This window comes from Lactuca sativa, chromosome 4 (genome assembly GCF_002870075.4).
Source record: "Lactuca sativa cultivar Salinas chromosome 4, Lsat_Salinas_v11, whole genome shotgun sequence".
Lineage (NCBI taxonomy): Eukaryota > Viridiplantae > Streptophyta > Magnoliopsida > Asterales > Asteraceae > Lactuca > Lactuca sativa.
In genome coordinates, this window is record NC_056626.2 from 131,116,949 (window position 1) to 131,261,127 (window position 144,179).

The following is a 144,179-nucleotide window of genomic DNA, read 5'->3' on the forward strand; positions in this document are numbered from 1 at the left end:
ATAGATATGGATTAGACGGATTCTAGAAGCTAAAGGATAGCTCAAATCGTTCAAGAGTTATCTAAGGAATGGATTTGGATAGCCTTAAGAGAAGATTATCTAATTAGGGTTTAGGTTGTAACCCTTTAGGAGTCTACAAGTATAAATAGACCCTATGACTAAGGGAAATCGGCACCTAACCTAAAGTAGAGAAGCTCTGGCCGATTTCCTCCCCTCTCCTCTCTCCCAAATCATCCTCCTTTCTATTTGGTGTTTGTAAGCCATTAGAGGAGTGACAATTGTGACTCTAGAAGCTCCAAGACAACAAGATCAATAAGGAATTTCAAAGGTATGATTCTAGATCTGTTTTATCATTGTTCTCATTCCTAAATAGTCATTAGAAGTCTTGGATTCAAAGCATATTTTATTAGAAAGCCTAGATCCGAGCATTAGGGTTTTGCATGCGCACATAGGAAAGTTCTTATGGCTAAAACCCATCAGTGGTATTAGAGCCTAGCTTGGTTTTCATTAAATTGTTGCTTAATTGTCTGAAACTAAACTGCAAAATTCGAATTTTGTGTTTCTGAGTCATGGACTCGGCGAGTTCCAAAGTGGACTCGGCGAGTCCCTTTGTGCACTCGGCGAGTCCAAGCGTCAGGAATGGCCAGATTCGGGATTTCTTCATGATTATCTTATGGAAACTTACCTTAATCATATTAGATCAACCCTAATCTGATTTTTTTGATATATATGACTATAATCTTGATCTAATTAAAGATATTTATCAACTAATAAAATATTTAATTTCCTTATATGATAATTAATTAATTATTTTGATTATTTTGGTAATTATCTTGAAAGAAATCTTGAATAAATCAAATATAGATAATTAGGAAATTAATTGTTAATTGAAATTATTTGTTATTTGATCCTCCATGTTTTAAATGTTTAAAACTTGTCCTCAAGTTTTGAAATTTATATTTTGTGATTAAAAGTTTTAATTTAGACAATTTAAATTTCAAACCCTAGATTTTAAAAGGTTTAAAATACAACCCTATACTAATATAATATTACAAGAATAATATATATATATATATATATATATATATATATATATATATATATATATATATATATATATGTATAACTAAATGCTAGTCTTACCGTTAGTAGGCCTCATTCACGAAGCCGATCTATAAGGTGGGTATAAGGTTGCGGCCTATAAAATGGCGCTTAATGGGTGTACACTCACACCCACCGCTTGCTTGATCGGTGGAGGGTCGTTAGCCGAACGGGTAGGATAGGGCAATCTCATCCTCTCATTAAAAGTATAATAAGTAATACAAAGTAACTACACATATTTTTTTAAAATTTCCCAATCTTAGTTACTTTAGGAAAAGTGAATTGATGCAATCCCATGAAATTACACTTTGTACCCTTGCTAAGAAGTTAGTGGAGCGTGTGTGGTTTACCGGCACACTAATTGGTTCTAAGCAAAGGTGGCAAAGGGTGATTCATTGTTTATCATAGTTCGATGGAGCGTGTGTGGTTTACCGGCACATCGAATAGGTGATCGTTACAATGAAGGCACCATGTGAATTTGCATGATAATTCACACCCGTTTTGTGATCCTCGGTATCCCAGTCACAAACAAGAGGGGCATATCGAGATTTAAACATGCCATTGAATAGTTTCAATGAATCTCATCCGAACCTAGGAATTCTCAATACATTTAGGTCTAATAGTTAGGTTTTGTGGTGTAGATTTAGTGAATCGTCATTCACTTACCTTCAATTTATTTGCATGTTAGATTACGGCATCCCTTTTCTAGTATGTAAATGTTATTGTTGGATCCTAGCCCTAATTTTTCTTATTGGGTGATAATTAGGGATTCTTATTCCAATCTATCTTTGTCCTTTCTATTTGTAGATGTCGAACGCTAACAACGCTGCTGCTAGTTCTTTCACGTTGATGGGCCTTTGCCAAAAGGTCACCTTCGATGGAACGAACTTTAGCGAATGGATAAGATACATTCGCACGATTGCTCGCTATGAGGATAAGGAGTATGTCCTCAATGAGAAGCTCGAGAAGATCAACCCTGAAATTGCTACTCCGGCTGAAATCACCGCTTTTGAAACTCATGAGCGAGATGCAACGAAGGTACATTGCATCATGATTGCCATCATGAACTCCGAATTCCAAAAGTCCTACGAGGACATGTACCCGTACGAGATGCATCAAGACTTATTGGAGAGATACCACCAGAACGCGAGACAAGAGCGTTATGAGATTTTCACCAACATGATTTCCGCTAAGATGGGTCATGGAGAATCTCTTACCGTGCACCTGCAAAAGATGCAAAGGTATGTCGACCGCCTTCGCAAGTTAAATGTTGACTTTGGGGAAGACTTGGCGATCGACATGGTGCTTCACTCTTTGCCTCCGATGTACAATCAATTTAGGATGACCTACCACATGAACAAAGAGGAGGTCACCCTAAGCAAACTCCAAGGTCTCTTGAGGGTCGCTGAGAGCAACTTCAAAGACAAGTCTGTTGCACCAACTCCCAATCCACCTGCTGCTCCTGTCTTGGCTATTGGTCAAGGAAAGGGAAAGAAGAGGAAGGATTTGTCTAAGAACTATCACAAGGTTAAAGCCCGAGATGGTGCCTCTTCTAGTGGGACCAAAGTTGATCCCGCTAAGACCTGCCCAAACCCGAAGGAGGCAGAGTGCCACCACTGCCACAAGATAGGACATTGGAAGAGAAGCTGCCCAGAGTACCCGCAAGCCATCAAGGAAGGAAAGATCAAGCCATCTGTCGCAGGTATATACACAATTAAATCTAACGATTCTAATCATGCTATTTCTTGGGTTCTTGATACCGGTTGTGGTTATCACATTTGTTCTAATGTGCAGGGACTAAGAAGAAGTAGGGATGTGGAGCAAGGAAGAATCAATCTAATCATGGGGAATAGAAGATCGTCGCCTGTGACCAAGATTGGAGTGTATTCTTTAGTGCCTAGGAATAATTTATGTTTAGATTTGAACAATTGTTGCTATTCGCCAGAAATGGCTAGAAACATCATTTCATTTCATGGTTTATATAGACAAGGTTTTAGATTTTCTTTTAATAATGAGAATGGTTCTATTTTAGCTTATCTAAATGGTGTCTTTTACTTTGAAGCTATACCATGTAATGGAATTTATGAAACTGTTATGATTGTTGATAACTTAGGAAATGATGTTTTGAACATAGATTCTTCCACTAGTATGGATAAAGCATCCTTGTGGCATTGTCGTCTTGGACATGTCAACAAGAAACGCATAGCCCAACTCCAAAAGGATGGAGTGTTGGAGTCATTCGACCTTAGGGAAGATGACACATGCGAATCTTGTTTACTTGGAAAGATGAATAAATCACCCTTCACGAGTACGTGTGAAAGGGGTGAAGGTCTATTGGACTTAATACATACCGATGTATGTGGACCGTTTAGATCAACCATGAAGGATGGGAACCGCTTCTACGTGACTTTTACCGATGATTATAGTAGATATGGGTCTATCTATTTAATCAAGCAAAAGTCATAAACTTTTGAAAAGTTCAAAGAGTTCAAGAATGAAGTGGAGAATCAATCGGGCAGGAAAATCAAGATGCTTCGATCCGATCGGGGAGGAGAGTACCTAAGTCTTGAATTCCACGATTATCTCAAGGAGTGTGGAATAGTTTCGCAATTGACGCCTCCTAGGACACCGCAGTTGAATGGTGTGGCAGAAAGGCGTAATCGAACCTTATTGGATATGGTTCGCTCGATGATGAGTCGTGCTTCACTACCTATCTCTTTTTGGGAGTATGCCTTAGAGACTGCCGCCCATATCCTTAACCGAGTCCCTACTAAGAAGGTTGCCAAAACACCTCACGAGATGTGGACAGGGAAAGCTCCCTCGTTGGCACATATCAAGGTTTGGGGTTGCGAGACTTTCGTAAGACGAGATACTCACGACAAGCTCGAACCTCGAAGTGAGCGATGTATTTTCATCGGCTACCCGCAGACATCCTTTGGATATCTCTTCTATAGACCGAAGGACAATGTTGTCTTTGTTGCGAGGAGAGGAGTTTTCCGAGAGCGAGAACTCATAGGCCAAGGAGACAGTGGGAGGCAAATCGAGCTTGAAGAGATTCAAGAGTCGATAGATGAAGGAACCTCTACCACTGGCGCTCAACCCGAGGAGGAAACTCCGGTTGAACCGATTGACGAATCCTTACCTCTTAGACGTTCCGATAGAGTTAGAGTTCATCCCCAGTTTTATGGTTTCATATTACTACCGAAGGGGACACGTATATTAGTGATGGTACACTAATAAATCTTGATGAACCTAATAGCTATAAGGAAGCCATGGCAGGCCCGGAGTCTGCGAGATGGAAAGAGGCAATGGATAGCGAGATCCAATCCATGTATGATAACCAAGTTTGGAATTTGGTTGATTATGTACCCGAACGTAAGACCGTTGGGTGCAAATAGATCTTCAAGAAGAAGACCGACGTGGATAGAAACGTACACACATATAAAGCACTATTGGTTGCGAAGGGCTTTACTCAAACTCCCGGAGTTGACTATGATGAGACCTTCTCACCAGTTGCGAAGATTAAATCTATTAGAGTGATGCTAGCGATCGCCGCATTTCATGATTATGAGATTTGGCAAATGGATGTCAAGACCGCTTTCCTTAACGGAAAGTTGGCTGAGGATGTTTACATGGCTCAGCCAGAAGGGTTTGTGGATCCGAAGCATCCGAATAGAGTGTGTAAGCTTGAGAAGTCCATTTATGGACTTAAGCAAGCGTCTCGCAGATGGAATCTTTGCTTCGATGAGAAAGTCAAAGAGTTTGGATTTGTACGAAACGAAGATGAATCATGTGTATATGTCAAAGCCAGTGGGAGTATAGTAAGCTTCCTCGTTCTATATGTCGATGACATATTACTCATAGGAAATGACATCCCGACTCTACAGGAGGTTAAGTCCTGGCTTGGGAAGTGCTTCGCTATGAAGGACCTCGGAGATGCTTCTTCCATTTTGGGAATAAGGATAGTAAGAGAAAGAAGTAAGAGACTAATTGGACTTAGTCAAAATACTTACTTAGAGAAGGTACTAAAACGTTTTAGTATGGAAAACTCGAAGAAGGGAGAATTACCGATACAAAGTAATGCCAAATTGAGTAAGACTCAAAGTCCGAGTACCAAAGCTGAGATAGCAGAAATGAGCCGAGTACCATACGCTTCCGCAGTTGGCTCAATCATGTACGCTATGACTTGTACTCGCCCTGATGTAGCCTTCGCTTTGAGCATGGTTAGCAGATATCAAGGGAATCCTGGCAGAGCACATTGGATTGCGGTGAAGAATATCCTTAAGTACCTTCGGAGGACGAAGGAATGGTTCTTAGTCCTCGGAGGGAGTGATGACTTGAAGGTGCGAGGGTATAGTGACGCCAGCTTTCAGACCGACAGGGACAACTACCGTTCGCAGTTGGGCTGGGTCTTTACCCTGAATGGAGGAGCAGTGACATGGAAGAGTTCCAAGCAGGAAACCGTAGCTGATTCAACGTGCAAATCAGAGTACATTGCAGCGAGCGAAGCGTCGAAGGAGGCAATATGGCTGAAAAACTTCATCGGTGACCTTGGAGTTGTACCTGCCATAAAGGAGCCCATGGAGATTTTCTGTGATAACGAAGGAGCTGTAGCCTTGACCAAGGAACCGAGGGATCATGGTAGATCAAGACATATCGACAGAAAATATCACTTCATTAGACATCGTGTAGAAGAAGGACAACTCGTAGTGAATAGGATATCATCAGAAGATAACCCAACAGATCCGCTTACGAAGGGACTGAGTAGGGTTAAGCACTTGCAACATGCTAGGAGTATTGGGCTAAAGGATGATATTAGCATAGATTAGATAGTATTAGAAACGTGTAATAGATAAATGTAATTAACAATTGATGATTAGATAAAGGAGTTTTATTTATGAGTAATGTTACTATCTTATGTTAATTGTTTAACTATTGTTTCACTTTGCATGTTTTGACTTCCAGAATAATTTAGTTTATTAGGAATAATCGAATTATTCGAATTGTCCACAATCGTTCATGTGTTGGAAGTAGATATGAATGAAGATTGTCGTGAATTGGTGTGTAGATTGTCTAAATGGTGTTAGACATAGCAAAGGGTTGCTGCAACGTTCATGAGTGCTTATGAACTAGTTTTGAGCATTGGAACAAACCCGCGCTTGCTGGAATCACCTTATGGAATATGATATAAAAGGGTGATCGCAAGACGATAATATCATATAGTCTTAAAACCTAGATATATTGTTTGTTATTTGTTAATTGATTGTACATTGATAATGCGAAAACGCATCAGTAACTCGGTGTTATAAAACGCATTGTTGTGTATAGTTGGTTAATGAATAAGTAAATGCATATAAGTCGAAGTTTATCTGTAACTTTTATCTAAGAAGATAAAAGCGATATCTCGGCCGCTCGATGATTTGATTTGACTTATGTGCTGGGCCCGATCAGAACTGAATTGATGTGTTTGATTAAGTTCTATGTCGAATAAATCAGAGATCGAGAAACCTAAATGCTTGACTAACCATTCCATAGGATTGTCAGCATGATATCTAACAGAGGACTGTACGATCCCTTATCTAAAAGACAAGATTGATTAGATCAGAGTTGACAGCGTCTTTGAGAGCTACGATTACAAACCGAATTGTACTTGTGCATATAGTTACTAGACTTATCCAAGTGGGAGACTGTTGGAATAGTGTCTAAGGCTGCAACTATATTAGGCAAGTATTTGACCCGGTTGTGCATGGTCCTTTTGGGTTGCCTTCACCATAGCAACTTGATAGGATGATTTATTAAGAGAGAGTAAATATTATTAATATATTATGAGAATAATATAAAGAATAATATATTGTTATTTGATTAATATAAGTCATAGAATTAATTGGAATTAATTTGGTGACTTAAAGAGATTAATTAAATAAGAGGGTATAAACTGTCAATTGTTTGATAGTTAAACTTTAGACTGTAAATCCATATAGATATGGATTGGACGGATTCTAGAAGCTAAAGGATAGCTCAAATCGTCCAAGAGTTATCTAAGGAATGGATTTGGATAGTCTTAAGAGAAGATTATCCAATTAGGGTTTAGGTTGTAACTCTTAAGGAGTCTACAAGTATAAATAGACCCTATGACTAAGGGAAATCGGCACCTAACCTAAAGTAGAGAAGCTCTGGCCGATTTCCTCCCCTCTCCTCTCTCCCAAATCATCCTCCTTGCTATTTGGTGTTTGTAAGCCATTAGAGGAGTGAAAATTGTGACTCTAGAAGCTCCAAGACAACAAGATCAACAAGGAATTTCAAAGGTATGATTCTAGATCCGTTTTATCATTGTTCTTATTCCTAAATAGTCATTAGAAGTCTTGGATTCAAAGCATGTTTTATTAGAAAGCCTAGATCCGAGCATTAGGGTTTTGCATGCGCACATAGGAAAGTTCTTATGGCTAAAACCCATCAGGTTTTGGTTTGGGCCATCCTTTGGGCCTAGTTGTCTTGGGCCTTGTTGGGCCACCAGGTTTCCGACTGATAATTATTTTAAGAAGGCCTGCAATGGTTTTGGGCCCAATTTGGAAAATTGGGTCATGGATTGGGCCTTGGGTGGTTTTTGGTATTTAGGCCTTGTGGATTATTAGATTTGGGCCTAAATCTTGGTCCATACTAGGTGAGGGGTAAAGTAGTCATTTACCCTAGTAATGGTTTTATGGATATGGATTGGGACCCAAATGTTGATTGGGTGTTGTTTTGATCTTGATAGTTCGAGGATTGTTAGCCAGCAGCCAGGGATTTTTTGTATGATTCGACAGTGCGAGGTGAGTTTTCCTCAGTGTATTTTCGGGTTGAAGGCACCAAGGCCGTCCCATTGGTTTGGTAACCTGATATTCGCTGATATGCTGAGTATGGAATAGATATGCATGCTAGTTTTGATATGCTAGTTGATAGATCTATAGGGCTACCCGTGTTTCTATCTGCATGATTATCTGTATCTATTGTTATCTGTCGACATATTAGGTTGGGTTGAGGTTGTACTTCTTCGTGTTGTAGCCAACAAACCCTGTAGCATTCCATATATGGGCTGAGGGCTGGGTAAGGCATCCTAGACTCATACTGAGGGCTCAGGTGCATTCCATATATGAGCTGAGGGTCGGGTAGGGCATGCCAGACTCATACTGAGGGCTAAGGTGCATTCCAAATTCGAGTTGAGGACCCGGTGGTATGCCAGACTCGTACTGAAGACTTGAAGGTATTGGAGCATTCCAGATATGAGCTGAAGGCTGGGTAGGGCATGCTAGACTTATACTAAGGGATCAGTAGCATTCCATATACGAGCTGAGGACCGACTAGTATGCCAGACTCGTATTGAGGGATGAACATTGGTATTCTAGTCCAATAACTGATTGGGTTGGGAAGCAAGCCAGATAAGAAAAATAATTTCTAAAGTTGCATTCAAAATAACCAAAAGAGGATGCAATGTGTATTATCAGCCAAAACCAGTAAGTTGACCCCAAATTACCACACTGTTCTATGATATTGTGATATGTTAGAGCAGCATGCTAGTGATAGGCTCGGGATCTTCAGGAATGGCATGATAGGGTTGCCTGGTTATATGAGGCCTGATAGCCTAGGGTTCTTCGTTGTATGAAATTGACATCATTACTATAGTTGCTTGGTGTATGCATCATAGTTGTACATAACTAAGATTCTATAGCCTGAGAATGTTTGGTTTGGCCTTAATTCCTGTTCTTTTTTTGATGAAGGGCTTAAGGTAGGATCAGATATTCGACTGTCTATAGGATCCAATGTTATGTATGGCTAACATACATGAGTGTTGTAGGGTTGGTGGAAGTTTCATGAATGGGTGTAGTGTATAGCAGGTGAGCGTGAGTAATGTTTAGCCACTCTTGAGAGAGTGGGGGGGTGGAGAGAAGGCGCACCAGGATGCTGGGGGTTTGAGATCGAGAGTACGTATAAGAATCTGTCTGATTTTATTGTGTTTAGTGCTAGTCAGTTCCTTCCCTCGAATGCTATTTGCTTTGTGCTTTTTGGGACCCATGTCGATGAGAGTTAACCATAAAATGAATACGTTAAATTACATAATATAAAGGTTAAATAATATTAGAATGAAGGACTCGGACCTATTTTGCAACTCTTGTCTGAGTCCAACAGTTGTAGAGTTGTGTCCTTTAGTCGAAGGATTATTTAATCTTTTTTGCATGTAATTGTATTCATGTAGTGGTTAGCTGACATTGGTAGGGGCTCTTCAGTAGCTGATGGCAGAGGGGGTGTGGGTGAACCCTAGGAGAGCCTAGGGAGTATTTTAGCGTGGATGTTTTGCTGCTGAGCAGGTTGCATGAGTATTATGAATAGATCTTAGAGGACCCGAGATGATTCCTGAGGAAAATATGGATAGGTGTGGAAGGTAGTATCGGGCCCATACTATTGGAAGCACAAGATCCATACTCGAATAAAGGAGGGTTCCAGGGATTCTAAGCGTTGTTCAGGGATGATAGCGTGGTTGGATACCATGATTCATGGTAGTGTTTCCGTTCCTGCCGATCTTTTGGGTATGATTGCTCAGGCATGAGGATGGGACTGGTAATTGTTTTGAATCCCAGTGGCGACATCAATTTGGGTTAGTTGCTGCATATCTAGTGAGCTTATTGGTTTGAGGTCTCGAGGGTTTTACTCATGGTCGGTTATTCGAGTTGCAAAACTCAAGAAGGGGATGATCATTATGATTGGCATGGGGATTTTGTCCTTTCCACTTTTCGAGTTCGGGGAAGGATTGAGCAGGCTTGTAACTTTCAGAGGTCGAGATATGAGTCCACCTTGGGGCCGTTGGTTGTGAGGTTTAGCGGCTGCATGTCAGTGCAGAAGTGTGTAGGTGGATTAATGTGTTTCTAGATGCTTTGTGGTGTAATTACGGGCCTGTTTTCTTGGGTTATAGCATGATAGGTTTCGGATAGTCATTTGGGATTGCAGGCAAGGAGGACACATTTTGGATCATAAGCCAGTAGCTGCTTATGTTTGGTATGGGATCCGTAATGATAAGAGGTCATGATTGGCATTTTCAGAGGTCTTTGGCTAAAATTCAGGATTCACTATGATTGGTGATCTCTACCTGGGTAGTCATCATGTGTGTGTTTTTTGTTCTAGGATTAGGAATGGTGCTGCCTACTTAAGCCGGTTGAGTTATGTTTTGGTTTCAGCACCAGTGGGTGGTAGTTCGAACCCTAACTAGGGGAGAATTGGGAGTCTCGGGTTGAGAATTAGATGTAAAGGAATTTTTAGTTTGATGTTTGGATTGCTGCTTTCAAATTAGCTGGACAGATGTAGATCGGTAACTCATTTCCAGAAGTGGTTATGTTAAGTTCCATGTGGGTCTTGACCCTCTGGGTTAAGTGGCAATATGTCCTCGACCACTAGAAGTTGGGTTCATCATTCAGCGGAGGCTTTATGAAAGTTCAAATTGTGACAGTTGAATTTCAATGGTCGTTTCAAATTATCATCAAGTTCAATAATTTTTATGCTCTTTTGGTCCCTCATGGTGGTGTAGAATTTTAGCTCATAAGCAGGCTCAAGTTTTGGTAGCATTCAGGATCACCTTGGAAGTCATTTCAAGCTAGGTTCATATTGGTTGAATTTGTTCATTCTCAATCAAGTATATGATCTTGTCCTGACCGATCATGAGGATGTCTTCTGTTATTGATTGAGGTGGTGTTTCGATTTAACTCTAGTATTTCATCCCTTTTTGGATGAGGTTGTGGATTACCTAAGGATGTGCATAGTGGTAGATTCATTTATGTGAGCTGGGCAAGATAGCATTAGAGAACTTGGTTCGAAGTATGTGCATGGTTATTTTGAGTTATAGCCTTCGGATTGGATCACGAGTGTGACCGCTGTCCTATTCTCGGGTCGTGTGCGACCATGTCTTCGTAGGGTTTTGCTTTGGTAGTAGCTTGTTATGTAAAAGGGAATCGTGCGGGGTAAGATTTCGACATTGTTGGGCTCATAGGCAATCCAGACCTATATTGAGGACCTTGTAGGGGTATTCCAGTCATAGGTTGTGGGCCCTATGAACATGATTGTTCATTTCTTCTGCTTTTGGTACCTTTGGTGTTGAAATGATGATGGGAGCCGGGCGAGTCACAAATCAGTATGGGTTGTAGGGAGTATCAATCAGGTATCAGGAGTTCTCCGTGGGAGGTATGCATTATAATTATGTATGTTCACAAGCTGTTGTTATGAGTTGGATGTAACGTGGAAATTCTTGGTTTGATCATCTTTGCTCGTCGGAGCAGTGGTTGGTAATGGCATGGCGGACAGTCAAGGGTTACTAAGGTTTTGGTGCATTATATGGTTTTGGGTTTTGGGTTAAGTTCTCGATCTATATGTTTTGGTTATGCCTCCAGTCAGGGACTGGGGGTAGATTCATGGATGGACGCTCCTCAGTCTCAGGGAAGGATTTGGGAGAAAGTTTTGAGTTGCCATTTTTAGTTGGCTTTTGGCGGAAACTCTCATTGGGAATCACGAGTGTATTGATGTCAGGTTTGTATTTATGTGAGATGGGGGATTAAGGAAATCAGTAACTTGTAGCTCATTATGTTCATGAATTTGTTATCATTAGAGTGAGCCTTCTCTTAAAGGAATATCTATCCCATCTGGTCAAGAAAAAGGTTGTCAGCAATAGCAGATGGTCTGCGATTCTGATTTCTAGTAGGAATCTCAGATAATCAGCATTTGAGTAGATAGTTTGATGGATTTAGCATTGGTTCAGTATGGGCAGTCTGTCGGGGAGTCAGACCAATTGAAGTAATCGTAATTATCTTGCATATGATTGTTTTAGGTTGGGGAAGATTCGACCATCTTCAGGTTGGAGAAACCTGCTAGGATTAGTTTCGGCTACCTTAGGAAGGTTTTGGTATGCTTAGGAATTGTAAGGACTGATTTCGAGGACGGAATCTAATTTAAGTGGTGGAGAGTTGTAACACCCTGTCCCGAATCGTTCCCATTTGGGTGTGGGTGATGTAATTTAGATGATCCGGGTGTTTAGTTTGTGTTTTGGAGCCAAAGAGGGGTTTTGGTAATATGTCAGCTCGGGTTTTATGGGAATTATATGATTGATTGAGAAATTGTAAGGCAATTATGGGTTGATTAAAGCATAGAGTTTCTTGTTACATTATCATGGATATAAGGATCGTCCAAATCGGATTTAAAATGAGAAAGTTATGGCCTTCAGAGTATATTGGGGTAAAGAGAAACCTAGTACGCGTAGCGTACTTATGCGAAGGGAGTTACACCATGAGTAATGAAGAGTACGCTTAGCATACTGCGAGGTTGGGATCGGGGTGCGTGATCTTGTACACAAGGCGTATAAGGAGTACGCTAGGCATACGAGGGTTAGTGTGAAAGCCTAACTTTTTGTATTGTACCCTATAAAAGCTTTATGTTAGCGTCGTTTGTTCCTTTCTTAGCCAGCCTCTATACCCTAAAAACCCTAAATCGACCTTGTAGCCTCCATGGTGGTGTTTTTGAGCTCATTATGTGCATCTTAGTGGTTTTAAGCCATTTTCAAGAAAAAGGAGTTTGATGCAAGGTTGTGGATCAAGAAAGAGCTTATGGATCTTGATTATGTGCTTCACTTCCATCTTGTTTGAGGTAAAAAGATAAGAACTTGTTCATTAACGACTTTGATCTATTATATATGAGTTTTGGTCCCTTTTGGCCCCAAGAATGAGATCTAGTGGTTTGGTACCACTCTAGAAGCTATGAGTTGCTACTCTTGGTGTTTTTGAGGTTCTAGTTGCATAAAGTTGTCAGCTTTAGGGATTAGATTCATCCATGTAAGAGTTTATGCCCATTTGTTGATAGTAAAGTGTTATATTTTTATGTTGGGTCTTTATGGGGCACGCAAAGTGACCAAGTAAGTGACTTTATGGTTGTAGACATTTATTGGGACTCAGATCTGTGATTTGGACTTCTGGACTTATGCATTAAGAGGTTAATGGTGGATTTGGCATAATGGAGGAGTATGTTGGGCGTACAAATCTATATGTGTAGCATAAAAGCCAAATAGTGTGTACGCTTAGCGTACATCTGAGTAGTCCCTGTGTACTCAGTCACGTGGGTTTTTGCATGTTGGGTTTTAGTTTCGGTCATCCTTTAGGCTTAGTTCTCTTGTGCCCTATTGGGCCATTAGGTTTTGGACTAATAATTATTTTGAGAAGGCCTGCAATGTATTTGGGACCGATTTGGAAAATTGGGCCATGGATTGGGCCTTGGATGGTTTTTGGTATTTGGGCCTTATGGATTATTAGGTTTGGGCCTAAGTTTTGGTCCAAACTAGGTGAGGGGTAAAGTAGTCATTTTCCCTTGTAATGGATTTATGGATATGGATTGGGACCCAAATGTTGATTACGTGTTGTTTTGATCTCGATAGTTCGGGGATCTCTCAGATAGCAGCCAGGGATTTTTTGTATGATTCAACAGTGCGAGGTGAGTTTTCCTCACTGTATTTTCGGGTCGAAGGCACCAAGTCCGACCCATTGGTTTGGTAACCTGATATTCATTCTTATGATCTGTATGGAATAGATATGCATGCTAGTTTTGATATGCTAGTTGGTAGATCCGTAGGGCAAACTGTATTTCTGTCTGCATGATTATATGTATCTATTGTTATTTGTCGACATATTGGGTTGAGTTGACGTTGTACTGCTTCGTGCTATAGCCAACAAACCCTGTAGCATTCCAGATATGAGCAGAGGGCTAGGTAGGGCATGCCAGAATCATACTGAAGGCTCAGGTGCATTCCAGATATGAGCTGAGGTTTAGGTAGGGCATGCCAAACTAATACTGAGGGCTAAGGTGCATTCCAGATATGAGATGAGGACCCGGTGGTATGTCGTACTCGTACTGAGGACTTCAGGGTATTGGAGCATTCCTGATATGATCTAAGGACCAGGTAGGGTATGCCAGACTCATTCTGAGGGCTCAGTAGCATTCCAGATACGAGCTGAGGGCTGGCTGGTATGCTAGACTCGTATTGAGGGCTGAACATTGGTATTCCAGTCCAATGACTAATTGGGTTGGGGAGCAAGCCAGATATAAGCTATGGGCCCAAGGGCAAGACAAACTTATGTTGTGGGCTCAAGGGTAGGCCATATATGAGACGTGGGCCTGATAAGCAAGTCAGAATCATATTGTGGGCTCAGGGGTAATCCAGTATTTTAGCTATGGACCCATTACGTGATGTTATTTGTACATGTTATCTGTTTGAATGTTGGTACTTTGGAGGAAGTCACTAAGCTTCATGCTTATAGTTTTGTTTATGGTTTCAGGTTCTTCACATGATTCGTGGCAAGGCGAAGGCGTGAACGTACACATCCTTGGTTTTACAACAGATTGGATCATAGGAGACTCTGATTTTAAATCATGTTTTGGAAACAATGTTTTTGTAAACACTTTTATCAGTAAATGAGTTGCTTTAAAAAGTTTATATTTGTTGAAATTTTTGGAATGTTATAGTTTTCCCTGAACGTATTTATACTTCCAATTTGGATATCAGAAAGTCATAGTTTTTGGCTTAAAACTAAGCTATTCGGTGAAAATTATGAAAAAAAATTCATAGCTTTCGCATGCGAACTTGATAACAATCATCATACCATTTGAATTCTCTTAATCACTAGTGTAACCTACAAAAATCTCATAAAAAATTGCTTTCACATACAAACTTCTTAACAATCATCATATCATTTGGGTTATGACAATCATAAGGTAACCTACAAAAATAAAAATCAAAAATCACAGACCAGACCACCCACATGTTCATAGATGGTGGCCTAAGAAAGTTGTGGCTAATTTGGTCTCTTCTGTTTTTTTTTTACTATTTTATGGTAAAACGTTTTTAAAAGTGACTATTATGGTCATTATCTCTCTCTATTTAAAAGTAGGGATAATGACTTAAAAGAGGAATATGCTTTTCGATTTGTACATATTTTGACACTGAATTTTTTTTGTCTATATTTACCCCTTGAATTTAACTCCCCAAAATTTTCAAAATTTTTAAATGCTATGGTTATAAAAACATTCGAGTATTAATCCACATTTAATATAAACGGATCCCTTAAAAACATTTATAATTAAAACTTTGGGTGTTACCATTAAGCATCATACAAACCATATCAAACAAATTTGAATTACATCAATAACATTAATAAGGAACTTGACAACTCCACTCCATTTTTTATCTCAACTTCTAACTTCCATTTATTACCTTTTCTCCTTAAGTACAACCTGTGATGCATGACATTAAAAAAAGATACGTAAGGCAATAATGTATCGTGAGATATGCGGGTTTGTGACCCAAAACCTGTTTCACATTTTTATCAAAAACATTTAAAAGATTTTTTTATTAAAACCATTTCATACGGACATAACATATCATCTCATACATAGAATTGTTGGATTAGGTGTCTAAGCCCATAACTATAATTGGTATGTACTTGATTTGATTTGTAGCATAGTCCTTTTGAGTTGCCTTCACACATGCAACTTGTGAGGATGACTAGTGGAGAGAGATAGAGATAAAGAGAGAGAGAGAGAGAGATAGAGAGAGAGAGAGAGAGAGAGAGAGAGAGAAAGAGAGTAGGATTTATTATATGAATAATAAATTGGTACTTAGAATGATTTCATTAATATATTATAAGATTGATATATTATTTGGAAATCGTATTATTAATTGGTAATTAATCAGAAATTAATTTGATATTAATTTTGGGATTAAAAGGAAATGATTAATAATGGAGGGATTGGTTTTGCAAATCATTGATAGTTGTAAAGTTGGGATGATGGACTCCTATGGGAGGACTGGAAGAAATGTATAGGAGGCCCTATAGAATTCGTCCAAGGCTTCTATTATGTAGGTCCATGGACTGCTTAAGGCCTAAGCAAGGAAATTAGGGTTTCTACTTGAAAACCCTAGCAACCACAACTATTTAAAGACCCTTATGCATGGATTTTCGGCCACTCTAGTCTTTGGAAGAACGCTGGCCAATTTCTAGCATCTCTCCAAGCCATCCTTTGCATTGAGTGTTTCTGACTCCATTAGATGTGCAACACTTAGGGAACTAGGATTTCAGAAGTCAAGATCAAGCAATGATTGTTCTTGTTATTACAATATAACAAGTGAGGTAATCTTGTAACCCTAATATGTATGCGAATTTCGAAATTGTATATGCTAGATCTAGTATGATGTATTAGCTAATTGCTGCTGAATCAGCAATGATTTGGTGCACTGGTAAAGCAAAATTGATTGGAAGATCTACTTCCCAAATTTCCATGGACATAGGTAATAACAATGTTGATAGTCCAAAAATGATTTCTTCTCCTAAGGGAGAGAAATTAGCCAATATCGAAAAGTTTGATCGTAAGAGAAAGGCTGACTCTGAGATAGTTCCACGTGTCACTCCTAAAGAGTCCATTTGTTTCTACTGCCAATTGAAGGGGCATTGGAAGCGAAGCTACCCTGACTACCTGAGAGATCTAAGAGATGGTAAAGTCAAATTGTATGGCTCTGCTTCAGGTGCATTCACTATCTGACTCTATTAACTTCCTATTTATAGATTCTTATTACATGATGTAAAGTTACATTTTGATGTTTTGCAGAATCTAAAAGAAAGAAGGAAGCTTAAAAAGGAAAAGTTAGCTGAGTCTGATAATGAAGAAGTGGATTTCGGTCGCATGGTTCGATGATCATATTTTGAGCTGCTACTTAGGAGTTATGATAGATTGCGTTGTAAGGACAAGTTTTTCCGCACATTATTAATAAAATAGTTTTATTTACTTCATTGTTTCCTTGCAATGACATTTATGGAAAATTGGTGTTTATATATTTCTATTATTAGCAATGTTGAAAAATGCATTTGATTCTTGGATATATTGTTTGTGGTAGTGTTATAATTTACCAAGTGAGGAAGGATTCTCATCACCCAAGTTTCAATTGGACAGGAACTTGGAATCATATGATTTGAATTGTATGATGTATCATGTATGAGAATCTTGATCCTTGGGAAATTGGAATTGATTCCCTGTCCACATATGTATGTGAGTCAAGTGAAAGACTAAAGGATATAGTACGCATCAATGTGCACTGGTCAGATCCACCACAAGGACGATAAATCTATTCTACATGATTTACTAATGGTTAAGTAAACATGGTTATGCTTACAAGTTTAATTGTAATTTTGATACATTGAAAAGTTTCAATGTATAGCAGAACAAATAAGAAGAATTAAATTGGGTAGAAAGATAAAAATTTATCCTATCTGAAATGAAAGGAGAGTACTTTAGTATCGTGTTTTATGATCATCCTAATGATTATGGAACCATGTCACAATTGATCCTCTAAGGACACCTTAGTACATTTACATGACTAAGAAGAGGTATCGGGAATTGTTAAAATGGTTAAATCAAAAGGATAAATCGTACTTCATTCCAAAATTAAGTTTTAGAGTCAAAATCTATTTACTCCAAGTTGTACGTTGAGTAACATGTTCTAAGTAGGTTTATTACACCTCTTGAAATGTGGAGTAGAAATGTTTCTTACTCTTGCACATTTAAAATTGGTAGTTTTGATGTTTTGGCTAGAACAAATTACATCTAAGACCAATTATATGAAGTGTTTCTTGATAAGAACCTGCACTAACTCTTGAATATTTGTTTGTCAAGTAATGTTCCTTGACAGAGAATCTTATATGTCAAGAGGTCTGTGGGAGTCTTAAGGTGTCTTGAATAGTTTCAAGAACTAAACAAGAATAAACCTTTTAGTAATCACTAGTACACGACTTGAGGTTAACAACCTATCGTGTTGACATATTCTCATTTTTGTGTCTATTCCAGTTAAGCTGACTATGCATGTGAGTTCTATGAGTTCTCATTTGATTGCATAAAAGTAAGCACCTTGATCGGTGAAAGTACATTGATATGTATGGGTGAGTTGCTTAACAACCTGGAACCAATGGTAGGCCCTTGTTGGGTCAATTAAGAAAAGAAAGCTATAAACCAAGGGGGAGATTGTTGGGTCAAAATATGGTTTATACTTTGCTTTTTTGGGCAATTGTATTTTTCTGTAATATTTTTGGAGTTTACGGTCATGTTTACGATTAAGTTTACGGCCGTAAACACCTTACGACCGTAAACCCATTTACGACCCATGTCCACCAAGACCATATTCTCCAAGTATAAATATAGGTGTTAGGGTGAGGAGTATAGATTGATGAACCCTAGAGATTGTATGGCCAAGAGAGAGAGGAAGAGAGAGCATATTGTGTGAGAGAATCTATTGTAAGGAATTTCATTCATATCATCAATACAATCAAGATTCTTAATATTCTACTTCTCCTTCTATTCTTATTGTGATCTGGCATCATCCGTTTGATTGAGATTCCGCACCATCAAACGGATCTGATTGATACACAGGCAAATTAGGGACTTACAATTGGTATCAGAGCCAAATTGTATCAGTTAATTTTGTCAGATTTAGGGCATTATTTGATCTTATTTTCGAAATATTTTTGTTTTTTTGGATAGATCTCGCAAAAATAAGGGGGGTTTGTTCTTCGTGTTTTTCATAAAAAAAGGTTTTTGATCGAGTTTTGGAGCAAAAAAGTCGAAAATTCGGTGTTTTTTGCGAGGAGTTTGCGGCCGGCGACTAGGGTTCCGAAGGTTCACGGTCCGAGCTTGCGGCTCGGAGTTTACTGCGTCGGACTCGGCCTCGGTGGTTTACGGCCTCGCACCAGCTTACTCGGCCTCGCAAACGCAACCTCGCAAGAATAACCTGCGCTTCGCATGTATAAAAAAAAATTAGGACGCGACTTTGGAGGCGCCGGGGATCGAACCCGGGTCTCCTGCCAACTAAACCTCGCGCCTTATCCAACTCGGCTACGTGATCCTTTGTTACCTTCCTTCCGAATTTAATTCATAAAGACTCCTTTTCGCACCAAATTTCGAATTTTGACACTTTTAACCCCCAAAATCAATTTCTTTTATTTTTAAAAACCTCATTTTCAATAATAAATATATATATATATATATATATATATATATATATATATATATATATATATATATATATATAAATAATAAAAAAATAAAATAAATTAAAATATAAAAAAAATATTTTTAACTTTTATTTTTGATTTTTTTATTTAATATTTTGATTTTGACTTTCAGGTTTGACCTTTGATTTTAAGCTTTGACTTTTTCGTTTAACTTTTAAATTTTCAAATTTATTTTTTCGGTTTGACTTTTGAGTTTGACTTTTTAAATTTGACTTTTAAGGTTGACTTTTGAAGTTTTTAGTCAAAGGGCATTTTTAAATTTGACTTCTAGTTGTGCTTTTATAGTTTTTGAAGTTTACGAGGGATTTAAAGACATGAAAGAGAGTCGTCAAGAGATGTTAAGAGAAAACTTCAGCATGTTCGATTATATCCCTGGAGAAACCGTCGAAACTCAGTTGCAGCGATTTACCACACTTACTACTGAGATGAATATAGCTGGGATCTTCTTGACTAAATCTGAGATAAACAAAAAGCTATTGAATTCACTTTCGAAATCGTGGGATATGAACGTGGCTATCATCAAGAAGACAAAAGATCTCAATCATCTTAGTCTTGCTGATGTAATTGTAGAACTTGACGCTTTGAAGTGTAGAAAAACAATGAGTTCTGAAAACATTCCAGTCACTGAGGTTACATGTACTCCATCTTGTGAAGCTACGATTAAATTTCTTCGGGAACAAATTGATTTATTTAAAAGAGAAGTTGAGGACCTGAGATATGAAGGATATCAACTCAGGAAAGGACTGAAACCCCTGAAGGCTGAATTAGAAGCAAAAACCAAGGACTTTAGGAAACTTCAGGAAGAGTATAGCAGCAAGTGTGAAAATCATGATTATATTAAGAGACAACTTGCTGCTGTAACTGAAGAACTTGACGCTTTAAAAATTAAGTGTGGAAAAACTGATGTCAGTTTCAAAAATTATACCGCGTCAAGTCAGACAGTCGAGTCCTTATATGAAACCCAATTAAAATTCAAAGAAAATCAAAACAAGGGTCTAGGGTATGATAGTGTACCTCCTCCTTATAATCATAACTACACATCCATCCCTATGACACAGGACGAAACTGACAGGGAGCCACATATTCGATATGGCAAACGAGCTGGATTTGTGTCAGGAGGAGTTATTAATATTGAAGATACTAATGTTGCTACTTCATGTGCAGGTAAAGTAGCAGAAGATGAGAACAAGGAGAAAACCATTGAACAAACCAACATCTCCTTGAACTCTGAATCCGTTGCTTCGAACTCAACTGCTTCTGATCAACCTGCCGTTGAGAAATACAAGCCACCAATTCCAACGCAACAGAGTTCTTGTGGCAAGTGTGCATGTGGGAATAACAAGAGACAAGGCAAAGATACGCCGCCAGAGGCAGGAATAAATAACTTCACAGTGAAGAAAAAGACTTGTTTTCACTGTGGAACACCTGGACACATTGCCAGAAATTGTCCTAATCGTGCATACGTTCCCTACTGTGCACAAGGATGTAAAACGCGCCAAGTGGGAGATACTTCAAAAGAAACCCTTCCAGATCACGTTCAGACAATGGTAACTGGAACGCACAGAAGGCCAAGAATCAAACCCACAAGGCCAAGCATCCAACTCCCAAGGCCAAGCATCCAACTCTCAAGAACAAGAAGGGAATGCTGGCCCAAAAGTCTAGTTCAAGAGATGCTCTTGTGAAGCCAAGACCGGTTAGGTCAAAGTCATCTAGGAAGATGGCTTTAAGTTCCAAAGCAAGTGCCGAGGCACCCATCAGATCGAACAAGAAATGGGTTAAACCCGAATATAGATGGGTACCAAAGGTGAAAACTCCCAAATGTCCTAATGCTTCTAACGTTTCTACATCTTCTGTTTGTGATAAGCAGGATATGTCATGGGAGAGAGTATTGTGCAAGGATGACAAAGGTCGACCCAGTTTCAAAATGGACTGGGTTCCAAAGACCAATTAATCCCGCTCTGTGTCGGAGCAGCTATGGAGGCATATCATCATACTTCGGTTTGTTGGTAGTGGCTGTTCCAAGCACATGATAGGAGGCATCTCTCAACTATACAACACTCGAAATTTTATTTGAGAGTATGTGTCCTTTTGCGGGAAAGGAAGAAAGGAAAAGATCACAAATGGGGTTAGTGCTTAATGATATGAAGAATTTTCGGATCTGTTCTGAGATTATGCTTGCTGTTCTCAGACCTTCTGAATGCAGATTCAATCGGTGAATTACGATTTGCGTTTTCTTCTCTATACTCCTGAATTTTTCTTAAATTGATTCGCTTTAAAGACTAATTTTGTTTTAGGATAGTTTAAATTTGCGCATTTATTTTTGTTTCTCTCCTATGCACAAATTTAGGGGGAGAAATAAAAACCAAACAAAAATTAGAAAATTTAAAAAAAAATCCAAAAGCATTACAAAATCAATATATATATATATATATATATATATATATATATATATATATATATATATATATAATGTTAATGGAATGTGCTTGCAGGAGATGTTTTGGGAAATGAAATTAGCAAGTGATAACGGGCAATCTGAATCGGCGTAACGTACCTAAGTTGAATCGTCTACGCTCTGTGTTCGATGCGCTGGTAGGCACGAAAGATTTTAAATGGACTTGACTAGGGAAAGTTAAACCTAATGAATTTAAGGACCTGCCAAACTTTGACCTAGTTAGATCCGTTTAACTTGGTTTCACGACGCTCGGATAGGTTGAGCAGGTAGATATACATGGAAATCTACCGGTCACATTAAATAACCCGTATCTAGAACTGTGGATTCACTTTTCCTCGATGTGCGGATTCTATCCTTAATTCCGGTTGGATGGGGCGACTGGTAAATTCCGATATATTAGGTCTTTAGAATATCGTTTTCTTTCTTTCTGTCTGTTAGTCATATGTTGTCTCCTTTGCGTGACTTCCAATCCGACCTGGTACACAACATAAGCAACTCTATTTCTCTGCAGGCTATATATATGAAATTCCTATCATTTGTTAGCCATATGCTGTCTCCTTTGCGTAACTTATAACCTGACCTGGTACACAGCATATGCAACCTTCTACTTCTCAATTCCTCTGAAACAATAAGTAATAGAATTCTGAATCTATCCTCTCTCTGAATTGTTGTCTGCTCACTCGGTGTAAGGAGTACTTTGGAAGTTCTTGATGGTTGGGGCATATCAGGAAGCGGGAAACATGTTCTAGTACACTTAAAATTGAACACATACAGATTGTCTGTAGATCTCGCTGCTCGATTTAGGTGGACAACAATATCCCTGGTTGTAGTCAGTTAAATGGTCTTAAGAAAAATTTATTTAAGGATTAGAGACAATCATGATGATAAAGTTACAATTAAGATATATGCATGTATCATGTTATTGGTAAATTGTCCAAAATTGTCACAAATGTTTCGTGTTTAAGTGGACAACAATACCGACGATCGATCAGACGAAGATGTGAAGATAAGGGTACCGACAAGTAGAATAAGACTGTCCAACAACTTTGATCCCAAATCAGTCTTAAAGTTAGCTATTATTTTTGTTTTTGTTAAGTTTATTCATAGTGTTCTTCTAATTTAAATATTAGGGGAGAATTAAAAAAAATAGTGTTATTTCTGTTTTATTTCTTTGTCAGAAAATATGAAAAAATCCAAAAATAATTTTGTTTTTGTTTTGTGTGCTAAGTTTTCTTTTAGTTTTGTTTTGTATTGAAAAGTGATTTCAGGTATAGATAAGACTCATGGAGTTTGTGTTGAAGATTTCTGAGCCAAAGCCTCATCCGTGAGCATCGAAGAATTCACATTCGAAGGAGCAAGAAATGAAGATTATTCTTTCAACATTCAATCCTTCAACCCCAGAAGCAAGGTGAAACAGAAATTGAAGATTATGTGACATATTGCATTGAAGCCTCCTCAATCAGTCTGCCGCTATCGTTGTACCTGCTGAAGTGATCCAGAAGATTATTTCTCTCTAAAGTTCTCTCTGAAGATTCTCAAGCTGAAAGCACCAATTTTCAAGAATCAGTACGTGAAGCCTCCTCACCTAATGTGCGTTCAAAGTCAAATCTTGAAGAAAAGTTCAAGTGCTCAAGATAAAGTCATTCATTGAAGATTCATCAAGTTCATCTTGAAGTTGTGAAGAATTTGAAGATAAATGCTAAAGCCAATCTCCCAATGAAGATCAAGAAGAAGAGCCAGCTACTTTTTAGGAGGAGCTTGTTGGGTCAATTAAGAAAAGAAAGCTAGAAACCAAGGGGGAGATTGTTGGGTCAAAATATGGTTTATACTTTGCTTTTCTGGGCAATTGTATTTTTCTGTAATATTTTTGGAGTTTACGGTCATGTTTACGGTTGAGTTTACGGCCGTAAACACCTTACGGCCATAACCCCATTTACGACCCATGTCCACCAAGCCCATATTCTCCAAGTATAAATATAGGTGTTAGGGTGAGGAGTATAGATTGATGAACCCTAGAGATTGTATGGCCAAGAGAGAGAGAGGAAGAGAGAGCATATTGTGTGAGAGAATCTATTGTAAGGAATTTCATTCATATCATCAATACAGTCAAGATTCTTAATATTCTTCTTCTCCTTCTCTTCTTATTGTGATCTGGCATCATCCGTTTGATTGGGATTCCGCACCATCAAACGGATCTGATTGATACACAGGCAAATTAGGGACTTATAGCCATTGTGCTACCTGATGGAAAGAAATTGAGATTAAGCAAGTTCAGTCCATATGAGTTTGGATTTGTCATAAACCTTGTCTTATAATGGTGGTTGGAAATGACAAATCCACATGGATAGGAACATGTACACCATAAAATCTAACTGGTAAGAGGTTTCTCTCTACTTCATGAAAATGATTGTGAGAAAACGCTTCCACTAGTGGATTTTAAAAGGATTAGAGTTAGAAGGTGTGATGATTGCATTCTCAAATTCGAGTATGATTACGACACCCCTTTTCATCGTTCGAATTGTGAGAAATCGCAAATAGTTTGAACATTCCAGACTTATTGCTATAAGTTCGGAAAAGGTTTAGACATACACATGAGCTATCTAATGCATGATGTATGAGCTTGAGAAGTCTAGATAAAGACTTATCCAAGCACCATGTATCAGAAATCTGAACTTTGGTACGAAAGTCAATAAGTATTGATTTCTAGAAGTCTAGTTGATTTTTGGATACATGTCAAAGCTAGCAGGAGCATAATTTTTATGTTGGTAAGAACATAATTGTTATGCTAGTAGGAGTGTGATTATTATATAAAGTGTTGCAAGTTAGCAACGCTAATTATAGGAAACAAAGTTCTAAATTTGTAAAGTTGCAAAATTTGGAAATTGTTTCGCTATAGTAAGATTTAAGGTAGAGGATAATTATACTTCATTTCAAATCTAAAAGTTTAGATTGAAATTTTAATAGAACTTAGTCATGAACATATATGAGTGTCATGTCGAAATGTTTCAACATAGGAAATTCTATATATGAAAATATTATAGCGAGAGACTGGTCTAGTATCATGTCTTTATGTAAGACATTGTGAATCGTATCCCATATGCTTCGGGTATTGGATCGATTACATATGCTATAATATTCGTCTGTTCCAATTTTTCCAAATGCATGGCACATTAAGAGGGAAAAAGGATTAGAACCGGACATGACTAAAATTATTAAACAACTGTCAAGGACAATCTAAGGTTTACCAAATATTGGTTGCTTGGGACAGTTGGAAGTATAGTAATGGATGGACCATATTGATATAATTCTAATTAGATAGGATTCTATTAAGAATGGATTGTCATATGAAAATTATGGAAATATTTCCTTAATAGGAGTTGGATATTAATAATCTATGTGTAAGTTAGAAACTTTTATACAAGAAGGATGTTCAAGGAATGTACCTTGAATGTGAGACTTCATTTCCGGGGAATTTTCTTGTAACAGTATCAAATGGAATGTCTTGTAATATCATTGGCAAAGTCTCAGTTACTTTGGTGCCTAGACATTACAAAAGGATTATTGCATGTAAGTTTATACTACTAACACATTCTATTAGTGGCAATAATTTTGTGTTATTACACTTATAAGGATTAGGAAATTGTGAAATGAGCATCATTGGAAATGTGTTCAATTGATCTATTTCATAAAGAAAGGACCATAGATAAACATAGTGTGCATGCTTGGAGCATGGGTTGACTATTGTTTTAATGCAAGTATTGAGTTGATTAGTTGAAACAGTAAAAAATGAATAAGGTCTAATTAATATGGTGATTAAATAATAAGTGTTTTATTTGTATTCAAAAGTTGTAAGACCATATCAGATTAGGTTATTCTAGTGTTTCACGTTGCATGTTTTACTTCCCGAATAATAAGATTATTCAAGCATCCACAGTCTGTCATAATTTGGAAGTAAGTAATGAGGTAAGACTGTCATGCATCCTACTGTAGATTGTCTAAGTGCTTAGACATAGCAAATGTTTGTTGCAGTGTTCATGAGTACTTCTGAAATAGGAATTTGAGTATTGGATTAAATCCACGCTCATTTGAATCACTTCATGGATTTTATCACAAGTGACTGTGAGACGATAATATCTTATATTCTTGAAACAGAGACATATAATTGTTTTTTACAAGTCAGTTGTGCATTGATAATACGTAAACACATTAGTAACTTGATGTTATAAAATGTATTGTTGTGTGTGATATAATTAGTAAATAATACAAGGATATGAGTCAAAGTTTATACATTCCTTTTACCCTAAATGGGGTAAAAGCGATATCTGTGGCCCTTGATGTGTGTGAAACAAACTAGTTTTAATCCTACTAAATTAAACACAAAGACGAACACACGAAAGGCAGTGTACCTATCGATTAGCAGTTTAGTTCAGGTAAGTAGGGTATCAAACACAGGGAACGGTAAACAATTAAAAGAAATGCTAATATTATCTAAATAAAACAAGTAATAGAAAGGGGGTTTCTGTAGTTTTGCAAGACTAGAAACTTAAACAATTAACTAAAACATAAACTAAGAAACTAAAAGCTAAGTAAATAAAAATCAACTAAATTCAATAATAAAGAGGACTTCTGTTTTGGTTCGACTCATTTGTTCCCATGGATGATTTCAATGTATCAGATTAATTCTTCATTGGCTACCGACTAAGATGATTAGTTTCACGTTCGATATTACTAATCCTTAGGAAACAAATTAACTCAAGCAGTGGCCAGTTGTCTAAATTAACGGATTTCCTAGTTATTGATTCGGGTTAAACAAGACTTGTAATGGTTAATTAAATTGGCCCTTCAATTAACCTCTTGTTGATGTTCATCAAACAAGCTCACACATTAACTTACCTATCTTCTAGTTAATTCTAGTTTCACATTCGTTATTCCTAGACATACAACTATGTGGTCACAATAAATCATATGAAATTAATAACTAAGAGATGTTTATACAACTTAATTACTAATTTATTAACAGAAGAATAGTTATTGCTAACATATAAGATTCTTTAACAATCTTAATAAAACATAATCACCAATTAAAATTAATCCTAATCAAACAATCAATCCATGTTCACAAATTCATCTACCTAAACAGAAGTTATGAGTTTTAGCTCATGATTACAGCAGAAACAAGCTCAAAAATGAAATCAATTGGTAAAAACATAGTTCAAACAAGAGATTAGGTAAAGAGTAAACTTGATTTTTCCTTGATTCTCCTTAAAATTGAATGTAGGGTTGATTCCCTTGCTTCCCACGCTCCAGCAGCACCTTTAGTCGACAATTGGCCTCCAATGGTTTCTCTATATGCTATGGTATCGATCTGAAAGTCCCTTTATATAGATTTTCACAAAACAGAGGCTACTCGGCGAGTCCAGTGACCTACTCGGCGAGTCCGTCACTTAAAACCCGTGTACGGCAAGTCAGCGCGTCCAGAATCGCGAAAGTTCGATACAACTCGCCGAGTAATCGACCCTACTCGCCACGTACGTTTCGAATCAGCATTTTCTCAAAACATGAAAGTCGTCCGAAATTGTGTCTACTTTTCAGAACATTTTGAATCTCGTCAATCGGAGTTAGGGTTCATGAGATATGGCCAAAACAATGACGAGGGATCATGCTGTCCAGCAACATTCTTCTTTCTTCAAAATCCAAGATCCAAGCTTCCAATCGCTAGTTCCGCTTCATTTTCCACCTGAGCATGTCATTGTTGCTGAAAAATGAAATTCTAAACTAATTAAGCACCTTTGGTTCATTATATGAGACAAAAACAACGTAAAGTATTAAGATAATGCATGAATTTTATAACTAAATATGCCCATATCAGCCCTCTAGATGATTTAGTGATGACACACTAAGCACTTGGCCAAGCCTGGACTAAGTTGATGTGTTCAATTGTAGTATGTTGTTAGTCGTCATAAATCGGAAATCGGGAAACAAACCTTAGAAAATGAGAATGATCATAATACGTATCTCATGTCCATTCGATATCTTGTAGAACAGAGGAATATTTGATCCCTTATCCAAAGGACACGTTACTGATAAGATCAGAGTTCGAAAACAGCTTTTGAAGCTACGATTGCTAGTCATATTCTGAAGTCATACTTGCAATAACAGTTATTAGACTTATCCAAGTGGGAGACTGTTGGATTAGGTGTCTAAGCCCATAACTATAATTGATATGTACTTGATTTGATTTGTAGCATGGTCCTTTTGGGTTGCCTTCACGCATGCAACTTGTTAGGATGACTATTGGAAAGAGAGAGAGAGAGTAGCATTTATTATATGAATAATAAATTGGTACATAGAATGATTTCATTAATATATTATAAGATTAATATATTATTTGGAAATCATATTATTAATTGGTAATTAATCAGAAATTAATTTGATATTAATTTTGGGATTAAAAGGAACCGATTAATAATGGAGGGACTGGTTTTGCAAATCATTGATAGTTGCAAAGTTGGGTTGATTGACTCCTACGGGGGAACTGGACGAAATCTATAGGAGGCCCTATAGAATTTGTCCAAGGCTTCTATTATGGAGGTCCATGGACAACTTAATGCCTAAGCAAGAAAATTAGGGTTTCTACTTGAAAATTGTAACAATTGGTAAAAATAGGAACGATCGTACGATGCTATGTTTTGATTATTAAACATTATGAGTATTCTATCAAGAATGGTTGAAATAATTTAACCTCTTTTAGTTAAATAAGTTCTTGTGAAATATAAAACAAGTAACTAATGATAATTTCGTTATGATGTATGACTACGAACCATCACCGGTTTGTGAAACTTAGCATATAACATCATTTGAACGCAACAAACTTAAATTTTGTATCAACATGTATCTAGTTGATAATTAAGTTAGCTTCTATGTAAAACATGTGCTTAATAGTTGTGGAGGATCTAAATTTGACAAATATACGAACCAAAGTGACAAAACGTGTTTAACGATATGGTTAACCGGTTAATGTCACGAAATTATACATTGGTCAATAAATTTTATATTTAAATAAATTAAAATATAAAATGAATTATTATAAGGTATAATTAGAATTTATTTAAGTGTTTTTGAATAAAAAGAATAAAACATAAACATTAAAGTTCAAATACACAAAAACTACATTGTTATTTTATACTAAGTATACATGTATGTATTTGTATATATGTATTATTATCTAGTGAATGACTAGTTATGGGTCATGAATTAAAGTGATTTCATGTAAGTTTTATGATGTATAAATCAATTAAGATAAGAGAATTGGTGGAGATATGTGCCAACTTAACTAATAAGTGCTTAATCACTTAAGACATTTTACTAAGAATGCTTCTTAATCCCTCTTCTAATTTTCGAGATTAAGACCTTCCCTCTCCTTAACAAGAACTCCTAACTAACTAAATAACTAGTAGTTAATTAGTTAACTAACTCTATCTCTAAGCAACCAACCAAGCAAGTGGCTAGACAAGATCACATCACTTAAACTCACATCCCATCACAAGCTAGTCTAGGTTTTGTACCCTTATCCTCTTCCACTATTTCCTCCTTCATAATCACGAAATTTCATCTTCATTTTACCCTCATTTGACCAGCCAATACTCCAGGGAATTACTCTCAACCTTCATCTCATTTTCAAGCACAAAAACTTCCTTCCAAAGCCATCAAAACCATGAACTAAAGGGCTGCTGTCCCTTTTGTGTTTCAGCCACCATTTCACCCATATACACCTTCCTTTTGCTTGATATTTTTACCAAAAAATACCCCTGGAAGTTACTTGTTATGATACTCAAAATTATTGATTCAAAACAGTGAGTAAACAACCCTTTTTCTAGCTCTTTTGCTGTGAAATTTCGTGACAGCAACATAGCCAAAAGAGTGGCTGTTTTGGAGCATCAAAACAACAACCAAAAGTTCATCTTCAACCTTCCATTGTTCAAGTATTCACATAAGGTGAGTTCATACCCCTACATTTTCATGTTTTATTCAAGTTTTAAGGGGGGGAATACAAGTTAGAACACTAAACATAACTTAAATTTAAATGACAGCTTTCTACAGAAAAGTTGAGTCCTGTTCACGGACTGTTTTTACCATCTTAAACTTAATATCTTTCAAAACTGTACAATATGCAAATAGTTATACCTTTCTAATGACTACTCGCACGTGTTCATACGATTTTTCTACAATTTATGGCGATTTTTATAAAACTGCCTGTCATTTCAGAAGTGATTTCGGACCAGTCTGTGAAGATGCTCATTTTCACACTAGTTTGAGACCACTAAAAATCATAATAGAAATTAGGAACAAATTAGAATCATTTTATAAACTCTCAGAGGTGACGGATTCAGTTTTTGACTTACGAGGATTTTTCTATGAGTTTTCTAAAAACAGGGACAGTAAAGGGTAAAACTGTCAAAAGTGGTTTATAGATTTATTAACACCTTCTAACATTTTTGAGCAATGTTTATACATTAAGGAAGTTAAAACACAATCATTTAAATATGTTTAATTACCATTTTTACAAAAGTGATAAGTATAAAAAAGTCTTTAGTATCAAACTTAAGGATTATTTCATGCAAAGTTTCTAATAAAAACGTAAGAATATGAACAACAATTACGAAACATACCAAATCATCTTTTAAAATTTATACATATATATAACCATATACATATATATGTTTTGTTTACAAACTTGTCTTCTACATCGAAAATATACATATATATGTTTTGTTTACAAACTTGTCTTCTAGATCAAAAATTACACTTTTCATAACAAGTGAACATTTTACTAGGGATTACTATGCAAACGAGACACATTTTTAGAAAACTATAATAGGTATAGTTTTACGAGAGCATTACAAACTTTTACATACTAGAAACACTATTTCAAGAAGTTTACTTTCATATACAAGAACAAACGAACATTTTTTTCACGTAAATCTGTTTTATACTAAGTTTTGTGAGACATCAAATTCACGTACGTTCGAGTATGCATTTCAAGTCCTATATTATATACCAGAATCCCTTGGAGGGGGAGCATGGTGTTTGTGTATATATCTATACGGGCTTGACAACCCGCGCCCTGACTGTTAGCTACAGTCCACCATTTGGGGTGACAAACGTCAGAACATTCCAACGCCTGAAGAACGTTGTGTATAGACATTTCTAGTCAATAGCATGGTTATAAAACTCACATGGAGTATTGAAAACACATTGATTTACGGGGTTTTTCAGACGTATTGGAAATTTTATACTTACATACATTTTTAGAAACAAACATTGGTCTTGAGAGAAGGCTACATTTATACTAGTAGAAAATATAGGATTTTGTAGAAGCAAACAAACAAGAACAAAACATTTCATTTCATACAAACATTGTCATTTAATACTTATGAAACTCACCAGCTTAAATGCTGATCTACTCTTTCAAAACTACTTGTATGTCCCAGGGATTCAGTAATTACAGGTAACAAACAGCTTTTGAAGAAGGGACGTTGCGGCGCCAGTTTAAATTCATATTTTGGCATCATATTGTAATTGGTTTTGAACATGTACCTTTTAACAATGTAAACTTTCAATTATATATATGATGGTTGTATTGCTTTCTTTACTATGTATTCATTTGTTATGTTACCACATGAAGTCATCCGCCCCCAAACGTTTCCGCCGTTTCGGTTTGGGGGTGTGACAGATTGGTATCAGAGCATTGTTTATAGTGAGCTAAGTATATCAAACCATATAAGATATACAAACTATAAATACATAGGGACTAAAACTCTCTGACTTAACAATTTCAAAACAGGAACATTAGGGTTCCTTTGCTGATAAGTCTATGTTTGCTAAGTGTATACGTTAAGGTGGTATATACTAAAAGTTTTATAGACTTAGAATTTGTGATTTTCACTTTACTTCCTTTTCCTTGTTTGGATGTGGATATAAGGTAAGATCACTTATTCGGCTGACTATTTAATCTTGACTGTATATGTCCTGTATACACAAGGCAACCATAGAAGGACCAGGAATGGACCGAGATTTCACGATAAATGTAAGTGCATACAAACATACTAGTAAGGAGTCATATTGGCAACAAAACAAAAAGTATTAAGATAAGTTAAACACTGCGAGTAAGCCTCGGGGTATGTAATCATGTCTGGGATGAATATAGCCTGATCAACTATATTTATCCAAAAGGTGACCAACGTATGCCGATGAATGGTCATAGTGGATGACGAGTCTAAAACTTACCAACAAACCATACAAAGAAAACTTTAACATACAAATTTAAAATACTATAGGAGTATTTTGCGTTACAATAGAACCACACACTTAGATTCTTCATATGCTTCTTACCCCTATTCTCGTATAGGCATATCAGCTAAACTTCATCTCCACATAGACCCCTACTATCCTGCCACCGAAGCCAATAGATGGATCAAGAAGGATCCAGAAGAAGATTTCGAAGAGTACCAATAGATGAAATACGAGGAAGAAGATTTCCGAGAAGGGACCAGATGGAGAAAGAAGTTCGGGAGATACCATCAATAAACCTTACCCTATCAAGAGGAGTGTGAGAACCTCCACCTCTCATTTCAGGAAGCAACCCGCAATTAACTTCCTAGCCACACATATAGACTGGGGAGGACAACCGATGATCCACAACCGACATAAACTCACTGCACCGTACTTAGGGCCATAGCACCCATAGACCGACAAGCAGATCAAGAGAACAATACAGATCACCTACACTCCTTAGAAAAGGAGATAGTCGTTATAGGACAAAGAACCCTTACAGCTACAACCTGGAAAGTCATCACAGAACTGAGAACAGAGGAGGCCACTCGCGGAAAAGAATCATGCCGACACATGAAGGTAATCAGCATACTGGTGCAACACTAGTTCTATAAATAGACCCTACAACATTTCAAATTGCGGTAACAGCCGCCGTGACAGCAGTCATGGCACAACTCGGCGCTAACAACAAAAACAAAAGCGGGAACGGCGCCGAAAGTTCCAATTGTAATAACAACCAGGGACACCCCGAGTATGTTCCTGCAACGACGCCCCAAATCAAGGACCTACCAAAAAGACAACAAACAGTGACATTCCATACCACCACCATCCTTACTACCTCAGTGCCGACAAGACCATATGTTGGAAACCTACCAAAATGCACCAAGTGTAGCTTTCATCACAAAGGAAAGTGCAGGGAAATGCACTGCAAGGACTGTAATGAAAAGGGCATACCACAGATTTCTGTAGGGTGCCGGCTCAACAGACCGCCCAGAACAGAAAAGCTGGGATGAGTCGGACTTGCTACAGATGTGGAGAAGTAGGGCATTTCATAAAGGAGTTCCCGGAGACTAAAAACAAAGAGGTCAGGAGCATCAGAAGTGTTTTAGCAACAGAGCGTGGGAATGCAATAATAGACCCCGCTGAGATTCCGGTACGTTCATTTCCGATAGCACATATGCATGGATACTATATAATAGCAACGCGGAGAGGAGTATTGTGAGTCGTAGATTTAATCAATTTCTCAACCAAAAACCTCAAAAACTTAATCGAAATATTTGCAGTAGAATTGGAATAATCAAAAGCACTAGAGAAGTGTACATAGGGTGCACTCTAACACTAAATCAACCAATTCGTTCAAATCATCCTAACACCGATCACAATAAAAATTTACAACATTTTCATTTTAACAACGTATTAGTTAGTTTCCTCACCATACCGATATCATATATTAAGAAAAGGCCATTTGCCTAAACCCATCGAGTAATAGAACCCTCGTTGTCTATGGCGACAAACGGGACACAATCCCCTGACTCACCTTTTACAACAAGACTCAGAAGTACCTACACATGAGGTACCACGCCGTCCTAGCCCATGCTGTGGATAAGAAACAAGAAGAGAAAAACATCATGGATGTTGAAAAAGCCCATAACCTTCTCGATATATTCCCAGAAAATCTCCTGGGAATACCATCCGTACGGCAACCCGAGTTCAAAAATCAACCTAAGTGCAGTAGTTGTGGAAAATGGTTGTTGTAAATGCCATCTCACCCAAGTTAATCACCCCACTCAAGTAGAGACTATGGACCCATACTAGTGAAGCTATGATTACTAAGTGTATATATTGGAGCCCTATATAATTAAGATTCTACGGACTTAGGGTTGGTAATTCCGCTTTAAATCCTTTTCCTTGTTTGGATGTGGGCTTAGAATAGAATCACCGATTCGACTGTCTTTTCAATCTTAATTATATACGACTTATAAACACAAAGAGATGATAAATGAATCAGTTATGAGTCATACCATGAACTCCATGACAAGTTACCCAGGACATTGGATGGACATGCTACCACTTGAGCGATCGTAGACAAATCAACCAAACCCACACACTTTCTACCGACCAAGGATACAAAGAAAAATAGAAAAGCTGACAGGAGCATATCACAAGAAAATTGCGAGACTGCATAGTATACCACTATCTATCATTTTGGATAAGGGACAGGCGATTCGCCTCGTGTTTTCAATAGTCGTTAAAGAAGTCCTTTTTATCACCCTCAAACTGAAAAACAAAGAGGAAGAACCATTCATCGAATCCTTATACAACATCAACTATTACATTAACATCAAAGTCGCATCATTCGAAGCTCTCTGCAAAAGCAAGTGTAGATCACCTCTTTTATGGAATGAGGTAGGTGACATGCAACTAGCTAAGGGACAAGTTCCTAACAACACTCTCACCAGCCCCCAGATGATACGAGAAACTACATAGAAGATTGTTCAAACCTGCGAATGATTGAAGGCATCCCAGGATCGGAAGAAGAGCTTGTCTGATGAGACTCTTGTTATTCCACTGGATGAAATATAAATCAACGGGAGTCTAAAGTTCATCGAAGAACCGGTGGAAATCATGGATCAGGAGGTCAAAAGGACGAAACAAAGCCGCATACCCATAGAGAAGGCCCGTTGGAACGCCAAGCGAGGACCTGAATTCACCAGGGAACGCGAGAATCAAATGAAAAAAAGAAACACCCCCAATTTTTTAGTGATATCCCGTCTGCAAGTTGAATTTCGGGACAAAATTCTTTTAACGGGGGGAGAATGTAACAATTGGTAAAAATAGGAACGATCGTACGATGCTATGTTTTGATTATTAAACAATATGAGTATTTTATCAAGAATGGTTGAAAGAATTTAACCTCTTTTAGTTAAATAAGTTCTTGTGAAATATAAAACAAGTAACTAATGATAATTTCGTTATGATGTATGACTACGAACCATCACCGGTTTGTGAAAATTAGCATATAACATCATTTGAACGCAACAAACTTAATTTTTGTATCAACATGTATCTAGTTGATAATTAAGTTAGGTTCTATGTAAAACATGTGCTTAATAGTTGTGGAGGATCTAAATTTGACAAATATACGAACCAAAGTGACAAAACGTGTTTAACGATATGGTTAACCGGTTAAATGTCACGAAATTATACATTGGTCAATAAATTTTATATTTAAATAAATTAAAATATAAAATGAATTATTATAAGGTATAATTAGAATTTATTTAAGTGTTTTTGAATAAAAAGAATAAAACATAAACATTAAAGTTCAAATACACAAAAACTACATTGTTATTTTATACTAAGTATACATGTATGTATTTGTATATATGTATTATTATCTAGTGAATGACTAGTTATGGGTCATGAATTAAAGTGATTTCATGTAAGTTTTATGATGTCTAAATCAATTAAGATAAGAGAATTGGTGGAGATATGTGCCAACTTAACTAATAAGTGCTTAATCACTTAAGACATTTTACTAAGAATGCTTCTTAATCCCTCTTCTAATTTTCGAGATTAAGGCCTTCCCTCTCCTTAACAAGAACTCCTAACTAACTAAATAACTAGTAGTTAGGTAGTTAACTAACTCTATCTCTAAGCAACCAACCAAGCAAGTGGCTAGACAAGATCACATCACTTAAACTCACATCCCATCACAAGCTAGTCTAGGTTTTGTCCCCTTATCCTCTTCCACTCTTTCCTCCTTCATAATCACAAAATTTCATCTTCATTTTACCCTCATTTGACCAGCCAATACTCCAGGGAATTACTCTCAACCTTCATCTCATTTTCAAGCACAAAAACTTCCTTCCAAAGCCATCAAAACCATGAACTAAAGGGCTGCTGTCCCTTTTGTGTTTCAGCCACCATTTCACCCATATACACCTTCCTTTTGCTTGATATTTTTACCAAAAAATACCCCTGGAAGTTACTTGTTATGATACTCAAAATTATTGATTCAAAACAGTGAGTAAACTACCCTTTTTCTAGCTCTTTTGCTGTGAAATTTCGTGACAGCAACATAGCCAAAAGAGTGGCTGTTTTGGAGCATCAAAACAACAACCAAAAGTTCATCTTCAACCTTCCATTGTTCAAGTATTCACATAAGGTGAGTTCATACCCCTACATTTTCATGTTTTATTCAAGTTTTAAGGGGGGGAATACAAGTTAGAACACTAAACATAACTTAAATTTAAATGACAGCTTTCTACAGAAAAGTTGAGTCCTGTTCACGGACTATTTTGACCATATTAAACTTAATATCTTTCAAAACTATACAATATGCAAATAGTTCAAGTTTATACCTTTCTAATGACTACTCGCACGTGTTCATACGATTTTTCTACAATTTATGGCGATTTTTATAAAACTGCCTGTCATTTCAGAAGTGATTTCGGACCAGTCTGTGAAGATGTTCATTTTCACACTAGTTTGAGACCACTAAAAATCATAATAAAAATTAGGAACAAACTAGAATCATTTTATAAACTCTCAGAGGTGACAAATTCAGGTTTTGACTTACGAGGATTTTTCTATGAGATTTCTAAAAACAGGAACAGTAAAGGGTAAAACTGTCAAAAGTGGTTTATAGATTTATTAACACCTTCTAACATTTTTGAGCAATGTTTATACATTAAGGAAGTTAAAACACAATCATTTAAATATGTTTAATTACCATTTTTACAAAAGTGATAAGTATAAAAAAGTCTTTAGTATCAAACTTAAGGATTATTTCATGCAAAGTTTCTAATAAAAACGTAAGAATATGAATAACAATTACGAAACATACCAAATCATCTTTTAAAATTTATACATATATATAACCATATACATATATATGTTTTGTTTACAAACTTTTCTTCTACATCGAAAATATACATATATATGTTTTGTTTACAAACTTGTCTTCTACATCAAAAATTACACTTTTCATAACAAGTGAACATTTTACTAGGGATTACTATGCAAACGAGACACATTTTTAGAAAACTATAATAGGTATAGTTTTACGAGAGCATTACAAACTTTTACATACTAGAAACACTATTTCAAGAAGTTTACTTTCATATACAAGAACAAACGAACATTTTTTTCACGTAAATCTGTTTTATACTAAGTTTTGTGAGACATCAACTTCACGTACGTTCGAGTACGCATTTCAAGTCCTATATTATATACCAGAATCCCTTGGAGGGGGAGCATGGTGTTTGTGTATAGATCTATACGGGCTTGACAACGCGCGCCCTGACTGTTAGCTACAGTCCACCATTTGGGGTGACAAACGTCAGAACATTCCAACGCCTGAAGAACGTTGTGTATAGGCATTTCTAGTCAATAGCATGGTTATAAAACTCACATGGAGTATTGAAAACACATTGATTTATGGGGGTTTTCAGACGTATTGGAAATTTTATACTTACATACATTTTTAGAAACAAACATTGGTCTTGAGAGAAGGCTACATTTATACTAGTAGAAAATATAGGATTTTGTAGAAGCAAACAAACAAGAACAAAACATTTCATTTCATACAAACATTGTCATTTAATACTTATGAAACTCACCAGCTTAAATGCTGATCTACTCTTTCAAAACTACTTGTATGTCCCAGGGATTCAGTAATTACAGGTAACAAACAACTTTTGAAGAAGGGACGCTGCGGCGCCAGTTTAAATTCATATTTTGGCATCGTATTGTAATTGGTTTTGAACATGTACCTTTTAACAATGTAAACTTTCAATTATATATATGATGGTTGTATTGATTTCTTTACTATGTATTCATTTGTTACGTTACCACATGAAGTCATCCGCCCCCGAAAGTTTCCGCCGTTCCGGTTTGGGGGTGTGACAAAAATCCTAGCAGCCACAACTATTTAAAGACCCTCATGCATGGATTTTCGGCCACTCTTGTCTTTGGAAGAACCATGGCCGATTTCTACCATCTCTCCAAGACATCCTTTGAATTGAGTGTTTGTGACACCATTAGATGTTAAACACTTGGGGCACTAGGCTTTCAGAAGTCAAGATCATGCAAGGATTGTTCTTGTTATCACAATATAACAAGTGAGGTAATCTTCTAACCCAAATATGTATGTGAATTTCAAAATTTAATATACTAGATCTAGGGTTATTGATTTGGTGTTCATATTTGTATGTTGAATATAGAAAAACTTAGATCCAAAGCAATTAGGGTTGCATGATCACATAGGAATGTAGATATGCTCAAACCCCATCAAGAATAACATATCATATCATTATATTTCTTGTTCCATTTCGAAGTCCAATGTGGAAAGAACAAATCAATTCACCATGGTATCATAGTTGGCTAAGGTGAACATAACCAAATTAATCCACTAAGGTATCATAGTTGGCTAATGTGAACAGAACCAAATCAGTCCACCAAGGTATTATAGTTGGCCAAGGTGAACATAACTAAATTAGTCTACCAAGGTATCATAATAGGATATCTACTTCACGACAGGGAAGGTACTACCCCAATAGATTCCTCTAGTGCCACTTATGAGGTATCATGGCCAGGGCAATTTTCATTATCTCATTAATTTCTTTCATATTTACATTCTTTTTAGCTTTCACTTTCCACATTATCAATACTCATATCATCATTTATAATAACATAAGTTACTAGAAATATATACTTTCAAAAGTTAAATTTCACATATCAGACATTCATTTTTCCAAAACATTATTTGCTTTCAAAAATGTTCTTGACTTTAAGGCATTCTTTCAAAACATCATTTCTAAAATTATTTAACACTTTCATTTCAAAACGTTTCATATATCAAAGAATTAGTATTTCATTATCATAAAATCATTTTTTCCATGTACCTTAAAGTAGGAAAATGTCAACACGTAGTCACATCAATCACACATAGATTATCTGGTCCTCTTCTAGTTCATTTCTTTATAGCAACATTCTTCAAACACTACTTATAAATTAATTGTTTTCACATGTAATAATACCGAAAATACCTTAAACTCTTAAGGGTGCATACAACTTAATTTGATCTATGTCATAACTCTATTGAAGCGACATACTATTAAACAATAAAATTTCTAAAACCTAATGAAAATCGAAATTTACAGAAGGAATAACATACCTTTGATTTGTTATTGTAAGAAAACCCTTTGATCCAACTAGATCAATCCAATAGCCTCTTGAAAACTAGATTCAATTGTGTGCAAGCCTCTAATGGTTCACACCCACAACACAAGAACCCTAGAAGATTTAGTAGAAAGGGGAGAGATGACAAAATTTTCGGATTTGGTATGCGTGATAGCATGGCTGAAAATCCTCAGGTATAAGGCCCTATTTGTAGATGATTAGGAAACACCTAGAAACCTTAATTTAAACATAAAAGAATATTATTTCAAATAAGGTAATTATCTAGTTCCTTAATTATATACATGAAGGTTTCCAAAAGACTCCAAGAGGAGCCTCCAAACTGTACAATAGCGAAAGGTTCCGAAACCTGTCCTCTGTTCAACTTTTGAAAAATTAAAACTGTAGTCTTTCAACTGTTAATTAATTCTACTTAACATAGAATTAATTCAAAATTAATTCTAAATTAATTATGTAACATCCCAAAAATTAGAGTAAAATATTCATTTTTCAAAAACAACCCCAAGACAATAATTGTTTACAAAACCATTATTTCAAAATTGATAATAAAAAATTAGAGTATTTGAAAATCCAAATAACATAAAATCTAAAGGATGTACATGATCATGCCTTTACCTTGCCACGGTCATCTGAAGTACCTGAAACAATAAATTGAAACTGTAAACCAAAGCTTAGTGAGTTCCCCCATAGTACCCTATGACATCCCAAATTCATGGTCATTTTAAAAATTTTATTTATGCTTATTTGAAAATCAGAGAATTCATTTTAAAGAATAATATTGCGGATTTTTTTCCCAGAAAACATGATAAATATATTATCAAAACATTTATGAAGAAAAGTATTTTGTTTATATTAAAACTTTGGGATGTCATCATCAATACATCAACACAAGCATAAACAGACCTTACATTCATTTACACAAGTGATTTGCATCTTCTTTAATCTCTTAGTGTAATGTAGCTTTGTATCGACACCTGTGATACAAATAAACTGAGTGGTTCACCTTGGCAAACCTGGTGAGTACATAGGGTTTTCAACCCACAATAATATAGTTAATTTGTTTCTTCACATAATTCAAGTCAAACAATTAACCCGATTACCCATCCCCATTTTCTTCATTTAATCTTCCCTAAAGATTTATCCTAAGGGTCATCTCCAACATTAGATTTACCTCTCATCTCCTTACATCGCATTTCCTTATATGTTTGTTCCTAAGGGCTTTTCCTAAGGATCATCGCCTACATCTTATAGACAGTACTGATTTGGGGATTACTCCCCCAATACGTGTCCAGTAAGGGTTAGGGTATCATCACATGAATAAGTAGTTACAACAATGTCTGTACTCATAATTTAAGGTAAGGGTTAGAGTATCTGTAAGTCCCAAATTTTGCTTGATGTATCAAGCGGACCCAATTGATGGTGTGGAATCCCAATCAATTGGATGATGCAAGATCCAAATGAAGAAGAAGGAGAAGAAGAAAAAGATGAACTTGATGAATCATTAATGTTTATATGATTAGAATGATATTCCAACACAAGATTCACACACACATATACAAGTTCTCTCAATTTCTCTCTCTCGAATATGATCCACTCAACAAAGGCTTCCCTCCTCCACTCTCCCAACCGAAAATGCCCCTCCCTTAAGAATGATATGGCCAACCTCTACTTCTCACCTTTACATCTATATTTATACTAATGGAGTAAAACCCAAGGCACAAACCGAAAACCCATGAGTTTTCGGTTCAAGCTACATTTACACCAAATAATATTTTCGGCCCAAGACTAAAAATAATGCTTAGAAAAGTAAAGTATAAACCATTTTTTTGACCCAAGAATCTCCCCCTTGGTTAATAGCTTTCTTTTCTTTGACCCAAAAAACTCCGCCTAAGAATGTAGCTGGCTTTTCTTGCCAATCTTCATTTGGAGCTTGAATTCAGCTTTAATCTTCAATTTCTTCACAACTTAAAGATGAACAACTGAATCTTCTAGATGAACGACTTCATCTTGAACGGATGGGCATTTATTCAGAATCTGTCTTTGAACGAATGTTAGGTGAGGAGGCTTCATGTAGAGATTCTTGAAAGATGGCGCTTTCCGCTTGACAATCTTCAGAGAAAATATCAAAGAGACCGATTTTTCTGGATCACATCAGCAGGTTCATAGATAGCTACAAATTGATTGAGGAGGCTTCAATGCAATCTGTCACATAATCTTCAAGTCAACTTCGCCTTGCTTCTGGGGTTGAAAGATTGAATGTTTAAAGAATAATCTTCATTTCTTATTCCTTTGAATGAGAATTCTTCAGTGATCACGGATGAAGTTTTGGCTCAGAAATTTTCGATACAGTCTCCATAAGTCTCATCTACATCTGAATTCACTTTTCAAAACAAAGAAAATTGGAGATAAAAACAAAACTAAAAGAAAACTTAGCACACAATATTTTTGTATTTTTTGTATTTTCTTAAAAAATAAAACAGAAACAAAAAATATTTTTGGATTTTTTTTATATTTTTCTGAAAAAGTAATAAAACAGAAATAACAATATTTTTGGATTTTTAATTTTCTGATTTTTGTTTGATTTTTCAAAATTTTAATTCCCCCCTAAATATGTGCATAGAGGAAAACTATGAACAAATTTACCAAAAACAAAACTAATAACAAAATTTAAAACTTTTGGGATCAAAGTTGTCAAACAATTCAATATCGTTTATCAGCACACACCTGCATGCGTACATCTGGTCAATCACCGGTATTATGGTCCACTTAAACACAAAGGATATTGACAAAATGGACAAATTATAAGTGGCAAGTCATTGTGATCTTCTTTCTAAATAGACCATTTGGCTGACGACGACCACGAGTATTGTTATCCACTTAAATTAAGCAGCGAGATCTACATACAACCTATTAAATGGTTCAAATTTTAGATGCAGTTGAACGTGTTCCCCGCTTCTTAACATACCCCAGTAATCAAGAACTTCCAAAGAACTCCTTACTTTAGGTGAGTATTCAACCATTAAGAAAGAAGTCAGATATAGAAGTGCATATGTTGTATCCCAGGTTGGATGTTTTCCAATCACACAGAGGGAACAACATATGATTAACACAGATAGAGGATTATAGAGATAGTAGGGCGCATATGCTGTGTCCCAGGTCGGATCTTCCGATCACGCAGAGGGAACAACATATGGCTAACAGATAGAAATAATTGCATAGATAAGAAGATGCATAGAGACATAGTTGCATATGTTGCAATCCAGTTCTGATATATTCCAATCATGCAAAGGACGCAACATATGACTAATAGATAGATAGAAAGAAAATAATTTCCTACATACGTACTTTATCAGAACCCCCCATTCGCCCTATCAGTACTAGAATTAAGGACATATGTCTATACATCGAGGAAATGTTGAGCCACAATTCTAGATAATTAACTTTTAGTGTGTAATGGAGGTTCTCATGTTTATATCACTGCTCAATCTACCCAAGCATCGTATTTTCAGTCCAAATGAAACTATCTAAGTTCATATTGTAAAATCATTTCGTTGTCAATCCATGTCTAGTCCATTTGAATCCTTCGTGCCTACCAACACATTGAACACAAAGTCTAAACAATTCGGCTTTAGTGCATTATACGATTTTGAAAATGCCCTTTAGCACTAGACTTCATATAAATTCCTAATAATACCTACTAACGAAAGACTATAAGAAAAAAAAATTGTCTTCAAAATGAATCAGTTTAAGATAAAATCAGGAGTATCAAGAAGAAAACTCAAACCGTAAGTTTCTGATTGAATTTGCATCCAGAAGATCTGAGAATAGCACTCCTAATCTCATAATAGATCCGAAAATTCTTCATATCGTAAAGCACAAACCCATGTGTGATCCTTTCCTTTCTACCCTTCCCGTAAAGGACACATACTCTCAAACAAAGTTCTGAATGTTGTACAGTTGAGAGATGTCCCCTATCATGTGCCGGGAACAACCACTACCAACAAACCGAAGTCTAATGATATGCCTCCATAACTGCTCTAACACAGAGCGGGATCAGTTGGTCTTTGGAACCCAATCCATTTTGAAACTGGGTTGACCTTTGGCATCTACGCAAGGTACTCTCTCCCATAACATATCCTGCTTATCACAAACAGAAGATGAAGAAATGTTAGAATCATTAGATTATTTGGGAGATTTAACCTTTGGTACTCATCTGTAGTTGGGTTTAACCCATTTCTTGTTCGAGCGGATGGGTGCCTCGGCACTTGATTTTAAACTTGAAGCCGATCTTTGAGATAAATTTGATCTAACTGTTTTTGGTTTCACTGGAGCATCTTTTGGATCAGAATTCATGGCCGACATTCCCTTCTTGACTTTCGGATTTTGATTCTTGGCCTTCTACGCGTTCCAGTCACCATTGTTGGAATGTGTCATCGAAGGGTTTCTTTTTGGAAAATCTCCCTCTTTGTGCGTTCTACCAGCCTTGTGCATAGTAGGGAACGTATGCGCGATTTGGACAATTTCTGGCATTGTGTCCAGGTGTTCCATAGTGGAAACATGTCTTTTTCTTCACGTAGGAATTGTTTCTTCCTGCCCCTGGTGGCATGCTCTTGCCTTATTTATGATAGTTCCCACATGCACACATACAACAAGCCAGCTGTTTCACTTATTCTAGTGGCCTGTATTTACCAACAACATGTTGGTTAGAAGCAACATTTTCTTTGTTTAAGGAGTCATTTGTTTGACATTTAGTAGACTTGACAGAACTAGAATCAATTATGTTCTCTTTCTTCTCATCCGATACTACTTTACCTGCAGATGTAGTAGAATCATTAGAAACGTTCACCTCAACATTTTCTGGCACAACCACAACAGGTTTCCCATACTGAAGATGTGGCTCCCTGTCTATTTCTTCCTGTGTCATATGGATGGATGTGTAGTTATGATTGAAAGGAAGAGGAACACTATCATACCCTAGACCCTTTTGCTGGTTATCGTTAAATTTCAAAGTAGTTTCAATCATGGACACAACTACCTCACTTGACACATCAAATTTCTTAAAGTTGAATTCAACATCTTTATATTTTGCTTTTAATGCATCAAGTTCGGCAGTCAAGTTAGTAAGCTCTTCATTAACATATTTATAGTTTTCACATTTATTGCTATATTTCTCTTGATGTTTTCTAAAGTCCTTGGTTTTGGTCTCTAATTGAGCTTTCAGAGGTTTTTGATTTTTCCTAAGGGTATAGCATTTGTATTTAATATTGTCATTTTCCATTTTAGCAAATCATTATGTTCATGAAGAAATTTAATTGTAGTTTCACAAGATTGAGAATATGAAACTTTAGTGACCGGGATGTTTTTATCAAAAATGCCCTTTGACTTTAAAACAAGAAAGTCAACCTTAAAATTCCAATTTAAAAAGTCAAACCGAAAAGCTAAAAGTGAAAATTTGAAGGTTAAACGAGAAAGTCAAAGGTCAAACTTGTAAGTCAAAGATTTTTTTTAAGGTCAAAAGTCAATTTAGAAAGTCAAAAATTAAAAGTCAAAAACTTTGGGTTGAAAATGGAATTTTAAAATTAAAAAAATTGAATTTTGGGCTAAAATGGTCAATATTGCGAAACTAGGATCGAAGATACGATATTTGAATTAATTCGGGAGGAGAAATAACGTGTGGCTTGCTAGATGAGTAGGAAGGGGCGTGGGTTGATTGTACAAGGAACCCGGGTTCGATCCTTGCTAGCCCCAAAAAAAATTTATAAGCTCACGGCACCCTCTAACCGAGAACTCACATGACTGCTTAGACCGAACACGCTGCTGGTTCAAAAAAGGGTGGACCGCAAACGAGGACCGGAAACCTGTGAGGACCGTACACGTGTGAGACCTCGAACCCGAAAACGCACCGAGGCCGAAAACCGATTTCGGCTATAAACGGCTTCGGACCGCACAAACCGCAGACCGCAAATCGTTTCCTGACGCAAACTCTTTGGAAACCCTAGCCGCTGACCAAACACGCCACCACCCCCTCGCTGGATACGACCGAAAACAATGTTTTTTCAACCTTTATGCTCCAAAACTCGATCATAAACTCATTTTTATGAAAAACACAAAGAACAAACCCCCAATATTTTTCAAAAAACTATCCAAAACGAAAAATCCTTCAAGAAAAAAAAAAACTATGCAAAAACGCTCCAGATGTTCCAAAAATATTGATACAATCCAATCTCTGATACCAACAGTAAGTCCAAAATTTTGCTTGATGTATCAATCAGATCCAATTGATGGTGCGGAATCCCAATCAATTGGATGATGCAAGATCAAAATGAAGAAGAAAGAGAAGAAGATGAACTTGATGAATCTTCAATGTTTATATGATTAGAATGATGTTCCAACAAAAGATTCACACACACATATACAAGTTCTCTCACTTTCTCTCTCTAGAATATGATCCACTCAACAAAGGCTTCCCTCATCCACTCTCCCAACCGAAAACGCCCCTCCCTTACTAATGATATGGCCAACCTCTACTCCTCACCTTTACATCTATATTTATACTAATGGACTAAAACCCAAGGCCTAAACCGAAAACCCATGAGTTTTCGGTTCAAGCTACAATTACACCAAATAATATTTTCGGCCCAAGACTAAAAATAAAAAATGCTTAGAAAAGCAAAGTATAAACCATATCTTTGACCCAACAGTATCATCGCATGAATGCATCATTACAACATCGCCTGAACTCGTAACTCATCACCTACAGGTTATGAGCCTGCTCGTGTTTCCACATGATTGTCTAGAATAGTCTGTGGTCGCCATCTATACGCTGGTAGATGACTACATAGCAACATCGCAGTTCAAGGTTATGGCATCTCCTCTCATCTCACATCACTTATTTATCATCACCTATCTATTTTTCACCCAGTTATCATCACCTATCTCTCATCACCCGTCGCAACCTAATATATATTTATAAGTATAAAAATACATATAAAGTTTAAATCAACTAAACATGTATAAATCGTTCATCTAGCACAGATATCAGGAACACAGATAATATGCACACATAACACATAATTTATATTAAATAATTTATATCTATGTGTAAGATGAAACTAACTATGCACTCACTTCTTAAAGTGATGATTCCAAACTCGGACAGTGCTTCGCTTCTAACAATTTTATTCTCCTTCGACGAAACCTAGTATAATTACTGCTAGATTTTTTTCTAATATTTCTAGAGACTATTTACAAGCGATATTATTTTATAAGTGTTAAATAATACTTTTCAACTACAATGTACAGACAGGACCCGTACATGAAACACTAGAGGGCAGGACCATTTTGGCATTATAGTTGTCCTGAAATCCAACAACTCTATGCGACCCTTCAAACCAGATTCCACGCACCGCGAGCAGTTAAAAGGTATTATAAAAGTAATTTTTATATTTTATAATACTTACATATATATTTTATAAGTTCATAATAACGATATTGAACTTAAACATAAGCTACACTTAAAGTAGGGTAAGCATAACTCACTTACTAGGAGGTCTGGCTAGGAATCGGGCTCTACGGGGTAGAACTTCCGAGCTGAAATCTTCTCTTCTCGGAGCCTTCTGGCACTCCGGGACTCGGCTGTTAGCACTTGGGAAGTACTAAGTATTGGCATGAGTTTAGAGAGATGTTTAAGAGAGAAAGAAAGGTTGAGGTGTAAAGAATTGAAGAGAACCTCACACCTATTTATATGAGATGGCTTCGGACTACGTTGGGCATACTCCTCGGAGTATGATGTGTGTACTCAGTATGTTGCGCGTACGAGGCTACACTGCACATACGAGGGGGAAACTGTCATCATCTGAAGCGAAGACCGTGGGGAGCAAGTGAGGGTCAGGATTCGACCATGTCACCCTCATCGCATCAGCATATACACAACTTCTAAATTCTATAACTTTAACATACTAGCTCTGTTTTGAAGTTCTTTATATCCACACGTAGGTGGAGACGTAATCTACAACTTTCTTTTAGACTTCGTCAGCTAATTTTTATTTATTTTTAAAGTAATATTTTAATAGATTTAGACAGGTAATGTCTTTTAAAAACTCATAACTTTGTCATGCGACGTCCTTTTTCGTCTGTCTTTTTATCGTTGAGTTCCTATTAAGAAGATCTTCAATTCTTGTTTAGATTGTATCGGCTAAAAATTGATTGATCTAAAATTCGAATTTCGGGCTGTGCACTATTATGCTAAATTATAGAAAAATCATAACTTCCTCATATGAAGTCAGATTTGGGTGTTCTTTTTCTGAATGCTTGTGGTTTAACGTATACTACGACTTTCGTTTAGATCGCTAAGGCTAAAAAAGTATTTTATCACAAACTCACTTTTTACGTCACAAATCGTCGTGCCGGTTTTGTTGCGAAACTTTGACAGGTCATAACTTCTTCGTTATAACTCGGATTTTAGCGATCTTTATATGTACGAAACCCTTGTGACGTATACTAAAACTTAGTTAAGATTACTTATTGTAAGTAATATTCTATCAAAAAGTAATTTTGACGCTTATTGTCACTAAATTGACTAGCCCAATCTGTAGGTGTTACAATTATCTTCACCTTAGGATGATTACGTCCCGAAATCGTTAATGAAACAGGGCTTGTATAATGATTACATATGTTATGTTTTCATACTTGGTAATAACTGCAACTCTTATGTCCTTTCTAATGAATTTCTAACTCTCGGACTTCTTGACTGTTGGCGGTGATCAACCTTGCACCGACTCTTTATCATATGTTGGACTTTTAATTGTAACCTTCGAGTTACAAAAAAATCCTTATTGGAGACTGTTGCTTCTACTTAAACAAAATTAACTTAATACACGGTCTTTACTTCAGTTATCATAATAGACCGATGGGTCATGTTCTAATGACCTCTCATTGTATGATGCAACGCTTAGACTCAGGTCTTCTGAGTCAGATTCCAGAATGGAAGTTTCCTTCCTTCATGTTCTAATGTGATATAATCACATTCTAGCATGTAACACTTCTAGCTACAAGCTCTAATCATGATACTTTTATTGATCGCTTCGATTATCTTTCAATTTAATTGTATGGCTTAAGTCAGATGCTACATCAATCTTGGTTCTCTGAACCACACAACATACTCGTCTTAGTCGGAGTCGATTTGATATGGTCACTAGGGTCGGAATAACAATCATCTTGTAACACTCCAAATAAGGTATGACCTTGTAGCCCTTAAAGTATTTCTAATATATCATAAGAGACATTTATGTACGCTGGGCGTACTTATGAGTATGCTTAGCATACTTGGCAAGGAGGATCGCGGAGGGGCAGAACGTACGCTGGGTGTAACAGGAGTACGCTGGGCGTACGTGCCAGGATGTTCAAACCCTAAAATCTAGACCTGAGACCTATATAAACACCCTTAACTCTTTTGAGCCTCACCCTTAACAGCCTCCTTCACCTTCATGTTGGCTAAGGTGTCTAAGTCCGTAACTATATTTGGTATGTACTTAACCCGACTCAGCATGGTCCATTTGGGTTGCACTTCACTGAAACAATTTATATGGATAATCTTTTGAGAATAGTGTATTTGTGATTTATTAATATATTATTACTTATAATATATTAATATGAAATCATATTATTTAATTAGTATTGATCGATAATTAATTTAGTGATCAAAAGGAACTAATTAAATATGGACTCTTATATATATATATATATATATATATATATATATATATATATATATATATATATATAATGTGCCAAGTTCATTTAGGATGGGCTAAGCTTGCATGGATAGTCCATGGAGTTTTTAACCCATGGATCCTATGGAAATGAAAGGTCATGGGTATTAGGGTTTACATGAATAAAACCCTAATCCTCCATACTACATAAAGAGGTCTTTGGCACATGAAATGGCACTAGTGTGTGAGTGAACAAGAGTGGGCCGATTTCTATAGTGCATACTATTCTCTCAAGTTTTCCAAAGTGTTTTGATGATTTGTGATTCCACTTGAGGCATCCATATTATTGGTGCTAGGCTCTCAAGACGCCAAGCAATCAACCACAAGAAAATGTATGTTATTCTACTAAGTTTTTTATGTTACAAGTACCCCATAACATGTAGTTAGGTTGCGAACCTTGGAAAATCAAATTTGTATGTATAATAGAGAAAGCATAGATCCAAGGTTTCTAGGGTTGCATGTACACCATGGGAGTGTTAGAATGCTGAAAACCCTTCAGTGGTATCAGAGACTAGGCTTGTTTTCAATTATACTTGATGCTACATGATTTTTCAAAGTTGAAATTCTGCATTTTTTGCATCTGACTGCTCACCACGACGTGGTGATGCCCCTGAATGTAGAATTTCGGGGTTTTGCTTGGTATTGGATGTGGATCAAGAGGGTAATGTTCTTGCTTGTCCAATTAAAAGGTGATTGTCAAAATTTCATACTTTGTTTTAGTTTATATGATTAATCTAATTTACATGGAATTTTTTTGAAATGAATTACCTTAACCATATGAGTTTAATTTAGAACTTGAACATTCTTGTTAGTTGAATTGTTGTTCTTGATAATTTTAATGAACACCATAACTTGTCCTCAGGTTATGGAATTCCAAAAGTTTTCTTTTAAATAGATCATTAAAAGTCATAGGTTATAAAAAATGAAGAGTCTCATTTTCAAGAACTATTAAACTCATATGTTATGAAATTGAAAAGTTTTTGAATAGTTGAAAAACTTTCCCTCAAGTTTTGGAATTTGAAAAGTCTCACACACACTTTAATTCCAAACCCTAGAGTTTTAAAAGGTAAAATTCAACCCTTATACTTTATAGTATTATAAGTTAATAATATATATATATATATATATATATATATATATATATATATATATATATATATATATATATATATATATATATATATATATATATAGACTTAGGTTCAAATGTTTTCACTATCTATTGTGTGCATGTATGATTAATTATGGACCAATCATTTTAGTTATTTTAAGAAAGTAATTAATGCATATAAAATGCTAAAGATGTAATTAATATCCATTATATCTTCAACATGTAATATGCATTAATTACTTTCTTAAAATAACTAAAATGATTGGTCCAGAATCAATCATACATTTACACAATAGATAGTGAAAACAAAATAACCTAACCCTATATATATATATATATATATATATATATGTGTGTGTGTGTGTGTGTGTGTGTGTGTGTGTGTATGTATAAGATCAAGTCAGTCTTACCGTTAGTAGGCCTCATTCACGAAGCCGGTCTATAAGGAGGGTATAAGGTTGTTGCCTATAAAATGGTAGCTTAATGGGTGTCCACTCTCACCCACCACTTCCTTGACTGGTGGAGGGTCGTTAGCCGAATGGGTAGGACAAGGACTATAATTTTCATTAAAAGTATAATGATAAATATAAAGAAGCTAAACTTTTATAAATTCCCAATCTTAGTTACTTTAGGAAAATGTGAAATTGGTGCTAACCCATGAAATTACACATTGTACCTTACCAAGCCGTTAGTGGAGCGTGTGTGGGTAACCGACACACTAACATGGACTAGTAAGAGTGGCAAAGGGTGACTTAATGTTTATCATAAATCGGTGGAGCATGTGTGGGTAACCGGAACATCGATTAGGTGATAAAAAATTAAGGATACCAAGTTAATTTGCATGATTATTCACACCTAGTTTGTGATCCTCAGCATCCGAGTTACAAACTTGAGAGGGCACAATCGAGATTTAAACATGCCATTGAAAAGTTCAATGAATCTCAAAAGATATAGGATTTTCAATCCAATTAAAACATAATAATTTATTTCGTTTTTCATGGTGGAAATTGGTGAATCGTCATTCGGCTACCTTCAAATATTTTATAGCTTGGATTACGACATCCCTCTTCCAAGTTATAAAGTACTGTGTTGAGTCTTATCCTTAATATTATATTTGGGTGTCTTATTAAGTATTCTATATATCTAATCTAAACTTGTCTTTCTTCTTTTCAGATGTCTTCCAACAATGTTGTATCTGGCTCAAACCCTACCGGCTCCTTCTCTCTCATGAACCTTTGTGGGAGAGTCATCTTTGATAGTTCAAACTTTAATGATTGGATTAGAAACATCAGGATGGTTACGCGTTATGAGGAAAAGGAATATGTCCTTGACAAGGAGCTAAAAGAAATTGATAAGTCTACTGCTACTCCAGAGGAGATCGCTGAATTTAGGGCACATGAGAGAGATGCTACCAAGGTGGCATGTATCATGTTGGCCACAATGACAACTGAACTCCTGAAGTCCTATGAGAACTTTTACCCTTTTGAGATGCACATGGACCTGATGGACCGCTACCATAAGAGTGCTCGTCAAGAGAGGTATAAAATCATCTCTTCCATGATAACAACCCGAATGAAGGATGGTGAACCTATCACGGGCCACATGCAGAAAATGAAAAGGTTTGTGGACCGTCAGCTGAAGTTGAATGTGAACTTCCCTAAGGAGTTGGAATTTTTTTGAATTGAATTACCTTAATCATATGAGTTTAATTTAGAACTTGAACATTCTTGTTAGTTGAATTGTTGTTCTTGATGATTTTAATGAACACCATAACTTGTCCTCAAGTTATGGAATTCCAAAAGTTTTCTTTTAAGTAGATCATTAAAAGTCATAGGTTATAAAAAATGAAGAGTCTCATTTTCAAGAACTATTAAACTCATATGTTATGAAATTGAAAAGTTTTTGAATAGTTGAAAAACTTTCCCTCAAGTTTTGGAATTTGAAAAGTCTCACACACACTTTAATTCCAAACCCTAGAGTTTTAAAAGGTAAAATTCAACCCTTATACTTTATAGTATTATAAGTTAATAATATATATATATATATATATATATATATATATATATATATATATATATATATATATATATATATATATATATATATAAGATCAAGCTAGTCTTACCGTTAGTAGGCCTCATTCACGAAGCCGGTCTATAAGGAGGGTATAAGGTTGTTGCCTATAAAATGGTAGTTTAATGGGTGTCCACTCTCACCCACCACTTCCTTGACTGGTGGAGGGACGTTAGACGAACGGGTAGGACAAGGACTATAATTTTCATTAAAAGTATAATGATACATATAAAGAAGCTAAACTTTTATAAATTCCCAATCTTAGTTACTTTAGGAAAATGTGAAATTGGTGCTAACCCATGAAATTACACATTGTACCTTACCAAGCCGTTAGTGGAGCGTGTGTGGGTAACCGGCACACTAACATGGACTAGTAAGAGTGGCAAAGGGTGACTTAATGTTTATCGTAAATTGGTGGAGCATGTGTGGGTAACCGGAACATCGATTAGGTGATAAAAAATTAAGGATACCAAGTTAATTTGCATGGTTATTCACACCTTGTTTGTGATCCTCAGCATCCCAGTTACAAACTTGAGAGGGCACAATCAAGATTTAAACATGCCATTGAAAAGTTCAATGAATCTCAAAAGATATAGGATTTTCAATCCAATTAAAACATAATAATTTATTTCGTTTTTCATGGTGGAAATTGGTGAATCGTCATTCGGCTACCTTCAAATATTTTATAGCTTGGAATACAGCATCCCTCTTCCAAGTTATAAAGTACTGTGTTGAGTCCTATCCTTATTATTACATTTGGGTGTCTTATTAAGGATTCTATATATCTAATCTAAACTTGTCTTTCTTCTTTTTAGATGTCTTCCAACAATGTTGCGTCTGGCTCAAACCCTACCGACTCCTTCTCTCTCATGAACCTTTGTGGGAGAGTCATCTTTGATGGTTCAAACTTTAATTATTGGATCAGAAACATCAGGATGGTTATGCGTTATGAGGAAAAGGAATATGTCCTTGACAAGGAGCTAAAAGAAATTGATAAGTCTACTGCTACTCCAGAGGAGATCGCTGAATTTAGGGCACATGAGAGAGATGCTACCAAGGTGGCATGTATCATGTTGGCCACAATGACAACTGAACTCCTGAAGTCCTATGAGAACTTTTACCCTTTTGAGATGCACATGGACCTGATGGACCGCTACCATAAGAGTGCTCGTCAAGAGAGGTATAAAATCATCTCTTCCATGATAACAACCCGAATGAAGGATGGTGAACCTATCACGGGCCACATGCAGAAAATGAAAAGGTTTGTGGACCGTCTGTTGAAGTTGAATGTGAACTTCCCTAAGGAGTTGGCTATTGACATCATACTGCACTCCTTACCTACTTGTTATGATCAATTCTGAATGACCTATCACATGAACGAGGAGGAGGTCCTACTCAGCAAGCTTCAATGACTTTTGAAGACCGCCGAAAGTGGTCTCAAAGGTAAATCGGTTATTACTTCTCCTACTCCTAACACCACCCATGTTTTGACAATCAGGCAGAGTAGAGGGAATAAGAGGAAGATCCCTTCGAAGGGTACCAAGGGAAATTCTCTTGATGGATCCTCTTTGAGTGGAACCAAAGGTGGTTCTGCCACTCCTTCTTCCAACCCAAAGGAAGCTGAATGCTTCTATGGTCATGATAAGGGGTACTGGAAACAAAACTGCCCCAAGTGCATGCAACATGTTAAGGATGGGAAGGTTAAACCTACCCATGCAGGTATTTACACTATATTGTCTAATAACTCACCGCATACTAGTTCTTGGCTCCTTGATACAGGTTGTGGTATTCATATATGTTTTGACTTGCAGGGCCTAAGAAGAAGTGAGGATGTAGAGCACGGAAAGATAAACTTGATCATGGGGAATAGGAAAGCTTCGCCTGTCACCAAGATTGGAGTTTATTCTTTGTTGCTAAGTAGTTGGTTAGTGTTAGATTTGAATAAGTGTTGTTAGTCGTCTGAAATGGCGAGTTTCTTTTCACGGTTTGTACAAACAAGGATTTACTTTTTCATTTGATAATGAATGGGGTTGTATTAATGCTTTTTATAATATTTTTTTTTATTTTAATGCATTACCTTGTGATGGTGTATATGAAACTATGTCGGTTGTAGACAAATTAGGAAATAATGTGTTGTATATCGATTCTTCCACTAGTTTGGATAACGCATCCTTGTGGCATTGTCGTCTTGGACATGTCAACAAGAAGCGCATAGGCCAACTCCAAAAGGCTGGAGTCTTGGAGTCATTTGACTTAAAGTCGGATAATAGTTGGGAGTCTTGTTTGCTTGGAAAAATGACAAAGTCACCCTTCACTAGTACTTGTGCTAGGGGTGACGGTTTGTTGGACCTCATACACACAGATGTGTGTGGACCCTTCAGAATCGCCACTAGAGATGCTAATTGCTTATATGTGACTTTTACTGATGATTACAGTAGATATGGTTATGTCTACTTAATCTAGCATAATTCAAAAACCTTTGAAAAGTTCAAAGAGTTTAAACAGGAAGTGGAGAATTAGTTGGATAGGAACATTAAGATGCTCCGATCCAATCGAGGAGGAGAGTATCTTAGTACAAAGTTCCTTGACTATCTTAAGGAATGTGGAATCATTTCACAATTGACACCTCCTAGGACACCACGGCTGAATGTTGTGGCTGAGAGGTGTAATCGAACCTTGTTGGACATGGTTCGTTCCATGATGACTTGAGCTTTGTTACCAATCTCATTTTGGGGGTATGCCTTAGAGACTTCCGCCCATATCCTTAATCTAGTCCTTACCAAGAAGGTTGCCAAAATACCTCATGAGATGTGGACTGGGAAATTTCCCAATTTAGACCACATCAAGGTTTGGGGTTGCGAAGCTTTTATGAGACGTGAGACTCAGGACAAGCTCGAACCTCGTAGTGAGCGGTGTATTTTCATCGGCTACCTACAGAAATCCTTTTGTTACCTCTTCTACAGACCCAGTGAAAATGTGGTCTTTGTGGCAAGGAGAGGGGTCTTTCGCGAGAGAGAATTTATAAGCCAAGGATACAGTGGGAGGAAACTTGACCTTAAAGAGCTTCAAGAGTCAAGTGGAGAAGGAACCTCAAACCCTAGCAATCAACCTGAAGAGGAAAATCCTGTTGAACCAACCGACGAGTCTGTACCTCTGAGGCGTTCCACCTATGTGGACAAAGCGTTGAAAAGGTTCAACATGCATAATTCCAAGAAAGGTGATTTGCCAGCATAATGCCAAACTTAGCAAGGACCAGTGTCCGAGTACACAGGCTGAGATAGCTGAGATGAGTCGATTACCATATGCTTCCGTTGTTGGCTCGATCATGTATGCTACGAATTGTACCCGCTTGATGTGGCCTTTGCTTTGAGCATGGTCAGCGGATATCAGGGGAACCTTGGAACGGCTCACTGGACTGCGTTAAAGAACATTCTAAAGTACCTGCGTAGGACTAAGGACTGGGTCCTTACCCTTGGTGAGAGTGGTGAGTTGAGAGTAGTAGGGTATAGTGATGCTAGCTTTCAGACTGATAGGGATAATTTCCGCTCTCAGTCGGGCTGGGTCTTTACCAAGAACGGAGGAGCAATTACATGGAAAAGTTACAAGTAGGAGACGGTATCTGATTCGACATGTGAATCAGAGTACATAGCAGTGAGTGAAGCGAAGAAGGAGGCGATATGGTTGAGGAACTTCATCAGAGACCTTGGAGTTGTACCATATATAAAGGAGCCTATGAAGACTTTCTATGACAACAATAGTGCGGTGGCCTTAGCCAAGGAACCGAGAGATCATGGCAGATCCAGACACATTGACAGAAAATATCACATCATAAGACACAAGATAGAAGAAGGAATTGTCGTAGCAAAGAGGGTATTGTTAGAAGAGAACCTAGTAGATCCCCTCGCGAAGGGACTGACAAGGGTTAGGCCTTTACAACATGTGAGACGCATCGGGCTGAAAGACAATATTAGTTTTACATATTAGATAACTCTGAAACTTGTAAAATGTAATTGACATTTGATGATTAAATAAAAGTTGTTGTTTATTTATAAGTAAGGTGTTGCTATCTTGTGTCAATTGTTTACTATTGCTTCAATTTTGCATGTTTTGACTTCCAGAATAATTACTTAATTCAAATTCTCCACAGCTAGTCATATGTTGGAAGTAGGTATGAATCAAGACTGTCATGAATTGGGCTTGTAGATGTCTAAGGTGTTGGACATAGCAAGAGTTACTACAACATTCAAGAGTGCTCATAAGTTCTGAGTATTAGATTAAACCCATGATCACTTGTATCACTTCATTGATTTTATATCGAGTGATCGGGAGACAGTAATATCATATAAGTCTTCAAACCTAGAGATATGAGTTGTTGTCTATGAGTTGGTTGTGCATTGATTGTACGAAAATGCATCAGTAACTTGATGTTATAAAACGTGCCTTTGTGTATGATTCAACAAGTAGTAGAACAAGCATATGAGTCAAACTTTATCTGTTCCTTTTAGTCCTTGGAGGATTAAAAGTGTTATCTGGGCTCCTCGATGATTTTTTTGACTTATGTACCAGGCCCGGTCAGAACCAAATTGATGTGTTCATTTTAGTTCTATGTCAAACAAATCGAAAATCGGGAAACAAACTGCTTGACAATAAGTACGACATTGTTCCATGTATTTGTCCGGTTGATATCTAGAGCAGAGGATTATATGATCACTTATCTAAAATGGCACTTCATAGTTCAACAAAGTTTTAAGAGCTACTAGTGTTGGTTGGTTCTTGAAGTCATACTTGAAACTATAGTTATCAGACTTATCCAAGTAGGAGACTGTTGGATAAGGTGTCTAAGTCCATAACTATATTTGGTATGTACTTAACCCGACCTGGCATGGTCCATTTGGGTTGCACTTCACCGAAACAGTTTATATGGATAATCTTTTGAGAATAGTGTATTTGTGATTTATTAATATATTATCAGTTATAATATATTAATATGAAATCATATTGTTTAATTAGTATTTATTAAGAATTAATTTAGTGATCAAAAGGAACTAAATAAATATGGACTCTTATATATATAGAATGGGCCAAGTTCATTTGGGATGGGCTAATGTTGCATGGAAAGTCAATGGAGTTTTTAACCCATGGATCCTATGGAAATGAAAGGTCATGGGTATTAGGATTTACATGAATGTACCCTAATCCTCCATACTATATAAAGAGGTATTTAGCACATGAAATGGCATTAGTGTGTGAGTGAACATGAGTGGGCCGATTTCTCTAGTGCATACTATTCTCTCAAGTTTTCCAAGGTGTTTTGGTGATTTGTGATTCCACTTGAGGCATCCACATTATTGGTGCTAGGCTCTCAAGACTCTAAGCAATCAACCACAAGAAACGGTATGTTAGTCTACTAAGTTTTTTATGTTACAAGTACAGCGTAACATGCTAGTTAGGTTGAGAACCTTGGAAAATCAAATTTACATGTATAATAGAGAAAACATAGATCCAAGGTTTCTAGGGTTGCATGTACAACATAGGAGTGTTAGAATGCTCAAAACTCTTCACTTCAAACACCTCTGAAAACCCTAATATCATTTGTGAGTGCCTTTTGAGCTTTAAGAGTGCATTTGTGGTTCTTTTAGTGTTCATCCAAGAAGAAGAAGTTGTAAAGGAAGCTTGGAGTGTCATTTGGCTTCAAGAATCTGCATATTGTCGAACATGATTAGCTGTAGGTATAAATCTTGCACCTTTCAACTTAAATCAGTAGATCTTGCTACGGTTTTCTAGTTTTGTTCCTTTGGTTGATTTTGGACCTCCTCTTGTGAGATAAGCAACTCCAGAGGATGGAAATGACAGATCTGAGGTCCTTTTTGTCCTTTTACATCATAAAAATGGAATCTTGGTGTGTGTTTTGACCTCATGCATGGGTTAAGAACCGTAGAATGGTCATAATGGGGGTATTGGGAGCACATGAGGCATGCAAAGGCATAAAGTTGCCAACTTTATGCCCTAGGATGTCTTCATAAGCTTAGATTTGACTTTTGGACATAAGAGAATCAGACATTAAGAAGTTAATTGAGAAAGTGCTTAAACTGCTAAGTATGTTGGGTGTAACCTAGCGTACACCGTGCGTAAGCCCCAGAGACGTAGTACGCTGCACGTACCAGGGAGGTACGCTAAGCTTATGCACCACAGATGGGCTTGGATCTGTTTTGGGCCTTTGATCTGTTGGGCCTCATTTGATTATTGGACTTGGTTGCATTCTGAGAAAATTGGGCCATTTTATTTTTATTGGGCCATTGGTGTTATGGTAGGGTCTAATTGGGCCAAGAGGCCGATTAATGATTTTGGACATGGACTTTAGGCCCATTAGCAAAGAAAGGACATTTTGGGCCTTCATGGAAGGACTTGGGGTTTGGGTTTCCCTTTGATTATGTGATGTCCTAACATGGGTTAATATTATTATTTAGCACGAGAGGTGACAGACTGTTAGGAGAGCAGCTTTTGCATTCAGCAGATAGAGGTGAGTCTTCTCACCATACCCATGGGTCTAAGGCACCAAGGCTGGACCGTTATGTGATTATGGTTTATGTGTTAGTCATTTCTATGATTTGATATGTTATGTGATTGTGTGTTATTGCATGGTAGACCCCGGAGGAGCCCGTTGCATTGGATGTAAGACCATGTAAGGTAGCCCATTGCATTCCTAGGGAAATACCATGTAGGGTAGCGCATGTCATTGGATGTAAGACCATGTGGGGTAGCCCATGGCATTCCTAGGTAAAGACCATGTGGGGTAGCCCATGGCACGAAGGTGTAAGACCCTTGGGGGAGACCATGACATCCTTACAGGTTTATATATGCATTGCTTATGTGTTATATGTAGCTTTTATAGCTACTGGGATATGTTATATGTGTATTGTGTGTGGTATGCTTTGGGAAACTCACAAATCATTTAGCTTACAGGTTGTGAATTTGTTTTAGGTACTTCAGATCCCAAGGGCAAAGGCAAGGCGTGATGGCGCGGCGTGCATTCTCTCCCAGGCGTTTTTATGGATACTCTAATATTTGGAATAAAAGTTGTATTTGACATATGTTTTGAAAACAATTATGATTGGATTTCTTAAATCATGGAAATGTATTTGTCTATTCAAAAATGAAAATTTTATTTGAAAAATTGGGTCGTTACAAGTTGGTATCAGAGCCTTGGTTTGAGGGATTCGGGTAGACCCTCGGGTGTGTCAGGACTTAAACTAAGGAAATGGTAAAATTCTTTTAAAAAATAACATAAAAAGGGTTTTAAAAGAAATGAAAAGATGAGAGTGCAACGCGTGTGATCAGCCGAGCCAAGCAAGTAGTTCCCCAATATGTAAGCCATGTTATTCTGATATGTGAGCTTTGTTGATCATATGGAACTTGCTATGTCTATGCTTTTAAATTGTATACGGTTAGGATCTTGTAGCCTCAGAATGATTGATTTGGCCTTATTTCCTGTTCCTTGTTTGGTTATGGTCCTAGGGTAGAATCTTTTATTCGAAAGTCTATTTGATCATTTTCTGTGTATAATTTGCATGCATAAAGGCAACTTGTGATGATTGGTTTGATTGATATGAGTAGAGTAAATCTTAGGACAACCTGAGATTTGATGTATGCAGTAGTTTTTGGGATATGGTTTAGTTTTGGAACAAATTGGAGTTATCAGGTAGAGCATTGGGGAAAGGTGTAGGTAGGTGTGGAAGGTAGTATTAAGCCAGTACTACTGGAAGCACAGGACTGGTACTCGAACCAATGCTAGATCTGACGACTTCAAGGAGGACCGGTATGGGAAGATGCCTTATATGAAAATCTTGATCATTACGATTTATGACATTTCAGTTCATCATGGTGGTGACACGATTTGGAGCAGGAGGATCAGGATTAGGATATGGATCCGGGGCAGGATTAGGCGACACTACCGATGTGATTGATGAGAGGCTGCGTGAGCTTATTGCAACCGAGGTTACTAGGGGAATCCTTGACGCTACCCCAGTCATTTTTGGGACGGTCAAGGAGGGCATGATGGAGATCATGGAGGATAGACTTAGGGCATTCAGGGCTGAGATTGCTGCAGGTCAGGTTCGGGCCCGAACTCCCTCATTCCGGGAGTTCAAGGCGTGTGGGGCGCCAGTGCTTTACGGGGCTAGGGACCCCATTGTTAGCCAAAACTGGGTGGCGGATATCGAGAATGCCCAGCGCACGAGTTCTTGCTCGGATGCGGCAAAGGTGGGACTTGCTTCTTGTATGTTGAGAAACAGGGTCCAAGATTGGTGGGGCGAGGTTACGAGTCAGGTGGGAGCAGCCGGTGTGGCTGAGATGACATGGGCCGAGTTTGTTTAGCGATTTGACTTGGAATTTGCACCATCCATTGAGGTGCAACGAGTTGTGACGGAGTTTCATGACCTTTAACTGACTACCGAGATTGTGGAGGGGATCACCGCCAAGTTTCGGGGATGAACTTTGTTGATCCCGCAGTATGCTACCGACGAGGACATGAGGAGGACGATGTATCATTCCATGTTGAGGGATGATATCCAGGAGTTTGTGAGTTTCATAGGGTGCAAGACCCTGAACGAGATGGTTTAAAAGGCCCGTGAATGGGAGATGGAGTAAGACTTCCGCACCAAGTGGAAGCCGGAGCAGGCATAGGCGGCAGTGGGTCAGGCTAAGAAGCCGAACACTTCAGATACTTCCAGCAGGGGCCAGCAGGGCCGGGTGCGGTGTGCCAAGTGCGGGAGATTTCACAGTGGGGCTTGTCGGACAACCGGGATACCAGAATGTTACTCTTGTGGTCAACAAGGCCACTTGAGCAGGGATTTCCCCAAGAAGGGCTTAATATGTTTCCACTACAACCAGACTGGCCATAAAAAGGCCGAATGTTCGAGGTTGCAGGGAGGGGGAGGAGTAGTGGTGATGCCTTCACCCGCCACTTTGAGGATCATCGATGGCTGCCCTGCTAAGGCGGATGCCCCAACGATGAAGAGTCGTGCATTTCAGCTGACTATCGAGGAGGCTCGGGCAGCGCCAGACGTTGTGGCTGGTATGTGTCTATTATTCTCTGCTCTTATTAATTTTAAGACTTATGTGTACTATATGCTTGTATAGGGACCTTTTTGGTCAATGGTATGTTTGCTCATTTATTGTTTGATTCAGCTGCTACCCAATCGTTCGTGTCGCTTACGCTTAGCAAGAAGTTCCGGGACGCACCAAGAACTTTGGATTCTCCGCTCGAGGTGGAGATTGCAAACGGCCGCACTATGAGTGATGTGAGGGTCTATCAGGATTGTGTCTTTGTTGGGTAGCATAACATAGCATTTTTGATGTATTGCGTCTATTGGGCTCGGTTAATAGTCCATGTTTTGTACTCCGGTTTGGGCCTGTCCAACCGTGAGCTGATAGGGTTTAGTATATAATAATGTGCTTGCATGCATATTAGGTTGACGATTGATAGCAATTACGATAGCTTTACAGATTTTCTTCATCGTTCTTGTAAACCCTAAATCCTCTACAGTAGAAGTTCTTTATCGAGCTCTTCTGAGGATTGTTTATTAATCATTCGATATATTTTGATCCATTCTTGTGTTCTTGCTGTTCATTCGTTTATTCCTTTACCTGTTTTATAGATCTAATCGATCTTCAAGTTAGTTTTAACTTATCAATTGGTATCAGAGCAGGAGGCCATGTAATCGATACACTTCTTTTCTGTGAAAAAGGTTTCGATTAGGGTTATTCTGCATTTATTGATATTTATTGAGTTGTCATCTCATTATTGACGTATCTCGATATTTATTGTTTTGCCCTAATTTGATATATTACAAGTCTGATCTTTGAACAGGTTATTCGATCAATTATGGACAAGTCGCAATCCAATCCCATTAATATTTCAAACAACATTGGATCAACAACGAAGATTCCCATCCTGTACACCCATGATTATGAAGTGTGGGCGCATCACTTTGTAGATTATGTTATAGGATCTGAGGATAATGGATACCTCATCTGGGAAGCAATCGTTTCTGGACCTTTTTCTCATTCAGCAACTTCAAGGATTATTAAAACTCAAAAGGAGTATAATGATCTTCTGAAAGATGTTAAAGATATTGCGCAAGACGAAAAAGATAAATTTCAGTGCAATATCAAAGCGTTAAGATTGATCAGATTCGCTCTTCAATCCGATACTTTTAGGCTGGTGAGTTCATGCACGACTGCAAAAGAGATATGGGACAGGCTACGTGAATTGTACTCTACAGACGAAGATCTTGAACACTCCATTCAAACCTTACTCTTGTCCGAGTTTGGTGAATTCAAGCAAGGAGCCGAAGAAACAGTGAATCAAACGTTCGATCGCTTCAATCATCTTCTTAGCAAGATGATCAAAAACGACATTGAAAGGAAGCTTATTGAGTAGAAGGTTACGTTTTTGAACGGACTCAGATCTGAGTGGAGAGCAGTTGTGTCCACAGTCAAAGCGCACGAGCAATTCAAATCCTATTCTTTGGCGAAACTGGTGGGCATCCTAAAATCTCAAGAAAAGATCGTGTTACAGGAGAAAAATGTGGTTTCAAGCCTAGGTTCGTTGGCCCTCCTGTCCAAAAGCAAAGCGGTGATGGAGGACGAAGACCTCAACTTGGATGACTATGACCTCACTTCTGAGGACTATGCTATGATGGTGTCAAACCCCAAGAGGTTCATCAAAAAGAGATTCCCCACTAACAAGAACCGAAATTGGCAGGGGAGTTACAGTTCTGAAAAGGTCAAAGATGAACCGAAAGCTGAAGAGTCAAAGAAGGAATCGAAGGCTGAAGGAGATTCGGGAGTGAGCTGCTATTATTGTGGAGGAAAGAACCACTATGCAAAAGATTGCGTCCTCAAAAAGATGGCAGAAAAGGATGAGGAAAAGGATGAAGAAGCCTTGTTGCTGAAAAAGCTAGATGAAATCAGGAAGAAGAAATCTACTGCTAACCCTCCTATGAATGCGTTAATTGTGCAGGGTTCGGTAGCTGATGATGAGTTCGGTGGCGTGGAGGTCTGGTCAACCGACTCTGAAGATGATGAAGTGAGGAAGCCTTCTCATGGAAAGGCTTATGTGGCGAAAGAAGAGAGCAGTGGAGGAAGATGCTTGATGGTGTCCGACGTATCTCAGATGAGGGGATACAACATTGATAGTGGGAATGATGACACGAAGGAGCAACAGAACTTGTGCTTTACAGCCAAACCGCTCAGCGTGCAGTTCAACAAGCTTAATGAACTGATCAAGAAGGTACAATCAGTTTTTGTCTCATTTAAAGTCCCACAATGCTCATATGAGAAAGAATTAAAAAGTGTTAATTCAAGAATCTCTCATCTAGATAGTAGTTTAACTCAAACTCGAGTCACCAATTCTAACCTAACTGACCAATTAAGCAGGGTGTCTTCGAAGAGTGAGGAACGGCGGATGTGGATCGAACTGAAGGAGTCGGAATTAATCAAAATAAAAGATGAAAACATTTATTTGCAAAGAGACAATTTAAAGCTTTTGAAACAGCGAAATGTTTTTTGTTTGATTGCCAAACGTCTTTACACTAATATTACTCAGCTTCATTTGGATTGTGAAATAGGACAAAAGATTCATCGCATGATTTTACCCTTCCTTGAGTTTAAGGAGGATGAAATTGATGCGGAAGCGTATAATTGTGAGAGTGTTGTTTCATCTGAGGATGTTAATCCAACGTATATGTATGGACTGGACAAAATCGAATCTTTTATTAAGTCCAAGGACCATAAGGACATGCTTAAAAACCTTTTGGATGAAAATGATAAACTGAAACTATGAACCGAAACCATACAAAAATTTGACTCTTTAAACGCCAACTTGAGCTCAGAAAATAAAATTGATGTTGAAAATGCATCTGAGCTTAATGAGGACGACAATATGAGTGAAATTTCTGTAGAGGATACAGTTGACTGTTCAGAATTTGTCAAGAGCGAACCCGAAAACCACAAGAATCTTATTTCAGAAAATTCAGTGGAGTTCGCTCGTATGTCCCAACAAAAGTCCCCGATTCTTGCAGAGAAGGCAGTAGTATATCAAAAAGTATGAACCACTCCAAATCAAGTGTACAAGGTCACAGGCGTAACCAAACATCAGACTGCTGAACTCACAGCTATTGTAAACGAAGACAATGCTGATGGCTGTGACGAGTTCTTCTGGTCAGCTCCCATTGACAATGCTGATGAAACGGTAGGTTTGTCTGAAAGGACTTCATGGAAAAGCAAAGGCAGATATGTGCCAGAACCTTTGAATAAACCTGATAGCTTCAATGTGCCAAGTACTAGTGGTACGAAAGATGTTCCTCAGGAAAAAGAAATTCCTGCAAAAGAAGTCACATCCCCAAGTGAAACTTCATCAGTTCAGAGTGAACCAGCTAAAGAAAAACAAAAACCGAAAGCTAACATCCATCATCAACCGAAGCAGATGAGAAATCAAAAACGAAAAAGGAATCAGAGATACAGGAAGAATCTCTCTGAAAGAAAACAGTCTTGGCAATCTCAGAATGCCTATTTCTCACATCAAGACAGGAACTTAAAGTTAGAGAAAAGTCCTGTTGGATCGAAAGAGAGCAACAACAACCGAAAGCAGAGGTTCGGTTCGGAGAAAAACATCAACCGAAAGCAAAGGTTCGGTTCAGAAAATGATTACAACCGAAAGCAGAAGTTCGGTTCAGAGAACTACATCAACCGAAAGCAAAGGTTTGGTTTGGAAATCAAAAGAGATCAAAACTCTAGGGTCGGTCCCACTGATGATCAAAAGCAAAAGGGTCACCTAGAATCTTCAACCAAGAAGTCATCTCAATCTAAGCTCTCTCATTCTAATTCTTCTAATTCTTCAAACTCTTCTATCTCTTCTCCACCTCGTCCTAAATTCCATTCTGTTCCTTCTCACAAATCTCAATCATCAGCTGAACAAAAAGGAAAACAGAAGGTTTCAGTGGTGAAACCAGAGTCAAAACCGAAAGCATCGAATCCCAATAAAATTAAAGTTTTTACCATCAAAAAGAAAGATGAAACAACACTAATAAAAAGAACATGTTTAGTTGACATCTCTCTTACTATTCCTGTTCCTGTGAAAGGCTCACGTGGACCCAAGAAGCTTTGGGTTCCTAAATCTGCTTAATTTTTGCAGGTTATCAGTGACGAGCAGTTTGACGAAGAATGGTACATTGATAGTGGCTGCTCGCGTCATATGACAGGAAGGAAGGAAGAGCTAAGGGAATACAGGTCTCTTTCAAATGGTGGAAACGTCAAGTTCGGGAACAACTCCTTCAGCACCATAAAAAGCTATGGAATGATTATAAACGGTGTTTTCACAATAAGGAAGGTTGCATACGTGGAAGGACTACAACACAACCTCATCAGTGTATCTCAGCTTGTTGGAGGTACCGGTCTCAAAGTCTCATTCGATGATGAGGGCTCTGAAATAATTGAGAAGAAAACGAAAAGAGTTATTCTCAAATCGGAGCGTAAAGGCGAAATGATGAGGGCTGATGCTATTTCTGCTGCTTGTTATACACAGAATAGGTCATATCTCAACAAGCGCTTCACTCTCACTCCTTATGAGATCATCAACAACAGGAAGCCAAATGTGAAGTTTTTCCATGTGTTCGGTTCACGGTGTTTTATCTTCAATTCTAAAGAACACCACAACAAGTTCGATGTCAAAGCCGACGAAGGGATATTTCTGGGCTATTCTCTCACTTCTAAAGCGTATAGGGTATTAAACAAGTGTTCGAGGAAAATAGAAGAAACTTACTACGTGACTTTTGATGATAGCTATGTCAAAAAGCTAAAGGCTAACGAAGACACAGCTGGGGAAATCTTTCCTCAAACTGGCCAAGTCACAGCCTCGATCGCTAATCTATTCGAGAAGTTCATGGAGCTATTTGATGAACCAGAGAAGGCCACTCTCTCTGAAGCTAGTGCAGCAGACAACAAGGTAGATCACATGAAGCAAATTGTCGAAGACGCTGCAAGGAGAATGAATGAAGGAGGATCTAGTTCTGACGAGCCTCAATCACCCAATGCTTCAGTCGAGGGGGAGGATCCACCATCATCATCCCAGCCGAGCTCACAAGTTAAGGGGGAGCTAAGGTCTCAAACAACTCCCGAAAGCACTTTGCCAACCGAAAGCACTTCGCCAACCGAAAGTGCCTCACCATCCGAAGGTGCATCAACGCCCGAAAGCTCAGCACCACAAGAAACCACTGTAGCTCAAGATTCTCAAGACATTCCTGTAAGATCATCTATCGAGGGGGAGCATGATGATATGTCTTATGACTATGAAAGCCAGTCCGAACCAGAAGAAATGATAAACGCTGAATTAGATCCAACATTTGATCCAAACTTCCCTCCTATCACCAAATGGACCAGAGATCATCCTGTCTCTCAAGTTGTTGGTGATGTATCTGAAAAAGTTCTGACTCGATCACAACTCAAGGCAAAACAGACTTCCTTGTTTTCAAAAGTCGAATTCTGCATGTTTAACTCATTCGTATCAAAAGTTGAACCAAAGACAATTAACACTGCTCTTGATCACTCCGATTGGGTTCAAGCTATGCAAGACGAACTGAATGAATTTGAAAGGAACAAAGTTTGGCGACTTATTCCAACTCCTCCAGATGCCTCGGTTGTTGGTCTCAAATGGGTCTTCAGGAACAAAATGGACGAGGAAGGGAACGTTATAAGGAACAAAGCACGTCTGGTAGTGAAAGGATACTGTCAGGAGGAAGGCATTGACTATGAAGAGACTTTCGCTCCTGTAGCTAGGCTGGAATCAGTAAGAATATTTCTAGCCTATGCTGCCCACAAAAACTTTGAGGTCTACCAAATGGACGTCAAGTGTGCATTTCTCAATGGAGAACTCGAAGAAACTATGTATGTGGAGCAACCTCCTGGATTCGTGAATGAAAAGTATCCTAATCATTGTTACATTTTGGATAAAGCCGTGTATGGACTGAAACAAGCTCCAAGGGCCTGGTATGAAACGCTGACAAAGTTTTTAAAGATGTCGAAATTCAAACAAGGTTCGGTTGACCCAACCTTCTTTCGTAGAAAGGAAGGTAACCACCTTATGATCGTTCAAATTTATGTCGATGATATCATCTTTGGCTCAACGAATCCTAGCCTAACAGATGAATTCAGAAAGCTGATGGAGACTAAATTTGAAATGAGCTCAATGGGTCCTATTAACTTTTTCCTTGGTTTAAATATTAGACAGGGACCCGAAGGCATCTTTATTAATCAGGAAGCTTACACGAAGACTCTTTTAGCAAAATTTGGCATGATGGGAGATTCAAAAGTCAAAGTTCCAATGGCGTTCGGCACCAAGCTCACTCCATCCCTGGATAAACCGGCTGTTGATATTACACTTTATCGTCAAATGATAGGCTCTCTAATGTATCTCACTGCTAGCATGCCTGACATAATGTTTTCTGTTTGTTACTGTGCTAGATTTCAGGCAAACCCACGCGAACCTCACATGCTTGCAGTGAAGAACATTTTACGATATCTCAAGCGAACTACCTCTTTAGGTCTATGGTACCCTTCCAACTCAGGCTTCTTCGTTCAAGCCTACTCAGATGCAGACCTTGGAGGTTGTGGACTCGACAGGAAAAGCACCACTGGCGGCTGCCAATTCCTTGACGGGAAGTTGGTTAGCTGGCAGTCAAAGAAACAAACGTGTGTGTCTTTGTCTACAGCTGAAGCAGAATACATTGCAGCTGCATCCTGTACCTCTCAAGTGATTTGGATCCAGAGTCAACTCCGAGACTATGGACTCAATATGAAATAGATCCCACTATATTGTGACTCTGAAAGTGAAATTAGGATCTGTCATAACCCAGTGCAACACTCCAAGACCAAGCACATAGCACTGAGGTATCACTTCATCAAAGATCATGTGGAAGATGGAAACGTTGAAGTACACTTTGTTAGAACCACTGATCAATTGGCTGATGTCTTTACCAAAGCTCTTTCTGAAGCATCATTCAACAAAATTCTACAAGGGCTAGGTATGATGGAATCAGATTCAGTACCACAAACTACCTCTCAAACTCAAAAGTCAGAAGCGAAATAGACCGAACGTTCGGGTTCGGTTGAATCATCTGCACTCGCTCATCATTTCAAAGGTAGTTTTCTTGGTTGTAAATTTCATGTACAAAGTTGTTTATCTTATTGTCAAAAGTATTTCCTTTTTGAAAGTCTAAATTCCTTGGTTTTTCAAAATTTTTCAAAACCGAAACCAACCGAACGCTCGGGTTCGGTTTTTCAAAATTTTTCAAAACTGAAACCAACCGAACGCTCGGGTTCGGTTTTTCAAAATTTTTCTCAACCGAAACCAACCGAACGCTCGGGTTCGGTTTTTCAAAATTTTTCAAAACCGAAACCAACCGAATGCTCGGGTTCGGTTTTTCAAAATTTTTCAAAACCGAAACCAACCGAACGCTCGGGTTCGGTTTTTCAAAATTTTTCTCAACCGAAACCAACCGAACGCTCGGGTTCGGTTCCAAAGTTTTTTTTTTCTCCATGTTTTTCTTTTCTTTTCCAAAATTTTTTTTAATCTTTTATTTTCTTTCTTAGTCTTATTTTTCTTATTATTTATCATTTTTTTTATATATATCAAAACTCCAAAAATATTTTGTTCTTCATTTGCTTTTTGTCTTTAATTTCTATATGTGTGTTCGTTCGTTTATGGGGAAAAATTTGTTGGATTAGTTAAGTGTCCCTAGAAGCATGCTGCTGTATGTGCCCAAAGCCTCATCAGATTCTGAATAATAGCCTTAATGACTTGGTATACACAAACCTTATCTTCCCAATTAGGCTACTACTCTCTTATTCTAATCATGAGCTACCTAACTCTCTTCTCACATGAGATAAGAGTTTTCTGCTTGGTCCCACTTTTCACAGCAGAGGTACTTTTCTTTCTTACACCATCTCCATTACATTTCTCCATTAAATACGTTTCATCAACGTAACCCTTGAGACTCTCAGAAATTACCACTGAGGTTTATGGTTACTCAAAAACTGTGTTTATGATCTTAGTTTCGTGCCACTACGAGCTGAGTGAAACCCAAAATTCAATACCAAATGTGAATTGACGGTGAACAATTAATTTGCTCAAGTTTTCACTAATGAATTGACGAACGTATCCTCATAAAATCTCAAGTTTTTCTTTTGTGTGATTCCTATGAAATTGTTAAACACCATAACATTTCTTCCCTTGGGATCCAATTTTATTTTTTTGAGATTTTATATTTTCCAAGCCACTTTAAAATCATTTCCTACCTACTTCTTCAACAGACTACACCGGTCTCACAAGTACTTTGTTCACTTTCTATCTTATTTCAAGATTAGGACTGTTGAATCAAAGCTAAAGCCACCCTAAGGAGCCTAATTAAAAGAAGCCTTTCAACACTTCTTAATAAGTGTTTGATCGTTATTCCACGGGAAACCACACTAACACTTTAAGGTCTCTCTTGACTTTGAAGGAAGAGATTCGTGCCCGAGATCATTTGTTTCGTGTCTTTATTGACATCACAATTATTCCTAAAAAGATTTGCTTTATTTCTTTTCTTTTTACACCCTTAGCACGAAAATCTTTGATTTCCCAACATTCTGGTACTAATAATTACAGGCTTTTTCTTTGGATTGGTAATTAATTATAAGATGTGGTCAATATTAATCCACATGGGTGTGTTATTCAAAAGATGTCGTTACATATTAAAGGGATAAGATGAAGAGTTGCTGACTCAGGCGGGAGATTAATTGATTTGATTTCAAACGGCGGAACAGGGAAAGCGTGCGAATGTGAAGCGTCTAATCTCTAACTGACGTCGCAGACGCGTGTGCGAATTTGAAACGATTCCTCTCTGGCACAGAAAGGCGCGTGTGGATTTGAAACGGTTTAGCAGAAACGGCGCTTGATGGGAGGCGTGTTCTTCGGAATCTGACACTCTCTCTCATGCGTGATCATCGGTTCCACAACTGTCACGCATCAGTCACTTCGTAAAAGTCTTGGTATTTCAATAGAAGATTTGGGCAGATCTTTCTCTCTCCTTAAACAAGTATAAAAAGGCGTTAGCATCTACCATTTACCTCTTTACTGCAATCAAAATTCCTAGAGCAAAAATTCCCTGAAACCTAACTGTTCATCATCTTCTTCCCATCTTCAACAATGGCAGATTCATCCTCCGTTCACGCTACTTCTCACATCCTTCCCATTCGCCCTCAACAGTGTCTCGTAATCGATTTAACCCCTCACGCATATGACTCCTACATGTTCCTAATCATCGAGTGCTTCAAGTATTCGCCAATAGCACCTGCACTTTCAAGGGAAAAATCAGTGCCAATGGAGTTCCTCTCACAGATCTACGCGACGACGCATTACGATAAAGTCGTTGACAGGATCTTCTTTGAAGTTGCTCATCACAAAGCCTCCATTTCCAAGCAACGATTTGGCTCACTGCTAGGGTTTGAAGCTGACCCTTCAAGGGTTAATCCGGAGACAATTACGATGGGGCACCTCTTCAATATGTTCTACAATATGGGGTACACGGAGGTGCTTACCTCCGTCGCAAAGTTTAAGAAGTCCTGTTTACTGCCACAGTGGAACGGGATGTTCACTGTGCTATTCAAGGGTCTCTCAGAAAGAAGCTCTGGTTCAGATGGCTCCAGTCGACTATTCCTGTCCATCCTGTACGGTGTCTACAACGGTATTAACGTCGACTATGGGTTTGTTCTCTGGCAACAACTCATCCAAAGTTTATCTTCTTCTTCACGGCATTCAGAGGTGTCGTATGCCAGGTTTTGGACCTTGATCACTAAGTGGGCGATGGATAAGAACAATGTCCCCACTGTTGCCAGCGCACCGATGTCTTCGATTGGTACCTTTCATACCACGAAGATCATCGTTTCAGATGCTTCGAAATTCCCTTTCAATGGTTCCATTCCGGAGACCATGTACGCTGATGTTCCAGCTGACAGCAGGATCATCCGGACCTACAAGGAGTTCAAGAAGTCTGGTCCGAGGGATCTCACGCCGGAGATGCTAAAGTCCATTCACGATGCCGATAAGCCTGCTTTGAGAGCCAAAAAGGTAGATAAAGGCAAACAGGTGGCGAAAGGGGCTAAATGACCTTCTCCTAAAAAGAGGAAAGCTACTAAAGCTGCTCAGTCCCCGCAGCAGAAGAGGCGAAAGACTCAACCAAAGCGAAAGCTCATTATTGCTTCCTCTTCAAGTGAGTCGGAGGGTGAAAGTTCGGATTCGGACGACTCTCCGAGAGGCAACACACCTCCAAGGGGCAACACACCACCCAGATCACCTACCCCTGATATGCAAATCCATACCTCTCCACTTCCCTCTCCTACTCAAACAATTCCTACTTCCATTCCCACCATAAACCCCTTTACCAACATTCCAAAAACCTCATTCCCTATGCCACCACCCATTTTCACCGATGCAACAACAACATCTACTGCAAAGGTTACAACCAACGTATCTGATACGGGGGTTCATACCGATGCAACCGAACCACCACCAACAACCGAACCCATACACACAACCGAAACCCAACAACCACCCGAACCTACCCCTGCTCAAACTCAACCTGAACCTTCTCATACCACAACACCACCAGCTTCACCACCACCACCATCTCCCGGTCATGCCTATGATGGAGATAACCCTTTCCTTGGCGGGGAAAACATGACATTTGATTCGGTCTATTACAGTCCGTTTCAAGTGAAGAGTGACGATGATGAGGACGCTCCGGTCACAAAGAAGCATCTTAAGGAGCTTCATGAGAAAGTCAACTTACTCATTGCTTCATCCTCTAACTCTCAATCATCCCTCTCTGAAGCCGCTCTTCAGAAGATTGTTGATGCCTTCTCCAAAGCTCAGCAAGATTCAGTCGCTTCTGCCACCGCCGCCATAGATGCTTCCACGAAAGCTTGTGAGGCTGCGACCGAAAAAGTCGATAAACTATTCTCTGACGCCTCTACCCTGTTACAATCTTTGCAGGAGAGTGCCACTGCTACCAAGACAACGTTGGAACCAATTGTTCAACAGTTGGCCACGTTTGTCTCCACGGAGTTGAAGTCATTTGCCACACTTCGCCAATCGCTTAGTGACGACAACTCTGCCCTTCGTGCCTCTATCGACGAGCGCCTCTCTAAACTCCAAGAGGACCTAGCCGCTGAAAACTTGTTGATGGACGTTCTAGCAAAGAAGACCACTGCCCTAAAGGTCAAGAGTGCTCAACTCTCCAATTCTCAACAACAACTTGACGCTCTTCGATCCGAATGGGAGGTAATCAGGACGTGTGTTTCGGATGTACACTCAGCTATATCCAACATCCTTGAAGCCCACGATCCGATCCTGAACCATTCTGTGAGGCGTACCCTTGCAGAGAAACTCGCTCCTGCCCTGGATCTGCTAAGTAAAATTGAAGGGCTACCTAGTTTCGTGTCCACTCCGAAACAAGGGGGAGAAAAGGAGTCCGGATCGCAACCACCTCATTCCTCAAAGGCAACTCACACAACCGAACCTCCTCCTACAGGCCAAGCCTCTGGTTCGGGTGTGAAGAATAAAGGAAAGAAGATAGATGAGGAAGAAGAGGAAGATGATCAAGAAACCATTGCCGACTTGCTTAAACGCAAAAGTCGTCGCAATGTTGAAGATGATAATGTTCGTGTGGCAAGAGAAGCTGAAGAAGCTGAACAAAAACAGAAAGAAGCCCACGACCTTCTCGAGAGTAGGAAAACTCTTTTCCCTGCTTGGACTCGCGAGAGGATGATAAAGGAGGCAATCGATACTCCGAGTATCTTATGGCTTGAACCGGTAATCTCCTTTGACTGCTACAACTCCGTCGACTCTCAGTTCGACATGCCCTTAACCTGAAAGGCGTTCATCTTTCACGCCTTCGCCAATGTTGCTGAGTACCCTCATCCTTATCTAGAGGTTGATCGGGAATTGATTGAGTTCTATCTGAAGGCCGCTCAACCCCAGTACAAAACCTGGAGCGCTCAGAAGATCATCAACGTTCGGGTTCTAAAGCCATATACTGAAGGGAGATTTATCAACGTTCGGTTCAAAGTGCTCAGAGGGTCTGCAAAAACCGAACATGCCATCTCTTTAGCAGATCTACCGAACCTCAACCCCCATGACTGGATTGTTCTGCACAACATCCTTCTGACTAATGAAGCTGAATATGGTCCGATCATTGACCATCTCAAGAGGATGTTGGTGTGCTATATCATGGAGGTCGCCCTGATGGATCAGGAGATTGCAAATGTCTTCAAGAAGAAACCGAAGATCTCTCCTGTTGGCTCGGCCAGTGATCTAAACCAGATGAAGATGGGAAAAATTGACCCGAGGCGAAACTCCGTCATGTTCACTAGGAGTGAAGGACATAAATGTCTCTTTGCCTTAGCTGATAAACATCTTTATACCACTGCTTGTCTTGAGCATGTGCTGGGGATCATCCACAGGTGCAAAGAAAATATAGCGGATGATATCAAATATTTTGACGATATGATACAATGGTACATCCGATTCAGACAGACAATCCTAGCGCTTATCTCTTGTCTGTTTGAGACTGTAAAGAAGAAGGTTCCTGCTGCTGCTGGCTCAAGTAAGAAGACAAAGTGATCTCGCTCCAATTTGACGCAAAGGGAGAGATTGTTGGGTAGCGTAGCGTAGCATTTTTGATGTATTGCGTCTATTGGGCTCGGTTAATAGTCCATGTTTTGTACTCCGGTTTGGGCCTGTCCAACCGTGAGCTGATAGGGTTTAGTATATAATAATGTGCTTGCATGCATATTAGGTCGACGATTGATAGCAATTACGATAGCTTTACAGATTTTCTTCATCATTCTTGTAAACCCTAAATCCTCTACAGTAGAAGTTCTTTATCTAGCTCTTCTGAGGATTGTTTATTAATCATTCGATATCTTTTGATCCATTCTTGTGTTCTTGCTGTTTATTCGTTTATTCTTTACCTGTTTTATAGATCTAATCGATCTTCAAGTTAGTTTTAACTTATCAGTCTTAAATGTGTTGGGGAAGAGGTTTCGCGTAGATCTGGTTCCGATACCACTGCTAGGACTGAAGGTGATTGTAGGTATGGACTGGTTTGGGGCCAATGGGAACATGATTGATTGCGAGCGCCAGTTGATTTGGGTTTGAACCCCAAGTAGGGGAGAACTGGTTATCCATGGTGTGAGGGCCTCGCAGGGGCCAGCTCTCTATTCGGCAACGAGGACTAGGATGTTTCTGCAAGATGGTTGTACATGATTTCTAGCTTATATCTTGGATATGAGGGTAGAGACCACGAAAAATGTGGGAAGTGTGTCGGTTGTGCAGGACTTTCGGGATGTTTTCCCTGAAGAGTTAACAGGAGTGTCTGTGGAGAGGCAGGTGGAGTTTCGTATCGATGTGGTGTCAGGTGCCACCCTGATAGCAAAGACCCCATATCGGTTGGCATCGCCTGAGATGCAGGAGTTATCTAAGCAGATTCAGGAGCTGCTAGACCGAGGGTTCATACGTCTGAGAAGTTCCCCGTGGGGAGCACCGATCATTTTTGTGAAAAAGAAGGATGGATCGCACAAGATGTGCATCGATTATAGGGAGCTAAACAAACTAATGGTGAAGAACCGTTATCCATTGCCAAGAATCGATGATTTGTTTGATCAACTGCAGGGTGCGTCTTGGTTTTCCAAGATTGATCTTCGGTCATGATACCATCAGATGAGGATTCAGGATGAGGACGGATTTCAAGCCTCGGTATGGGCATTGTGAGTTCGTGGTGATGCCGTTTGGGCTCACCAATGCCCCAAAAATGTTCATGGATCTCATGAAAAGGGTGTGTAGACCGATGCTGGATCGGCCGGTGATCATTTTTGTTGATGATATCCTGGTCTATTCTAGGACCAGGGAGCAGCATGAGCAACATTTGAGTGAGGTACTGGAGACCCTGAGGGCGGAGAAGCTTTATGCAAAGTTCTCCAAGTGTGATTTGTAGCTACGGGAGGTACAATTTTTGGGGCATATCATCAATCAGGAAGGCATTTCAGTTGATCTAGCCAAGGTTGAGGCTCTGATGCGATGGGAAGTACCAAAGAACGCATCATAGATTCGTAGCTTCTTGGGTTTAGCAAGCTATTATTGGAGGTTTATCCAGGATTTCTCCAAGATTGTTGTGCCATTGACCCGTTTGACCAAGTAGAATGTGACCTTTCGGTGGGGCACAGATCAACAAACGACTTTTGAGAGCCTGAGACGGAGGTTATGCGAGGCTCTGATCCTAGTACTACCCAAGGGGTTGGACGATTCGGTGGTGTACTGTGACACAACGATTTCAGGGTTGGGTGCGGTACTGATGTAGAGGAGGCACGTGATTTCTTACGCCTCGAGGCAGTTGAAGCCTCATGAGGCGAATTACCCCACTCATGACCTGGAGTTGGGGGCAGTGGTGTTCGCCCTCAAGATTTAGAGGCATTACTTTTATGTAGTGAGATGCACCATCTATACTGATCACAAGAGTTTGAAGTACTTGATGGATCAGCAGAACCTCAACATGTGCCAGAGGAGGTGGTTAGATGTACTGAAGTACTATGATTATGAGATTTTATACCATCCCAGGAAGGCCAACATGGTGGCCGATGCCTTGAGCCGCAAGGCAGCAGGTTCCCCGATTGGGAACGTTTGTTTGAGGATGACCGTGATCTCTCCATTGCTGGATATGATCAAGGAGGCCCAAGTCCAGGGTGTGAAGACGGAGAACTGGAAGATAGAGCGGATTTAGGGACAGTACTCTTCGTTTGTTAAGGATAGTCGTGGCCATTTGACGCAGTGTGGCCGAGTGTGGCTACCGATGACTGGAGGAGTGAGATAGAGGATATTAGAGGAGGCACATAAGTCCAAGTTCTCTATTCATCCAGGGGCTAAAAAAATGTATAGAGACTTGAGATTGAGTTATTGGTGGCCCTGTATGAAGCGGGATATCGCCTGGTTTGTGGAGCGGTGCTTGACCTGCAGGAAGGTCAAGGTCGAGCATCAGCAGCCTCATGGAAAGGTTCAGTTGCTACCCATTCCTATGTGGAGATGGGAAGAGATCACTATGGACTTCATCACGAAGTTGCCGAGGACGCCGAGGGGTTTGGATGCCATATGGGTAATCGTGGACATACTGACGAAGAGTGCCCACTTCATTCTGATTTATGAGAGTATATCTGCGGAGAAGTTAGCAGATATTTATGTACGAGAGGTGGTGGTCAGGCATGGGTTGCCAGTGTCGGTAGTCTCCGATAGGGATGTTCGGTTTACATCTAGGTTCTGGAAGAAGTTCCACGAGGAACTGGGGTACTCAGCTACATTTTAGTACGACGTATCACCCCCAAACTGATGGCTAGAGCGAGAGGACGGTCCAAACACTAGAGGACATGCTTCGAGCATGCGTGTTGGATTTTGGAGGTATCTGAGACACATATCTCCCACTGGCAGAGTTTTCATACACTAACGGTTATCATGCTATTATCGACCGAGCTCCATTCGAGATGTTGTATGGTCGGAGGCGTAGAACCCCGGTTTGTTTGGATGAGGTTGGACACCGGGTCATGTGGAGCACTGAAGTGGTGCTCAAGACTAGCAGGCTGATTCAGCAGGTGCATGACTGGTTGCAGGTCGCATAGAGTCGTCAAAAAATTTATGATGACCAACGACGATCAAATCACGAGTGTCAGGTGGGGGATTTCGTGTTGCTGAAGATGTCGCCCTGGAAGGGGATTATCAGGTTTCGGAAGAGGGGCAATATGGGGCCTTGGTTCAAAGGACCATTCAGGATCACAGCTCGATTGGGCAAGGTGGCATATCGCTTGGATCTGCCAGAGGAGCTTAGCCAGATTCACAACACCTTCCATGCGTCTCAGCTTCGGAAGTGTGTCACTGACGAGTCCTCCGTCGTCTTGTTGGATGATATTAAGGTGGATAGGAGCCTGAACTACATAGAGAGGCTGGTTGCCATCTTAGATAGGAAGATGAAGGGCTTCGGAACAAGGAGGTGAAGCTGGTGAAGGTGCAATGGAAGCACCGAAGGGGCTCAGGATGGACTTGGGAGCCGGAGGAGGAGATACAGGAGCATTATCTCGATCTATTCGCAGCTATGGACTTTAAGGACGAAGTCTAGTTCAAGTGGCGGAGAGTTGTAATACTCCAAATCAGGTATGACCTTGTATCCCTTGAAGTATTTCTAATATATCATAAGAGACCCTTAAGTACTCTAGGCGTACTTATGAGTACGCATAACGTACTTGGCATAGCATACACATAGCCTAATATCATTTGTGAGTGCATTTTCAGCTTTAAGAGTGCATTTTTGGCTCTTTTAGTGTTCATCCAAGAAGAAGAAGTTGTCAAGGAAGCTTGGAGTGTCATTTGTCTTCAAGATTCTGCATATTGTCGACCTTGAGGAGCTTCTCGAGGTATAAAACTTGCACCTTTCCACTTAAATCACTAGATATAGCAATGGTTTTCTAGTTTTTTTTTTCCTTTGGCTGATTTTGGACCTGCACTTGTGAGATAAGCAACTCCAGAGGATGGAAATGACAGATCTGAGGTCCCTTAGTCCTTTTGCATCATAAAAATGGAGTCTTGGTGGGTGTTTTGACCTCATGCATGGGTTAAGAACCTTAGAAAGGTCTTAATAGGGGTGTTAGGAGCACATGAGGCATGCAAAGGCATAAAGTTGCCAACTTTATGCCCTAGGACGTCTTAATAAGCTTAGATCTGACTTTTGGATGTAAGAGAATCGGGCATTAAGTAGTTAATGGAGAAAGTGCTTAAACTGTTAAGTATGTTGGACGTAACCTAACGTACGCCAGCCTCAGAGACGCAGTAGACTGCGCGTACCAAGGCGGTACGCTAAGCGTATGCACCACAGATGGGCTTGGATTTGTTTTGGGACTTTGATCTGTTGGGCCTCATTTGATTATTGGACTTGGTTGCATTCTGAGAAAAATGGGCCATTTTATCTGTATTGGGCCATTGGTGTTATGGTAGGGTCTAATTGGGCCAAGAGGCCCATTAATGATTTTGGACATGGACTTTAGGCCCATTAGCAAAGAAAGGACATTTTGGGCCTTCATGGAAGGACTTGGGGTTTGGGTTTCCCTTTGATTATGTGATGTCCTAACATGGGTTAATATTATTATTCAGCACGAGAGGTTACGGGCTGTTAGGAGAGCAGCTTTTGCATTCAGTAGACAGATGTGAGTCTTCTCACCATACCCATGGGTCTAAGGCACCAAGGCTGGACCGTTATGTGATTATGGTTTATGTGTTAGTCATTTCTGTGATTTGATATGTTATGTGATTGTGTGTTATTGCATGGTAGACCCCGGGGGAGCCCGTTGCATTGGATGTAAGACCATGTAAGGTAGCCCATGGCATTCCTAGGTAAATACCATGTGGGGTAGCGCATGTCATTGGATGTAAGACCATGTGGGGTAGCCCATGTCATTCCTAGGTAAAGACCATGTGGAGTAGCCCATGGCACGAAGGTGTAAGACCCTGGGGGGAGCCCATGGCATCCTTACAAGTTTATGTATGCATGGCTTATGTGTTATATGTAGCTTTTATAGTTAACAGGATATGTTATATGTGTATTGTGTATGGTATGCTCTGGGAAACTCATTAAGCATTTAGCTTATAGGTTGTGGATTTGTTTCAGGTACTTCAGATCCCAAGGGCAAAGGCAAGGCATGATGGCGCGGCGTGCACTCTCTCCCAGGCGTTTTAATGGACATTCTGATATTTGGAATAAAAGTTGTATTTAACATATGTTTTGATAAAAATTATGATTGGATTTCATAAATCATGGAAATGTATTTGACTATTCAAAAATGAAAATTTTCTTTGAAAAATTGGGTCGTTACACATCTTATTAATCATTACCGAAACGATGGTAACGACATATATGAATAAAGTGGAATCAATTACTAGCGCCTTGGTAACCTTCTGACTATCCCTGATCCAAGTGTGAGTCTTGTGCTTCCCGTAGTATAGGCCTCTACTACCTTTCACACCTACTCATACTCGTCCCAAGTATTGTCTTGCAGTTCACCAAGTCGTCATCCAAGATTTTAATATAGTCATTTAACACATCGGGCGACATAACTAAGGTTTATATTACTTCTCTAAACGATTACATGGATATTCAATTTCAACCTACATTATGCCTCTTATATTAGGCTACACCACATGATACTATATAGCTACTTTATTGATCTTTACTTCTAATCCCTTGCGTTGTCACCTGCTTCATCAAGGATCATTTGGAATGCTCTCGCCTTTGGCTTTGGAAACACATTTTGCCTTGCAACTTTGTTCTTCTTTGGGAAGTTCTTTGAAATATGCCTACCATCTCCACATTCGTAACACTTCCTATTGTCGAATGTACAATCTCTAGAATAATGAAAAGTCCTACCACACTTATAACAAGCCACTTCTCCATTGCATCTTCTAAACTACTTCTTCTTGCACTTCTCACACCACTTGGTTCCACCACTACCTCCATATTGTTGGTCATCTAGGTTGGACATCCTGAATTTTCCTTTCTTATCAGATCTTGAGGATATCTTCATTTTTCTCTTTTCTCTCACCTTATCTTTTTCAATACCCTTTTTCTCTTATCTGGGTCTCTACATTCTTAGCTGCTCTAACAGCTGTCTTCAAAGTAGTTTCTATTTTGACCATTAGGCCAAAGTCAGTTGGAAATCCGTTAGCAAACCTATCTATCTTGGAGAGCTCAGTAGGCACCAAGTAGGGGAATAGCTTCATCCACTCGGTTAATGCTGTGGCATACTCATAAACACTCATCTTCCTTTTCTTCAGGTTCTGAAACTCGTTGTTTAGGTCTATCAGATATATCTCTGAGCTGTAATGCATTTTCAACTACTCCATGAATGCTTCCCAATACATTCTCATGGCTTCTCCCTGTGGGATTGTATCTGCCAACAACTTCCACCAACTTTACACTCCGGTCTTTAGTTGTCTGACGGCACAGACGGCCTTTTACTTATCGTTGCAGTTGCAACTTTCAAATACCATTTCCATCTTGGAGATCCAGTCCTTAATTTCCACTAGCTTTGGGCTTCCAGAAAGACTTGGTGGTTTGGCACCCAAGAGGTTCTTATACATGCGCCCATCCTTGTCAATCCCTCTGTCTGAGTCGTTCCTCCTGACCGCTCGGGGTCCAACTTGACTCACATTACGACTTTAATTTCCCTCCTCTAACAGTTCTTCATTCAGTTCGGGCTACGCTATAGGCACAGTAGGTTCATCCCTATTAAGCAACATTTTCCTCATCTCATCCCTTTATTCGACCATCATAGTTTGAATCATTGCTTGGACTCCTACCATCGTGATTGGCTCGGATGCAGCTGCTACCTCTGGTGCACACTTAATCACAGGCCTCTGATTAGCATTAACATTTCCATTAGTGTTTCTGAATCCGCTTTGAGTTCTTACCATGTCGATCTATACACAAAATCAGACGTTCGGTGTGCAGTGATGAGAATTAGGAAAGCTTTATTTATGATAGTCGTATAAATCTCCTTACCACTTTGAAAAGTTATATGCCAGTTCTAATACCATAATTAAACATTTAGAAATCTGAACACATAAAGTTTCCAAATATGGTTGGCAACAGACCATAGATCCAATCAAATAATAACATCATAAAGCATCACAAATCATTTAGCACATAAAAGCAATTTAGGCATCTTCCTTAAATAAACTAGTGATTATGTCTATTCAGGTGTACTATCTAAAATACATTAGACACACTCCTCACGATCATCACTTAGGATTCTAAGTTTAAGTCAAGAAATTTCCTACAAATTCCTAGTTCGCTTAAACTGATGCTCTGATACCAACTGTGATATCCCCAAATTCGCAGTTATTAAAATTTTTTTATTTATGCTTGCTTGAAAACTAGAGTATTCATGTTAAAGAATAATATTACAGAATTTGTTCCCGAAAAAAACATGATAAATATATTATCAAAGTATTTCTGAAGAAATGTATTTTGTTTATATTAAAACTTTGAGATGTCATCGCCAATACATAAACATAAGCATAATTAGACCTTACATTCATTTAAACTACTAATTTACATCTTCTTTAATCTCTCAGTATAATGTAGCTTCGTATCAACACCTGTGATACAAATAAACTGAGTGGTTCAGGTTGGGAAACCCGGTGAGTACATAGGGTTTTCAACCCACAATAATATAGTTAATTTGTTTCTTCACATAATTCATGTCAAACAATTAACCCGATTACCCATCCCCATTTTGTTCATTTAATTTTCCCTAATGATTTATCCTAAGGGTCATCTCCAACATCGTATTTACCTCTCATCTCCTTACATCGCATTTCCTTATATGTTTTCTCCTAAGGAATTTTTCTAAGGATCATCGCCTACATCGCATAGACAATATTGATTCGGGGATTACTCCCCTAATACGTGTCCAGTAAGGGTTACGGTATCATCACATGAATACGTAGTTACAACATCACCTGAACTCATAATTCAAAGTAAGGGTTAGAGTATCATCGCATGAATACGTAGCTACAATATTGCCTAAAGTCGTAATTCATCACCTACATGCTATGAGCCTGCTGGTGTTTCCACATGATTGTCTAGAATAGTCTGTGGTCGCCATCTATACTATGGTAGATGACTACATCGCCACATCGCAACATCACATGTCAAGGTTATGGCATCTCCTCTCATCTCACATCACCTATTTATCATCACATATCTATTTTTCACCTATTTATTATCACCTTTCTACCATCATCTATCTCTCATCACCCGTCGCTACCCAATATATATATTTTTAAATATAAAAATACATATGCCGTTTAAATCACGCAAACATTTATAAACCGTTCATCTAGCATAGATATCAGGACCACATATAATATGCACACATAGCACGTAATTTATATTAAATACTTCATATCTATGAGTAAGATGAAAGTAACTATGCACTCACTTGTTAAAGTGATAATTCCAAACTCGGGCAACGCTTCCCTTATAATAATTCTATTCTCCTTCGACGGAACGTAGTATCACTACCGCTAGATTTTAGTCTAAGATTTATAACGACTATTTACAAGAGATATTGTTTTATAAGGCTAAACAATACTTTTCAACTACTATGTACAGACAGGGTCCAAACATGAAACACCGATGAGCAGGACCATATTTTGGCATTATAGCTGTTCTGAAATCCAACAACCCTATGCGGCCCTTCAAAACAAATCCCCCGTACCATGAGCAGTTAAAAGGTATTATAATAACACTTTGTATATTTTATAATACTTACATATTTTAGTTATAAGTTCATAATAACGATATTGAACTTAAACATAATCGATACTTACAATAGGGTAAGCATAACTCACTTACTAGGAGGTTTGGCTAGAAACCGGGCTCTGCGGGGGTAGAACTTCCGAGCTGAAAGCTCTTCTTCTTAGAGCCTTCTGGCGCTCCGGGACTTACTTGTTAGCACTTGGGAAGTACTAGGGATTGTGAGGAGTTTAGAGAGATATCTGAAAGAGAAAGAAAGGTTAAGGTGTGAAGAATTGAGGAGAACCTCGCACCTATTTACAGGAGATGGCTTCGGACTATGCTAGGCTTACTCCTCGGAGTACGCTGTGCATATGAGGGGGCAACTATCATCATCCGAAGTGAAGACCTTGGGGAGCAAGTTAGGGTCAGGATTCGGTCACGTAATCCTCTTCGCATCAACGTATACACAACTTCTAAATTCCGTAACTTTCGTATATGAGCTCTGTTTTTGACGTTATTTACATCCATATGTAGGTGGAGACGTAATATACAACTTTCATTTAGTCTCTGTCAGCTAATTTTGAATTTATTTTTAAAGTTATGTTTTAACAGACTTAGATAGGTAAAGTTCGTTAAAAATTCATAACTTTGTCATCTGACATCCGTTTTCGTCTGTCTTTAAATCGTTGAGCTCTTATTGATGATATCTTCAATTCTCATTTAGATTGTGTCAGCTAAAAGGCAATTGATCTAAAATTCGAATTCCGGATCGTGTACTCTTATGCTAAATCTTAGAAAAATCATAACTTCCTCATACGAAGTCAGATTTGGACGTTCTTTTTATGCACGCTATTGGTTTAACGTATACTAGGACTTTTGTTTAGATCACTAAGGCTAAAAAGAATTTTATCACAAGCTCACCTTTTACGTCACACTGCGTCGTGCCGATTTTGCCGCGAAACTTCGACATGTCATAACTTCTTCGTTATAGCTTGAATTTAGCGTTTTATAAATGTACGAAACCCTTGTGACATATATAGAAGAATTGAACGAGAAATCAAATGTAAATCAGAGAAAATCAAGTTATGATCAAGTAAAGACACACGATGTAAATATGATCTGGTTTCAGCTTCAATTACTTTCAACTAAACTTGAGTACAAAACAGATAATACAAGTTGTGAGAACTCTCTTACCTACACTCAAGTTCAGACCCTATTTATAGGATTCTGAAAGTACAAAAAATACTAAGGACTAAACATTAAGTTTCGACTGAACATGTGCCTTAGTAAATACATACAGAATTACAAAACAAACACTTCGACTCTTTACAAAATTCCGACCCTAACAATCTTCACCTCTGTAAACGAGTCGAACTACTCAATTCTTGAGAATCTGAGCAGCGAAGTGCATCATCCTTCGAATCTATGAGTACCAAGTTAACACTGTCTTTAACTCAGTCTTGTCTCCTTCATTATTCTTCGTACAATTGTTCATACGAACAATAAAGTTCGTATACTGAGTTGTAGTATATCGTTCCACTTCGTTCACTTGAAACAAAAACCTTTTAGCTTTGCCATTTTTATCTTTTCCTACAAAGAAGAATCCAAGAGGTTTTAAGCAGATTTCTCCATCAACATATTTCTTTAACTCAGCTTGAGTTTTTAACAACTCCATTGCAACCTTCACTTCTCTTCCCATTCCAGAAGCTAACTCTTCATCAATTAATGCAAGACAATCATAATAATTGTCTATGAAAATCTTGATGTGTGCTAGACCCAGTTTGAAAACATCTTTATCAGTTCCTTTGAGTTGAGAAGCTTCCATATCTTTAAGGATTAAAGCGACTTCAATCAAATCGTTCAGGTTCATCAAAGGATAACCAGCAATGGAAAAATCACATCTTTGATTATTTGCACGAATAACATGATATCTAAAGTTTTAAAGCATGCTTTCGAACAAAACATCCTTCGTTATGCTCACAACTTTCTTGATATTAATCAATGACCAAACCTCATCTGGCTCCTTTAACAACTAATCGTGCTTTGTTTCGAACAATAATCCCATCTTTGTAGTTTTGTTTTTGAAAATCCATTTTAATCCGACAATAGAAACATCATTAGGTTTAGGAATCAATCTCCAAACCTTGTTTTGTTCAAATTCAGCCAATTCAGATTGCATTGCAACAACCAATTCAGATTGTTCCGTTGCAACCTTAACTGTCTTTGGTTTTATTTTGGAGATGAAAACATTAAACATGCAAAATTCTTGATGATTATTCAGTACCTCATTCTTTGCACGAATTTGAGCTCTTGTCAAAATTCCATCTTGTGGATTTCCATTGACTTTTTTTTAGGATGATTTCTTGTCCACTTTTCCAATGGTGGATATGCTGGATCAAATTCCAAAGGTGCATCTTCATACATCTCTTCATTTTCAGATCCTGCAACAAAAAAATTATCATTAGATCGTGAAATTCATCATTTTGTTCAAGATTTATATTTTTAGTATCATAAAGCTCTCCCTCGACATTATTCTCATTCTGATGCTCCCCCTCGAAACTTTCATTTATTCGGCTATTCTCCCCCTCGAAAGGATGATCCTCCTCAACATGTGAAGGATTATGTAAACACTCCTCCTCCACATGAATATCTTGCATACTTTCGCCATTACCAGATGTCTCTAATGTGATAGTCGAATCTTCAAAATGTTTCGAAAATTTAGGAATTTGATTATCAACAACATGAACTTCAGCATCAACATCCTTGTCTGGAACACCAAAAATTAAATCATAATCAAAGTAAGATGAAATAGATTCGTCGGTTTCATCAGTTGATTCATTAAGAATTGGTTTGTGTTTAAATTGTTTTTCAACTTGTTTTACGAAGTAATCATGAAAAGTGAGATTAAACGTTTCTTCAACTTTACGAGTTCGTTTTTTAACACTCTATATGCAACCGAATTGTTCGAATATCCCATAAATATTCATTCATCAGCTTTAGCTTGAAATTTTGAAAGATTGGTTTTGAGATTCATTATAAAACACCTGCAACCAAAAACATGAAAGAATTTGACATTAGGTTTTCTATTATTGATTATTTCATATGAAGTTATATTGAAATGTCTATGAATGAAAGATCTATTCTGAGTTAAGCATGCTGTCAAAATTGCTTCTGCCCATAAGTATTGAGGTAGACTCGCATATGTCAACATTGTCCTTGCCGCTTCGCAAAGAGAACTATTTCTACTTTCGACCACTCCATTTTGTTAAGGAGTATAGGTCAAAGAAAAGTTATGCGAAATTCCTTTTTCCGTTAAGTACGAATCCAACACATTGTTCATAAACTCAGAACCATTATCACTTTTGATTTTTCGAACTTTCTTCTTCAAACTTATCTCAATTTTCTTGATAAATTTGATCATTGTTTGTGCAACTTCAGATTTTAACCTGAGAAAATATACCCACATAAATCGTGAAAAATCATCAACAATGACCAAAATGTACCGTTTCTTGTTGAGTGTTTCAACAGTTGATGGTCCACAAAGGTCAATATGAAGAAGTTCCAACGGTTCAACAGTTTTCAAATCAATGACAATTGGATGCCCTTTACAATGATGTTTTCCTTGTTCGCAAGCTGCACATAAAGTATCATTATCAAATTGTAACATAAGTAAACCTCGAACAAGCTACTAGAAATTCCTATCTCCTCGAGATTCGATTTTACATGAGATTTCTTCTTGGATGAAACATCACCCTCTAGTGTTTCAGGAGCTACTTCCTCTTCCATAGAATCATCCTGAAGTATCAGTTTTCTCTTCTTCTGTTCTTTGAGATATGTTTTGCAACATCCTCAGCTCTCCGCTTCTTTAAAGATGGAGAAACAGGTACATGGACCTCTCGAATAACAAGACCTCTACGAGTTATATTAGGCTTTTTAACCATGGATGGTGACAAACTAGATGACCGTTCAGTAGAATTTCGTGACCTATGAGCTTTCTTTTTGAGACGCTTGAATACACCAGTGTTCGAAGGAACGATTTCCTTTGTAGGCTCAACAGGTTCAGGCTCAACATGCTTGTCAGATTTCTTCGAAACTTTGACCACCACTGCAGTCTTTTTCTTGGGTGACCTAGTGACTTTTTCCTCTTGAACAGGTTTCTCATGAGTAGTTTCATCAAATTTCTTTGACTTTCGAGATTTCTTTGAATAACCTTCATCATGCCTTGGCAGTAAGACACCAGTTTCATCATTTGGGCTAATTGTTTGCAAATATGCCATCAACATCGGATTCGATGGATCAACCCTCTTCAGGATGCCATCTGGAATTCGAGCAACTGAAGGAAATATACTCACATCATCTTCAATTGTTTTTGGGTAATGGTACTTCACAAATTCAGCCTTTGGTTCATCAACTGGTACCAAAACACCTTCCTTCTCGTAGGCATATCGAAGAATGAAACTCCAATACATCGCACAAGAAACCCCATCCACTGCATTTGTATTTTACACACTTTTTACGAACTCCTTCCATATATGTGTTGCATAATCCACTGCTAGATCGTAGTATATTATGGCTACCATAGCATACACCTCCATTCTTCCTTTATCCAACGACCTATGAGACATCGAAGGTAAATTCCAAAAAGAAAATTCCAAATACTGGGAAGACCGGACTTCTTGAACTTGCTTATCTTAGTAAGAGTGGGTTAATAACCCATCTCATTGAGCATGTGTAGCACTTGTTCATTCGTGGCTATGAAGAAAGGTGGAGAATTAGGGATTTCGAGTATCTTGGCAAACAACTTCTTGGAAAGACGAAACTTCTTATCATTCACAAGATTGAATGTCATACTATCCATCATCTTCCTGTATGAAGCAGTAGAACCAGTAACTGACAACCAAGACATTGGGACTTCAAAGGAACTAAACATCGTAGTAGATAAGAATGGATGTTTTAAAGCGACTATCAGCATAATGAGTTCTTCGGGGTACATAGTAACATCACCATCAACTTGATAGTTGGTACTTTGAATCTTCATGATGGGTTGAGAAGATACGTCTTCAGTAGTGTTGGATTGAGGAGCAGCCATGACTAGGGTTTTTCTTGAAATCGTGAAGAACAGAGAAAAAGAGAGCACATATCTTCTTTGATAAAATTTGGTAAGCATAAAATTGGAATGAAGACTTAATTGCCGCTTTTATATGTATCCCTAATTTGAATCTCAAATGGTTACCATCAAGGAACCTAACACGTGGCCCTTGAAAGTTACACCATTAGCTGTTAAAGACGCCATGTTAGATAAAGTGTGTAGCACGATATCCAAGAAACACGCACAGTTACCAAATCGTCACATCAAAAGTCTCTTCGTGAGTACTTGTGGATAAGGACCAAAACCTTCGGAATGGAGGTTTGGCTCTTTCGTTTGTGGGTTTGAAAACGAAATCATATGTCAATCTTTCGAAATCATCAGCTTGAGTTGGTAATACTTAGAACCTCAAGGATTTCATGAGTGTTGTGTGTCAAGGAAAAAGATAAGAAGAAAAATATTTTTTTTGGATGTTTGATGTCAAAAATATAATTTCGACATAAAAGCAGATAAATCCCAGGCAAAGATTACTTCGTTAAGCATCAAGATAGATGATCAACTGCTTGTTTGGTTTCCCGTGTATTACAATCGAATACTTGTTGAGAAGTATCAAAGGGCTTTTTTTAGTATGGCTTCGAAGGTGGCTTAAGAAATTTTGTTATTATGCACACTAAACATAAGTATGACAAGTTGTAAACGAAACTACCTGTTTGACCAGTGTAGTCAATGACAAGTAAGCTTTGAAAAATGTATCAAGTAACAAAGGTTGAGAATGATAATCAGACATAAGTTATATTCTTAAAACCAAAATAAGTTTTCAATCTTGTTAGGTAACAAATGTTGTGGGTTTCGAACATTTGATCAAGATTACAACAAAGAAAGAATATGATTTTGAGTATCGAAATCAGGTACTGAAACAAAGGTTTCATGTACTCTGGAACAAAGTTCCCCGTCAATTCCTTAAGTTGGTTCGACATTTTGGATTTCTCAGAATGAGAAAACCATTAAGGCTTCAAAGCTCATAGCATTATCGAGGCTTTGGTCAACATGTTGCACATTGCTTCTAGGGACATCTTAACTAGTACATAGTTTTCAAAAATATACCTTCCCTCAAAGCAAAAAGCAGGAATCAAGAAAATTTCCATTTGTGATAATGTTGAGAAAATTCGCACAAACTGCAGGAACCAAAAATGAACATTCTTTAATTTCTCAGCTTTAAAACACAATTTTCGAAATTATGTATAAACAACCAAACTTTGAAAACATCAGGGACTACTTTCAAAATTTCTGTACACTTCTTCAAACTTTCGAAAGATTAGTCCTTATTTCCAAAGTGGGTGTAAACTGTCAACCCTTTGAAAGTTTAAGGACCAATTTCAAAACTTAGTTGGTTTCCTCCCAAAGTCCTTTGTTCCTGTTCGCGAAACGTGACTTCCAAACTTTTCTAAAAAATTACACAAAATCGTCGCTACAACTACACATCAAGTGTAAAAATATACAAGAAAAAAAAATTGGATTTTTGTTTTCCAAAAAGAACAGAACAAAAATAAGAAAATCTTTTTGATATTTTTGGATTTTTCTAAATAGAAAAACAAAATGAAAATATTTTTGGTATTTTGGATTTTTCAACATGAAATTATCAAAAGATAAAACACAAATATTTTTGTTGTTTTTGATTTTTCGACAGCAAAGTAGAAAAAAAATTTGTACTAAACTAACGAAAATTTGTGATTAAGCGGTTTTTACATGATGTCGAAATCGAAGCACGTCGAAGCGCTGAACGTGAACAGTAACCTCTGAATGACAAGCTGTCTCCTATGAATGAACACTCAACACCTCTGAATAGACACTTTTGCACCTATTTCTCTTATTATTCTTCCGGAAGAAATCCTGGCACAAAGTTAGCTTCGATCAAACCCAGTCCATTTAGTATTCTTGCAAAAGACTTTTCATCCAATGGCTTTGTAAAAATATCAGCAAGTTGATTAGTTGTTTTTACAAAATGAACTTCGATATTTCCATCTTCCACATGATTCTTGATAAAATGATAACGAAGTGCAATATGCCATGTTTTCGAATGTTGTACCGGATTATGACAAATGTGTATAGCACTTTGTGAATCACAATACAATGGAATCTTCTTCATTTTTATAGCATAATCTTGTAATTGGCTTTGAATTCAAATTATTTGTGAAGTGCAAGCTGCAGCAACAACATATTCTGCTTCTGCTGTGGAAATCGAAACACATGTTTGTTTCGAACGATACCAAAATCCTAACGGAATTGTTCCTTTAAGATATCAAAAAATATTCTTCACTGCTATTAAGTGTGGTCTTCTGGGATTCGATTGATACCTAGTACAATTACAAACAAAAAACATAATATCAGGTCAACTTGTCGTAAGGTAAATTAACGAACCTATCATGCTTCTGTATAAAGTAATATCAACAAGTTTATCTAACGAAGGATTGAGCCTTGTTCCAACCGCCATTGGTACTCGTAACTTTGTGCTATTCGTCATTCCAATTTTTTCAAGCAGATTCTTTGTGTATTTTTCTTGATTTATAAAAATTCCTTCTCTACTTTGACGAATATTCAATCCCAGAAAGTTGTTTATTTTTCCCATGATGCTCATCTCAAATTGACTTTTCATCAGATTTTCGAATTCACTAGACAAAGCAGGGTCAGTAGAGACAAAAATAATATCACTGACCTAAATTTGAACAAGCATAAGATGAATCCCAACTTTCTTTCAAAACAAAGTGGGATCAACTGACCCTTGTTTAAATTTCGATTGTTTTAAGAAATTGGTAAGTGTTGCATACCAGGCTCTTGGTATTTATTTTAACACATATACAACTTTATCTAACACATAACAATGATTAGGAAATTGAGAATTGATAAAACCTGATGGTTGTTCAACATAAATCGTTTCTTTGAAAACTCAATTAAGAAATGCACACTTCACATCCATTTAATAAGCATCAAAATCCTTGTGTGCTGCATAGGCTAAAAAGATTCGAACAGCCTCGAGTCTTCCGACATGGGCAAAGGTTTCTTCATAGTTGATACCTTCTTGTTGCGAATAACCTTTAATTACAAGCCTAGCCTTATTTCGAATAATACTGTCTTCTTTATCAATTTTATTTTTGAAAATCCATTTTAAGCCAATCAAAGATACATCATCTGATTTCGGAACTCACCTCCAAACAATATTTCTTTCAAATTAAGCCAACTCAGATTGCATAGAAACAATGCAATCAGGATCTTCCATATCAATCTTGACTGTTTTTGGTTCAATTTTCAAAATAAAGACATTGAACATACAAAATTCTTGATGAATGTTGAGTACCTCATTTTTAGCACGAAGTTGAGCTTGTGTAAGAACTCCATCTTGAGGATCACCAAGAACTTGTTCCTTTGGATGATTTCTTGTCCATTTTGCCAATGGTGGATATGTTGGATCAAAATCCAATGGAGCATCTTCAAAAATTTCATCATTCTCTGAACCTGCAACGGAAAAATTATGATTTATATCATGAAAATTTTCATTTTAATTATTATTATTCGACATATTAAGCTCCCCCTCGACAGTTTCATTTTGAAGTTGCTCCCCCTCGACATTATTATTCATTCTCCTATTCCCCCCTCGAGAGAATGCTCCCCCTCAACACGAGAATTTGAATACAAGTGCTCCCCCTCCACTCAAGCATTTGGCATACTTTTGGGAATTTAGAAAGAATGAGATATCGAATTTACAACAACATCTTCCCGAGTAAGTGTCGAAAGGTCAGAATGCTTTGATGATTCAGGAAGTTGATTATCCTCAACATTAATTTTAGCATCAACAGCCCTATCAGGAACACCAAAAATTAAATCAAAATCAAAATCAAAATCAAAATCAGATGAATTAATACTATCAGATTCATCTTTGATTCATTAATAATTGGTTTTTGTTCAACGCATTTGCTAATTTATTTGACATGATAATCATCAAAAGTGAGATTGAATGTTTCTTCAATTTTTTGAGTTCATCTATTCAATACTTGATATGCAACCGAATTATGAGTATAACCCAAAAAAATTCCTTCGTCAACTTTAGATTGAAATTTCGAAAGATTATGCTTGAGATTCATGATAAAACACCTACGACCAAAAACATGATAGAATTTGACTTTAGGTTTTCGGTTATTGATAATTTCATAAGGATTAATATTAAATCTTCGATGAATAAACGATCTATTATGTGTAAAAAATGCAGTAGAGACTGCTTCAGCCCAGACATATTGAGGAAGATTCACATATGTAAGCATCATTCTTGCTGCTTCACAAATAGAACGATTTTGCCTTTCAACAACACCATTCTATTGAGGTGTATAGGGTGAAGAAAATTATGCGAAATCCCTTTTTTAGTTAAAATGAATCAAGAACATTGTTCTTACATGTTGAACCATTATCACTCTTGATTTTTCGAACTTTCTTCTTCAAACTTGTTTCGATTTTCTTGATAAAATCAATCATGACTTGAGCAACTTTAGATTTTCACCTAAGAAAATAAACCCAAGTAAATCGAGAAAAATCATCAACAATAACCAAAATTTATCATTTCTCTTTTAGAGTTTCAACAGTCGATGGTCCACAAAGATCAATGTGAAGAAGTTCCAATGGTTCAATAATTTTTGAATCAATGACAATTGGATGTCCTTGATGATGTTGTTTCCCTTGTTTGCAAGCTGCACACAAAATATCATTGTCAAATTTTAAAACATGTAAACCTTGAAAAAGATCATTTACCATTAGTTTATTAAGATTTCGAAATTTCAAATGTGAACGTCGACGATGCCAAAGCCGACTTATATCAGATGAAGCTTTCGATAGTAAGCACGTTGAGGGAATTCCAATTATTGGTTTGATGTCGAGAGTGAACATATCTCCATGTCGTTTGGATTTAAGTAAAACTTCATTTGTATTGACATTCGAAATTATACTTCCTTCTTCATTAAACACCACTTGATTTCCAGTACCCATAACAAGTTGTGAAACACTTATCAAGTTATGTTGAAGACCTTCGACATATGCGACACAATTGACAGTGAATTTCCCGTTTGTTACTTTACCATATCCTTTAACTTGACACTTTTGATTTATGTCAAACTTTACAACTCCTGCATTCTACAATCTTCGAAAATCATGAAAATTTTCTTTCCTTCCAGCATTATAACAAGAGCAACCACTATTGATATACCATTTTTCATCATATTGCTCGTCACATAAAACCTACAATCAATGAATTTAGGTACCCAAGGCTGTTTGGGTCCTTTATGATTAGTTTGAAACACATTATGAATTTAAGAACATAAGATCCAATTACGAACTTTAGATTTGACACTATCAATTACGTCCACTTCATTTGGTAAAGGCTTATAAATATAACATTTTGAAGGTTTAGGACTTTCACTGACTTTCGCCTTTTTTTTTCTTAGTTTGTGGCCTTATTGCCTTATCTTTCGAAACAGGACGTCATGCCTTGACTGAAGATGTCGAATCTTTTGATGATTAACTGACATTCGACATTTTGTTCAAATACTTCTCATAAGCATTTTTGATTTCTTGTTGAGAGAATTTTCCTGTTTGATAAGATTTCCCTTTTCCTTCAAGCCAATGATCTATGTTTTGTACATTTGATCGAACCTTGGTATATGAGATTTTGAAAGCTTGTTTGGCAGGAGGATTAGGAAAATTCGGTTGCTGGGGTATGTATTTAACATTCTGTTTGGATTAAAATTGTTCAACCCTTTTATTTTCAACTTTTGACACAAAACGTTGTTGTGTATTATTTTGATGTTGAAAAAACGGTAAGTAGTTTTGGGATTAATATAACTTTGAAAAACCATCATTGAAAATCCTTGGATTTCTTGATTGATTAGTAGAATGAAACTTCGAGAACGATTGAGATTTAGAAAACTCCTTTCCATTCAATTTTTTATTATGATTTTGTGACAAAAACTTTGTTTCGTTATTTTTGGTTTTCGAAAAATCATTTTGTGATGTTGATTGAGACACATTCTTTTTGGACAGAGCGAGATTTTTCTTATTAACTGAATTTGATGAAGACTTTGTCTTAACATTTTCAGACACGGTCTTTTCAGTTGTTTTCTTTGTTAAATCGTTTGATTTCTTTCGAGACTCAACAATTTGCCAAAAAACTTTCTTTCGTGCTTGTCTCTTTGAAATTCCATTTTCTTTTGAAAACATGTTAATTTTCTCTTTAAACTCTTGTGAATTTATTTTATCATTTGAGAGCTCACTTTCAACATCAAGTTGTTTCTTTAAAATTTCCATTTTAGCATTCCATTTTCTTTGTGGTTTTGTCTTTGAAACGTGTATGAATTCTTTGTAAGATTGTTTTCGACAATGCTTTGATTAGAAAAGAAACCTTATCCGATGTTTTCTTATTATTTTCTTCAACCATTTCGTTTAATTCTGGTTTGATGTGATCAACATTCCCAGTTGTGACAAACACTTGGTTTGGAAAGATAACATCATCTGTACACTTGAAATTTGGATACACAACGAATTGTGTTTCTAGATAATGAGCACCTTTTTCTTTCATCACTTTATCGAAATTTTCTGTTTCACCATACACCTGTTCAACAACAACTCTTGGTATTTCATTTTCTTTCGAAACATCTTTTGTTGTCGTTGTTTCTTTCGACATTTCGTCATCATCCTACTCATCATCACTACTGTCAGTTTGACTATCTCTAACACATACATGATCATCATCACAAACTTTTGAAGTTGAGGGTTGGTTAGTGTCAGTCTTTTCCAATGAATCATTATATTTTTCTTTGTCTTTAGCCAACGATGTCACATTAATGACAGACAACTGAGAAAAATAGATAGATTCTTCCTCCTTAATTTCAATAATTTCGCTAATATTATTAGAATTATCATCAATATCTTCAAAGTTAGACTGAGATTCAGATTTCGAATTCTCATTCCTTTTCAAAATCTTTATTTGTGCATTCTTGGTTAAGGTTTCATTCACAATGTCAACTAATTCATTAGCATCCAAAAATTCATCTATTTTCACAATTCCATAAGCAAATCTATTATCAGGAACTTTATCAAACTCAACTATTTTCTTTTCACAATCATAAGAAACACAATCAATCTTTTCTCTTTCAAAATCGAAAAATGGTAATAACTTCCTATGTTTCTCTTTGCTTATATCAGAAGAGTGATGTAAAGCAGTTAACTTTGCATATAGTCTCTTAGCTGAATTAGAATATATGTTTCTTTGAGCTAATAACATGCGAACATCATTATTCAGATTGTCCCTATACATGAGATTAGTTATTTGTGACTCTAAATATTCTACTTTCATTTTCTTCGAACCAAAATGCTTATGTATCTCTAGTAACTGAGTACTAGATTTCTTAGCCTCATTACTAGCAAAGATAACGAAATTATCAAAATAAGCAACAGTGTCATCAAAAGCAGTCAATTCAGAATCATAAGCATTCAAAGGAATATTAAAAGATTGAAATATACAATGCACCTTCGAGGTCATTGGTGATTTGTCTCCACTTTTTGTCATGAAACAATGACCAGTAACATTCTCTTCATCTTCATCCTCAAATTTTGCATACATTGCGCCATGCGTAGGATTACGCATTTTGTCATCATCGTATCCTAACGACGAAATCTGATAAGTCCCATATTAATCTCCTTCTCCTCTCGCTACCAATGACAAACCTTTCGCTTTTTCTCTCACCTCTTCCAGAATTTCGACATAATATGCTTCATCTTTGATCTTACTTTTCTTCTCCTCTTTCTTTCGAAGCATACAGTCACTTGCCATATGATTTGCACCGTGACAATAGTGACAGTCGACGCCTGAGTCACCTTTGAGTTTCTTTTAAATTTTCAAATCTTCAGTCTTTGATTCTTTCTTTGCGAACTTCTTCTCCTCATTCACTTTTCCCGCAAAACTCACTTTCGCCTCATCAGTCCTTACTTTCGAACCAAATGGCTTTTTATAAAATTTCTTCACTTTGTTGTTAGAGTAAAAAGCAATGGCTTTGTCATCTGAGTTAACTATTAAGCCTTCGTCATCGGAACTCTCTTTTTCAGTAGCTTCTTTCTCAGATACTTGCGAAACTAAAGAAAGTGGTCCTCCCAAGCTTATCTTCGATTCTTCAGCCATTTCGATAACTTCAGGCTCATGAGTTTTCAGCAAATTGTAAAGATCATTCAGAGTTAAGGTATCGAAGCTCTGTTGAATTTTCACCATGAGACTAACATTTCACCATTCTTTTCATAATCCCATAATGAAGGTGAGATTTAATTCCATGGTTATCCTGGTTATTCCATTTCGACTGCATTTGTAGATGAGTTCATTCAAGCGATCGTAATAAAGTTCGATAGATTCACCTTCCTTTTGCTTGAACTCTTTCAATTCCACCAAACAATGCTTCATAGAGTTCATTTTCGTTTTTTCACTCACTTGAAACTTCTCTTTGAGAGTATTCCAGATCTTTTTTGCAGATTTACAACTACGAACGTAGTTATAAACAACAGGAGGAAGAGCACCTCGAAGCTCTCTCATACATCTTTTCTCATTCTTCTTCAGCCTTGATGATTGTTCAGAAACACTTTGAGTTGAAGCAGATGAACCAATGGTTTGAACATTCGTTGGAGGAAGAACATTGCCATCAATACATACCCAAAGCTCTTCATCCAGTCCATTCAAGAAGTCTTCCATGCGATCACCCATTGATCATAATAGTCTGGAATTAGCATAGGAATCTTTTTTGAAGATCCTAGCATATGAGAAAAAGACGTCATCGTGTTCATATTGAAATTCGCCATTGATGTAAGGATGAATTTTCAGAAAAACTTCAAAAATCTGAGTGTTAATGGATGAATTGATAAGAAAAAGCAAGCAAAACGCTCGATTAAACAAACTAGTTTCAGAATTAAATCGTAACAGAAGATCAAAGATGATTTTCAGTATCAAAAGTGCGGAAAATTTTGAATCCAGTATGAGACTTAAAATACCATTCACACAAGATGAAAATTAGATCATTGCAGTATGATTCCTGCTCTGATACCAAATGTAGTTGAGATTTAATCGAGTAATAAAACGAGATAAGAAAACAAACAAAATCAAGAACACTCAGAGTAAATATAATCTTGTTTCAGCTCATATTATGCTTTCTTGATACAATGAGAATTAGACAAAAGTGTAGCAAAAGTTCTTATCTATCTACTGTATCTTCCCTTATTTATAGGAGAATAGAAAGCACACAAAAAATACAAAGGACTAGACGTTACAATTTCGAAATCAATAATGCCTTTGAAATAACATTACAATATTTCACGAATATTACAAAACTTCGACACCATACAACATACTTCGACCCTTACACCCCCACCACTTTTTTGACCACATTTTTACCTTACGAAAAAAGGTATAAGCACTTGTTCCATGTCTCTGTGGATCGAACCTGTTTATCTTGTATTACATTTTAGTGCAAAATACCAGTGTTCTTGGAGTCATTTTGTACCCATTTATTTGTTGGGTTTGACACACCTAATAAATTGGTGCCGTTGTCGGGGACACGGTGTTACTAATTGTTTATGACTAGATCTTTTCATACAGGTACACCACTACCAATTGACTCAAAGATAGAGAAGACTGCAAAGAGGTTACGGAAGCAAGCCAAGCTTCGTAAGAAGCGACCGGGTTTCTGGGAATTCTTCATCATCTACCCCTCCAGTCATTAACATTTGGGAGGATATGCCCCTCTCAAGTGTATCCCCATCCAAAACATAAACTCTCTCACTCTCACCACAACCATCTAAAACCAAAACTATCACTCCACCCTCTTCACTTACTCATAATATCCCAAACTTCACACCCACATAAACTTTAGCCGCTACTCACACAATAGGAGATAACCATGGAGGGAATTAAGATCCTCCAAATCCACCACCCAAGCAAACCCTTCACCAATGGGCGAGGCAGAGGTTACTCAACAACCTCTTTGCATCACATATCTGGCAGCCACAAACTTAGAACTAAAATTCGGGCTCATCCATTTACTCCCAACCTTTAGAGGTGGAAAATGAAGATCCTCACAAGTTCCTCACTGAATTCAATGTTGTGTATGGGCATGATGTTGAGAGAAAAACTTTTGAGAAACACTTGAACAAACGTTAGTACAAGATAATAGTTGCGGAATAAGTTAATCTTAAAAGATCATATAAGCTCAACAATAATAAGTTATAGTTGTTAAATAGTTAGTTGCGGAATTATAAAGTGATGAAAAGTAAAGGAAATGTAAATGACAACAAGTTATATCAAGCATACACCAAACTAATTCATAACGAGGTTTGAATTGAAACAAAAGTTAGTATATGTGATCAGTTTAAGCTGAAGAGGATCTCGAATATTATATAAGATATGATAGAGATAAGAGAGAATGATCTTGGTATTTCAGAGTGAAAGTTCAGAAAGATTTTTTTAAGTGGTAAGAAGTGGGAAGATTACATGAAGATGAGAACTCTATATATAGAGTCTCAAAAATATACATCTTGAATAAACAATAATAAACTACTGACTTATGTGGCCATGAAAGGTTCACTGGATAAATTAAAGCTAACACGCTAAGTTAGTTAACGTAACAAGAAAGGTCTTCACCGCGGTAGAGATAGTTGTGGTTCACTTTACTTTCAAAATAACTTCATTATCTTCAGACTTCGCTAGGCATACATCATTGCGGTAGTAAGATTAGTTGTGGTAGACATAATTATGATTGTGGATCCTTTTATGTTTGGAGGGTCACTTTATGTATCAACACATGAAACCACACAATGTAATAGAGGATCAAATCAAGCTTAGGGAATTCCCCTTCGCGGTACAAGATGCAACAAAAGACTAGCTCTATGACCTCCCACCGGGGACGGTTACTGCTTTGGTAGATTTTGCACGCCTTTTATTGGACAAATAATTCCTGGAAATGAAAGCTTCATCCCTACAAAAGTAAATCATTGGAATCAAGCAACATAAGAGAGAAGCCTTCCACATATATTGGGACGGATTCAAAAAGTTATGTGTCGATTGTCCAAAGCATGGAATCACTGAATATCAACTCCTTCAATACTTTATTGAAGGCATGAATCCAATGGAAAGAAGGCTGCTCAATGCCTCAAGCGGAAGATCTTTACCTGAAAAGACTCCAACTGAAATCCGCAACCTAATTAAGAGCATGGCAGAAGACTCTAAGCATTCAAGTCATGATGAAGAATGGTACACAGATGCACCCTGAGGTGTAAAAGAAGTCCAAACTCCTCAATTGAAGCTCAATTGGCCGAGCTTACAAAATTGGTAATGATGTTAGCTAAAGACAAGTTGTACAACTCATGCCCCTCCCTTGCGTAATTTGTACCCAAGTGGGGCACCCGACCGACATGTGCCCTAAATTTCAAAAGGATGATTATGAAGAAGAAAATGCCTTAGGAGGGTATTCTGTGTCAAATCAAAGAGGATATGAGCAGCCACACGGTGATCAAAGATGGAAAAAGAATCAAGGTTGGGGAGGAACTCAACGTGGGAGTTATCAACAAAGACCACCATTTCCTCAACATCGAAAAAGGTTGCCTTTTCAACCTCAAAATTTCCAACCTAGGCCACCACAACAACCATCTCCACAAGCGGGTTCATCAAGTATGTCATTGGAGGATATTGTCAAAAGCCTTGCTACTAGCACTCAAAGCTTCCAACAAGAAACTGAATCTAGTATAAAATTCTTGGAGCAACAAGTGTCACGACTTTCTCAATCCATGAGTAGAATGGAATCACAAGGCAAGCTACCATCTCAAACCGAGAAGAACTTGAAACACAATGCATGTGCCATTACATTGAGAAGTGGAAAAGGCTACGAAGGGCCAAGAATCCCGGATGAAGAAGAGGAAGAAAAAGAGATTGAGGTAGAGGATGTTGTCAAAGAAGATGAAACGAAAGAGACTTCAAAGTCAAAGAGGCCAATAGACACTCAGGTGAAAGTCACTCCAGTACCATTTCCTTCAAGGTTAACAAGCACAAAAAGAGAACGGGAAGATGACGAGATCATGTCAATGTTCTAAAAGGTTGAAATTAACATCCCTCTTTTAGATGATATTACACAAATTCCTAGATATGTTAAGTTCCTTAAGAAACTTTTCACAGCTAAGAAAAGGCTCAAAGGAAATCAAACGATGAAAGTAGGAGAAAACATGTATGTCGTGTTACAAAAACGGCTACCAAGAAATGCAAGGATCTGGGTGTATTCACGGTTCTTTCTAAAATGGGTAACCTTTTTGTGCCACGTGCCATGCTAGATCTTGGAGCATCATTTAATGTCTTACCTTATTCAAGCTATAAAACAATGGGAATTGGACCCTTAACAAAAACAGGAGTCATAATTCAACTCGCCGATCGGTCTTTAGTACACCCAAAAGGTGCATTGGAGGACATGTTAGTACAAGTCAATGAACTTGTACTTCCTGCTGATTTTTATGTGCTTGATATGGGAGATGATGACCAAACCTCAAGTTCCATACTTTTAGATAGATCATTCTTAAAAATAACAAGAACAAAAATAGATGTCTATAATGGTACATTGTCTATGGATGTTGATGGGGAGGTCATTAAGTTCAATATTTATGAAACACTACGGTATCCAAGTTATGTTCATTAGATAAATTTTGTTGATGTGATCCAACATTTGACTAAAAAGTGTTTTGAGTTCACTAACCATGATTCATTGGAGTTAGTTTTGAGTAGGAATTTGGTAACAATTTAGTCAAAGAGATTGCAGCAAATTTCAAGCTTGATGAGGAGTTAGTAGAAATTGTGGAGTTTATGGAAGAAAGAAAGAATATGAGGTATGATATTACCAATGTTAAATTGCTTATTTCTAACACAAAAAATTCTTCCTTCTATTATGTAGGCACCTAAGCTAGAGTTAAAGACTCCTCCAGATCATTTGAAGTTTGAATATCTTGGAGAAGAGGAAACTTTTCCGGTCATTATCTCCAACAATTTGTCCATTGTAGAAGAAGATAAGTTGGTGACTTTGCAGAAAAGGTATAAGAAGGCTACTGGGTGGACAATTGATGACATAAAGGGGTTGAGTCCCTGCTTATACATGCATAAGATTCTCATGGAGGAAGACTTAAAACCAACCCAATAGGCACAAAGAAGATTGAATCCCCCCCCCCCCCCGCATGATGGTGGTAGTAAAGAAAGAAATCATGAAGCTCTTGGATGCAAGTATGATTTATCCTATCTCTGATAGCAAATGGGTAAGCCCCATTCATCTAGTCACGAAAAAAGCCAGGGTAACAATTATCAAGAATTTTGAGGGAGAATTGGTGCCAACCAGTGGCGAATCTAGAATAAAATATCACGTGGTTCCCAAATTAAGTGAACCTGATAAAAAAATCAACAACACTTGTTAGGGGTCGGGTCGTGTACGAATTAAGGAAATATAACCGAAAAAACCGATCAGCCACCACCAATTAAATTTTTTTTAAAAACCGACTGAAATATAATTGAAAAAACCGAACGGTTTAATGCAAAACTAGTTGATTATTAGTGCATTGATACCTTATTGTTTGATAAAAACTATATAGTATCTTTAACTCTATATATTTAATACATAAATGCCCTATGTAACTTATTTTTTCTCCTTTTAAAATGGTTTTTAAGACATTTTTTTTTAAATACCAACTCAACGTAGGTCCTCTATTTTTTCTAAGATAGTTCCTAATTTTTGTGGTATATATTATAAATGAAATTCAAATTTTAGGTAGGTCCTAGTACCTACCTTCTTACATGCTAGATACGCCCTTGGTGCCAACCCGTGTTCAAAACGGGTGGAGAGTTTGTATTGACTATAGAAAGTTGAATGTATCAACAAGAAAAGACCATTTCCCCTTGCCATATTGACCAGGTGTTAGAGAGATTAGCAAGTAAATCTCAATATTGTTGCCTAGATTCTTTCTCAGGCTTTCATTAAATTTCGGTAGCCCCGAAAGATCAAGAGATAACCACATTCACTTGTCTCTTTGGCACGTTTGCTTATAGGTGTATGGCTTTTGGTCTATGAAATGCACCTGCAACATTTCAGAGATGCATGGTTAGCATAGTTTCTGAATCTGTTGAAAACATCATTGATGTCTTCATGGATGACTTCATAGTTTATGGAAACTCCTTTGATGAATGTTTAAGAACCTAACAAAAATTAAGCAAAGGGGCATTGACACAGATCTTGTGCTTTACTATGAAAAATTCCATTTCATGGTGGACAAAGGATTGATTTTAGGTCATATTGTGTCCCAAAAAGGCTTGGAAGTTGACAAAGCCAATATAGATATTATCAAGAGTCTTCCTTACCCAACAAATGTTCGGGAATTCGTTCGTTTCTTGGTCATGCAGGTTTCTATCGGCAGTTCATCAAATATTTCTCAAAGGTTACAGTGCCGATGTGTCAACTACTCCAAAAAGATGTTGAATTTGAGTTTAGTCAGTCATGCAAGGATGCCTTTGATCGTTTGAAAGATTTACTGACCTCCGCTCCAATCATCCAACCACCTTTAAGATCTCCCGTTTGAGATCATGTGTGGCGCGAGCAACACCGCATTTGGGGCAGTGTTGGGACAAAAGGTGGAATGAGCTCATCAAGTCATCTACTATGCATCCAAGACTTTGGATAATGCACAAACCAACTATGCCATAACAAAAAAATAGTTGTTGGCCATTGTCTTTGCATTAGATAAGTTCCGATAATACCTCCTTGGGACCAAAGTGATTATCTATTTAGACCATGCAGCTATAAAGCACTTACTAATCAAGAAAGATTCGAAGCCGAGTTTAACACGGTGGATCCTGCTTCTGCAAGAGTTCAATATAGAAATCAAGGATAAAAGTGGGAAAGAGAATTTGGTTACGGATCATCTAAGTCGAATCATACCACCCAATGACACCATACCAATCCGTGACACATTTTTGAACGAGTATTTGTTCATTACCAATGAAGCTCCATGGTATGCGAACATTGTCAATTACTTGGGAATGAAACAATTCTCCCCAGAATCCACACATTGGCAAAAGTACGAAATCAAGAAGGAGGCAAAGAGGTATGTATGGGATGAGCCTTATCTTGGAAGTATTGTGCAGATCAAATGATCTGAATTTTTGTTGAGCAAAAAGAGGTACAACCCATACTTAACATTTGTCATTCCTATGCTTGTAGAGGTCATTTCGGACCCCAAAGGACAACTAGAAAAGTCTTAGATAGTGGATTTTATTGGCCTACAATTTTTCCATGATTCTTATGTGTTATGTGCACATTGTGATAAGTACCAAAGATTCGGGTCCATAAGTTCCAGGAATCAAATGCCCTTTACCCCTATCTTAGTTTGTAAAATATTAGATGTGTGGGGTATAGACTTCATGGGACCATTCCCACCCTCTTTCGGTTGTTCGTATATTTTGTTGGCGGTGGACTATGTGTCCAAATGGGTGGAGGCCAAGGCCACCCGTACTAATGATTACAGAGTTGTTGTGGATTTCCTTAAAGCGCGGATTTTCTCTCGGTTTGGCACTCCAAAAGCTCTTATAAGTGATCGTAGGACTCATTTTTGCAACCGGATGCTTGAAGCCGTTTTGAAAAAGTATGGGGTGACTTATAAAGTCGTAACAACCTATCATACCCAAACCAATGGGCAAGCAGAAGTCTCCAATAGGCAAATCAAAACCAAGCCGCAAAGACTAGACTATAAGGCTGGATGATGCCTTATGGGCATATCACACTGCTTTCAAGACGCCCATTGGTATGTCCCCTATACCGGCTAGTATTTAGAAAACTATGCCGCCTTCCGATTGAGCATGAACACAAAGCATTCTGGGCTGTGAAGAAATTCAACTTGAATGAGGATGAAGCGGGCAATAAGCGGAAATCTTCAAGAATTAAAGGAGATAAAAAATGATGTGTATGAAAGTGAAATGATTTATAAAGAGAAGACCAAGGCGTATCATGACAAGATGATCTCTCGGAAAATTTTCACTAAAGGTCAAAAAGTGTTTCATTACCATTCAAGATTCAAGTTGATATAGGGAAAACTAATATCAAGGTGGGTTGGTCCCTTTGTGGTTACAAACGTCTTTGACCATGGTACGGTGGAAATCACAAGACAACAAACCAAGAAGATTTTCAAAGTTAATGGACATAGATTAAAACCATATTATGAGGGATTCCAAGTGAAGAATGAAGAGATGGAGGTGTTGAGAACCCCACATATCAAGAATGAAGCATATTCAGGGACCAAGTCGAGCCAACGACATAAAAAACAGGCGGCTAACCGGGAGGCAACTCGAGGGTACTTTCGTCTTCTCCTTACTTTTTCCATTTTCTCAATAAATTTTCTTAGTTTCAAAGGTTTCACGTTGTTTTTCATGTTCAAAGAGGTCTAAAAATCATTTTCCAGGCAGTAGCGGATTAGCGGGTTGAAATTTGCAAAAGTGAAAATCAAAAATTTTGTTGGCAATGCAGGGATTTAAACGGGCGTGTAAACTTTTTCCTATCATTTACACGACTCGTGTAATCGACCAGCTCACGTGTTCTAATTGCTTCATTTACACGGCCCGTGTAAACTTAAGCTTATCATTTACATGGCCCATGTAAACGTAAAAACTATGCTATACGTTTTTTCAGTAAAATCGATTTTTTTCATATTCATCTTCACAAACTTGCAAACCTCTTTTCCCTACTACCACTCTTCGAAAATCCTCTCAAAAACACTCCATCTTCCTCAATTTTGCTCCATATTTCAAGCTCCAAGGTATGAAATTCTTCTCATTTCTTCATCTTCTTTGTCAAGCAACTCAATCCAGCCCTCCCGTGGCCGATTTTGGGGGTTTTGAGCAAACCCTAGAATTTTTAGGTTTTAAAATCTCAAGTTAATACTTGCAATTTCTTGTAGGATAAGTTGGGGAAGCATTGGACATCACTCAAACTCCATTTACAAATATAAATTTCGTATAACTGTTCCAAACCCTTTTCTTTATGTATATCATTAAGATCATGTCTTGGAGTGGAATTTCGTGGAACTGTTAGTTTATGTGCATGCTCTAGTGTTTAAAATTGTCCATCTATCATACATTGTGTGAAAAAGTTTGTTGATTTCATTAGACATGACATCACGTTGCAAAAGGCTAGAGTTGGGACCTCCAACATAGGTGGATAAGAGGCTCATGATGAACAAGACCAAGGTCCCATGGAGTATCTATACCAATTTACCCTTATTTTTTAGTCAAACCCTCAAGAAATCATGTAATCAAGCCTCATCCGTTAGGAAAAAGGAGCCCAAAAGTTTGTGGATATCCAAGCTCTAAAAGACCTCCACATCTACAAAGGAGTCCACAAACTTTTCAAAAACATAGGTTGGGAAGGTCTCTTGAATCTCCATGTAGTGGGTTAGCAAACACCCATGTTGGAGCTCTTATCTTCTATCACTTTCGATTACTAAATGCATTTCCTATCCTTCTGTCTACTCAACCAATCCCATCAGGTTCATGTAGACACTCTTTGTGACATTATGGATGCACCAAAAGCAAAAAAATATATGTATTGGGCAAAGGGTAGGATGAATTGCATGTTTGAACGAAGCTTTAGAGGATTTTGGAGTGTCATCTCTTGTGAACACGAGTTTCAATAAGGTGCTGCAAAAGCTTCTAGCATCAAACATCCGGTCCTTAAAGTCACACACCGGATCATTGATTCTCTCTTCTTCCCTCAAGAAGAGATTTGAAAGGAAAATAAGAAGGAATAAGAAGTCCTATGGTGTATGATTCACAAACCCGAAGAACTTCCTCACTTCGGGTATTGGGTAATTCACAAGATTCTCAAAAACTCCATGAGTAATGGTGGCCAACTTCACTGTGGAGGAATGGTTTCGATAATAGCCGAAAATCTTGGTCTCTGTCTCCCCAATAACCCTATTGACATCATCATGGGCCACACTCGCTCATCCATTGAGGTTATGGAGAATATGCACCTCTTCCACCGTAAGCCAAACGAGGATGTTCACTAGACTGTAGATGGTCAAGAGTATCTACATATTGATAGCCGAAAATAGAATATACTTGCCCTAGCCAACAACATTCCATCTACAAACTGGGGCCTCCAGTCGAATTTGGTTATTTTTGTAATCTGTGGGCTCACAACCACCACATCCCATCCCCCTGCTCCACCCTCAAGTGCCTCCAGCTCAGCTCACCCCATTCCCTTTCCCAAACACAACATTTATATGGGAGATTTTGCACGATTAGACAATAACTACACGACCCTTCAATATCAGGTAGGTGAGATTTACACGAGAGTCGCTGAGCACACCGCCGAATTCTAGGACTATCGCAATATACAGGAGGAGCGTTGGGTCCAACAGGAGCTGAGTTTGATTAGCGATGGGCCACTCAAGAGTAAGGTGTTGTTTATTTTTTCAAAGCGAAAATTCATTAAGTCTGCGGACCACCTATGCAATTGTGACATCCCCAATTTCACGACCAGAAAAGACTGATCTGTTTATGCTTTTTTTTTTTTTTTAAATCAGAGTAATTGTTTAAAGAAAACTGTTGTGGAATTTTTTCCCAAAACAAAATATGATAAGAATTTATCAAGCGTATTAATTAAAGAAAATGTATTTTCATTAAATAATAAAACCTCAGGATGTCATGTTCCGATACAGACCAAAAGCATAAACAATATAAAATAGACCTTACAATAGTTATTTACAACTACTGATCTATAATCCAAAATCTCTCATCAAGTCCACCAACTTATACCCTTGTGCCATTACCTGTAATGAAAAGTAAACTGAGTGGGTCAGGCTTGGGAGCCTAGTGAACATATAGGGTTTTCAACCCACAATAATATAATTATTATATTTAATCAGCAAACAATCAACCCAATTACCCATCCCCATTATCTTCTTTATTACTTAAGGTTTTACCCTAAGAACCAACTATCCTTCATTCATTTATTCCTAAGGATTTACCTAAGGAATTGGCACGAAGTCCATTGCTGCCAAAGTTTATTTATCAGGTACTAAATCCATGGCTATCAGGTGCTAACTCCATAGTCACCAATGTTCACTTAATAAGCGCTAACTCCATAGTCGCCATGGTTTACTTGACAAGCGCTAACTCCATAGTCGCCAAGGTTTACTCAACGTGCGCTAACTCCATAGTCGCCAAGGTTTATACAATAGGCGCTAACTCCATAGTCACCAAGGTTTATACAATAGACGCTAACTCCATACTCACCAAGGTTTATACAATAGGCGCTAACTCCATAGTCACCAACTATCCCATCTACCCATGTTCTACCCAACATTTTCGTAGATATAATACTTATACAGTTTAAATCATTTAACACCTGTATAAAACATCAATTCCACGCCCGTCTCAAATAGACAAATAATATATAAACACATAGCACGTATTTCATAGCAAATACTTCATATTTATGTGTTAGAAGAAAGTGACTGTACACTCACACATATAAACAACAATATATATACACATAGCACGTATTTTATAAAATACTTCATATCTATGTGTAAGATGAAAGTGACTATACACTCACTTGATCAGAAGATGATCGGACAGCACTACGACTTGTAGAAGTAGTATTCTTCGGTAGTCTGGAAGATCTTCACAAAAACCGGGCTCCTCGCGGGCAGGGCTTCGGCACGGGAATAACTCTCCTCGGGATCTTTGGGACTTCGAAACTTGCTTCGGGGTTCGGGAATAACACCTGGGCTTCGGGATATAATTGGCACGCAAAACGATGCAAAACTTAGAGAGAAAGGAAGAAAATTAGCAAGGGAAATGGCTGATCTCGGGTTCTATTTATAGGTTGATGGGTCTGGGATTACGCTGGGCGTAATTTCCAAGTACGCTTGGCGTAATCTTGGTTACGCTGGGCGTAATTTCCAAGTACGTTGGGCATAATCTTGGTTACGCTGGGCGTACGCTTTGGATAAGCATTGGTATGCGTGCCACGATCTTCAAAATTTCATAACTTTCGCATATGAGATCCGTTTTCAATGTTCTTTATATCCATGCGTAGTTGAGATTAAGCTCTACAACTTTCATTTAGACTTCGTTGGCTAATTTTGACTTTATTTTTATTATATTATTTTTAGTAGGCCGGGACAAGAAAACTCCGTTATAAATTCATAACTTCTTCATCTGACGTCCGTTTTCGTCTGTCTTTTTTACCGTTGGACTAATATTAACAAGATTTCGATTCTAGTTTAGATTGTTTCAGCTAAAAACCGCTCGATCTCAAATCGAGTATTCGGGCTGCATACCGCTAAGTCGAAACTTAGAAAAATCATAACTTCCTCATACGAAGGCAGATTCGGACGTTCTTTTCATGCACGCTCTCGGTTTAACGTATTCTATGACTTTCGTTTAGATCGTTAAGGCTAAATATCTCTCTAACATAAATTCACTATTTACGTCGCGCTGTGTCGTGCCGGTTCTGTCGCAAAACTTCGACAGGTCATAACTTCTTCGTTATAACTCGGATTTCGGCGTTCTTTATATGTACGGAATCCTTGTAACATATACTACAACTTAGTTAAGATTATTGATTCTAAATAATCTTCCATCAGAAACTCATTTTTTACCATTATCGTCTCTAAATTGACTAGCCCTGATCTATGGGCGGTACAATTGTCTCCCCCTTAGGATGATTACGTCCCGGAATCATCAACGAAACAGTCCTTACGATAAATTTCCATCCTAATTAATAACCGTGATTCTTAATCTTTCATCTACTTTTCATACTATGTTGGACTTTCAATCGTAACCTTCAAGTTACAAAATAAATCATTATTGTGGACTCCTTCTTCTTCTTAGGATAAATACATTCCCTTATCTATTGTAAAAGACCGATGAGTCGTGTCCCGATGACCTCTCATTGTAGTCGGACTCAATTTGATATGACCACTAGGGTCGGAATAACAATCATCCTACTAGCCATTACCGAAACAAGGGTATGACATATCTGACTAAAAACGAACTCAATTACAAGCTTCTTGGTAACCTTGTGACTTTCCCTGATCCAAGTGCGAGTCTTGTGCTTCCGGTAGTATAGGCCTCTACTACCATTCACACCTACTCATACTCGTCCCAAGTATTGTCTTGCAGTCCCCAAGTCCTAAAAATCACAAAACAATTTAACACATACGAATGTGTCCACATAATCATAAACAATCTCCCTAGACTCTACTAGGACTTCTTCATTGCGTATCTTCAATCATCAATCTTGCTTCAACTTGGTTGGCGGTGGAAAGTTCATCCGATGGGACAACTTCATGAATAACACCAATATTCCATCATCCCGCCAATCGAAGGTTTACTTCGGACGTACCGTACTCTTCTAAACGCACCGCTTGACATATACTAACGACAAGACACCACTCTTACGATATCTTCCGAAAGGTGTCATTCACTATCATAAGCCTTTTTCATTTCCTCCATTTACTCAATCCTCTATGAGTTTTCACCATGACATTATTTTCACAGATGCATGCATTCATTGCATCAAGACGAAAATATAGATAGAGAAGATTTAGATGCGTAATCCTCCTTATTACTCCGAAAAGTTATATGCCAGTTCTAATATCGTAATTAAACGTTTAGAAACCTGAGCACATAAAATTTCCAGATCCGGTCGGCAACAGACCATAGATCCGAACAAATAATATCACATATGGCAATCATATAACATTTAGCACCTAAAAGCATTTAAGGCATCTTTCTTAAAATATACTAGTGCTCGTGTCTAAAATATGGTAGACACTCATCTCACGATCATCACTTAGAATTCTAAGTTTAAGTCTAGAAATTTCGTACAAAATTCCTAGTTCGCTTAAAATAATGCTCTGATACCAACTGTGACATCCCCAATTTCACGGCCAGAAAAGACCGATCTGTTTATGCTTTGTTTTTAAAATCAGAGTAAACATTTAAAGAAAACTGTTGCGGAATTTGTTCCCAAAACAAAATATGATAAGAATTTATCAAGCGTATTTATTAAAGAAAATGTATTTTCATTAAATAATAAAACCTCGGGATGTCATGTTCCGATACAGACCAAAAGCCTAAACAATATAAATTAGACCTTACAATAGTTATTTACAATTACTGATCTATAATCCAAAATCTCTCTTCAAGTCCACCAACTTATACCCTTGTGCCATTACCTGTAATGAAAAGTAAAGTGAGTGGGTCAGCCTTGGGAGCCTGGTGAGCATATAGGGTTTTCAACCCACAATAATATAATTATTATATTTAATCAGCAAACAATCAACCCAATTACCCATCCCCATTATCTTCTTTATTTCTTAAGGTTTTACCCTAAGAACCAACTATCCTTCATTCATTTATTCCTAAGGAATTGGCACGAAGTCCATTGCTGCCAAAGTTTATTTATCAGGTACTAAATCCATGGCTATCAGGTGCTAACTCCATAGTCACCAAGGTTCACTTAACAAGCGCTAACTCCATAGTCGCCATGGTTTACTTGACAAGCGCTAACTCCATAGTCGCCAAGGTTTACTCAACGTGCGCTAACTCCATAGTCTCCAAGGTTTATACAATAGGTGCTAACTCCATAGTCACCAATGTTTATACAATAGGCGCTAACTCCATAGTCACCAACTATCCAATCTACCCATGTTCTACCCAAAATTTTCGTAGATATAATACTTATACAATTTAAATCATTTAACACCTATATAAAACATCAATTCCACGCCCGTCTCAAATAGACAAATAATATATAAACACATAACACGTATTTCATAGCAAATACTTCATATTTATGTGTTAGAAGAAAGTAACTACACACTCACACATATAAACAACAATATATATACACATAGCACGTATTTTATAAAATACTTCATATCTATATGTAAGATGAAAGTGACTATACACTCACACATATAAACAACAATATATATATACACATAGCACATATTTTATAAAATACTTAATATCTATGTGTAAGATGAAAGTGACTATACACTCACTTGATCAAAAGATGATTGGACAGCACTACGACTTGTAGAAGTAGTATTCTTCGGTAGATTTGGAAGATCTTCACAAAAACCAAGCTCCTCGCGGGCCGGGCTTCAGCTTGGGAATAACTCTCTTCGGGATCTTCGGGACTTTGGAACTTGCTTCGGGGTTCGGGAATAACGCCTAGGCTTCGGGATATAATTGGCATGCAAAACGATGCAAAACTTAGAGAGAAAGGAAGAAAATTAGCAAGGGAAATGGCTGATCTCGGGTTCTATTTATAGGCTGCTGGGTCTGGGATTACGCTGGGCGTAATTTCCAAGTACGCTGGGCGTAATCTTGGTTACGCTGGGCATACGTTTCGGATAAGCTTTGGTATGCGTGCCACGATCTTCAAAAATTCATAACTTTCGCATACGAGCTCCGTTTTCGACGTTCTTTAGATCCACGCGTAGGTGAGATTATGATCTACAACTTTCATTTAGACTCCATTGGCTAATTTTGACTTTATTTTTATTATATTATTTTTAGTAGGCCGGGACAGGAAAACTCCGTTATAAATTCATAATTTCTTCATTTGACGTCCGTTTTTGTCTGCCTTTTTACCGTTGGACTAGTATTAACAAGATCTTCGATTCTCATTTATATTGTTTCGGCTAAAAACCGCTCGATCTCAAATCGAGTATTCGGGCTGCATACCGCTAAGCCGAAACTAAGAAAACTCATAACTTCCTCATACGAAGTCAGATTCGGACGTTCTTTTCATGCACGCTCTCGATTTAGCATATTCTACAACTTTTGTTTAGATCGCTAAGGCTAAATATTGCTCTAACGTAAATTCACTATTTACGTCGCGCTGTGTCGTGCCGGTTCTGTCGCGAAACTTCGACAGGTCATAACTTCTTCGTTATAACTCGGATTTCGGCGTTCTTTATATGTACGGAATCCTTGAAACATATACTACAACTTAGTTAAGATTATTCATTCTAGATAATCTTCCATCAGAAACTCATTTTTGACGCTTATCGTCTCTAAATTGACTAGCCGTGATCTACGGGTGTTACAGCAATCCTCTGTAGTAGAAGAGGTGGAATAAACGGTTGCAGCTTATACTAAGAAGAATGTTTGTTTTTTAACATCTGCAGACTGCTGCAGTAAACTGAAATTTAAATAAACTAATTTTATAAACTGAAAAGAACATGTAAAAAACAAAAATATAAAACTTTAAAAAAAACTTACAAAAATATAAAAGAAGGTAACAATTTTATTCTAGAAAAAAAACTAATTTTAAACAACATAAAAAAAAGAAAATAATAAAACAAATTAAGAAAGTATTGCAAACGATGTCTACAAAGTTTCATAAAAAACTACACACATTAAAAAAGATACAATTGAAACTGAAAATATTAACAGAAACGGTAAAAAAGTAAAAAAAAAAAAAAAAAAAAAGTTTTAAAAAATCAAGTAAAAAAATTTCTGGAAACTATAAAAAGAAATTGTATCAAATCCATAAATAAAAGTTTAAAAAAATCAAAGTTGTAAAAAAAAGGTTAAAAAAAATAATAAGTTATACCAAAATTAAAAAAAAAAAAAAAAAAAAACATTTGGAAAAAATGAAAGCTGAAGAGGTTTGAAGAGTCAAGTCAAGTGTTGCGCCACGCAGCACACGGACAAAGGTTTTGTAGTTTGAAGTCTTCCAAAAAACAAACTGATGCGAGAGCGAAAGTGTTGCGTGTGTTCTGCACCGCACAACAGAAAGTGGTTTGAAGAAGTTTTTTTAAGAAAACAAACAGCACCTAACACAACCGCAACATACACTACTTGATAAGCGATCTCCACCACACCTTTGTTCTTCCACCGCATCCATATCCACCACCATCCCAGCCCCAGTGACCCCCATACTCTCCTACAGATTACCAACCCTATTACCCTCCATAATTCCCGCCTTATCCTCCACCACCTAGCCCTCAATAGGCCGGCTATGCCTCTCTTCAAGCATTGATGACGATGCTAAATTTTAAGCTTGGGGAGTGACATCCATCCATGTAAATAGATCCCGTTGCATGTAGGTTGCAATTTTGTGCATATTGCATAATATATTTTTATTAATATTAATATTAATATTAATATTATTATTATTATTATTATTATTATTATTATTATTATTATTATTATTATTATTATATTTTTTTACTTGGGGACATAGTTTCCAACTATACTTATGGGCCTTTGCATGTTGACATCAGTCCCCGGAAAAAATGTTTTAGAAGCCCCTCACGGTAATAGACCATAAGATGTTCCAACAATAGAAAAGTCAAGGACGAAAATATAAAGAAATAAGCCTAGAAAATAAATTTAAAAGGGTATTATGTGTTGGATTAGATTTTAATTTTCTAAAAAAAAATAGTAAGTTAATCTGTGACCTTTGGGACTCGAATGAGTAAACTCCAAGGGGTGTTCTACACCTAATCGCCTAAAGCTGAATTGTTTATTACACGGGTTCCATAGAAAGTCATGAATTTAATATATATATATATATATATATATATATATATATATATATATATATATATATATATATATATATATATATATATAAGTATTCAAATAAAGGTACTCTGTGGCCTTTGAGGTTTGGGCAAGTAAACCTGATGGATTTATTTAAAGATAGCATACTAAGGTCATCTGCTCTGGATGTGTTGGTTGGAAGTCCGTTACATGTATTTCAAATAAAGGGATGAGCTTTATTTGTAGGAAAATATAATTAGATGGAATGTATATATTTATGTTTAGAGTTTAATTGAATAATATGCATTACTATATGTACTCAAGTTAAGAAAAATGCTTGGCTGCCAAAAGATTCCCTTGGACTTGGACTTGAACTTATGACATTAGGACGGATTGTTAACTACTTTGGCTGGTGTAAGTGGTTTGAAATATGTAACCAATCTAGGTAAATTTTAGGGAATTTTCAGAAAAGATTTTTTAGAAAAAGATTGTTGTTAATCAACAAGTAGCTGGAGTCGGTCATTGTCATATTTTGTAAAATAAAGATGGTTGAACATATTTTTCATCACATGTGTTTTCACGTGAGTAAGAACATAATTTTTTCCATGTGCCGACTCAATTCTAGTAAGAGTGAACAAGTGTTGTGACTTTTGATTCTGTTGAGTTGCATTAGGGAGTGGCAAAAAGTCTTGTTTTTACTGTTACATAATATTGTGGGATTAATGCCAAGTTGACTCATGGCACAACATCTACATTCTCAACTATGCTACAAAAATGAGGTTTACTATGTTGGATTCCTTTCATGTTTGTTTTGGTTATTGCATTAAGTTTCAAAAGTTTGGATTTGCATTTTTTTTTATTCTTTGTTCTTTTGTTCTCTCTGGTCTAAACTTTTCTTTTTCTTTCTTGGGGACAAGAAAGGTTCAAGCTTGCGGTGATTTGTTAGGTGCATTTCATACACCCATTTTGTAGTTTTACTTCATAAAAAGTGCATTTTATCTAAGCTAAACTCATGCATTTTACATGTTTTTTTTGGGGATTTTCCATGATATTATTCCACTCACAAACTTTTGTGATATTTCAGGGACTCTTGAGGGTATGATCTTGTTTGGGGAGATAAATAAGAGATATAGACAAAATTTCAAAACTTGCAGAGCACCGGAGATGAAGATATTGAAGAATTGAAGATTTTGGCAATTTAGGGCTTACACGACCGTGTAAACTACAACCTTGAGTTTACACGGCCATGTAAATGAAGATTCTGTTGGGTTTTAGTTAAAAAAAAAATAGTTTCATAAACAAGAAAAATATGGCAACAGAAGACTTTGATTTTTGAAATAACATAAACATTTTATACCCACCAAGGATCTTCTTGCAAGTTTTAGAAAGATTAAAACACCAACCAAAGAAGAGGTGAAGAAATAAGAACTTTTGTAGTTCTTTGGGTCCTCTTGGGAGGCTTGGAAGTTGATGAAGAATGTGGAGCCTTTGAGACACTAGCAATGACTCAATTTGATGTAGAATGCTAGTTCTTTGTATAAAACTCTTAAGCTTTGAACCAAACCCATGTATGATTAAAAGAGAGCAAAATACAAGCATCAAATCTTCCAAGTGCAAGACTAGAGAAGATATGGAGAGGGAGGGAGAAACTCTGTCACACCCCAAAACCGGAACGGCAGAAACGTTCTGGGGTGGATGACGTCATGTCAAGTATCACAACACATGCATTATAGTAATCAAAGTACAACAAAACATTGCATTAATAATAATAGTTTTACATGGTTTACTTTACAATACAACGAGGTAATACAAGTAATAGAATTAATACAGCGTGGTACTAAGCTATCTTCATCAACGGCTCCTGGAATGTACCTGTCTAATGCTAACCTGAGAATACAAGTTATTTTAAAAGCGAGTATCAGCATTTTTACAAATGCTGGTGAGTTCATAAGCATTTAGTGACGTTTTTATTCAAATAACTTTAATAAAAGTAGTAGTTTAAGAGTTTACAGTGTATTAGAGTTCTTTCCAGAAAATCCTATATTTTCTTTAATAAAAACAGCCTTCTACCAAGATTGGACAGAGTTATGTGGTAAAAAGTAGTTTTCCCTTAATCGCTATCATTATCAAAATACGAAATTTGATTATTAACGAAAGCAAGAGAAGTCAGGGAAATGCATATGCCTCAGCAGTGAGGACTGCTGACTAAGGCAAAGGAATCATAGACTCCAGGAGAGTATCGAACGAACGACACGCCTGGTTCAGTCTAACAAAAGAAGACACAGACCCCAGAAGGTACCACATGAAAGGTACAGCTGGTAAGGTCTAAAACAGTGAATACAGACCGCAGACAAGATCAAATGAAAGATACATCTTGCAAGGTTGAAACAGAGATTACAGACCGCGAACAGTATCAAATGAAAGATACATCTTGCAAGGTCAAAACAGTGTGACTCTGAAAATGAGTTACCAGCATACAGTGTAAATTTCCGGTGAAATACCGTTACCTTAAGGCCATGAATTATAAGGCAACCTGGGATACTCGTAACCATACTAACTGACACTAGAGTACCAGACACCCTACTGTTGGAATAGTGTCTAAGGATGGAACTATATTAGGCAAGTATTTGACCCGGTTGTGCATGATCCTTTTGGGTTGCCTTCACCATAGCAACTTGATAGGATGATTTATTAAGAGAGAGTAAATATTATTAATATATTATGAGAATAATATAAAGATTAATAATATTGTTATTTGATTAATATAAGTCGTAGAATTAATTGGAATTAATTTGGTGACTTAAAGAGATTAATTAAATAAGAGGGTATAAACTGTCAATTGTTTGATAGTTAAACTTTAGACTGTAAATCCATATAGATATGGATTGGATGGATTCTAGAAGCTAAGGATTGCTTCAAATCGTCTAAGAGTTATCTAAGGAATGGAATTGGATAGCCTTAAGAGAAGATTATCCGATTAGGGTTTAGGTTGTAACCCTTAAGGAGTCTACAAGTATAAATAGACCCTATGACTAAGGGAAATCGGCACTTCATCTAAAGCATAGAAACCCTAGCCGATTTCCTCCCCTCTCCTCTCTCCCAAATCATCCTCCTTGCTATTTGGTGTTTGTAAGCCATTAGAGGAGTGACAATTGTAACTCTAGAAGCTCCAAGACAACAAGATCAACATGGAATTCAAAGGTATGATTCTAGATCTGTTTTATCATTGTTCTTATTCCTAAATAGTCATTAGAAGTCTTGGATTCAAAGAATGTTTAATTAGAAAGCCTAGATCCGAGCATTAGGGATTTGCATGCGCACATAGGAAAGTTCTTATGGCTAAAACCCATCAGTGGTATCAGAGACTAGCTTGGTTTTCGTTAAATTGTTGCTTAATTGTCTGAAACTAAACTGCAAAATTTGATTTTTGTGTTTCTGAGTCATGGACTCGGCGAGTTCCAAAGTGGACTCGGCGAGTTGGCCTGACTCGGCGAGTCCCTTTGTGCACTCGGCGAGTCCAAGCGTCAGGAATGGCCTGATTCGGGATTTTTTCATGATTATCTTATGGAAACTTACCTTAATCATATTAGATCAACCCTAATCCGATTTTTTGATATATATGACTATAATCTTGATCTAATTAAAGATATTTATCAACTAATAAAATATTTAATTTGCTTATATGATAATTAACTAATTATTTTGATTATTTTGGTAATTATCTTGAAAGAAATCTTGAATAAATAAAATATAGATAATTAGGAAATTAATTGTTAATTGAAATTATTTTTTATTTGATCCTCCATGTTTTAAATGTTTAAAACTTGTCCTCAAGTTTTGAAATTTATATTTTTTTGATTAAAAAGTTTTAATTTAGACAATTTAAAATTCAAACCCTAGATTTTTAAAAGGTTTAAAATACAACCCTATACTAATATAATATTACAAGAATAATATATATATATATATATATATATATATATATATATATATATATATATATATATATATATATATATATATATATATATATATATATGTATATGTATATATATGTATAACTAAAATGCTAGTCTTACCGTTAGTAGGCCTCATTCACGAAGCCGATCTATAAGGTGGGTACAAGGTTGCGGCCTATAAAATGGCGCTTAATGGGTGTACACTCACACCCACCGCTTGCTTGATCGGTAGATGGTCGTTAGCCGAACGGGTAGGATAGGGCAATCTCATCCTCTCATTAAAAGTATAATAAGTAATACAAAGTAACTACACATATTTTTAAAATTTCCCAATCTTAGTTACTTTAGGAAAAGTGAATTGATGCAATCCCATGAAATTACACTTTGCACCCTTGCTAAGAAGTTAGTGGAGCGTGTGTGGTTTACCGGCACACTAATTGGTTCTAAGCAAAGGTGGCAAAGGGTGATTCATTGTTTATCATAGTTCGATGGAGCGTGTGTGGTTTACCGGCACATCGAATAGGTGATCGTTACAATGAAGGCACCATGTGAATTTGCATGGTAATTCACACCCGCTTTGTGATCCTCGGTATCCCAGTCACAAACAAGAGGGGGATATCGAGATTTAAACATGCCATTGGATAGTTTCAATGAATCTCATCCGAACCTAGGAATTCTCAATACATTTAGGTCTAATAGTTAGGTTTTTATGGTGGAGAATTAGTGAATCGTCATTCATTTACCTTCAATTTATTTGCATGTTGGATTACGGCATGCCTTTTCTAATATGTAAATGTTATTGTTGGATCCTAGCCCTAATTTTTCTTATTGGGTGATAATTAGGGATTCTTATTCTAATCTATCTTTGTCCTTTTCTTTTGTAGATGTCGAACGCAAACAACGTTGCTGTTAGTTCTTTCACGTTGATGAGCCTTTGCCAAAAGGTCACCTTCGATGGAACGAACTTTAGCGAATGGATAAGATACATTCGCACCATTGCTCGCTATGAGGATAAGGAGTATTTCCTCGATGAGAAGCTCGAGAAGATCAACCCTGAAATCGCTACTCTGGCTGAAATTACCGCTTTTGAAACTCATGAGCGAGATGCAACAAAGGTACATTGCATCATGATAGCCACCATGAACTCCGAATTCCAAAAGTCCTATGAGGACATGTACCCGTACGAGATGCATCAAGACTTATTGGAGAGATACCACCAGAACGCGAGACAAGAGCGTTATGAGATTTTCACTAACATGATTTCCGCTAAGATGGGTCATGGAGAATCTCTTACCATGCACCTGCAAAAGATGCAAAGGTATGTCGACCGCCTTCAAAAGTTAAATGTTGACTTTGGGGAAGACTTGGCGATCGACATGGTGCTTCACTCTTTACCTCCGATGTACCATCAATTTAGGATGACCTACCACATGAACAAAGAGGAGGACACCCTAAGTAAACTCCAAGGTCTCTTGAGGGTCGCTGTGAGCAACTTCAAAGACAAGTCTGTTGCACCAACTCCCAATCCACCCGCTGCTCCTGTCTTGGCTATTGGTCAAGGAAAGGGAAAGAAGAGGAAGGGTTCATCTAAGAACTATCGCAAGGTTAAAGCCCGAGATGGTGCCTCTTCTAGTGGGACCAAAGTTGATCCCGCTAAGCCCTGCCCTAACCCGAAGGAGGCAGAGTGCCACCACTGCCACAAGATAGGACATTGGAAGAAAAGCTGCCCAGAGTACCTGCAAGCCATCAAGGAAGGAAAGATCAAGCCATCTTTCGCAGGTATATACACAATGAAATCTAACGATTCTAATCATGCTATTTCTTGGGTTCTTGATACCGATTGTGGTTACCACATTTGTTCTAATGTGCAGGGACTAAGAAGAAGCAGGGATGTGGAGCAAGGAAGAATCAATCTAATCATGGGGAACAGAAGATCGTCGCCTGTGACCAATATTGGAATGTATTCTTTAGTGCTTAGGAATAATTTGTGTTTAGATTTGAACAATTGTTGCTATTTGCCAGAAATGGCTAGAAACATCATTTCATTTCATGGTTTATTTATACAAGGTTTTAGATTTTCTTTTAATAATGAGAATGGTTCTATTTTGGCTTATCTAAATGGTGTCTTTTACTTTGAAGCTATACCATGTAATGGAATTTATGAAACTATTATGATTGTTGATAACTTAGTAAATGATGTTTTGAACATAGATTCTTCCACTAGTATGGATAAAGCATCCTTGTGGCATTGTCTTCTTGGACATGTCAACAAGAAACGCATAGCCCAACTCCAAAAGGATGGAGTGTTGGAGTCATTCGACCTTAGGGAAGATGAAACGTGCGAGTCTTGTTTACTTGGAAAGATGACTAAGTCACCCTTCACGAGTACATGTGAAAGGGGTGAGGGTCTGTTGGACCTAATACATACCTATGTATGTGGACCGTAGATCAACCACAAAGGATGGCAACCGCTTCTACGTGACTTTTACCGATGATTATAGTAGATATGGGTATATCTATTTAATCAAGCAAAAGTCAGAAACTTTTGAACAAGTTCAAAGAGTTCAAGAATGAAGTGGAGAATCAATTGGGCAGGAAAATCAAGATGCTTCGATCCGATCGAGGAGGAGAGTACCTAAGTGTTGAATTCCACGATTATCTCAAGGAGTGTGGAATAGTTTCGCAATTGACGCCTCCTAGGACACCGCAGTTGAATGGTGTGGCAGAAAGGCGTAATCGAACTTTATTGGATATGGTTCGCTCTATGATGAGTCGTGCTTCACTACCTATCTCTTTTTGGGGGTATGCCTTAGAGACTGCTGCCCATATCCTTAACCGAGTCCCTACTAAGAAGGTTGCCAAAAGACCTCACGAGATGTGGACAGGGAAAGCTCCCTCATTGGCACATATCAAGGTTTGGGGTCGCGAGGCTTTCGTAAGACGAGATACTCACGACAAGCTCGAACCTTGAAGTGAGCGATGTATTTTCATCGGCTACCCGCAGACATCCTTTGGATATCTCTTCTATAGACCGAAGGACAATGTTGTCTTTGTTGCGAGGAGAGGAGTTTTCCGAGAGCGAGAACTCATAGGACAAGGAGACAGTGGGAGGCAAATCGAGCTTGAAGAGTTTCAAGAGTCGATAGATGAAGGAACCTCTACCGCTGGCGCTCAACCCGAGGAGGAAACTCCGGTTGAACCAATTGACGAGTCCTTACCTCTTAGACGCTCCGATAGAGTTAGAGTTCATCCCCAGTTTTATGGTTTTCATATTACTACCAAAGGGGACACGTATATTAGTGATGGTACACTAATAAATGTTGATGAACCTAATAGCTATAAGGAAGCCATGGCAGGCCCGGTGTCTGCAAAATTGAAAGAGGCAATGGATAGCGAGATCCAATCCATGCATGATAACCAAGTTTGGAATTTGGTTGATTATGTGCCTGGACGTAAGACTGTTGGGTGCAAATGGATCTTTAAGAAGAAGACCGACGTGGATGGAAACGTACACACATATAAAGCGCGATTGGTTGCGAAGGGCTTTACTCAAACTCCCGGAGTTGACTATGATGAGACCTTCTCACCGGTTGCGAAGATTAAATCTATTAGAGTGATGCTAGCTATTGCCGCATTTCATGATTATGAGATTTGGCAAATGGATGTCAAGACCGCTTTCCTTAATGGAAAGTTGGCTGAGGATGTTTACATGGCTCAGCCAGAGGGGTTTATGGATCCGAAGCATCCGAATAGAGTGTGTAAGCTTGAGAAGTCCATTTATGGACTTAAGCAAGCGTCTCGCAGATGGAATCTTTGCTTCGATGAGAAAGTCAAAGAGTTTGGATTTGTACGAAGCGAAGATGAATCATGTGTATATGTCAAAGCCAGTAGGAGTATAGTTAGCTTCCTCGTTCTATATGTCGATGACATATTACTCATAGGAAACGACATCCCGACTCTGCAGGAGGTTAAGTCCTGGCTCGGGAAGTGCTTCGCTATGAAAGACCTCGGAGAGGCTTCTTACATTTTGGGAATAAGGATAGTAAGAGAAAGAAGTAAGAGACTAATTGGACTTAGTCGGAATACTTACTTAGAGAAAGTACTAAAACGTTTTAGTATGGAAAACTCGAAGAAGGGATAATTACCGATACAAAGTAATGCCAAGTTGAGTAAGACTTAAAGTTCGAGTACCGAAGCTGAGATAGCAGAAATGAGCCGAGTACCATACGCTTCCGCAGTTGGCACAATCATGTACGCTATGACTTGTACTCGCCCTGATGTAGCCTTCGCTTTGATCATGGTTAGCAGATATCAAGGGAATCCTGGAAGAGCACATTGGATTGCGGTGAAGAATATCCTTAAGTACCTTCGGAGGACGAAGGAATGGTTCTTAGTCCTCGGAGGGAGTGATGAATTGAAGGTGCGAGGGTATAGTGACGCCATTTTTCAGACCGACAGGGACAACTACCGTTCGCAGTCAGGCTGGGTCTTTACCCTGAATGGAGGAGCATTGACATGGAAGAGTTCCAAGCAGGAAACCGTAGCTGATTCAACGTGCGAATCAGAGTACATTGCAGCAAGCGAAGCGTCGAAGGAGGCAATATGGCTGAAGAACTTCATCGGTGATCTTGGAGTTGTACCTGCCATAAAGGAGCCCACGGAGATTTTCTGTGATAACGAAGGAGCGGTTGCCTTGACTAAGGAACCAAGGGATCATGGTAGATCAAGACATATCGACAGAAAATATCACTTCATTAGACATCGTGTAGAAGAAGGACAACTCGTAGTGAAGAGGATATCATCAGAAGATAACCCAGCAGATTCGCTTACGAAGGGACTGAGTAGGGTTAAGCACTTGCAGCATGCTAGGAGTATTGGGCTGAAGGATGATATTAGCATAGATTAGATAGTATTAGAAACGTGTAATAGATTAATTAACATTTGATGATTAAATAAAGGAGTTTTATTTATGAGTAATGTTACTATCTTATGTTAATTGTTTAACTATTGTTTCACTTTGCATGTTTTGACTTCCAGAATAATTGAGTTTATTAGGAATAATCGAGTTATTCGAATTGTCCACAATCGTTGTCATGAATTGGCGTGTAGATTGTCTAAATGGTGTTAGACATAGCAAAGGGTTGCTGCAATGTTCATGGGTGCTTATGAACTAGTTTTGAGCATTAGAACAAACCCGCGCTTGCTGGAATCACCTTATGGAATATGATATAAAAGCGTGATCGCAAGACGATAATATCATATAGTCTTAAAACCTAGATATATGGTTTGTTATTTGTTAATTGATTGTACATTGATAATGCGAAAACGCATCAGTAACTCGGTGTTATAAAACGCATTGTTGTGTATAGTTGGTTAATGAGTAAGAAAATGCATATAAGTCAAAGTTTATCTGTAACTTTTATCTAAGAAGGTAAAAGCGATATCTCAGTCGCTCGATGATTTGATCTGACTTATGTGCCGGGCTCGGTCAGAACTGAATTGATGTGTTCGATTAAGTTCTATGTCGAATAAATCAGAGATCGAGAAACCTAAATGCTTGACTAACCATTCCATAGGATTGTCAGCATGATATCTAACAGAGGATTGTACAATCCCTTATCTGAAGGACAAGATTGATTAGATCAGAGTTTGACAGCGTCTTTGAGAGCTACGATTGCAAACCAAATAGTACTTGTGCATATAGTTACTAGACTTATCCAAGTGGGAGACTGTTGGAATAGTGTCTAAGGCTGCAACTATATTAGGCAAGTATTTGACCCGGTTGTGCATGGTCCTTTTGGGTTGCCTTCACCATAGCAACTTGATAGGATGATTTATTAAGAGAGAGTAAATATTATTAATATATTATGAGAATAATATAAAGATTAATAATATTTTTATTTGATTAATATAAGTCGTAGAATTAATTGGAATTAATTTGGTGACTTAAAGAGATTAATTAAATAAGAGGGTATAAACTGTCAATTGTTTGATAGTTAAACTTTAGACTGTAAATCCATATAGATATGGATTGCACGGATTCTAGAAGCTAAGGATTGCTTCAAATCGTCCAAGAGTTATCTAAGGAATGGATTTGGATAGCCTTAAGAGAAGATTATCCAATTAGGGTTTAGGTTGTAACCCTTAAGGAGTCTACAAGTATAAATAGACCCTATGGCTAAGGGAAATCGGCACTTCATCTAAAGCATAGAAACCCTAGCCGATTTCCTCCCCTCTCCTCTCTCCCAAATCATCCTCCTTGCTATTTGGTGTTTGTAAGCCATTAGAGGAGTGACAATTGTGACTCTAGAAGCTCCAAGACAACAAGATCAAAAAGGAATTCAAAGGTATGATTCTAGATCTGTATTATCATTGTTCTTATTCCTAAATAGTCATTAGAAGTCTTGGATTCAAAGCATGTTTAATTAGAAAGCCTAGATCCAAGCATTAGGGTTTTGCATGCGCATATAGGAAAGTTCTTATGGCTAAAACCCATCACCTACAAGCGTCTATAAATTGTGACATTTGTCACCCCTTGGTTTGGTAGGCCGTGGACTGTAGCTAGCAGTCAGGGTGCGGGGGTGTCAATCCCGTATAGATCTATACACACAATGTCCGCTCTCCCTACAGGAGACTCTGGTTACCAACTAGACAATGGAGAAGGCCGTGTCCTGAAGATGCATCCCAAATAGTGGGTAGAGACTTCCAAATAGTGGGTTTCTAATGTAAGTGTTGAACTAGAGGTAGAGACTCATAACTGAACTGACTGAAGTAAACCCATATGTCTATGCTTGTGTACATAGTATATAACTAATGAATCAAACGACCTTCGGATGGACATCCGATCCCACCAGACCACATCTCAACGAAGAAAAGGAAATAGGGCGGACAAGCCTTCCTAAGTCCTTCAATCATTATTTATATGCATCTATACAAGCACAGACATACATCTAACTACGCTTGAGTGTGTATCAAGTGGAATCATATCGTGAAGTATAAGTGTACAGTTTGGAATATCCGAGTCGTGAAGTATAAGCGTACAGTGGAATATCCGAGTCGTGAAGTATAAGCGTACAGTGGAATATCCGAGTCGTGAAGTATAAGCGTACAGTGTAGGATAATCGAATCGTGAAGTATAAGTGTACCAAGTATAAGTGTATCACGAAGGAAATGCGTTATCAAGTAGGAGTTTTAAATAACTAAAAGCGAAGCAGCAGTAACTAACAGGTGAAAGTATACGTCGTGAAAGGGAACTTCGATGAAAACCTTGGAAAACCTTTATACTTAGGAAAATCACATTTTGGTATTCTTTGGTAAAATAAGTTTGAAATCCTTGGAATCTTTATAAACCAGTTTCAAAATGAATTTAGATAAAATAGTATAATTAAGAGTTTTGAAACAATTGAAAATCTTTTTGAAAACCATTATAGCATCCTACTCGGTAAAACAGTGTACAGTGTGGTAAAATCTCGTGCATGCGGGTTATCAATCACATGTGATTGATATGATAACTGACATGTTTAACTTGTATCCCCCCCTATAAAACATGTAAAAATGTTTAAAAGGTTCATTTAGGGGTATGAACTCACCTGGCGTAAGTGGATCCGACGAAGGCGCCGGTTGGGTGCTCGGTGTCAAGTAAATACTTGGACACACTTAGTGACCTATTAAACATATGATAACATATGCTTACTACCTAGCAAGTATAGTAATGTAATCATTCTAGTATAGTTGTATATGTTCTCTTTCTAGTATAGTTGTATATGTTCTTCTCTAGTTGTATATGTTCTTCTATTAGTAAGTATTGACTCGTTAATGAACTGACTCATAGTATGATATCGCGTTCTAGTAATAGTTCTAGTATCTTCCTAAACTACCCATATGGTAGTTTACTAGTAATCTAACTGGTACGTATGGACATGGATGTATACCCTTGCTACCCAAGGGCATGGGATGAACTGGAAGGACCTTTTATGACTATATATGTACACATGATATATAACTAATATTTAAACGACTTTCGGACGAGTACCCGATATCCCACCAGACCACATCTCAAGCGTGAAAAGGAAATAGGGTGGATAGCCTTCCTAAGTCTTTTAAACATTTCTTATATAACTATACATATAGAGGCATGCAATTTATAATATAAAAGCATAAATAAGTTTTGTAAAACATTTGAACATAATTAATATCTTAAGAAAAGATTGACTTGATGTCAATCTATAAAACAGTTTGAAGGCATGGGTTTGATAAAACAGTTTAGTATAAAGAAACATTTGTTTGAAACACAATTGTAAATAAGTTTGAAATGTAATATACAGAGTAAAATGTACAGTGTAATAAGGAGTTTAAAACCTATAAAATGTTTATAAAAATCATTCGAAGGAAACTGTTTGGTAAAATGGCTAATGAGTAGCCAAATCATTTGAATGTTGTATATTAATCACATGTGATTGATATAATAACTAGCATGATTCTACTTGTATCCCCCCCCCCCCCCCATAAAACATTTAAAAATAGTTTAAAACATTTAAAAATAGTTTAAAACATTGGTGTCATGTGAAGACTTTAGACACACACAATGATCCTAATTACATATGAAGACATATGTATATAAATAATTAGTGATTAAAACACTAGTTATACAAGTATAAACATTTAAACGTAAGGAAAACACTTTTGGTCAAGTGCTAGGAGGCTAATGGGTTGCAACAAAGGAGTGTAATACCTCAAATGGGAGTTTAAGGTTTAATGACCATATTCTTTGGAGTTACGGCCCACGGGAGTAAACTCCTGGCCGTAAACTCTACAGTGGGTCATTAATTGAGGCTTATAGTTGTTACAACTCAAGTGGTAAATTGTTCCAAGGTTTAAACAAGTGTTTGGGTGTCATATTAACTCCTTTAAGGAGTTTACGGCCTTGGGACCATATTCCCTTGGAATTTACGGCCGTAAACTCCCTTGGGAGGGTGTTTATCGTGTTTTCCAGTCTCAAACATTTCAAGGTAATGATCTATGTTGGGTTCTAGGCATAAGGAAGGAGTTAGGGTGTCATTTGACCCCTTTATAGGTGTTTACGGCCCAAGGACTTGTCTTGGCCGTAAACTCCTTAACACATGTGATTCCTTATGTTTTCTAGGCTTTAAACACTTTAGGGAACTTGTCATAATTTAAGCCTAAGCCTTAGGAAGTTTTTCAAAGCATTTTGGCACTTAAACATGGAGTTCACGGCCTAAGAAGCTCCTTGGCCGTGAACTCACTTCTAGCCATGATTCCTAATTGTTTTTTGGTCTAAAGCATGAAATGGAGGCTTCTAGTTTGAGTTCCAAGGCTTTGAGGGTCATTGGAACCCTTTAGGACCTTAAAATGGAGTTTACTCCCCAAGTGTTCTTGGGCGGTAAACTCCCAAATCTTGGGGTCTTAATCCGATTTTGATGTTTTCTAGTCCTATACACACTAGCATACAAGTCTAAGGTACTTACAAATAACGGGGAAAGGACTAAGTAGCATTTAAGCCACATATTGGAGTTTACTCCCCAATAACGTTTTTGGGCGGTAAGCCACATATTGGAGTTTACTAGATCGAAGTACTCACAATTTGGGATAAAAACCCGAAGATCCGTGAGAGAGAATTTTGACTTTTCTCTAAATGGAATTCAACTAATGAACCAATTTGGTTCAGAATTCTATTTATACTCCTGAGATATTTTTAGCAGAAAATATTTTTATTCCTGACACGAGTTCTAATGTCCTAGAGTATTGGAATAACAGTGTTACACAAAACCCTAGTGCATCCACTCTCCTAATATCTCCTTAAGTGTAAAATCCTGAAAACTGCCAAACTTCTACTCGAAATCTGTGTTTTCACTGTAACAGTTCTACTTCTATTGGCTTCAGATGGTTTGTTCAGAATGGAAATTTCAGGTTGTCACATCATCCCCCTGTTGAAGGGAATTTCGTCCCGAAATTAGAATTTAGGCAAGGAAGTATGTACGAATGATCGAGTCGTGAGGAGGAAAACTTCCTAATCGATTGGTTCTAGCGCTCCTAAGTGGAATCGGGTTCTCGGTTGGAATCCCAACGAACCTTCACTATCGGGCGATGACGCTGCTTCGTCCGCTTGACCTCTCGATCAAGGGTCATTACGGTTCTAATACGAAGGCGAGGATCTCGACGAGTGGACTTACAAGAGTCCTAATGGAAAGGTATGGTTTCTCGATCGAGACGCGAAGAGTAGAATGTACGCTACTGAGTTCGTAGAGTAGGTCTAGTTTGTGCGAGGCACAGGACCGATTCTGATAAGAATCTCGGAGGTCCTAACTATATTGGATTTAGCTTTCCACGTGATACGAAGCGTATTAAGCCATTCTCAGAGTGAGTTATCCTAAAGAACTTGGTCACTCACTTGGAATCTCCAAGGTTTCTTTTTCTTGATTAACTTCCCAGTCAAGGCCCACCCCTTGCTGGGTCAGAGTCGTAAAGGTTTTTATAATTTGTGGGGAGTTCTGAATGAACTATGACAGTAGGTCGGTAAGACCTAGAATTTGGCGAATGACTATCGGCGTCTCCGGTGTCGACAAATGCTCAACAGTTTTGACAAATTGAAAAAGTACCCAAAATTTCCCACATTACTAACAGTGTGTTTTAGGAATTTTTTTGACCCTTCAATTCCAAAACTCGGGTCCAGAGAACTTCGCAAAAAGTACCTCTGAAGGAAATGTTTCCATGGGTTTATTCTTACTACGAGGGTAGATAAGTAAGTCATTACATGGAGAAATGACGAACTGATCCAAGTAAGAAAGATGTACCCTATTCGTTTAGCTCATGAAAGCTATGGGCGTATTGGTCCTATCCGAAGGGTATCACTACGGACTCGAAGTGTCCGCATCGAATTCGGAAGATAGTCTTCCGGACATCTTTCCCTAACACTCCAACTGGTGATATTCGGATCTTAGATCCATTTCTGAAAGTAATTCTTTCCTTGTGTTTGCTCAACCATTTCATCTATGCGAGGCAGAGATAACGATTTCTATGAAAATCTTGACGGAGTCCTCGATATCCGAGGCACATACGATGAAATTCGTCGATCTCTGGGAGAATAAGACTGGGGGTTCTCCAGGGTGAGAAGCCTAGTCTTCTTATTCTATCGCTGTGTAGTTCGTTAAGTTGTTTGTACTGTTCTGGTATCTCCGTAGGTGTTTAGACTATAGGGCGATCTGATTACAAGAGTCGTACTGGGTTCTAAGTTTGTTCACATGATGATGTGATTACTCGTAGTCTGAAGCAGTTCTCCGTCCTGAAGTTCATATTAGAATTCATACATGGTTTCACAATCACAACTTCGGGTATACAAGTCGTATATAATTAAGATTGAAAAGGTAGTCGTATAACTGATTCTTCTTTAAGCTCACATCCCATCGGGGAAAAAGAAGTTAAAGTGGAATCATCAATTCTAAACCTGTAGAAGCTTGATTATATATCACTCTTATGTATACCTTCCTCAGTGATAGATCAATCGCATGAATCCTTGGATTAAACTTGACGTACTGCACGAGTGGTAATTCGGGGATTTCTTCGGAAAGAAAATAACTAGGAGGTACTCCTTGCATGAGTACTTCAGGGTTCTGATATGACGGCTTCGCTGGAAAGTGATCTAGAAGAAAGACATGTACGTATGAAGCTGTTTTCGTGAGGATCAAATTGAATCGAGCCGTATGATAATGTCGAAATCATACTAAAACTTAAAGACATTAGATTTGAACATATGACGTTTACAGACAAAACACAACCGTGCAACCATGAACAGAGTTACTGTAGTTTAGATTTACCACAAGACTATTGCTGCGAATAAGATATACTACAAAAGACAAGTATACGCAGCACGAGAATCCCTATACAGACAGGATCTCGCTAAGGTAAGACTCTAGTTGCACTAGCTCTGGATAGTTTATAAGTTTGTTACAACTAAAAGCCTTAATTACATTAACGTGGGTTCTGGAGCAGGTTCTCCCGCAGCTGTGATCCTGAGAATCCTCCCATCTGCGCCAGAGTTCCTTGCTATAGAGCAATCCTTCTTAAAGTGCCCTATCTCCACGCATTGGTGGCATGACTGGCTAGTACTAGCTTTGGTGACGGGATTGCGGTGTTTAGCCAGTGTTATGTGGACACGAGTGCCTTCCTCGTTACTCCACTTTGAAAATTGCTTCTTAAATCGTTCGGCGTTATAACTAATCTTGTGTGTAGGGTCAGTCCCGATGAAAGGGACTTGAGTGAAGGGTCGTGCCGGTGCTCCACAGCCACGAGCATGGTGCCCTATGTTTAGGCAATTGCAACATTGCATCTCATGGCAAGCCCCATGATGATGGAAACTACACCTATCACACTTCGGGAGTTTTCCCTCGTATGGCCTGCTCGGTACGGGAACGGCAGGGGTTTCCACTTGCTGATGTTGTATAGCCAGCCTTTGGGATCTCTTGCGTTCTTTCTGGGCTTGACGCTTTCGTTTCTTGTTCTCTGCTTTTCGGCTTTGCGAGCCTGTGACTGTTACTGTTTGGCGACTTCCTGGATGGATACCACGATTGGAAACTTCATTCCCATCAGCAGCATTGACTGTGTTGATAGCATTACGGTGCGCAAGGACCGCGGGTACGGCAGCCACCACAGCAGCTATAACTGTTGTTTGAAAGGTAGCGGCGTCCATAGGAAAAACGGAGGTTTCGCTGTTCGACTGATTGCTTCCGGATGACGACATGATTCTGTAACATGAAAGATAAGGGTTTTGTGAGTGATTCTGGTTGACCCTTGATGTACTTAGATTGTTCATGTAAAGAGTACGACTATGTTCTCGAAAGTTTGACCTACATCCCTATGATGCAGTCCTAGTACGGAATTGAAGTATGATCGCGAAGGTTTGACCTACATCCCTATGATGTAGTCCTAGTAATGAGTAGAAGTAAGTTCATGGAATGGTCTCAAGACGTTTGTCGTTCAAGCCGAGGTATCGTGGGTTGGTGAATAACAAGATCCAACCACTAAAAGAGCCTTGGAAATGTCTCCGGATCTAACTTGCTATAGTCCAATGACTTGACTAAAGCAGGTTTCAGATAGACTCCAATGAGAGTATGATAAGAGTACTTGAATAAAAAATGACACAGAAGTTAGCCGGTTGTCAATATCTTCGATATTCACGACGTAAAGATTCGGGAAAATGACCTTGTAAAGGTCTTACATCATATCCAGAGAAGATAGTTCTTGAAATCATAAAGACCTAACTAATGTACTTACGGTACAAGATAATTTCATAGAAAATGCCACATCGGGCATAGACAGAAAAACACGACTCCTTTTTATAAGGAAAATAAAGTAAACCGTCTACTACCGGCGACGGTCGTCCTTCTGGTGAACTCTCAGTTCAGCCAGTTGACGTTTCACATCAAGTAGGTGTCTTTCGTACACCCTCTGGCGTACTCGGAGCTCTATGACTTCGGCTCGTGATTCAGCCAGTGCTTGCAACAGGGTTTCATGGTTTCTCTCTGATCTCTCGCGAGCATCTTCTAGACGAATGGTGCGGAGGGTATGCATTCTAGCATAGGCGACAACTTCGGTAATCTGATGTAGGGCTGTCCTGCCTTGAATCTCATTTCGGGCCACTTTGCGGACCAAGATTGGCAAGATTCTGTATGTTGAGCCCCCATTGTTCAGGTCGTCAAAGCTTCGGTCGCCATTAAATGGCATGGGCTGATCTTGTCCTTGGCTCCTTGTTTCCAAATAATCCACCCACTCAGGGGTCGGGCCATGAAAAGCCGGACGAGGGTTAGGAATTGGAAAGGGAGCTGCTCGGGGTAGGTTCTCAACCTCTGGTTCGGAGTTAGCATCATATGAAAGGTCTTCATCATGGTGATCACTCACAGGGACAGGATGATCATTCTCTGGTTATTCTCCCAACCAACCAGCTATGACCTCATTCGGAAGGTACTGGTTGCCGTGGGGATGGAGTCCAGCTATGTTTTCTATGCGAGAATTTAGGGTAAGAGAATAATTATTAGACGAACTATCAAGATAATTATTTAGAAAACCTTCATCAGTTACATCGCTATTTGTGAAGTGCATACCAGCTATGTGTAATCTAAACAGGATAGACCTTCGAATAAGTGACCTTAATTCCAAATTCACACAGAATAGGGCTAAGGCAAAATTTTCACAGATTCTAAGTCTATAACATCCTAATTACATATAGCCTTAGTGTATCCACTTAGCAACTATCAACTTAGTAATGAAGATCCCGTTTTAGTTCTCAAGTATAACGTACTTATAGTAACACCAAATACTCCTATAGTATTTTAATTTTTAATGTTATGTTCTATTGTTCACATTGTGGTAGGGTTGGTAAGATTTTAGCATTGTTGCAACCGCACACTTAAACATAGGCACATGCTAGTCAACCCTCGGATAATATAGGTGATCAGGCTATATCTTCCCAGTTTTGACCATATGTCTCTAAGCCCACCTGTGTTGCCCAACAATCGTAATTCTTTTGTACTGTCCTAGTGACACTGATTTTAGTATGAATGCAGCACGCATACTTACTTAAATATTTTATTATTTAAAGTATAAACTCTTGGTCAGAGTATTTTTAATCCCTTATGTATTTATAGTTAATATATCTTTTATGGGTTGATATACTTAATTCACTATAAACAATGCTCTTATACCAATCTGTCACACCCCAAAACCAAGAACGGCGGAAACGTTCTGGGGCGGAGGACGTCATGTACAGTATCACAACAATGAAAAGTAGTAAACAAGCAACAACATCATCCATTGCATTAATAAAATAATTATTATACAAGTGTTCTGTCAAATTTTGATAAACACTAAAGCATAAATCAAAATGAAAGATAAGTCTTGAACAAGCTCCATCTTCCTTTCTCCTTGCATCGGTACCTGTCTATGATGACCTGAGGATATAAGAAATTTTGAAAGCGAGTATCAGCTTTAAAGCTTGTGAGATCATAAGTATTAAGTGTCTTAATTTGTAAGTAAGAAGTTTTAAGTATATGAACTGTAAGTACGGAAATGTAAATGAACTGTAAGTATAAAAATGTTTGTAAAACAACTGTAAACGTTTGAAAAACCCTAGAAATCCCTATGATTCCTACTATTATATAAAGTGCGTCTTCTACCAAGACCTAACCGTTCTCAATGTTCGTTTCTTGTAAAAGTGTGTAATTTTCCCAAGTATAACTATCATTTATAAAATATAGTTTTTACATTTATAGTTTAAGTGAAAAGATCACTAAATATATGTACAGGGAACATTAATGTAGTACTAAAACGTAGCGCTATAAGAACTACTGCTGTACTAACTACCTTAAACCGGATTTATATTAAGGCATCATGTGATTAATTGCACCATACTATCGACTGGTAACAACGACATAAGAATGGTCGTAATAACGGAATGACGTTTGGCACCCGCAGACCTGCAGGTCCCGCTGTAGCTAGCAGCAAGGTGTATGATAGTCAATCCAGTATAGATCTATACACAAACTCACGCTCTCCCTCCAAGAGAGTTCTGGCTACAACTCTGGCCATTCCATTTAAGGCATGCTCCGATACAGTGGATCACAATTATTAACGTATTCATGTAAGTGTAACGTAATGAACTGTTCTAGCTATAATGTACGTGCTCTCTACCTAGCAAGTATAGTAATGTAATCATTCTAGTATAGTTGTATATGTTCTCTTTCTAGTATAGTCGTATATGTTCTTCTCTAGTATAGTTGTATATGTTCTTCTAGTAGTAAGTATTGACTCGTTAATGAACTGACTCATAGTATGATATCGCGTTCTAGTAATAGTTCTAGTATCTTCCTAAACTACCCATATGGTAGTTTACTAGTAATCTAACTGGTACGTATGGACATGGATGTATACCCTTGCTACCCAAGGGCATGGGATGAACTGGAAGGACCTTTTATGAGTATATATGTACACATGATATATAACTAATATTTAAACGACTTTCGGACGAGTACCCGATATCCCACCAGACCACATCTCAAGCGCGAAAAGGAAATAGAGTGGATAGCCTTCCTAAGTCTTTTAAACATTTCTTATATAACTATACATATAGAGGCATGCAATTTATAATATAAAAGCATAAATAAGTTTTGTAAAACATTTGAACATAATTAATATCTTAAGAAAAGATTGACTTGATGTCAATCTATAAAACAGTTTGAAGGCATGGGTTTGATAAAACAGTTTAGTATAAAGAAACATTTGTTTGAAACACAATTGTAAATAAGTTTAAAATGTAATATACAGAGTAAAATGTACAGTGTAATAAGGAGTTTAAAACCTATAAAATGTTTATAAAAATCATTTGAAGGAAACTGTTTGGTAAAATGGCTAATGAGTAGTCAAACCATTTGAATGCTGTATATTAATCACATGTGATTGATATAATAACTAGCATGATTCTACTTGTATCCCCCCCCCCCATAAAACAGTTAAAAATAGTTTAAAACATTAGTTAAGGGGTATGAACTCACCTGCAGTAGGTGACTGGAATTGAACGGACGGTTATCGTAAGGAAGGATCAGACAAGTGCTTGGTGTCAAGTGAAGACTTTAGACACACACAATGATCCTAATTACATATGAAGACATATGTATATAAATAATTAGTGATTAAAACACTAGTTATACAAGTACAAACATTTAAACGCGAGGAAAACACTTTTGGTCAAGTGCTAGGAGGCTAATGGGTTGCAACAAAGGAGTGTAATACCTCAAATGGGAGTTTAAGGTCTAATGACCATATTCTTTGGAGTTTACGGCCCAAGGGAGTAAACTCCTGGCCATAAACTCTACATTGGGTCATTAATTGAGGCTTAAAGTTGTTATAACTCAAGTGGTAAATTGTTCCAAGGTTTAAACAAGTGTTTGGGTGTCATATTAACTCCTTTAAGGAGTTTACGGCCTTGGGACCATATTCCCTTGGAGTTTACGGCCGTAAACTCCCTTGGGAGGGTGTTTATGGTGTTTTCAAGTCTCAAACATTTCAAGGTAATGATCTATGTTGGGTTCTAGGCATATGGAAGGAGTTAGGGTGTCATTTGACCCCTTTATAGGTGTTTACGGCCCAAGGACTTGTCTTGGCCGTAAACTCCTTAACACATGTGATTCCTTATGTTTTCTAGGCTTTAAACACTTTAGGGTACTTGTCATAATTTAAGCCTAAGCCTTAGGAAGTGTTTCAAAGCATTTTGGCACTTAAACATGGAGTTCACGGCCTAAGAAGCTCCTTGGCCGTGAACTCACTTCTATCCATGATTCCTAATTGTTTTGTGGTCTAAAGCATGAAATGGAGGCGTCTAGTTTGAGTTCCAAGGCTTTAAGGGTCATTGGAACCCTTTAGGACCTTAAAATGGATTTTACTCCCCAAGTGTTCTTGGGCGGTAAACTCCCAAATCTTGGGGTCTTAATCCGATTTTGATGTTTTCTAGTCCTATACACACTAGCATACAAGTCTAAGGTAGTTACAAATCACGGGGAAAGGACTAAGTAGCATTTAAGCCACATATTGGAGTTTACTCCCCAAGAACATTCTTGGGCGGTAAACTCCCGAGTCTAGTTGTTTTGTTATGAAATTGATGTTTCTAAATACAATCTAATCTATATAACATAACTAGATTGAATTACTCACAATTTGGGATAAAAACCCGAAGATCCGTGAGAGAGAATTTTGACTTTTCTCTAAATGGAATTCAACTAATGAACCAATTTGGTTCAGAATTCTATTTATACTCCTGAGATATTTTTGGCAGAAAATATTTTTATTCCTGACATGAATTCTAATGTCCTAGAGTATTGGAATAACAGTGTTGCACAAAACCCTAGTGTATCCACTCTCCTAATATCTCCTTAAGTGTAAAATCCTGAAAACTGCGAAACTTATACTCGACATCTGAGTTTTCACTGTAACAGTTCTACTTCTATTGGCTTCAGATGGTTTGTTCAGAATGTAAATTTCGGGTTGTCACAAACGGGGCTTTTGGTCGCACCCGATTTAGTGGTCGTAATAATAAAACTAACATTTTCCAAATAAATGGAACATAATGAAAGTGTATTTATTTCTTTTATCACGACTTTAACGGCATATTAAATAAATAAATAAAACATTTATTTACTTGACAACCTCTTTTTAACGGAACTTTTATATAGTGGAATATTCCGTTAACGGTAACGGGGTAATGTAACGGAATAACTTTGGGTGGTCACATCATCCCCCCGTTAGAGGGAATTTCGTCCCGAAATTCAGGTCTAGGCAAGGAAGTAGGTATGAATGACCGAGTAGAGGCAGGAGGGTACTTCCTATTCTATTTGTCCTCGCATTCCCCTGTGAATCTTTGGTCTGTGCTCGTCATCTCAACAAACCTTCACCTACGGGATGCGGATTCCATCTCGTGTAGCTAGTGGGTGTCGATTGGTGTATCTACGAGGTTAGGGTTCTCCATGGTTTCTATCAAGATGAGTGGGGAACGAAGAGTGGCATCGGGTAATCGCATATCAAGTCTAAGAAGTGGATCGATTGGGTATGAAACTTGTGGAATATCCGGAAGTAGTAGTGGTCTGACGAGGGTTGGACCAAATCTCCGCGAGGATTCTCCGATGGTCCTAAGCTCTCGGAAGGGTAGAGCTTTTCAGTACTTAGAACATAGTGTACTTCTATGGCAAGATCATCACTGGCATGATCACCATTACGAAGTTCCTAACGTTCTCTCCCGTACTGGTAGTGTAGTCCTTTAGGTTGGTTCTTAGGAAGCTCGGGTTGTCTTTGGTTTAGCGTTTTCCCGTCAATTGGCTTTTAGAGGCTTTCTTGGTCATCGAACGGGTTGTGTGACTATGGTTTTCTGTTTGCTGTAGAGTGTCTATCTCAAGCTCGTGCAAACTGAACCTGCACTAACGATTCTTGAGATACGGAAACCCTCAGGGTCGGGAAGATAGGGTTTCTCCAGACAAGTGTTGGACTATCTCGAGAGGTGGTTCTACTATTTCTGCGTGAGATAGTATTCATGGAACACCTAGTAGTCCATTGAATCTCTAAGACGTTGGTTTATTCTAGTACGAAAAGCGCATGCTCTTGCATAACCCCTCAACTAACACCAAAATTGGTGTCAAGTCTATAATCTCTTCGGGATCTGGGTCATGAGGCTTAACGCAACTACTTTCGCACTTTGATCAAGGATTGTTGGCTGCGGAGGTTATCCTGTGGTTCTCGGTATTCTAGTGTTTACTTCGGAGAATGAAGTCTATCGTCTACGGGGCGGCGACGATTTCCTCCATGCGAGAGGGTGGAGGGTTATAGGCACTACTAGTCTGTAACAGGGTGGACGAAGTGCCTGAGTAGTGCAGGCATCCACTACAACTACTCCTCCGAAGGTTCTGAGTTTTCTCGGTCTAGGTCAAACCTAGTGAGTGTAGGTTCCCATCACTCGGAACTTTAGTCTTCTCATCCACTCTTCTTAGAGTTTAATTTATCGCAGCTCTCGGATTTCCGGGATATTCGCTGCGATGCTTAATTCGGGGGATTAGGCGTGAATGGATGGTCGTAGTCAATGTCCTTGACTTTTACGACTCAGATTTCTTTACCAACCGAGGGTGTTAGCTACTATGTTGGCTCAAGCAGAATGACAACAACTTCGGAGTTTTGGTCATTATAGTAGCTCAATCTGTAGGGGTTTTCTTGACTCTAGCTCCCGTTCCATGGGATAGGGTGAAGGGTCTTTCTAGGGAATCTACTAGGTATGCTTCAGGTGGTTATCGTCTTCTGGAATGCATGCAGTGCCTTCCGCTTCGGTTCTTATCTGTCTAAGGTTGGTTAACAGCGCGCGGTACCCCTCTCTTAGGTACTTCGAAAGGTTTGAGATAAGAGGGACGACTGACGGATCGCATTAAGTTTGATTATTTGTGTTATGTTTTAGGTTCGGAAGAACCTTTATTTGCCGACATGGCTACGGAGAAATTTCTTTTTACACAGCACTAACGATGTACACATGGCTGCACTACGTCAAACCATGATCGATAGAGTCGTCGAAGTTGGCATACCTCGACATGATATAAAGTGAAGATCGATAGAGTCATGCGCCGAACAGGCACACAAGTTCTAGGCGTCTAAGGTTTCATCCTGTGTATCACTATCGCGGATACTTGGACCGATAGAGTCGACGCGGAACTATAGAGTGTTCTAAGGGTTCTGAATAGAGTACCTTTTTCATGAATGGATTCTCACGAGGCATTTCTATAATCGCCTACCATATACTAGTCATGTATAGTTAAGGTGGGAAGGACTGTTGACTGAGCGACTCCACCCTAAATCCACAACCAAACGAGGAACAGGAAATGAGGCGACATTCACTCACTCTAGGTCTATCCATCTTAACTATGCACGGCCGTAACGCATACGTTTAGCCATTACAGTTTTACCTAATGAATTTAAATTTTATAATAGTGCTGCGACTTTCTCCTTAATGGGGAAGTATTTACATTTTGAATTAATCCTTTAATGTTTTCAGTTTAGTTATCTGAGATCGTAAGACGTACCAAAAATCTACCAGGTTCCTTGATGCTTATCCCTAAGTAGTAGAGTTAGACTCCTCCTGTGTCCTTGTCCTTCCCTTCGATTGGGCAGTCCCTTTTGAAGTGTCCCATTTCACCACATAGGTGGCAAACTGTACGAGTCGCCACATTGGCGGTTGGTGTAATGAACTCAACCGGGGTTCTGCAGACGCGAGCAGTATGCCCCAACATGTGGCACCTAGCACAATAGAGCTCCCGGCAGACACCATGATGAAGGTAGCTGCACTTGCTGCAATGGGGAAGGTTTCCTAAGTATGGTCTCCTAGGCGTAGTGATGGGAGGGTTGGCAGGGGTATTGACTGCCTCAACTCGTTGCCCTTCGGAAGGTCCTTGAGCCGAGGTACTTCCCTCCTCGATCTTGATCTTTCTCTTCAGTGGATTTGAGTGAGGTTCTAGGGCGGCTAGGTATGTAGAGGTTGGTTGCTGCTGTCCATTGCTAGGATCAAAATTTCCGATAGGGCTCTTACTAACATTGGCGTTGTTAGCATTCAGTTGAGCCATGACAGCTACTACGGCTGCTGAGACTGCAGCTTGGAACGTAGCTTCATCGAATAAAAGAGTAGGTTTCTTGCTTGTGGACTGGTTACGCTTCTTCGGTGGCATGGTTTTTTTCCTACACAAAATGGAATACGAGATAATGAGAGACGATGGCTAGCCCTGGACATATCTGTCCTGACTGCATTAGGCATAAATTTTCCCGTGCCTCGGGTACTGGTTGTCTGAGTGTCGACCTACATCCCTATGATGTAGTCCTGGTAATCAAGGTAGGAGTGTGAGTATCGGAAAAGGCCATAAGATGCGAGTCGTTCCTACTATGTTACCTTTATACTGGGAAAGGTTTCACTCTCTCCAGCCTGGAGAGATTTGAGAACGGTTCGGAACGAAACTGCCGAAAGAGAGGCTCACAAGGGCAAATGGCTAAATATTCTCAATAGAGGTGCGGGGATCCGCTCTAATCGTGTAACTGGCAATGGGAAACGACGATTTACCTAACACATGGCGTGAGTAGTGTAACCACTAACTCACTAAATTGTATTATTTTACGGGTTTATTAGTGTGACGAATACGAGGAAAAGGCAATTCCCAGGTTCCATGTACTGGCTCCCTCTGTCTACCTCGTAGCTTTGACTGGAATCGGCGTTGGTTTCCTTCGGGTAGTTACCTAGGGTTTTCTCCTCGTATGGACATATTGAATTTCTACTCCGCCTTCCTTCTGATTCTGACTCTGGGTGTCATCACTTCATGATGGATGACCGGGAATCTCCGAAGTTTAGGCGAATTTCTCACCGATGTCCCTAAGAAGATATAGGCACTTGGTGAATTCAATAGTCTCGACCTAGTTCATTTATTTCCGAACAGGGAATCTTCTCAATGAACTTCCTCTGGGTCTGAATCGACTCTGCTGTCAAGCACTAAAGTGGATAGGGTTTTCTACAGGGTTCATGCGAGAATGGAAATGTCTAAAGAATCCTAAGAGATTATTAACTTTTCACTGGATGATCCATATCGAGTCCTGCTATGATTACACAGGGTATACAAATCATATATAGCTTAAATCCGATAGGCCTTCGAATATGTGATACTACTCTATATCCACATCCCAACGAGGAAAAGGAAGTAGAGCGAAACCACACATTCTTAGCCTATGGGATCCTTATTATATATAACCTTGGGAGTACACCCTCTGTAGTTGTAGGTATATCAATAAGGATCTTTTTAGTTCTTCACACAAGGTTATCTATGTATCCTAAAATACTCCTATGGTATTTGAATTTCATGTTTGTTTCTTACCTTCTGATTATGATTTTGGGATTGGTGTGAATCTTTTAGTGTTCCAAAATACTCCTATAGTATTTTAACTTTATGTTTGGCTCTAGCATTCCTAGTTGGTAAGTTTCAGACCTGTTGCAACACCACTATCACTCCCAAGCACACGTTCATCACATCTCGAATAAATGTAGTTGATCAGGTTACATTTATTCCAGCTTACGATTACATAACTGCCTAGGTTTGACTGTAGTGCTGAACATCCAAAGACTTTTATCATTGTTCTTCTTGTGATACTTTTGTTCGAGTGTTTAGGTTTTGGATGTTCTTATACTTTGGTAAAATATGGTTATATTTTAAAGTATAATTCTTGGTCAGAGTGTTTTATCCCTTTGTATTTATAGGTTGTATATCTTTTATGAATTGATATACTTATCTCACTATAAACAAGGCTCTGATACCAATCTGTCACACCCCAAAACCGGAACGGCGGAAACGTTCTGGGGTGGATGACGTCATGTCAAGTATCACAACACATGCATTATAGTAATCAAAGTACAACAAAACATTGCATTAATAATAATAGTTTTACATGGTTTACTTTACAATACAACGAGGTAATACAAGTAATAGAATTAATACAGCGTGGTACTAAGCTATCTTCATCAACGGCTCCTGGAATGTACCTGTCTAATGCTAACCTGAGAATACAAGTTATTTTAAAAGCGAGTATCAGCATTTTTACAAATGCTGGTGAGTTCATAAGCATTTAGTGACGTTTTTATTCAAATAACTTTAATAAAAGTAGTAGTTTAAGAGTTTACAGTGTATTAGAGTTCTTTCCAGAAAATCCTATATTTTCTTTAATAAAAACAGCCTTCTACCAAGATTGGACAGAGTTATGTGGTAAAAAGTAGTTTTCCCTTAATCGCTATCATTATCAAAATACGAAATTTGATTATTAACGAAAGCAAGAGAAGTCAGGGAAATACATATGCCTCAGCAGTGAGGACTGCTGACTAAGGCAAAGGAATCATAGACTCCAGGAGAGTATCGAACGAACGACACGCCTGGTTCAGTCTAACGAAAGAAGACACAGACCCCAGAAGGTACCACATGAAAGGTACAACTGGTAAGGTCTAAAACAGTGAATACAGACCGCAGACAAGATCAAATGAAAGATACATCTTGCAAGGTTGAAACAGAGATTACAGACCGCGGACAATATCAAATGAAAGATACATCTTGCAAGGTCAAAACAGTGTGACTCTGAAAATGAGTTACCAGCATACAGTGTAAACTGCTGGTGAAATACCGTTACCTTAAGGCCATGAATTATAAGGCAACCTGGGATACTCGTAACCATACTAACCGACACTAGAGTACCAGACACCCTACAAGCGTCTATAAATTGTGACATTTTTCACCCCTTAGCTTGGTAGGCCGTGGACTGTAGCTAGCAGTCAGGGTGCGGGGGTGTCAATCCCGTATAGATCTATACACACAATGTCCACTCTTCCTACAGGAGACTCTGGTTACCAACTAGACGACGGAGAAGGCTCTGTCATGAACATGCATCCCAAATAGTGGGTAGAGACTTCCAAATAGTGGGTTTCTAATGTAAGTGTTGAACTAGAGGTAGAGACTCATAACTGAACTGACTGAAGTAAACCCATATGTCTATGCTTGTGTACATAGTATATAACTAATGAATCAAACAACCTTTGGATGGACATTCGATCCCACCAGACCACATCTCAACGAAGAAAAGGAAATAGGGCGGACAAGCCTTCCTAAGTCCTTCAATCATTATTTATATGCATCTATACAAGCATAGACATACATCTAACTACGCTTGAGTGTGTATCAAGTGGAATCATATCGTGAAGTATAAGTGTACAGTGTGGAATATCCGAGTCGTGAAGTATAAGCGTACAGTAGAATATCCGAGTCGTGAAGTATAAGCGTACAGTGTAGGATAATCGAATCATGAAGTATAAGTGTACCAAGTATAAGTGTATCACGAAGGAAATGCGTTATCAAGTAGGAGTTTTAAATAAGTAAAAGCGAAGCAGCAGTAACTAACAGGTGAAAGTATACGTCGTGAAAGGGAACTTCGATGAAAACCTTGTAAAACCTTTATACTTAGGAAAATCACATTTTGGTATTCTTTGGTAAAATAAGTTTGAAAACCTTTAGAAATATTTGGAATCTTTATAAACCAGTTTCAAAATGAATTTAGATAAAATAGTATAATTAAGAGTTTTGAAACAATTGAAACCCTTTTTGAAAACCATTATAGCATCCTACTCGGTAAAACAGTGTACAGTGTGGTAAAATCTCGTGCATGCGGGTTATCAATCACATGTGATTGATATGATAACTGACATGTTTAACTTGTATTCCCCCCCCCCCTATAAAACATGTAAAAACGTTTAAAAGGTTCATTCAGGGGTATGAACTCACCTGGCGTAAGTGGATCCGACAAAGGCGCCGGTTGGGTGCTCGGTGTCAAGTAAAGACTTGGACACACTTAGTGACCTATTAAACATATGATAACATATGTTTACATACAATGAGTACATATAATACCAATTAAACAAGTATACGCACCCTAAAGAGCGGAAAACACCTTGGCTAAGTGTTTGGGGTGTCCCGGGTAACAACTAAGGGCTCAAATGGCTTAGGAATGGAGTTTACTCTCCAAGAGTAAACTCTAAACTTAGAGTTTATGGCCCAGGGACAACTCCCCATGAGTTTACGGCCGTAAACTCATGGTGAGGGGTTCTAGTGTGTTTTAAAGGCTCAATCTTGTTCGTGGGATTTTTCTAGGTCCAAAACTAAAAGGTGTGAATGAGTTTAAGGCTCCTAAGGGTTTCATTAGGGAGTTTACGGCCCATGAACCATCCCTAAGGGAGTTCACGGCCGTGAACTCTCATTCCTTGAGTTTTTTGAAGTTTCAAGCCCTAAATACCCTCCTAGTAATTTATAATGAAGTGTGAGACCATTTAGGGGAATAAAAACCAACATTTTGGCATGTTTGAAGGTTTTTACGGCCTTGAAACATGTCTGGGCCGTAAACTCCTTTTATCCCCTTAAATCCTTGTGTTTGGATGGTCTAAACCCGAAATAGTATGCCCCTAATTTATGTATTAAGCCTAAGGGTGGTTTGGGAGTGTTTTTGGGGCATTTTGACAACGTTTTGAGGGGTTTACGGCCTAAGCATGTGCTTGGGCCGTAAACTCTCTTTTATGCCCTAAAACTTTATGTTTTGATGTTTAAACACTCCTAGGCTAAATCCCCAATTAGTTTCCAAGCTTAAGGGTGAGTTTAAAGGCAAGTTTGGCATCATTTTAGGGGTTTACGGCCCTAGAGTGTTCTTGGGCCGTAAACTCCTTACTACTTGCCTTCTTGGACGATTTTTGGGGTATAACTATAGCTAGTAATGTTTAGAACAAGCTAAGGTAAGTGGACTTACGATTTGGAAGCGTTTGGTTGCGGATTCGGGTCGAAAACGAGTCTAGAGAGAGAGTATAGAGAGAGAGTGTGGAAAAGGCTCAAATGGAGCTTACTCTCCCTTATATATGGGTGGGAGTTGGAGCTCAGTGATATTCTACCCGATACTGTCATTTAGCGGGGCTTTTAGTCGCACCCGATTTAGTGGTCGTAATAATAAAACTAACATTTTCCAAATAAATGGAACATAATGTAAGTGTCTTTATTTCTTTTATCACGACTTTAACGGCATATTAAATAAATAAATAAAACATTTATTTACTTGACGACCTCTATTTAACGGAACTTTTATACAGTGGAATATTCCGTTAACGGTAACGGGGTAATGTAACGGAATAACTTTGGGTTGTCACAAACTCTCGGCTATAGCAAGAGAGAATGGGGCAAGAACTTCAAGAGTGGAAGCCTCATATTTATAGTGCCTAAAAGTGAATTTATTAACCATTGGTTCCTTCAACTTTAGACAAACTTGTCTCCCTGTCATAAGTATGTCTTGCATGCCTTTAAAGCATGATTAGACAAGTCATAGACTTTTTCTTTTTATGCATATCTCAAAAATTGCACAAATAAGAATAAAGAATGTCAAACTTTTATAAACTCTTTTATAAAATATAAACCTTATCTTTTAGGAAAAAGACAAAAGGATTGAACTAGTCCAAAGGTTTGTACATGACTTATAAATCATACCATATGATGTGTATTAAGTTACTTGCTAATGGAATTTAATATTTCCATGAAATAAATAATTTCCAATTTAATCATAATAGTTTTATTGAATATTTATTAAGATCAATCTCTAATAAATAATCAATTGTATAAAGTTGTTGTTAGTGTGACTCATTAGTATCATATTTTATTTAGTAATATCACTTTAATATGACTCTTGAGCATACTAGGCTTTTCAATCTCTCACTTGCGCAAGACTCATATTAGACTGGTATAGACAGTGGTGAACGTCTA